General features: G+C 54.4%; 3 protein-coding genes across 4 annotated transcripts; 1 reads left to right on the top strand and 2 right to left on the bottom strand.

The window, feature by feature from the left end:
- Nucleotides 1–28,462: 28,462 nt before the first annotated feature.
- On the top strand, nucleotides 28,463–67,577 carry CEP72 (centrosomal protein 72). The gene is made up of 12 exons (XM_047094477.1): nucleotides 28,463–28,544; nucleotides 33,887–34,014; nucleotides 34,924–35,116; nucleotides 36,827–36,935; nucleotides 44,609–44,787; nucleotides 46,104–46,286; nucleotides 48,740–49,041; nucleotides 51,155–51,284; nucleotides 52,370–52,566; nucleotides 59,397–59,523; nucleotides 62,326–62,437; nucleotides 63,912–67,577. The coding sequence occupies exons 1-12, from the start codon at nucleotides 28,463–28,465 to the stop codon at nucleotides 64,051–64,053; spliced, it is 1,884 nt and encodes a 627-aa protein (XP_046950433.1). The 3' UTR covers nucleotides 64,054–67,577.
- Nucleotides 67,578–68,190: 613 nt separating this feature from the next.
- Nucleotides 68,191–95,636, bottom strand: TPPP (tubulin polymerization promoting protein). Of its 2 annotated transcripts, XM_047094465.1 has the most exons (4): nucleotides 95,569–95,636; nucleotides 83,629–83,949; nucleotides 72,854–73,007; nucleotides 68,191–72,684 (listed from the first exon to the last, which is right to left on the bottom strand). In XM_047094465.1, exons 2-4 carry the CDS (start codon nucleotides 83,943–83,945, stop codon nucleotides 72,490–72,492), a joined length of 666 nt encoding a protein of 221 aa, XP_046950421.1. In that variant the 5' UTR covers nucleotides 83,946–83,949; nucleotides 95,569–95,636; the 3' UTR covers nucleotides 68,191–72,489. The 2 variants fall into 2 exon arrangements, with proteins under 2 accessions (XP_046950421.1, XP_046950413.1); XM_047094457.1 differs by lacking the exon at nucleotides 95,569–95,636 and having other exon boundaries at nucleotides 83,629–85,295.
- A 10,644-nt stretch (nucleotides 95,637–106,280) lies between these two features.
- On the bottom strand, nucleotides 106,281–138,122 carry LOC124522806 (palmitoyltransferase ZDHHC11-like). The gene is made up of 10 exons (XM_047094446.1): nucleotides 137,808–138,122; nucleotides 133,532–133,707; nucleotides 132,987–133,088; nucleotides 130,147–130,271; nucleotides 127,851–128,003; nucleotides 125,303–125,412; nucleotides 117,289–117,373; nucleotides 113,414–113,448; nucleotides 111,839–111,939; nucleotides 106,281–106,351 (listed from the first exon to the last, which is right to left on the bottom strand). Exons 1-9 carry the CDS (start codon nucleotides 138,018–138,020, stop codon nucleotides 111,901–111,903), a joined length of 1,038 nt encoding a protein of 345 aa, XP_046950402.1. The 5' UTR covers nucleotides 138,021–138,122; the 3' UTR covers nucleotides 106,281–106,351; nucleotides 111,839–111,900.
- Between the last annotated feature and the right edge of the window lie 2,020 nt (nucleotides 138,123–140,142).

Here is a 140,142-nt window from a genome sequence, read left to right as displayed (position 1 = left end):
TGTCTTGTTTTAGTTGATTTTTTGTAGTGAAATGTTAGAATTCCTTCTCATTTCTTTTTGTGTATATTCCATAGCTGTGAAGGGGAGGAAGGGCCCAAGCCCTTTAAATCTCCTGGAAGTCCCTTCAGCTGCAGGGGAAGGGGCTTGCTGCAGTGGGGTGGGGGGAAGGGGAGACACAACAACGACACCCACCTCCGTGTCCGCATCTCCCTGGTCAGCCAGCAGTGGGGGCACAGATCCTCAGTATTGGAGGACGTGGTCCTTTCTGCTCACCCAGGTGTAAGATATGGTCTGTCCTGGAAAATGTGCTCTTGGAGGAACAGGTATGCCACTGTGTGCGAGCTGCTTCAGGAGCACGTGGCGGGCAGGGCCGGGCCTGGGGAGCTGCTCCTGTGCTCAGAGTTGCGACGGACCGAGATTAACCTCAGTTTACCACCAAGACTTCTCTGGGAAGTTGCTGGCCTTCCGCAGACTCCACAGTCCGAGCAGCTACCCAGCTTCCGCCAGTGCAGTTGTCTGGATGGCAAGACCGGTCCCCATGCTGTGTCCTCTGTGTCCTTCCCAACATCCCACACAGACAGGTCCCTGTCCTCTGCCTCCTTCCCAGGGTCCTGCACAGCCTTTTAGAAAAGAAATATTTCCTCTTGTCATAACATTTTCTTCATTCTAAAGGCAGTACTAGCCCAGCCTTAGATTCCCTTTGTTTTCCCTTTTCAAGATGAGCACGTGTTCCATTTCAGTTGGAAAATGGGGGCCAGAAATGTTCGGTTAACAGTATTCTATATCTGAAGTCTTTGGTCTTACAAAGAAGGAGGGTGTGTCCCGAACTGACCGACCCACCTGCTTATGGACTTGGAAGAGGGAGACCAAACCCTGGGGTCCGCTGGCCTTACACGGCCTGGATTTGGGGGACTCTGCATGACTTAGCCTCATGGGCCCAGAAAGGCACCTGTCTCCTTGGCTGTCCAATAGCAGCCTTACCACTTATATCTCAAAGGAGAACAAGAAGAACCCAGCTCTTGAGTGTTCCAAGTGAAGAAAGAGAGCTGTGCCTGGATGCCCCAAGGTCCCTAAAGGAAGACACTATGAGTGGCCAGGACACTTTTTCTTTCTGAGACAGATGCCCAGTTGTCCCCCCAAAGCTTGGCTCTAGGCTGTTGGAATACCCCGCTGCACATGCCCTCACTCAGGACAAGCCACCTCACTCAGGACCAGAAGTGTTGAGTCCACTACGATGTTACCCTTGACCGAAGGCAGGAGGGAGGGCAGGGGATGGTAAACATTGCTCAGCATTGCCTTGGACAGAGTTTTAGGGACAATCAGCCTTTACTGTCTCCCTCAGTGCCCGACACTCCTGTCCTCCTACATTGAACGGCCTCCAAGAGACAGCTAATGTAGGTTGAAACCTAAAGGTGTCATGTTCTAAAATGTACAGTCTGTTCTCTGATTTTTCAGAATAACTCAGAAGGTATCATTGTCTTCACTGACGGTGGAATATCTTTGAGGAATTCTTTCCAGGGTGTGTGATGTGGATGTGTCTCAGACACTGAGGATGGCAAGGCGGTCAGGGTCCAGACAGCAGGTGAGGCTGAGACCTTCCGCAGGGCTGCGTGAGATGTGTCCAACGCACCCGCAAAGGGAAGGAAATCACACTGGCCACAGACGTCTCATTCACAGTGACAGATGCCAGGAAACAATGCAACGTAGCTTCATCGTGTGAGGGTTAGTAGCTGTCAACACTAAATTGACAGACTAGGCTCCAGAACGAGGGTAAAATAAGGCACTTTGGGACATTTGGTGACTAAAAGGGCTATGTATAGTGTACAGCCTCCCCCTGGAGTAGCCACCAAGCACGTACTTTATCCGGAAGGAGGAAATGCGTTGGAAGAAGCAAGAGCACAGAAATCGGTAAATGTAAATGTAAACAGTATCAATTATTTTGAAATTAAAACATGAGGGAGGCATGAAAACTATATGGGGTTTTGCTTTGTAAATGGCAGAGTAACTCTCCCTTCGACAGTAATGACACATTCTGCACAAAATTAGAAACACTAAAGGAGCAGCTGGGTGGCTCAATCAGCTGAGTGCCGTCTCTTGGTATTGGCTCGGGTTGTGACCTCAGGGTGGTGGGACGGAGCCCCCGCCAGGCTCTGTGATGAGCACGGAAGCTGCTTGGGATTCTCTGTCTGCCTCTCTTCCATGCTCGTGCTCATCCTCTGTCTCTAAAATTAAACAAACAGGGGCAGCTGGGTGGCTCAGTGGGTTGAGCGTCCGACTTCAGCTCGGGTCATGATCTCGCGGTCTGTGAGTTCAAGCCTCGTGTCGCGCTCTGTGCTGACAGCTCGGAGCCTGGTGCCTGCTTCGGATTCCGTGTCTTCCCCTCTCTCTGCCCCTCCCCCGCTCATGCTCTGACTCTCTCCGTCTATCAAAAATGAATAAGCATTAAAAAAATTGTTTTTAATTAAACAAACAGCACTAGTTAAAGGTATTGGAAAGCAATGAATGAAGGTACAAACTTAAATACTTAAAAAAAATACCCGAAATGAATAGAACTGCAACAGGGGTTCGCACGGAAACAGCTGTGGCCCGATGGCAGCTGGGGGTGGGGGGCCGTGCAAGTCAAGCAGAGGCCACGGCCCCCCTGGCTTGAAGAGTCAGACGCCAGAAAGTGAAGGGTGAAGTCCCCAGAAGGGCTACAATGAGCCTGTAGGTCTGCGTACAGATTCTGTCCAAACCCTTGTCTGACTCCCAAGCCGCACGTGCGGGGCGGATGCTGAGATCTCAGAGCAGAGGAGCAGCAGTCACAGGCAGGAAGGGCCGAGCAGACAGCTGCCTCTGTCACAGGGAGGCCGAGGCCAGGTAGACGGCCTGCTGGAACAAAGATGAACACCCTTCCGGCGAAGTTAGGACAACGCAGAGTCTGGGCTGCAGACCGGCACGCAGTGGTTTCCAACGAAACGTCACTCGACAGGCAAAGACACAGGGAAGTGTGACCCAGCTCAAGATCATGAAAGATGGTGAAACTAGAAGACAAGAACCTTATTTTCTTTTAATTTTTCAAATTATGTTTCTTCATTTTTGAGAGGCAGAGAGAGACAGAGCACAAGCGGTGGAGGGGCAGAGAGAGAGGGAGACACGGAATCGGAAGCAGGCTCCAGGCTCCGAGCTGTCAGCACAGAGCCCGACGCGGGGCTCGAACTCACAAGCTGTGAGATCACGACCTGAGCCGAAGTCGGAGGCTCAACCGACCGAGCCACCCAGGTGCTCCAGAAGACAAAGACTTTAATATGTTTAGGGAATTTAAGAAAAATATGGTCATAGCAGATAAACAGATGGGGATTCCCAACAGAGAAATATAAATTATTTTTTTAGAGAACCAAATGGAAATTCAGGAACTTAAAATTACTATAGATCATATGCTGGGTTGTAAAGTACGTCTCAGATGTTTCCAATAACTGAAATCTTAGAAACTGTATTCTCTGATCACAATGCAGTTAAATTAGAAATTAATAATTACACATTTGGGAAAAACAGATATTTGCAAATTAAAGAACATACCTTTAAATAATCCATGGGTCAAAAAACCACACAGGAGATTAGAAAATACTTCAAACTGAGCAATAATGAGTGTATAACAAATAAAATCTGTAAGATGAGCCAAAGATGGGCTTGGAAGGGAAATTTTAATTATAATTAAAGGTTATATTTAAAAAGTTATATAAATGTTCACATTGAAAAAATCAAACAGGGGTGCCTGGATGGCTCAGTCTCTTAAGTGTCTGACTCCTGATTTTGGCTCAGGTCGTGATCTCGTGGTTTGTGAGTTCAAGCCCCGCTTCGGGCTCTGTGCTGGCAGCATGGAGCCTGCTTGGGATTCTCTCTCCCCTTCTCTCTGCCCCTCCCCCACTCGTGCTGTCTTTCTCTTTCTCTCAAAATAAATACATAGACATTAAAATTTTTTCAAACAGACGATCTAAGATTCCACTTTAAGAAGTTTTAAAATTAGGGGCGCCTGGGTGGCTCAGCCGGTTGAGCATCCAACTTTGGCTCAGGTCATGATCTCGCAGTTCATGGGTTCAAGCCCTGCGTCGGGCTCTGTGCTAACAGCTCACAGAGCCTGGAGCCTGCTTCCGATTCCGTGTCTCCCTCTCTCTCTGCCCCTCCCCCACTTATGCTCTGTCTCTCTCTGTCTCAAAAATAAATAAAAACATTAAAAAAAATTTTTTTAAAGAAGTTTGAAAAATGAGCAAAAAAAACCCAAATTAAGTAGCAGGAAGTAGAAGCAAAAATGAGAAAGGTGAGAGATGAATAACAGGATTGACCGAGAAGTCAATGAAGACAAAAGTTGCTTTTTGAGATCAATAAAATTATAAAACCCTAGCAAGACTGATCAAAGGAGAAATAACCATAAGTTGCCAACATCAGAAATATGAGATGAAGTTACTACAAACTCTACGTATGTTAATAGGATAGTATTAGAACATTATGAATAATTTTATACTGACAAATTTGACAACTTGTGTCACACCTTCTTTCAAAATGCAACTTACCAAAATTGACACAAGGTAAAATAGACAATTTAAATAGCCCTATTCTTTCAGGTGAGAATGAACTGGATGCTGTTATTGACGACTGTATATCTAGTAAAGGAATTAAATTTCTTATCAAATGCCTTCCCACAAAGACAATGCCTGAGCTAGAGGACTTCAAAGATAAATTCTATCTGATAGTTAATGAAGATATGATGCCAATATTTCACAAAATATGCCAAAAACTAGGGAGAAGGAAACCTTGTTTTATGCGACCAGCTTAATTCTGATGTCGAAACCCGGCAAAGGCGTTGTAAGGTATGGAGACTGCAGAGGAACGCCCTTCATGAGAAGAGATGCAAAAAATCTGAACAAAATACTAGCAAGCTGAATGTAGCAATATGTAAAAAAAAAGGTGGGTTTCTCTGGGATTGCAGGGTTAGGTTACTATTTGAGAGTCAGATCGATGGAATTCACCATATGGACAAAATAAAGGAGAAAACCTGTGAATATCTCCAGGGGGACAGAAAGAGCACTGACCCAAACTGAAACTACGTGCAAGATAAAAGCTTTCAGCAATCAAAGCCATCAAAGTAAAACCTATAGGCATCCTCGTTCTTAAATGGCAGAATATTTGGTGCTTCTCCTCCCAGGCGGAATGAGGGAAGGAGCCTGCCGTGACCTGCAACCCCCCCCCCCACCCCGTCTCACTGCAGCCCCTAGTGCAGCAAAGCAAGAAGAAAATAAGGGACAGAGACCGGTCAGCACAGCGTCAAGCTGCCTCCGTCTCCACTCGCTGGTGGTGCACCTGTTCGCGCGGAAATTTCTAAGGAGTCGTCAAGAAAAACACGAGAGTGAAGAGCGCGGCCGTGCCTCAGAACACAAGATCAGCATGCCACGGTCCGTCCCGTATCTGCGCACTAGCAGCAGATAATTTGGAAACAAAAATTTGGAGTGACTCCGTTTATAATAGCATCAAAACTGTCAAGCACGTAAGACTACGTTTAACAGAAGGTCCACAAGGTCCCTGTGAAGCACGGCTGAGGGCACTAGGGGAGACCCGAATGCGTGGAGAAGCATAGTCGTTAAGCGGTCGGTCCTACCCTGCGGACGCAAGTGCAGTCACCGTGGAAGCCGAGCAGGTCTGAGACCGGCCGGGGTGGGGGTGGGGGGCCGGGGCAGAGGAGGACCGGTGGGGTGGGCTGGGACAAAGCCCGCCTCTGTAGCGCCGGCGAGTGGGGCCCAGCACTGTTCACCTCCTCGCAGTTCAGCCAGGACTGCTGTCCTCACCCTGACGCAAGGAAAGAGAGGTTGTTTGACCCGGCCAGAGTCACGCAGCTGCACAGAGGCCCGGCTGAGAGTGGACCCCGCACTCCTGCCCCGACCTCGCGCCCTCGAGGGTCCTCTGCCCTGCCCTCGCGCCCTCGACGGTCCTCTGCCCCGCCCTCGCGCCCTCGAGGGTCCTCTGCCCCGCCCTCGCGCCCTCGACGGTCCTCTGCCCCGACCTCGCGCCCTCGAGGGTCCTCTGCCCCGACCTCGCGCCCTCGACGGTCCTCTGCCCCGACCTCGCGCCCTCGACGGTCCTCTGCCCCGACCTCGCGCCCTCGACGGTCCTCTGCCCCGACCTCGCGCCCTCGAGGGTCCTCTGCCCCGCCCTCGCGCCCTCGACGGTCCTCTGCCCCGACCTCGCGCCCTCGACGGTCCTCTGCTGCCAGATGATCTGTTACTCATCACCATCTTGTTCCTTAGATGAGGTAAGGGGTCCCTGAATATTATCTGTGGACAGCCACTTCCTGGATTTCTCCGAACTCTAAGGGTTGGGAAAGACTGGTTCGTCCTGGCCCTACAGACCTAAGGTCTGGGGGTGCTGTCTTTGGCAGTGTCTGAGACGCTGCCGCCCTAAAATGGGCTATCTGGGGATCAAGGCCGTGCGCTGGGCCCCCCTGGGCTGGGCGAGTTTGGCCCTGGCCTTCTGTGAGCTCCGACAAGGCCTGTCCTCTGGGGACACGCGATCCAGTGGCCTCTGAGTCAGTCCTGCCCAAGACTCTTCACTTTGCTTGGACTGGCCCTGCCGCCCTCCCCACCGAAGCCTCACCGCGTCCCGGGGGGCTGGCACACAGTAGGTGTTCAGCGGACGGCGGAGGCTGGGGGCCGCGTGGAAGGGGTGTCTCTGCTTCTCTTCGCAGGGTGAGAACCTTTGACGAAGCCCACGTCCTGCGAAGGGGACACGGGGATTTCTCACGGAGGCAAGACCGGAGCGTATCAGCATTTGCCGAGCATGTGAGCCAATACTGAGCCCCTTCGTCGTAACCCTCACGGTGTCGGGCAGTGTCTTCCTTTGATAAACTCGGCCTTGTTTTGAATTTCATCCTCATTATGTGTTTAAAGATTTCTTTACGTTTGTTCTGCCTTGTTAGGGCATTCGTGTGATATCACACGTACAGTGCTCCCTCCCTGGCTCTTAATTCTTTGGTTTCTGCTGATACTTAATATTTCCAATTTCTGAGCCTTCACACGGGTATTATGCTTTTGTTTGCAGAATTAAAAAGCAGGAAGAGAATGAATAAAGCAATGTCTTTCTTACGGTAAGCTCCAGGGATCCGCACCCTTGGTGTTCCCTCCGGGGAGGCCGCCCGGTGCCCAGGGCACCTGAGCAGGTGCGCAAAGTGCGAAACCTCCAGGCATCTTGAAAACACGGGGAGGGAGCTGAGTGGACGGGTAACGGGCGGGATTTGAGCAAAGTCAGGTGTGCGCACCACTTATAATTGTGCCTCTTCAGCAGATGTGCAGCCCAAAGTCACGGTGTGGCTCCATAACATCCGTGCTACCTCCTGGAACGATGCGCGTGCTCTCAGGGCAAAACTTCAAGTTGCTGACAGAACTCACTCTGACATTCTGTGGTGGAAGCCGTGGACGGAAACCCAGGCCTGCCCCCGCTGCCACCTGGGATCCGTGAGGGCGGTGGGCCGCAGGGTGAGGGTAGTGCCATTTGGTGTGAAGGGAAGAGAAAACACAGTCGGGGGTGCTCTGGGGCCTGGCCTGCAAGAGAGCGGGGGCCGCCGGAGACTTTCCCATCACCTCTCTGTGGTTGGTCTCCTCCTCCGACCCCCTGAGCACTTTCTTTATTTTCCAAAAATGTAAACGGGGGCTTCCGGACGGGGAGGTCATGGTCGGCTCTTGGTGTCTGTGCTTCTCTGGGTAAAGCTAACTGGACCGCCGTCCTCCCAGCACAGTGCACACCTGGAGTGGGCGGTGGGGGACACGGGCACAGGTCTCAGGACCGTCAGCAGATGTGAACGCGGGCCGGCTGCTGGACGACCTGAGGGACCGCGTTTATCCGGTCCCCACGGGGGTCTGTGGTTGCCCGTGGCGCCAAGCCCCGGAGGAAACCGGCCTCATTCTTTAGAAATGCCCGGTGAAGTACCGAGGGGTAAAATGCCACGCTCTCTGTCAGTTGGCCAAAATCCTCTGACCCAAACAGTAGATGGAGCAAATATAACAAAATGCCGAATGGGGCGCCTGGGTGGCGCAGTCGGTTGAGCGTCCGACTTCAGCCAGGTCACGATCTCGCGGTCCGTGAGTTCGAGCCCCGCGTCAGGCTCTGGGCTGACGGCTCGGAGCCTGGAGCCTGTTTCCGATTCTGTGTCTCCCTCTCTCTCTGCCCTCCCCCGTTCATGCTCTGTCTCTCTCTGTCCCAAAAATAAATAAACGTTGAAAAAAAAAATTAAAAAAAAAATGCCGAATTGTTAAATCGGCGGGTAAGTGCCTGGGTATGTGCGATTCTCTTCTCTCTACGTGTGTGTATGTTGAAGATCTTTCCCACTCACTTGTTGATCCTAGCCAGTGCTCCGGGCCACCGCCCCGCCCAGGGCCCCGCCCAGGGTACGAGGGTGGGAGCCGAAACCTCCCGGGTCAGCTGAGGGTCCAGCCAGCCTTGACTGCTGGGCAGGTGTAATCACTGAAAGAAAATGACAAAGTTCCGATGACCCCTCGTCCGCTGCCCCAAACCCAGACTGTCTCCTTCCCCTCGCGGTCTTTCTCTCGATCTCTGTCTTAAGTTTTTTCCCATGAGGGAAACTACGTCAAGCCCCTTTCTCTAACTTAGTTAACTGGACGTCAGGGGAAAATGGGCACAGAATCACTTCTGTGGCCACCATCCCACATAGCAATTATTCTCAGTTGCATTTCCTCTGGAATTAGCAGTCCTGGGCATTCGGGGGTGAGCTGTTCCGAGGCAGCTCTGTGTGGACTGAGCAGGTATGAGGTCTCTTTGTAGCAGACTTCCTGGGCCGTGCCGTGCATCTTTCCAGGAGCCCTGGTGTGCAGTGTGCGTGTGAGCAGTGTTTCCCGAGCCCCACTGACCACACAACCTTCCCCGCCTGCCTCTTATCCTGCAGGACGCCACTGTCACCCTCATCATTTTTCTGCTGCTGCTCTGTGACCCATTTACTTTAGAGACGCCGCGAACCGTCTGGGGGGAGTAGACTTCAAAGTAATGATGCTTCCAGCCATAACCTGAGGTAAAAGAGTGAGGCTCTGTGCCCGCTCCCCTAGCCCACGGACACCAGGCAGCCCTCCTTGAGGAGCAGGGAGGAGCCGGGAGGAGCTGGCCTGTCACTCACTCTGTGGCCCTCGCCCGGGAGCGGCCCGGACCCACATCCCTCTGGGGCCGGAACGCCGAGGGGACGCGCTGGCCTTGGCACCCGCCTCCCCACGGCGGTCAGCACGCTGGGGTTTATCTCCCGCTTCCCCAGCTCAGAAGTCGTCCACATTCAGGAAGAGAGAGTGTGACCCCATGGCGACAGGTCTGAGCCTTCTGGAAGCGTCTTCAGAAACATCAGTTTCAGCGGGAGCCCTCCTCGAGACACCGGGTCTACGTCCTCGCCCCGCAGTCACCCCATTGCTTTGCTGAGTCGTGGATAATGCAGCTGGGGACACGTTGTTGTGGAAAGTGACAACTGAAGGCAGACAACTCCCAGGTTATAGCTCACACCCGAGGTAGGGCAGCAGCTGCCTTCACAGAACTCAAACCACCGCCTCAGCTCCACTCTCGTCCTCCTGCCCAGAGGGACAGAGTTCTTGCGGAACGATCCGTAGCCCAAAAGCTAGCAGCTGGAAACAACAAACATGTCACAGGGGCCGCGGTTGGGAACGGGGGCGGTCTCGCCGGGTGGTCCGCTCAGGGTCCGGTGTGGTGGCCGTCCTGCTCTTGGCTGCAATGGTGGCCTCATCCTTGGCGGGGGGCTGGGGGTCCACTTCCAGGCTCACTTGTGTGAGGTGGGCACGAGGTGCCAGCTTCTGTCTGGACGCCGCCGGAGCGTCTCCCAGTCCAGCCGTCCAAGAGAGGGCCCTTGGGGTAGAAACGCGGGCTTACCGACCCCGCTCAGAGCTGGCGCCCCCTCAGAGCCGCCACCTCCTGCTGCCCCCACGGGCCACGCTGTGTGATGACAGCACAGCTGTGCAGGACGAGAAACCAGGAGGTGCCGTGGGGGCCCCGGGCGGCCGCGATCAGCAGAGCCAGTGCAGCAAGGTGAGCCTCCTTCACTGTAAATAAACATTTGTGCTGCCTGTTGGGGTTCTAATGCTGTGCTGCACGTTGCAGCAGAAGTCACATCTCCGGCGGGACCTTAACGACCACCCTGTTTAATCTCCTTACTCTGCCGCACAAGGAACTGGCCTTCCAGAGACAGGCAGAAGCTTGCCCAGACATAAAGATACAGTCACTGGCCGCAGGGCTGTGATCGGAATGTGTGCTCTGATTCATGTCCATTTCACCCCAATGGCTACCAAGAAGAAAGCACAGCCTCTGCTTTTAAGAATCTGAAAAATTTCTTGGGAAGGCGAATGCCGCTGGAATGAGCGAATGCAACATGGTCTCAGTGTTTTCCAAAAGCTGTAGAGGGGATCCTGCTCCACAGTGAAGGTAAGAGAAAGGCAGTGGGTGTCTTAGCATGTGAGCAAAATGTTTGGAGTGAATCACGAAGGAAGATTATGCAGAAGCAGGAGAGACGTCCAAGCGTCTGTCACAGGTCTGCCTCGCCCTGGACAGAGCTCTGCTTCCCACTGCGTCCAGAGGGTGACCGATGACAGGTATTCGATAGCATGTGTGTCGGCAAAGAGTGTTCATTTGAGTTAATCTAGTGCCGGGGAAGCGGAAAGAAATGACGCATCCCCGTGGGGAACGATAGTTGAAACAGGGTAGATGTCTCATCAGCGCGGAGACCAGAGCACATGGAAGAACGTGTTTAAAGTGTGAAACCAAAAGAGCCATCAAGTCAGAGTCGTATCAGCAAAAGCATCCTCAGAGACGAGGAAGATGCAGACCCCCGGGACACAGTCCCATTGCCTGGTGCAACGGGCTTGCTTTGGAAGAACTGTTAAGGGCCCTTCAGGCAGAAGGAGGTGACACCGGAGGGCAACTCAGACTCCAGAAGGAGGAACAAGAGAAGAGGTAGATCCCCGAGTGAACACGGCGGACTATATCTCCTCTTCACGCCTGATTTTCCTGGCTCTGATGTCTGTTCTGTGTAACATCAACAGGGCTGTCCGAGGGTTTTCCGTGTATGTGCGTGTGATACACATGAGGGTCACGTGTAAAGGGAGAGGGGTCTATGTGGTGACAGGGCTTCATGCCGTCTGCAAATAGACAGTTTTACTTTTTCCTCACCAGCTTGGGTGGCTTTTATCACTTTTTGTTGTCTGATTGCTGCGGCCGGGACTTCCGGTACCGTGCTGAATGAAAATGGTAAGAGTGGACATCTGCGTCTTGTTCCTGACCTCAGGGGAAAAGTTCTCAGGTTCTCACCATTGAGGATGATGTTAGCTGTGGGTTTTTCATATGTGGCCTTTATCACACGTTGCCTCTTCACCCACTTTGTTGAGGGTTCTTATCACGAATGGATGTTGTACTTTGTCAAATACTTTCTCTGCATCTACTGAAATGATCATATGGTTTTTATCCTTTCTCTTGTTGATGTGATGTATCATGTTGATTGTTTTGTGAATACTGGGCCACCTTTGCATCTCGGTAATAAATCCCACTTGATTTTGGTAAATTATTTTTTAATTTATCGTTGGATTTGGTTTGCTAGTATTCTGTTGAAGATTTTTGCATCTGTGATCACCAGAGAAATTGGCTTGTAGTTCTCCTTTTTGTAGTGTCTTTATCTGGTTTTGGAATCAGGGTCATGCTGACCTCATAGAATGAGGTCATAGAAGAAGGTCATAGAAGAAGTTTTCCTTCTTCTTCTAATTTTGGGAACGGTTTGGGAAGAATGGGTATTTACTCTTCTTTAAAGGTTTGGTAGAATTCACCTCTGAGGCCTCTGGTCCTACACTTCCGTTTGTCGGGAGTTTTTTGATTACTGATTTAATTTCATGGCTGGTTATCCATCTCTTCAACTTTTCTATTTCTTCCTGTGGCGATGAGGTTCTACATCCCACTTGCAGTAGTAAAATGTCAATTGTAAGTAGATTGACAAGTAGAGTGAGAAGTTAATATCTATGTTGTGATCTGTAGAGAAACCACTAAAGAAACTGGGAAGAGATATAGCAAAAAAAAAAAAAAAAGAAAAAAAAGAAAAGAAAATTTAATAAAAACAAAATATTAAAATATATTCTAATAATCCAAAAGAAAGCAAGCAAGAGAGACGGGGGAAGAGAAAGGCTATAGCTAAAACATAATAGGTGGAACACGTGGTGACATCTAACATCGCTGGATCAATAATGAAGCTGGGCACAGATGACGTGAGCACACCACCTGAGACAGAGATTGTTAGACCGGAGACAAGCAACACAACCTACCTATATGCATCTACAAAAAATATAAAGATCCAGGCGGATTCTTCTATTGACAATAGAAGGCAAGGAAAGTCCTAACAAGTCCTCTTTCAGTAAGTGATAGAAAAGTTGATGGAAGAAAAAAAAGAAAAGCTGATGGGAAACAAACAGGGACCTGGAAGGACTGACAGCGCCAGGAGCCAACAGGACCCCACTGACATTTATAGAATAGTTACTGAATGACCTCAAGGCATGCATCCCTCTTGAGTGCTAATGGGACATTCACTGGGACAGACCATACTTTAGGTCATAAAACACACCTTAACAAATTTAAAACAAAAACAAAAAAGTCACAATGGAATGAAACTAGAAACCAATAAAAATATCTGGAAAATTTCCCAAATATGTGGAAATTTAACAGCACACTTCTAGATAACCCACACGTCCTGGATGATCTCTCAGAAAAATTAGAAACTATTTAAACTGAATAAAAATAGAAATACAACATATCAAAACTTAGTGGTGTTCAGAGGAAAATTTATAGAATTAACTGCTTATATAGGGGCACTTGAACCCCATTGTTTATAGTAGCACTTTCAGGGGCGCCTGGGTGGCTCAGTCGGTTAGACGTCCGACTTCAGCCCAGGTCACGATCTCACGGTCCGTGAGTTCGAGCCCCACGTCGGGCTCTGGGCTGACAGCTCAGAGCCTGGAGCCTGCTTCTGATTCTGTGTCTCCCTCTCTCTCTGCCCCTCCCCTGTTCATGCTCTGTCCCTCTCTGTCTCAAAAATAAATAAATGTTAAAAAAAATTAAAAAAAAATATAGTAGCACTTTCAACAACAGCCAAATTATAGAAAGAGCCTAAATGCCCATCAACTGACGAATGGATAGAGAAGATGTGGTTTATATATACAATGGAATACTATTTGGCAATGAGAAAGAATGAAATCCTGCCATTTGCAGCAACGTGGATGGAACTGGAGGGTATTATGCTGAATGAAATAAGTCAGTCAGAGAAGGACAGATGTCACATGTTCTCACTCATATGTGGATCCTGAGAAACTTAACAGAAGACCATTGGGGAGGGGAAGGAAAAAAAAAGTTAGAAAGGGAGGGAGGCAAACCATAAGAGACTCTTAAAAACTGAGAATAAACTGAGGGTTGATGGGGTTGGGAGGGAGGGGAGGGTGGGTGATGTGCACTGAGGAGGGCACCTGTTGGGATGAGCACTGGGTGTTGTATGGAAACCAATTTGACAATAAATTATATTTAATGTAAAAAAAATTTTTAAATAAATAAAAAAGAATGAACCGCTTATATTAGAAGCATTTAATTAGAAAGAAGAAATAAATGCTTATATTTGAAACAAAGGAAAATTAGAAATCAACAATTTAATCTTCCACCTTAAGAAATTAGAAAAAGAAGAGTAATGTACACTGAGAACAAGCAGAAGGAAAGAAATAATAAATGAGAGAAATCAGTGGAATTAAAAACAGAAAGACCATTAAAAAAAATCAGTGAAACTGAAAGCTGGTTCTTTGAAAAGATCGATAAAATTGATAGACCTTTAACCAGACTGTTGACAGAAAGAGAGAGAGAGAGAGAGAAGGAAGGTTAAATGACCAATTCTGGTAATGAAGGAGGAGACTTCATTACTGTTCCCACAGACATTAAAACGACAGTAGGGGAATGTTACAAACTGCTCTGTGCACATACACTCGACAGCTTAGATGAACCAGACCAATTATTTGAAAGCAACAAGCTACCCAAACTCATCCGAGAAGAAATAGAGACCCTGCATAATCTGAATAATTCTTTCTCTATTAAAGTAGTTGGCTTCACAAGGGAAAAACCTGAGAATGAGAATTCCAGATAAGACAGTTTCCTTAGTGAATTTTATGAATATTTAAAGAAGAGGGGTGCCTGAGTGGCTCAGGTCATGATCTCCCAGCTCATGAGTTCGAGCCCTGTGTCGGGCTCTGTACTGACAGCTCAGGGCCTGGAGCCTGCTTCAGATTCTGTGTCTCCCTCTCTTTCTCTGCCCCTAGCCCACTTGCATTCTGTCTCTGTGTCTCTCAAAAGATAAATAAACATTTTAAAAAAATTTAAAGAAGAAATACTACCAATTCTATACAATCTCTTTCAGAAAATAGAGGAGAAGAAACACTTCCCAACTGATGTCATGATGCCAGCTGTTCACTGACAACAAAACCAGGTACATGTCAATATAAGAAATGAAACAACATACAAATATCTCTGGCAAACCCAGATATAAAAACACTCATCAATATATTAGCAAATCAGGTAAACAATATATAAAAGCAATAATGCATAGTGACAAGCGGGGTAAAAGGCTGCTTAAACCTATGAAATTCAACCAGCACAGTCCTCCATATTAACATATGAAAGAAGAAAAACTCCATGATCATTTCAAATAATGCAAAAAAAAGTGACAAACTTCAAGATTCATTCATGACAAGAACTCTCAGCAAAGTAGAAGGAGGGAACTTCCTTAGTCTGATAAAGGGCATCTACTAGAAGATCTACAGCTGGGGCACCTGGGTGGTTCAATTGGTTGAGTGTCTGACTCTTGATTTCAGCACAGGTCATGATCCCAGGGTCGTGGGATCAAGCCCTGTGTCGGGCTCCATGCTGAGCATGGAGCCTGCTTGAAATTCTCTCTTTCTCTTTCTCTCCCTCTGCCTCTCTCCCCTCACTCATGGTCTCTCTCACTCTAAAATAATAATAGAAAAAGATCTGCAGTTAATGTGCTTAATGGCAAAGAACTGAACATGTTCTCCCAAAGATCTGGAACAAGAAAAGTACACCTGCTCTTTCCACCCCTTTCCAACCCCATGCTAGGGTGAGAAAGCAAGGTAAGGGTAAAGGAAGATAAAGACATTCAGACATGGAAGGAATAAGACCATACCTATTTGCAGATGTTATAATTGTTTGGGTAGAAAACCCAAGGAATTGACAAAATATAACGATATTCAGAGCTAATAAACAAGTTTGGCAAGGTCACAGAATACAAGACCAGTACTCATATGTCATACTCTTACGTACTGACGGTGGACATGTGGACACTGAGATTTACAGCTCAGTGTCATTCACAATTGCTGCAGAGGGGTGCCTGGGTGGCTCAGTCGGTTAAGTGTCTGACTTTGGCTCAGGTCATGATCTCGCTGTTCATGAGTTCGAGCCCTGCATCAGGCTCTGTGCTGATGGCTCAGAGCCTGGAGCCTGCTTCAGATTCTGTGTCTCCTTCTCTCTCTCTGTCCCTCCCCCGCTCATGCTCTGTCTCTCTCTGTCTCTCAAAAATAAATAAATGTTAAAAAAAATTCTGCAGAGGAAATGAAATATATATATATACTTAACAAAACATGAACCAGATCTTTATGCTGATGAAAGCAGCCAAAGAAGACTTACTACGTAAGACCGCTTTAACATGTTCATTGATTGGAAAACTATCCCCCAAATTGATCTATGGGTTTAATGCAATTACAACAAAAAACGCAGCAAGTTTTTTTTCTAGATAAAGAGGCATGTTCGAAAACTTTTATGGAAAGGCATAGGACTGGATTAGTTAAATCAATTTTAAAATAGAAGAGCAAAGTTGGAGACGTGACATTATCTGATTTTAAGACTTACCGTGAAGGCAGGGCGTCTGGGTGGCTCAGTGGGTTAAGCCTCAGGTCATGGTCTCACAGTTTGTGGGTTCGAGCCCCACATCAGGCCCTGTGCTGACAGTGCAGAGCCTGCTTGGGATTCTCTCTCTCCCTCTCTCTCAAAATAAATACATAAGCTTTCAAAAAAAAAAAAAGACTTACTGTGAAGGATATAAAGACAGTGTGGTATTGGCAAAAAGACAGATACATAAATCAACAGGAAGTAGAGGGTCTAGAAATAGACCCACACATAAGGCCCATTGATTTTTATAATCAATGCAAAGGCAGTTCAATGGAGAAAGGATCAGCTTATCAACACATAGTGTTGAAACAATTGGACGTCCACATGCAAGAAGATGAACGCTGATAGACACACTGATCTGTAAAAATTAACTCAAAATGGATCAAAAATGTAAATGCAATATCTAAAACTATAAGACTTTAGAAGAAAACAAAGGATAAAATGTTTTTACTTTGGGTGAGAAATTGAATTCTTAGACATGACACCAAAGCACAAACTGTGAAAGAGAAAATGGATAAAGTGGACCTCACAAGAATCAAATGTTTTGTTCTGCAAAATATGCTATTAAGAGAGTGAAAAGGCAAGGCACAGGCCAAAGGACAACATCTGTGAGCCATGCATCTGACAAGGGATTTGCATCCACAATATACTAAGAACTGCTAAACAACCCAATACACAAAGGCAAAAGATTTGAATGGATACTTCAGCCAAGAATTTGGGATGGCAGATAAGCACACACAGAGTTGTTCAACACTGTTAGTTGAGGCAGAATGAAGAGAAACCTCACAGTGTGGTGCTGCCTGTGTCCATCAGAATTAGCACACGGGGGGGAAGGGGGAGAGAGAGAGAGAGAAAGAAAGAGAGAAAGAAAGAAAGAAAGAGAAAGAAAGAAGAAAGAAAGAAAAAGAAGAAAGAAAGAAAGAAAGAAAGAAAGGAAGGAAGAAAGAAGGAAAGAAAGGAAGGAAGAAGGAAGGGAGGAAGGAAGAAAGAAAGGAAGGAAGGAGGAAAGAAAGAAAGAAAGGAAGAAAGGAAGGAAGGAGGAAAGGAAGGAAGGAAGGAAGGAAGGAGGAAAGAAAGGAAGGAAGGAGGAAAGGAAGGAAGGAAGGAAGGAAGGAAGGAAGGAAGGAAGGAAGAATGAAAGGAAGAAAAGAGGAAAGAAAGGAAGGAAGGAAGAAAGAAAGAAAGGAAGAAAGGAGGAAAGAAAGAAAGGAAGGAGGGAAGGAAGGAAGGAAGGAAGGAAGAAAGAAAGAAAGAAAGAAAAAAAGAAAGAAAGAAAGAAAGAAACAAAGGAAGGAGAATAAGGAAGGAAAGGAAAGAAGGAAGAAAGAAAGAAGGAAAGAAAGAAAGGAAGGAAGGAAGGAAGGAAGAAAGAAAGGAGGAAAGAAAGAAAGAAAAAGAAAGGAAGGAAGGAGGAAAAGGAAAGAAAGGAAAGAAGGAAGAAAGAAAGAAGGAAAGAAAGGAAGGAAGAAAGAAAGAAAGGAGGAAAGAAAGAAAGAGAAAGAAAGGAAGGAGGAAAAGGAAAGAAAGGAAAGAAGGAAGAAAGAAAGAAGGAAAGAAAGGAAGGAAGAAAGAAAGGAGGAAATAAAGGAAGGAAGAAAGAAAGGAGGAAAGAAAGAAAGAAAAAAGGAAAGAAAAAGAAAGGAAGGAGGAAAAGGAAAGAAAGGAAAGAAGGAAGAAAGAAAGAAGGAAAGAAAGAAAGAAAGAAGAAAAGAAGGAAGGAGGAAAAGGAAAGAAGGAAGAAAGAAAGAAGGAAAGAAAGAAAGGAAGGAAGAAAGAAAGGAGGAAAGAAAGAAAGAAAGAGAAAGGAAGGAAGGAGGAAAAGGAAAGAAAGGGAAGAAGGAAGAAAGAAGGAAAGAAAGAAAGGAAGGAAGAAAGAAAGGAAGGAAGGAGGAAAGAAAGAAAGAAAGAAAGAAAGAAAGAAAGAAAGAAAGAAGGAAAGGAAGGAAGAAAGAAAGAGGAAAGAAAGAAAGGAGGAAAGGAAGGAAGGAAGAAAGGAAGGAAGGAAGGAAGGAAGGAAGGAAGGAAGGAAGGAAGGAAAAGAAAGAAAGAAAGAAAGAAAGAAAGAAAGAAAGAAAGAAAGAAAGAAAGGAAGGAAGGAAGAGCAAGCAAACACTTGACAGCATCAAGTGCTGGTGAGGGTGCAGAGCACCTGGAAGTCTCTTCCGTTGAGGTGGGAATTGAAAGGTGACACAGGTCCTCTGGAGAAGTGGCAGCGTCTTTTAATGCTACACATTCACTACCATGCAATTCAGTAATCCCATCCCCAGAGAAGTGAAAACTTATCTCACAGAAAAATCTGTGCACAACTATTTATACCAGCTTTATTCATGACCACCCAAAGCTGGAAACAACTGAATGTGTCTCAGCAGGTGAATGGATGAAGTGTGGACACCTGCACAAGGGGATACTGCTCAGTAACAAAAGGAACTAGCTCTCCATGTGTAACAACTTGGATGAAGCCATGGACACCCTCTGGGCGAAAGAGGCCAGTCTAAAAAGGCTCATGTTTTGTGACATTTCACAAAAGGCAAAACTTTAGAGATGGGGAAACAGATGCGAGTTTCCAGGAGTTTGCGGTGGCAGAAGGGTTCGACTCCACCAGGGAAGCCCGAAGGAAGTTTCTGGCATCATGAAATTATTTTGTGTCCTGATCATTTCTTTTTATTAGAAAAAAGTAAGTTTTATGGTATGCATATAAATTAATTAACCAAATTAAAATGAAAAGGAAAGAGTATAAGTTTAAAAAGTTTCGGAAGTGTTGTCAATATTGGCAACTAACATCTCAGCCTGTCCTTTTGATTTGCATTTTGGATCCTGTTTCGAAGCTGTCAGTTTACATTCTGCGTTCAGATTCTGAATTCCAAGTTCTGTGTTTAGAATCTTGACTCCAAACGCAGATTCCAAATTGTCTCCCCACCGTTTGGTTGTCTGAGGCTAATTCTGTAGCACAGAGCTCAACAAACCATGACTCCTGGCGAAATCAAGCCCCCCACTTGTCTCTATGAATCCCCAAGGAAGACCAGTTTTTTTTATATTTTAGGTGGTTAAGTAAGCATCTTTATAATATCTTCAATTTGCCTCTTGACCCATAGAGCTTAAAATATTTACCATCCAGCCCCCAAGGCAATGTTGGCTGACCACACGCGCGGATTCCCTGAGTTCTGAGGGGTTCGGGTCTGCCTGTGGCCCTTCTGTTAGCAATGTGGGTCAGTTGGGCAGGGTGTAGGGTCCCCGGCCTAGATGCTCTTTCCTTGGTTATCTTAAATATGGCACTCCATTACCTTCTGGCAAAAAAAAGAGGACTCTCTGGTTTTCTTTCCTTGAAAAGGGACCTGGGTTTTTTGTCTTCTGACCAAGTCATTTCTCTTCTTCTTCCAAGTCCACTAGTTTTGTTAATAGATGCCTCAGAGCCGGTCACTCTGGCTTCTGTTTCCAGCACTTGATGTCCTCTTTCCACGCATGCCTTCCAGTGAGGTTTCTTCTTTGGGACGGTTTCCCGGACTCCCAGAGTTGCAGAGGCTCCCCCAGGGGTACGTGGACCTGCCTCTTCCCCGCCCCTCCCACGTTTGCCGTCACCGCGTGGACAGAGCATCGCTGTGGCTTCCCGCATCTGTGCTTCCGTGTCAGCTTCCCCAAAGTTGGGGACTATTTTAAATCCCTTCCTGAGATCAGTCGTCTGGCTCCCAAAGGCTGACCTTCCGCGCCCTCCCTTCTCAGCCGCTCTAGCCACGCTGCCCTTCCAAGGCTTCTACCGCTTGCTTCTTTCCAGCTCCTTTTACATCGTGGTTTTCACCAATTTTCTAGTTCGGTCTTATGATGTGCCGGCTGAATTTAACGACACGCAACCTTCAGTGTGGGTTAGAAATTATCCCATGAGTCCATTCTAGTTTACTTCAAGAAGTAGAAAATGAACTGGTTGAATCCAATTAATATTACCAATGGTAATAAAGTAATAAAGCTAGGGGTGTGTGAATGACTAAATTGAGAGCCACTACAAATTGAAAGACACTTGCTTACATATTTCAATTATTTGCCTATTCTGTTTCTTTAGGGTTTGGCTCCGAATCTTTATTTACTCTTCTAATACCTACAGTTATTTCTATGCAAGTGTATTAAACTTACCAGTTGACTATTTAAATAACTAATGTAGCAGGGGTGCCTGGGTGGCTCAGTTGGTTGAACGTCCGACCCTTGATCTTGGCTCAGGTCATGATCCCAGGGTCTGAAATAGAGCCTCACATAGGGCTCTGCATTGACAGTGTGGAGCCTGCTTAGGATTCTCTCTCTCCCTCTCTCTCTCTCTGCCCTTCCCCCCTTGAATGAGTGTTCTCTCTCTCTCTCTCAAAAAAAATAAATATTTAAAAACAAATAACTGATGTGACATTTGTTTAAGAAAACTAAATTGAATACATCTTTGTGTACAACCTGCCATTGGTCTGGTGTGCTGTGAGTCCACACAAACATGAAGAAGGACGAAGGCCACCGGATAGGTAAGTGGGGAGGTGGATTCAGTGGAGGTCAGCAGAAGAATAATTTCAGGTACGAAGTCGGGGTAGAAAGGATGAGGACAAATTCTCAGTTGGCACTTTGGTTTCGGGAGGTGCTGATGCCGGTCAGTGGGGGCCCGGTGGGTGAGCGCATCGCCCTTGCGCAGCTGGCCGAGGTGCCACCCACCTGACCCCAGTGCACCCGGATGGGCGCCTGGCTCTCCCGCGATGCTCAGATGCTGTCCTGCACGGTCCCCGGTGTAAACAGCTAACCCTGCTGTGGTGTAACCCTGTCTAAACCCCGCCTCCCGGATCGGGTCTATCCTGTGCGTATTCAAAACCACAACGTGCCCGGCACCTGTGTTCCTCTCCTGTTCCCGTCTCCTGTTTCCATGGCACGGCTCAGCTTGTGGCACACTGTAGCGTTTCCTGATGCCACGTTCCGGCCTCTGCTCAGTGGAAACAAAGCCCCACTGTGTGGCCAGCGCCTAGAACAGGCACTCGTGAACACCTGTTGAATAGGTGAATGAAGGCTCCTTCCACAGAAGGAACTGGCCTCACCCACCTGTCTTCCGTGGGTACAAGCAACCACGGGGTAGAGGTGTCAGGAAGCAAGGGGAGTCAGGGCTGGCGAACAGGCCGAAACCGCCAGGAGGGGCTCCAGGGCACAACTTTGTTGGAGGTCCTGTCCGCTCATTTCACGTCTCAGTCACTTTCCTCCGCAGGCCAAGTCCTGCAGCACGAACCTCCTTAGTGTTCCAAGAAGACTGATGTGCTAGCATATCGAAAGCGTCTCAAACACCTGAGAGATGGGTGAGAATTCAGGTGGTGCCTGTGGGTCGGGCCGGGCCCCACGCATGGGCCAGATGTCGCGGCCTCACAGGGACTTCAAAGGTTCGGGGAGAAAAGGGGCAACCGAGGCGCAAACAGGTGAGTCAGCCTCATTGTTCTGTGTAACTGAGACGTCAACTGGGTCCAAAGTAAAAATATTTATTTAATGAGCAAAAATGTGTGGCTAATTGGTTTTTAAAAGCATACTGCTTCCTGCTCCTTGAGACTGAAAAGGGACCTTTGAGAAAATATTTACAGGGACCGAGTTCTGAAAATGGTTTTTGGCAGTTAAATGAGTACAGAAAACAGTGTATAAGCCGCAGGAGACAACTCAGGCTTTTGCGGGCGTCCGGAGGAAAGTGGAGTAAGGTGGCCCCACATGACCCTCCCTGCCCTCCAGGGGTCTCCATGGGAGGTGGTCTCCATTAGTGGGGAAGAGCTCAGGGCAGGAGGCAGAGCTGGGTTTGGATCTGAGCAAGTTTCATGGCTCCTTCCAGCCTCAGTTCGCTCCCCCGTAGAATGGGTGTGGGAGAGAGGATCTTCCATCCCGTAGCACCTTCATGGGATCCTCATGGCTACTGACCAAGACAACACGGCCGACCTGCCTGGCCCAACACGGGGGAATCGACCCCTGAGGGCCTGCTTCTCAGCCTCCTCTGAGGACGGCTCTGCCCTGTCCCGAGGTTGGTCCTATTGCCCAGTGTCCTGGAACACTTGTCAGGGGCGTGGTCTCCCCGCCCCGCCCGGGCTCTCCTGAGATGTGGGAGGAGGCAGACCCCGTGGAAATGTCTTCCTTCAACCCACCATACGACACAGACTGGACAAGAGCACCGCGGAGCAGTGTCCTCGAAAATAAAGACAACTGACCATCTTGGGAGCTTAGGTAAGGCATTTCACACCTGCAAAAATCAACTTTCTGCGTATGAAGGGGCTGATCAAGGCAATTTCTGAGGTCATTTTGTATTTCGACTCCCGTGGCCGCTGTGAGCAATCACCACAGACTCATGGCTTAAAACAACACAAATCTACTCTCTCCTGCTGTGGGGCCTGATGTCTGAGGTCAAGTCACTGGTGGGGTTGTGCTCCCTCTGGAGGCTCCAGGGAGGGTTCTTCCTGCCTCTTCCAGCTGCTAGTGCCCCAGGCGTCCCTGGGCTCCCCCTGGCCGTGTCCCTGTGACCTCCGCCTCCCTCGTCCCATGGGGGCCAGAGTGTGTTTCTCACGTCTTCTCTTCTTTTATGTGATTGCATTTAGGGCCCTCCAGAAAATCCAGGACAAACTCCTCCCAAGATCCTTAAATTAATCTCATTGAGGTTCGAGAGATTTTACATGGATTTTGTTGGGGGGAGAGAAGAGTACTTCTAGTTTCACAAATGTTTTCCCAAAATAGCCTTTTCGGGTACCCACTATCAGCTAAACTATAAGCTCTTTGTAGGCAAGACCTTCCGCTTTGGTTTTGTTCTGGGCAGTACCCACAGTGATACGTGGAGGCTTGATCCCTGTTCTGGGAGTCTCGTCACTGTTTGTCTTAACTGTTGGTGATTATGCACGAAGGGCAGGAGGCCTGGCTGTCGGAATTCTCGCTCACTTTGTAGCCGGGAAACCAGTCAATTGTTTCTGGTTTCTGCTTATACTTGGCCCCGTCTGCTCCATCATCTACACAAACCGCCTGGACTTGGCCAGGTTGGAACTGAGCTCAACCCCAGAGCAGAGGGAGGGCCGTGCCCACCCCAGGCGTCTCTTCCTCTCTGACTGAGCCTCAGGTACAGGAGAGCCCCTTCCTCCCCACTCTGCTGGCAACACCCACCTCCACGCCCCGTCCGCCCCTCTTCTGGGAGCCTGTCTCTCTCCCCCAGGCAGAAAGGGAGCCCCTCCACATCTGCCTTGTGGAATATCACGTCTTGGGGACATCCTTGACTGCACACTCACCACCCGACGCAGCCCGTGCCACGCGTGGCTCGCCCACCACAGCAGGGGGGGATGCGTTTGGCTGTAGCAGGGTCACTGCACACTGGGGTCTTCTCACAGCTAGAAGGCTCGGGGTAGCTGGGACTGGCATTGGTTTGCAGCCCAGGCTGGGAACCTGTGCAATGCCAATTTTCCCCTCATTGTCCCCAAATAACTGCTGCAACCCCAGGCATCACAACTGTGTTCAAGACAAGGAGAGGGGGGCGTGGCATGTGCCACCTACACTTATTCTTTTTTCCAGAAGATCAAAACTCTACCCCAAAATGCCATGGTAGCCTCCTGCTTACTTCTTGTCAGTCCGAAATGGAAATCGGCAAAATTGAAGAGGTAGGGAAGCGCCGGTTGCCTCAAAACCCTGCCAAGTTTTTAGCGACGGGGAAATCTGTGGTTCGGAGAGCGGCTTGCCCGGCCACACAAACTCGTGGGCCTGCCCACGGCGCCTGCTGGTTCACAGGCCGGCTGGCCTGCTAGAGACGGTCCCTGCCCCCAGCTGTGTCGCGCGACAAGAACAGCATCTCGCAGACCGGTGTTCCCGCCCTCCATGCTGCCCGCTTTACGGCGGATGTAACACACGAGCCGCAAGAGTGGGCAGCACCTGACCTTTCTCCTTGTGTTTGCCAAGCTCTGCCACGTGATGACTCTGAGCCCAACAGGGAATCCTGCCCTGTGGGGATCTGCGGGGATCGGTGCAGGCTGGGGGTGGCCAGCTCTCTGGAGACGTTAGGGCTGGCTGACCTAGGCTCATGGGCAAAGGACCAGGGTGGGGGGCAGGGGCTCCGTGTGGCCACACTCTGCCTGGTCCAAAGGAACCCTGAGCCCTGTGCTCACTAGAGTCTCAGAGGTAGAGAGCGGGCTGCGGGTCCCCAGACCCAACAGAGGTGGGGTGACACCTGAGGTCCATCCCTCGCTTGTCCTGCATCTCTCCCTGGCAGTTTAGCAGCCGAGTAGGTAGTGGGAGGGAAGGCAGGGGGTGGGCGCAGAGGCAGCTCCCACTGGGAAGACCCTAAGTCCACAGCAAGAAGATGCAGGGTGGTTATGGGATGCAGTGTGCCCGCAGTGGAGCTGGCTGTCCCAGACGGTGGGCAAGGTCCCTGGTCTCCGGGTAAGGGCCAAGGCTCAGAGGCCTGGGGAGCTTGCAGGCCTGTCCCCATGGTGCCACTGCTGCTTTGCCCCCATGCTGCTGTAGTGTGCAAACATAGGCCCAGTTGTCCCGTGTCCCCTTCCAGAAGGAGTTGGAAGTCCCCATCTTCCTGAGAAGTCTTTGGATTTTAGGTGTTGGCAACCACAGGACACCAGAGCCCCTGTTCCTCTCTCCCCCTCTGAAGCCCTGACCGGGACAGGGGTGGCTCGGGGACACAGGGCACCCAGCCCACGGACAGAGACTGCTGGATGGGGGGAGGCTCCCCGGGCTCTGTAGGCGGGGTGTGGAGGCAGGGGTTTCCACTGGACATGGACAGGAACGGGTCACACTCGGCCTCGTGGGAGTTGAGCTGCGGCCAAGCGTCTGGACAGAGATGCGGTTGCCGGCAGCAAAGCTGAGCTCGCCCCGCATGAGGGGTTCTACTTGTGTTTCATCCGGGGCTTGCATTGCGTCTGACACCCGAAGTCGGTAGAATGTTTGCCGGCGCTCCGAGGTGAGACAAAACCCCCGCCCACGCTTCCCAGGGTGGGTGCATTTTCCCGCTCCGAGGACCTCGCTCCCCCAGAGGAGGCCCCCTGGAGCTGCAGGCCTCCCCGGCAGAGGCCTGGACTCTCACCTTCCCGGAAATGAGGGGCAGAGTCACGTGCCGTGAGTGCTTCCCAAAGACAAGTGGAGTCCACACAGCCGGACTTGCTCCCGGCCTGGAGCCGTGGCCACCCACGGCCCGTCCCCCCCCCCCCCCGCCTGGACAGCCCCCACAGCCTCCACCCTGCTGGCCACACGGCCCGGGGCCAGAGCAGAGGCAGCACCACCCGTTCCTCCGAGTTACGATTAGCCACGTACGAGGTTAGCATACTAACACGAGCCCCCCAAACTACCCTCGATAGTTGACCTTAAAACAGCCCAGAAGGGGCCTCACACCCCATCTCATTTTACTCCGAGGAGAGGGGTTAGTTGGCAAAATGATGCACGGACAATTCACAGGTAGCAATGCTGCTCTTGCTGTTGGAAATACGGCGGGGGGTGGGCTCTTGGTTTGTGGGTGAGCACGAGCCAGCCCTCGTCAGATGCTTCTTCGGGAGGAGGAGCTGGTGGGAGGTGGGGAGGACCGTGCCCGCTGGGCCGCCTGCCCCTCCCTCCCTCCCAGCGTGGCCCTCAGGAGACACCAGTAGCCACATCAGACCACGGGCGCGTTCCATGAAGTCTCTGAATGAGGTGTGTTTGCAGGGCACCCGCTTTGTCTGGGTGGGGGGTGTCTCCAGCCTGGCCAAGGGTGGGTTCCATCACCCGGCTGGGGAAGGCCGTGTGTGTGAGGGTATGTGACTGTGAGCGCGCAGGTGCACACGCGTGAGTCTAGTGGGCTCGCTAGAGACTGGCGACGTGGGCTCATCCTCGCCGCACAAGAGCCCCTATGTTTGCTGGACCTGGCACAAAACTGGCACAAAAGCACAGGTGTGGAGCCTGTGCCCTAAAACTGCACCCAGGTGGTCACTCTGTTTCCTCGCCAGTGAAACAACACGACGCTGGCTTACACCACAGGATGGAGAGGGGACGCCTCATAGTAGGTAACAGAGCACTTCAGAGACACACAGCGAGCACCCCTCAGCCACTCTGGTTCCCAGGGATGGGTAAGCTCCCCTGTCTTGGGGAAAGTGGGAAATCACCCCACATCGCAGGTCTCTTCCCACCCCCACCCCTTCCCTGGCAAGAACCCTGGTTTAGGAAAAGTCCAGACATCCCAGGGCACCTCTCCAGCTGCCCAGCACAGTGGACATGGGCCCATCCTCAGATTGGTCTGTCTGCTTCTCTGGCCTCATCTCTAGGGATGAACTGACCCCAAAGTTGCTGCCTACGGTTTGGGGATTGAGGCTGAGAGGCCCAGAAGCCTCCTTGGAATGTTCTAGAGAGCTGTGGAGGGCTGCAAGCAATGGAGAGCTCGGTGCACAGGGGGGCCCTCCACCCCTGTGTCCAGTGCCTAGCCACCCGGGCTCCCCCCAAATTTCTCCATGCAGCCCCTTGCACTGGCCACGAACACGCTTTCTGGGTTTTAGTCTCCCTGGGTGGTTGGAACCTCGTGAGGAGCTGGATAAAGGCATCCCCAGAGTTGAAAGGCAGTTTCCTTGGGTCTCTGGACAGGCAGGTGCTGAGCTGGGACAGGGCTGTGTTCCCTCAGTGGTTTCCACACACCTGTTGGAGACTATTCCGTGAAACCCAGTTCAATGCAGTCAGATGTGCCAGGACTCAGGACAGGATGCCATGGAGTTTCCTGCTGTCTCCCTGGGGGGTGAGTGGGGGCTATGTGGGCCAGGGCTTAGGCAGTCCCTGCCTCCCCTTCTAGATCCTTCCTGCTCTATGGTTTCATGGTGCCAGCTCCAGGCTCCAACACTCCTGGCTCCATCCAAAGAGCCCCAAGAGGAACTTTGAAACAATACTCCACCAGACTTGTCAATGTAAGGAAATGGAAACAGGCGGAAGGCCCAGCAATGGAAGGTGGGTCAGATGAACCTGGGTTTGGTTTATGATCCGATGGTCCATTACAATGGATGTTTAGGGGCAGCGGGCGGCTAGGTGGGTTAAGCGTCGACTTCAGCTCAGGTCACGATCTCACGGTTGGTGATTTTGAGCCCCACGTCGGGCTTGCTGCTGTCCGCACAGAGGCCGCTTCGGATCCTCTGTCCCCCTCTGTCTCTCTGCCCCTCCCCTGCTCACGCTCTCTCTCAAGAATGAATAAACATTAAAAAAAATTTTAATGGAAGTTTAATAAATGATGTTGAAGAATATTTAGTGACATAAAGAGTTCTTACAAAGTAAAAAATACACATGTATGTAATACGAGAACAGTCAGCATAGTCTCGTTTTTGTAAAATATACACAGGCTTGGAAAACACACTTGAAGGACACATGTGGAAACGTTAACGGTGCTTTTCTCTGTGTGCTGGAATACTTAATCTTTGTTCTCCCGTATTTTGCATTTTTCCTCCAATGAATAAGTGATACTTCAGGAAGCAAAAAACACGATTTTCCAAGCTTTCTTGATGCGTCTGTGACGGCAGAAACACTGCCTCTGTGGTGCTGTCCTGCAGGGTGTGCGCAGAGGTCCACTGTCCAGCCTCAGGACCCGCGAGCGGAGGAAGCAGTGGGTGTGTGGAGTGTGGGCCGCCCCGACAAGCCACTTCCCTCGGGCGGCGCCAGCTGAAGCCTTTTGTTAGCCTTTCTTCGCTTCTGAAGCAGGACGTGGGTTCGCTGTTTGTCAGTGTCTTGCCTGCACAAAGTCCCCCGCAGCGGACCTGGTGCGGTGACCACACCCTGGGCCTGGGATGTGCCCAAACCCGTAGAGAGGGGAGCGCGGGCAGTACCTGGAATGGGACCTGTGTCAGAGTCCCAGGACAAGCCCAAAGTATTACCGAGTGTTCGCCAGTCTCAGTAAATGACTCGGCCGCACAAGGGCCCAGTGCGCGTTGGAAGCTCTGCTCTGCTTAGCAGAGATGCGGTAGCCTGTACCCCACCACCCTGTGTGCACCCCCCTACACCACCACGCCCCGGGCAGTGACATGCCACGTGACCTTGCCAAGGAGCCGGTCACATCTGGGGCGAGGGGCAGCAGAGGTGGTCCCATATACCAGGAGATGGAGGAGGAGAGGGTGACTCCACGGTTCTGGCTGGTTGGGGCAGATGCGGCCGAGTCTTCCCTAAACCCTGCAGATCTCAAGTGCTCCTCCTGACGCTCAAAGGCCCTAGAGGGACTGACAGGCCACGAACCTCCGGGTTAGAGGGAGAGCCACAAGCTCGGACCCCAGACGTCACCGGCCGCCTCCGAGTGACCCTACGTGCGGGGTCTCCCGGTGGGTTAGGCTCCCCACGGCCTGGTAGGCTTTCCTGGGGAGGGCACTGCTCTCAGCGAGGGCAGAGCAGGGGAGCTCAGAGACGGAGGACCGAACCACTTCGCCCCGCCCCTAGCCCCGCCCCTCGCCCCGCCCCTCGCGGCTCCGCGGCGGCCCCACTGCGCAGGCGCGGACACAGGTGCGTGCCGTTTGAAAGTATGGCGCCTGCGGGCCGGTGGCTGGTGCTGTGTGAAGAGAAGATCCGGGAGAAGAGCGGCCTGGCGCCTCACCGCGACCTGTGTGCGTGGCGGTGACGGCGGGCAGGCTGGGGGCGCGAGCTTCCCGCCGCGGGGTCGGCGGACGGGGTCCGGCCAGAGACGCGGCACCCGGACCGCGTCTTCCTGAACCGTCGAAGGCGGGTGTGAGGTGGTGGGGAAAATGGGGTGGGAGCGAGGGGACCCGAGTGGGGGTGGGAGGCCCGAGTGGGGCCGGGGGGGCCGAGTGGGGCGCGGAGTCCGAGTGGGGTGGGGCCCGGAGTGGGGCGGGGGACCCCAGTGGGGTCGAGGGGGGGCCTAGTGGGGCGCGGGGCCCGAGTGGAGGTGGGGGGCCCCAGTGGGGTCGGGGGGGCCGAGTGGGGCGCGGGACCCGAGTGGAGGTGGGGCCCCGAGTGGGGCGGAGGACCCCAGTGGGGTCGGGGGGGGGGGACCGAGTGGGGTGGGGTGCCCCAGTGGGGTCGGGGGGGCCGAGTGGGGCGCGGGACCCGAGTGGAGGTGGGGCCCCGAGTGGGGCGGAGGACCCCAGTGGGGTCGGGGGGGGGACCGAGTGGGGTGGGGTGCCCCAGTGGGGTCGGGGGGGCCGAGTGGGGCGCGGGGCCTGAGTGGGGTGGGGGGGCATTCTTTCACCCATAAATAAGGCGGTTCCAGGTTGGCTTTTAATAAAACCTTGAACCTGCGGTCTTCCTTCCTGGGAAGACGTGCCCTCCGCCCCTGTTGCACAATTGTCCCCTGAGTTCTGGTCTCCCATCTCTCTGTGCTGCGGAGTTTTGTGTGTATATTCATGGGGGACATTGGTCGCTGGTTTTCTTTTTGTCCTGTTTTTCTCTGGTTTTGGCATCAAGGTAAAGCTGAGCACATGAAATACGTTGGGAAGTGTTGCTTCCTCATGTGCATTCTAGAAGAGGTTGTGTAGATTTGGTGCTCTCTGAAACCATATAAGCCTTGAAGTTTTTTTTTGTTTTGTTTTGTTTTTTTTAATGTTTCTTTCTGAGGTGGGGAGGGAGAGGGACAGAGGATCGGAAGCAGGCTCTGCACTGACAGCAGTGTGCCCCATAGGGGCTGGAACTCACAAACCCCCAGCTCATGATCTGAGCCGCCCAGGCGCCCCTATATTTGAAGCTTTTAAATTATATATTCAGTTTCTCTGTCTGTTGTAAAACTATCCTTATTATCAGTTTCTTCTTGGGTGAGTTATGGTTGGGATTTGTAAAATTGATTGTTTTCTAGAAGTTGTTGAACTTATGTGTGTAGAGTTGTTTACTCCCTTACCAGCCTCTTAAATGTTTTTGGGGTCTGTGGTGGTAACCCTTCTTCCATTCTTGATATTGGTCATTTCTGTCTTCGATTTTAGACTTGGTAAAGGTTTGTTGATTGTATTAACCTTTTCAGTGAGTCAGCTTTTGGGTTGGTGGGTTTTTCTCCATTGTTTCCTAGTTTCAAATTTTATTGATTCTGTTCTTTAGTATTTCCTTTTGTCTGCTCACTTTGCATTTAGTTTTCTCTTGTAGATTCTTGAGGTGAGAGTTTAGATTACTGATTTTATACTTTATAATTTAGTGACATAAGTTTTCCTCTAAGCACAGCTTTAGCTGCATTCACAAATTTTGTTATATGTTCATTTTCATTAAGTACAGTGCATTTTTAGGTTTTCCTGAAGACGACTTCTCTTTGACCTGTGGATTGCTTGGGGGTGTGTTTTCTCATTGTGTGTTTGGAGATTTTCCTTTTTTCCCCTTCTTTTATTGATTCTAGTGTGATTCCATTATGGTCAGAGTACATACTCTATGATTTTAATTCTTTTAAATTTGTTGAGGTTTGTTTTTGGTCCAGGATCTGGTTTATATTGGTGAATGTTCCAAGTGCACCTGAAAAGAAAGTTGTTGGGTGGAGTATTATGTGAATATCAATTAGATCCTGTTGGCTGATGATGAGGTTTAGTTCTTCTGTATCTTTGTTGATTTTCTGTCTAGTGATTGTATTAGTTACTGGGAGGGAAGTGTTGAAGTCCATAACCGTAATTGTTGATTTCTCTGTTTCCCTTCATATGTTTTGACACTGTGCCTACATATTTAGGGTTTGAAGTGACCCTTGTAACATATGTGCTGTTGCTCTTTGTCCCTGATGATTTTCTTTGTTGAGGCATGTAGTGTAGCCACTGCAGCTTACTTTTGATTAGTGTTTGCAGGGCATACCTTTCCCTTCTATTTACTGTGTAATCTTTAAACTTATCTATATCATTATATTTGCAGTGAGGTTCTTATAGGCAGTTTATAGTTGGTTCATTTTTATTTACTCTGCCAATCTCTTTTTTCTAGTGTATTTAGACCATTTACATTTAATGGAATTGTTAATATAGGATAGTCGGAAGTATGCCATTTTATTATTTGTTTTCTGTTCTTTCCCTGTTCCTGCCTTCTGCCGTTTGAGTATTTTTTTAGTGTTCCATTTTGACTTCTCTATTATATTTTTGAGCATATCTCTTTGTATACCTATTTTTAGTGTTGCTCTATAAGTTACAATGTATTATGTAATTTCACACAGTTTACTTGTGTGGACATTTTACCCCTTCCAGTGAAATGTAGAAACCTTACCCAATGTGTCCTTTGGTTTTATTATCCTTTATAATTTAGTGATCTTAAATATTTTCTTTGCATACCTTGAGAACCACATTAATCACTTTTTTCTTTTACAGTCATCCAAAATTGTAAATAACTCAGGAGGAAACATTTTTACTTACATGCTTACCTGTTTCATTATTCCTTCATTTCTGATGACCTAGGTTTTCTTCTTTTATCCTTCCTATTTATTTGAAGAGTTTTCTGTAGCAGTTGCCTTAGGGCAGGTGTACTCATGACAGATTCTCTGTGTTTCTTCATTTGAAAATATCTTTATTTCACTTCAGTACCTAAGATTGTTTTTGCTGGGTATAGGTTTCATGGTTGAAAGTTCTTTTCTTTCAGCACATGGAAAATGTGGCTCTCCTTCCTTCGGGCCTCCTTGGTTCTGAAGGATAATCACCTGCCTTGTGAGTTGTTTTTTCTCTATGGGTAATGCCTTTTCTTTCTGGCTGTTTTCAAGATGCTTTCATTGTTTTAATTTTTTTTTTTAATGTTTATTTATTTTTGAGAGAGACTGAGCGTGAGCAGGGGAGGGGCAGAGAGAGAGGGAGACACAGCTGTCAGCACAGAGCCTGATGTGGGGCTTGAATTCACAAACCACGAGATCATGACCTGAGCTGAAGTTGGACACTTAACCAACTGAGCCACTCAGATGCCCCTCTTCCACTGTTTTTAGATTGTAGAAGTTTATTTCTGATGTATCTGGGCATGGCTTTTTTTTTTTTTTTTTTTTGTCTTTATTCTGTTTGGGGTTTTCTCAGCTTCTTGAATATATAGCTTTATGTCTTTTGCCAAATTTGGTAAGTTTTCAGCCATTATTTCTGTAATTGCTAAACATTTTTCTTCTTAGTCATACTATCATTCTCTTCTTGGAACTCTAATTGGGACTGCATGGGGACTCATGACAGGAATGTTAGGTTTCTTTTTCCATGGGCCCCTGAGGCTCTGTTCATTCATTCTTTCTTTCTCTTCTTTTTTAAGTCTCTTTTCTCTCTGCTGGTCAGATAGGACAATTTTGACCAGTCTATCTTTGCGTTCACTCTTTGAATTTTTTCTTCTGTTATCTCCATGCTGTTACGGAGCTGCTTCTGTGTGGTACTTTTGTTTTGGTTTATTGTATTTCATGTTTCTGAAATTCCTATTTTTTTCTTCTTTATATCTTATGAGGTTTTTTTGCCAAGACTTCCTATCTTATCGTTTGTTTCAAGAGTGTTCATAATTGTTCATTAAAGTATTGCTTTAAAATTCTTGTTAAATAATTCTGTCCTGTCAGTGTTGGTGTTGATTGTTTTTCTATTTAAATTGAGATTTTTTTCAGGTTTTGGTCATTTTTTTCTTGTGTCATGGACATTTTGGGTATTGAGAGACTTGTTTCTTATTTGAATCTTGTTACACATTATTGGCACTGAGCGGACGCTGCCTTGTTCCTAAGGTAGTGGCCAGGCTCCTGTCACACACGCAGCCTCTGTAGATGCCTGTGGGCCACCTCCTTGCAACCCAGGTGGTAATCAGCATCCTCTCACTCTGTCCCAGGGCTGGCCACTGTGCAAGGCCAGGTGTGTGGTGTGTTTTTTTTGTTTTTTTTTTTTTTTTTTGCTGGCTCTTGAGCTAGAGTGGGGCTGATTTCAGGAGTCCTTCCTCCACCGCTGCCCCTTCCTGGTCCTTCTACCATGGGCAGCAGGCTTATCCTTACTTTTCAGTCAGTGTCCATGGTGTCTGTGTGTCACCAGCTTCTTTGGCACTCATATTGGGACATATGGGAGACAAAAAGGACCCCAAACCAGCACAGGGCCCTCACTGCTGGACTGTTTTCTTGAGGTCCCTAAACAGTTGGCCTTCTGTTCCCCACCCTCCAGATTTGTCTGGTGCTTGTTTCATATATTGTTTTCCAGGCACTTAGGTGTAGTACCTGAGTAGGAGTAGGGTGAAATGGGTCTACTCTGTCTTGTCTGGAAATGGAAGCCCACAAATCAATTTTAAATTTAATTAAGATGTGTTTTAAAACATAATTCTTCCTGGGAAAGTACTGGTGTGCTCAGACCCAAACTGTCTTTTTGATCACAGAAACTTATTTTTGTAGCAACGTTCATTTAATGGCATGCAGAGGCATATGGTGCATAGAGCACACACTGTGCCCTTGCATGTAACTGGCAGGGAGTTGTCACGTTAGCTCACCATTGGTTTTCGAATTGTGATCCCTGCATGGGGGCTCCACAGGTGACAGAGTGAAGCAGCCACGAGTCGAAGTGGGGGCCCAGTTAGGAAGATATTCCTGGTGGGAGAGTGTCTGAGGGGAGAAGCAGGGGTGTGGGGAGCAGGGCATGCGTGGGCATGGAGGCATTTTGGAGATAAACGTGAGCTGGAAGCTTGCATGCATTTCTCCTGTAGTATCAGTACTCAGACTTGGAGTTACATTGTTCTTGTGACTTTTCAGATTCTGAGGTTGCTGTAGCTCATTCTTTTTTTTTTTTAATGTTTTTTTTTTTTTTAATGTTTATTTATTTTTGAGAGAGAGAGAGACAGACAGACAGACAGACACAGAATCTGAAGCAGGCTCCAGGCTCTGGCCTGTCAGCACGGAGCCTGACGCGGGGCTCGAACTCACGGACCGTGAGATCATGACCTGAGCTGAAGTCGGCCGCTTAACCGGCTGAGCCACCCAGACGCCCCTGCTGTAGCTCATTCTTATTACAGTAATATATTTTCACTGAAAAGGAAGGTGAAAATCTCATGATTTTTCTATTCTTAGCTGAACTCCGGTCATTATCTATTCCTGGAACTTACCAAGAAAAGATTACTCACCTAGGAAATTCTTTGATGAACTTAACTGGCCTAAAATCTTTAGACCTCTCACGCAACTCCTTGGTGAGTCTAGAGGTAAGTTTTAGGTTTTTTTCTTGAAAGAAATGTTATTGCTTTCAGTAGCAGTGGAAAGTACATTTATAGTAACAATGCAGTATGTTTTATAACTTTGCTTATAATGTATGTAGACTGTACACTTAACAACGGTTGCAATATTGCGTTCTTTTTCTTGTGTTCGTTATGAGCTGTAGATTTCATACACATCTCATTACACCTTTAAACTACTTTGACAACTGAAACTCATATCTCCGATGAAGACAGCTGTATCTTTAAAGGCAATAAAATAAGGCCCGAAAGACTAGTGTTTGTGGGCTGGTCACTGTCCATCCCTGTCTCAGCTGTGTTTTTTTCCATCCACATTCTGCACTTCACATCTGGCCTCAGACCCTTAAGTGGCAGTGCCGTGTGTGCAGGGCATCCTGGGAAGCCCTTGGTCCTGGTGAGGGAGTGAGAAATCACCCAGGTGGTGGCAGGGGGGGGATTGTGTAAACACTGCCCACGACTTCCTGGAGAGGAGGCTTGTGCCTCACGTTATAGAGAGCGCTTGGAGCCTGGTCGGCGTCACCTGGGAGTTTCAGTCCAGGGCACACCCAGGGCCGGCCCCTTGTTCATCCTCCCCGGGCTGTTTTCTAATCTGTAGAATTGGAGCAGTAACAGTTCTTAGTGTGTGGGGTTGTGTGCGGATTGAATGAAGTTGTGAGAACTCCGCAGATACGGGCTGTCCTCCGCGGTCTGCGCTGCTGCAGACGTGGCATCCCGAACCTGCACGGCACGGAGCGCCTTCCGTCTTTGTGCTCCTCCTGGCAGTGGCATGTGGTCGCTCGCGGGTGCCTCTGTTAGGTTGGTGTTGGTTCGTATTGATGGCCCGTCTCGCTGTTTATTTTTCAAAGCATAAACTAATGCTGCATTCTGCCCCGTTGGCAGGGCATTCAGTACCTGACTGCGCTGGAAAGCCTCAGTCTCTACTACAACTGCATCTCCTCGTTAGCCGAAGTGCTTCAGCTCCACGCCTTGACGGAGCTTACAGACGTGGACTTCCGGCTGAACCCTGTGGTGAAGAACGAGTCTGATTACCGCCTTTTTGTCGTGCACATGCTCCCGAAGCTCAGGCAGCTGGGTAGGCGCCACAGCTGTGCTCACACCCTTGCTCATGGGAGCCCTAATAGGTGTTCTGTGCTCTCAGAAGTTGACTTTCTACTCCCCTGGTGGAGTCCCTGTGTCTCCCAGCGTGAGTCTTGTGGGAGCGCTGCCTGGGGGGATGGCCAGGAACTCTGGCCACAGACACCTGCCGGGGGGGGGGGGGGGGGGCATGAGCAGAGGTGTGGGCCAGGCTGCTCTGTCCCTTTCTGGCCCTTCACTTTCTAGGTGATTGGCTTGGACGTGTTCTCTGAACATCCGGTGCCATTTCTGTGCGTCACTCCCTGGGCTTCATCTCAGGCTCAGCCAGGCGGTTGGATTTTACCTTGTTTCACATCTGCCTAGAAAGTTGTAGGAAGAGAGGTTCATGTGCCCTCCTCTCCCCCAGGTGATAGCGATGGGAGAGTGTGAGGTCCTGTTGGCAGGTGTAGCTACCCACTGGCTTAGTAGCCCATGTCCCTAAAAGAAACAGATCTTTGTGTCAGGCTTGCACGCAGAGCTCCCAGGGTGCCCAGTGGCCATACCAGCTGGGAGGTTCATGCTTGGGGAAGCCATCCATAGCGGCACCTTCCCACCCACCTGCCCGGCTACCAGGAGTTGTCTTTGCCATGAGCGTTCTCGCCGGTGGCACTGCTGATGCTCCCCGTGTTGCACCTCCAGTCAGAGATCTGGAGTGTGAGCACCAGGGCACGCGGAGCACGAAGAAGGAGAAGGAGCCTTGTATGCTCAATCCTCCTCCTCCATGAAGGGAGCTAAGTGCTGGGTGTTGGGGGTGTGGGAATGTCTGCTTGAAGGGCAGTATTGTTCTGTGTCCCCAGTGATGACAGTGCATCCTCAATCCTGAGGGCCAGTGCACTGCTTGGTGAGGCTGAGGGGCGGTTGGGGTGTGCCTCCATTAAATGCTCTTTGGGAGGCAGCTTTGGAATTTAACCATTTGTGACGTTAGTTCTGTGGTAGGATGTGTGAAAAGTTGCACAGCATTGACTTTTAGTATTGGGAACCATCTGACTCTCAGGTTTTCTGGGGGAAGACCCAGCAGTAACAAGTGAGCAGAGGCCTTCTGGGGCTCAGGGCTCATGTGTGGGGACAGTTGAAACTCCGGATCTGAGGATGCACACCCTAGGCCCAGACACACAGCCACCACATTCACTCTTCAGCATGTTCAGGATTCTCATCCACGGAGACATCTCAGGTGTGCTCAGTGTGGTTCCAGAACCTCATCCAGCACTGAGAACATGCATAGAAAGGAGGTAGACGTGCCGAGAAAGACGTGCCTGTATGTCAACTTGCATGTGTATTTCTTTTCCCACGGGCAGCAGCCGGCCTCCACAGTAGTGTCTGAGGAGTAGCTTTGCGGGAGGAGGCCGACCCTCTTGGAATCGGTATTTGTCATCTGGGAAACCAAGTGTGCCACCAGAGCCCAGCATTCCTTTACTGGGTCTACCCAGTACTTAACAGGGGATGCTTGTGGCAGGACTGGCCCCAGGGGATGGAAGGTCCCTGAGCCAGGGGTGGCAGTGCTGGTCCCGTGCAGTGTGCTGCAGGGTGGGTGACGGGGGCACCTTCATTCCCAAGGGAAGGGTCATGTGCTTCAAGGCTGCTAGGAGGTGCCCCTGTGGGGCTGGGTCGTTGGGGGCCTGTCACCTGCTTCTTGGTGGTGTTTGCTAGTTCTCTGGCATCTTCTCCCTAGATGATCGTCCCGTGAGAGAGAGCGAGCGGAAAGCATCCCAGTTGCATTTTGCATTGGAGGAACCACTGGACTCAAAGCAGAGCTTCCCAGCTGTTTTAAGAGTTGGAAGGTATGAACAGAAGTGGTATTTGAACATTGAGAGAAGCTGTTCAGACTTGCCTGTTGATAGAATGTTTATCTAAAAGATAGGAGCTTCTTTGTGTGCTGATTGCCACTTCAAGGGCAGACGTGCAAAGGAGGAAAGAAGAAATGCTCAGGTACCAACGGGGGCTCAAGGAAATGGTGGTGGGACGGGGGCTTTCTCCCCCTGTTGTCCATGTTTTCCATATTTATTTTATAATATTAAAATGTTTATTAAAGTAGTAACATGTAGGGGCACCTGGGTGGCTCAGTCGGTTGAGCATCCAACTTCGGCTTGGGTCATGATCTCACGGTTTGTGGGTTCGAGCCCCATGTCGGGCTCTGTGCTGACAGCTCAGAGCCTGGAGCCTGCTTTGGATTCTGTTTCTCCCTCTGTCTCTTTCTCTGCCTGTTCCCCACTTGTGCTCTGTCTCTCCCTCAAAAATAAATTAAAAAATGTAAAAAATAAACAAATAAATAAATAATTAAAAAAAAAAAAGTAGTAACATGTAAAGTCAAGTAGCGATAGGAAGTCACAGCATCTTGTCTCCTCCTTGGCCTGTCCCTCAGAGGCAGCCACTGCTTACTTTCGTGGTTGTTTCCTGCTTGAGTTACTTTCTCATCTCCAGACAGTACAAACACGCCACCTTTTATGCGTGTGAGCACTTTAAGCAGTAGCTGACTGCTGACTGTCACAGCCCCTTCCTCCCCAGCCCCAGTGCTCACAGCCTGTGGAGTACGATCCTTCCCATGTTCTCTGTGGTCAGTGCTGGCGGTGCCGTATGTAGTTGTGCCGTGGGAGTGGGATCCTATGCCTGCCCGTGCCCCACATCTGTGCCACCTCCCCGCGTCTGCATTGCTGTGTTTAATGTACACTGTGATGGTTTGTAGTATTTAAATGTGTCCTGAGACCATAAAATGTCTTCGTGGTTTGTGGGTTGATTTTTTAAAAAAATTTTTTTTAATGTCTCTTTATTTTTGAGAGAGAGACAGAGTGTAAGCAGGGGAGGAGCAGAGAGAAAGGGAGACACAGAATCCAAAGCAGGCTCCAGGCTCTGAGCTATCAGCACAGAGCCCGACGTGGGGCTTGAACCTACAGACCATGAGATCGTGACCTGAGCTGAAGTCAGACTCCCGACTGAGCCACCCAGGCACCCCTGTGGGTTGATTTTAAAGGGCAAAAATCAATACACTATGTTTACATTGCTTATAATGTGCTAGAAATTACATGATCTTGTACACCATTTTGTTTTGTCTGAAGCTTTTAATGGTTTTCTTTTTCTTGCATTATACGCTTTAGCTCACCCCTAAATTCCTGTAATGTAGGGGTTACCAATTCTTTTTTGAAAAGGGCCGGAGAGTGAATATTTTTGGTTCTGTGGACCGACCATATGATCTCTTCCTCAACTTTTGAACTCTGCCTTTGTAGCATGAAAGCAGCTATAGGCAATATTTAAATGGATGACTGTGTTCCAGTAAAACTTTATTTACAAAAATAGGCAATGGGTTAGATTTGACCTTGTGGGCCATATTTTGCCAGTTTCTGTTCTGATTTCTCAAGATCAATTCCAAATCCTTGGGGTCTCCTGTTCCCTCAGATACCTACACTGTTGCCATCTTCTCCTCACTTCCCCATTAAAACTAGATTAAATACTGTGTAGACAGCTGCTCCCAGTACCCTGTGCAGTGGTCTGGATGTTTGTGCCCCCCCCCCCATTCATGTGTTGAAATCCTAACCCCTAGATGACTGTGTTAGGAGGTAGGGCCTCTGAGAGGTGGTTAAGTCATAAAGATGGAGACTCATGAATGGGTCTGGTGGCTGTTACAAAAAGAGTTTCCTAGCCCCTTTGTCCATGTGAGATTAGGAGTCCGGTAGTGTCAGACCTCTAACTTTGTTCTCCTTCAGTATTTTGTTCGTTTTCCTGGGTCTCTTGCTTTTCCGTGTAAACTATCGGTTTGTTGAGATTTTGACTGGGATTGCAGTGAATCTGTAGATTGAGCTGGGGAGAGCTGACACCTTGACAATATTGAGTCTTCCTCTCTGTGAGCATAGAATGTCCATTCATTTAGTTCTTTGATTTCATTTATCAGAGGTTTGTAGCTTTCCTCAAACAGATCTTGTACATGTTTTGTTAGATTATATTTGATATGTCATTTTTTTGATGCTATTGTAAATGGCACTGCCTTTTTTTCATTTCAAATTCCAGTTGTTCATTACTGGTATGTAGTAAGTGGTTGACTTTTGTATATTAACCTTATGCATTAGTTTCCTAGAGCTGATGTAAAAGTACCACAAACGGGGTGGCTTAAAATAACAGAAATTTGTTGTCTCACAGTTGTTAAGGGTAGAAGTCTGAAATCAAGGTGTTGGTGACTTGATTCTTTGTGGAGGCTGTAAGGGAGAATCTATCCCATGATTCTGGTGGTTCTTCTGGCTTCTGATGGTTTGCTGGAAATCTTTGGTGTTCCTTGTCTTGCAGATGTATCTCTCCAGTCCTCTTTATATGGCTCTTCTCCCTGTGTCTTTTCATGTAATCTCCCCTTTTGCATGTTTGTTTCTGTGTCCCAGTTTCCCCAAAAGATACCAGGCGGGTTGGATTAGGGCCCACCCCAATCTCCTATTAACTTGATTACCTCTGTAAAGACCCCATTTCCAAATAAGGTCATGTTCTGAGGTATAGGGTATTGGGACTTCATATCTTTTGGCGGCGGGGCGGGGGGCGGCAGGGAATACAATGCAACTTATAACTCCTTGTATTTTGCAGCCTTGCTATATAACCACTTGTTAGATCCAGGAGGTTTTTTCCTTTCTTGTTTTTGGTTGATTCTTTGGGATTTTCTATAGACAATCATGTATCTGTGAACAGAGACAACTTTATCTCTTCCTTCTCAATCTGTATATATTTTATTTCCTTTTCTTATTGCATTAGTGGGACTTCCAATATGATGTTTAAAAGAAGGAATGAGAGGGGACACCTTTCCTTGTCCTGATCTTAGCAAAGAAGCATCTAGTTTCTCACCATTGAGGGGGATGTTAGCTGCAGGTTTTTGTAGATGTTCTTTATCCAGTTGAGGAGTTCCCCTCTATTTGTAGTTTGCTCATCATTTTCATCAGGAATGGATGTGGGTTTTGTCAAATGCTTTTTCTGTATCTATTGATATGAGCATATGAGTTTTCTTTTTTAGTCTGTTGATGTGATGATTGCATTAATTTTCAAATGTTGACCTAGCCTTGCATATCTGGAATAAATCCCACTTGGTTGTGGTGAGTTAATTTTTTTTATACATTGTTGGATACAGTTTGCTAATATTTTGTCGAGGATTTTTGCATCTGTATTCATGAGAGATATTGGTCTATAGTTTTCTTGCATATTAAAATAAGGCTGGCCACATAGAATAAGTTAGGAAGTATTCTGTCTGCATCTGTCTTCTGGAAGAGATTATAGAGAATTGCTATAGTTTTTTTTCTTTAAATGTTTGGTGGAATTCACCAGTGAACCCATCTGAACCTAGTTTCAGAGGACTATTAATTATTGATTTTGTGTTTTTAATATACATGTCCATTCAGGTTATCCATTTCTCCTTGTGTGAATTTTGTTAGATTAGTACATTTCCAGGAACTGGTCTGATTAGATTATCAAATTTGTGGGTGTAGAGTTCTTCATGGTATTCCTTTATTATCCTTTTGATGTCCATGGGATCTGTCATTGTGACCCCTCTTTCACTTCTGACATTAGTAATTTGTCTCTCTTTTTTTTTTTTTTCTTAATTAACCTGGTATTGAGGTTTTTCAATTTTATTGATCTCTTTGAAGAACTAACTTTTGGTTTTTGTTGATTTTTCTGTGTTGATTTCCTGTTTTCAGTATCACTGATTTCTGCTCTGATTTTTATTATTTCTTTTCTTCTGCTTTGTTTGGATTTAATTGGCTCTTTGTCTAATTTCCTAAGGTGGAAGTTTAGATTATTGATTTTAGATTTTACTATTTTTCTAATATATGCATTCAATGCTGTGAATTTCATTCTAAGTATTGCTTTCACTGCATCCCACAAATTTTGATAAGGTGTATTTTCATTGAATTCGAAATATTTTTAAATTTCTCTGGAGATTTCTTTTTTGACTCATGTCATACATTATTTAGGAGTTTGCTCTTTATTATGTTTTTTTAAATATTTATTTTTGAGAGAGCGAGAGAGATCAATTGCATGCAGGGGAGGGGCAGAGAGAGGGAAGACAGAGAATCCCAAGCAGGCTCCATGCTGTCCGTGCAGAGCCTGGCACAGAGCTCGAACTCATGAACTGTGAGATCATGACCTGAGCTGAAATCAAGAGTTGGACACTTAACTGACTGAGCTATCCAGGCGCCCCAGGAATTTACTCTTTAATCTCCCAAGTATTTAGGATTTTCCATTTTTCTTTCTGTTATCAATTACTGGTAGTCTGGGAGCAGATACTCTGAATTCTCCTCTTTTAAATTTGTGAAGATTTGTTTTATGGCTCACAGTGTGATTTATCTAAGTTGAACAGAAGCTTGAGAAGAATGTGTAATTCTGCTATTGTTGGATGACGTGGTCTATAGACGTCAGTATATCCAGTTGATTGATGGTACTGTTGACTTCAGCCGTGTCCTTACTGATTTTCTGCCTGCCAGGTCTGTCCATTTCTGATATAGGAGTGCTGGAGTCTCCGGCTGTGGTGGTGGACTCATCTATTTCTCCTTGTAGTTTTGTCAGTTTTTGTCTCATGTATTTTGATGCTCTGTTGTTAGGTGTATACGGGTTAAGGGCTTTAAATTCCTCTTGTAGAATTGATCCCTTATCTTTATGTAATGCCCCTTGTATCCCTGTAACTTTCCTTGCTTTGAAGTCAGCTCCATCTGAAATTAATGTGGCTGTTCCTGCATTCTCTCTAGTAGCATCAGGATGATGTATTTGTCATTGTCATTGTCCCTTTACTTTTGATCCATATATGCCTTTATATTTAAAATGGGTTTCTTGTAGACAGCATATAGTTGGATCTTGTTTTTTGATCCTTGTTGAATCTCTCTTAATTGGAACGTTTAGACCATTGATGTTTAAAGTGGTTATTGATACAGTTGGATTCATATCTACCATATTCATTCCTGTTTTCTCTGTTCCTGTTCTGCTTTGTTTCTTCCTTTTGTGCTTCTAAACAAGCATGTTACACGATTCTATTTTCTCTCCTTTGTTAGCATCTCAGTTATATTTTTGCTTTTTTAGTGGTTGCCCTAGAGTATGAAGTAGACCTTTACAGCTAGTCCAAGTCCTCTTTCAAGTAACACTGCACTGCTTCCCAGGCAGTGGAAATACCTCATACTAACAAAACATTCTTAACTACACCCTCCTGTCCCTTGTATCGGTGCCATCATTGATTTCATTGATGAATAAGCTATAACTACATGTAATACGTGGGCATCCATAATCAGATACTACATTGTTGCTGGTACTTCAGACTTTCATCTGTTAGATCAGTCCTCTTCCTTTCTTTTTTTTAATGCTTATTTATTTTTGAGAGAGAGAGAGGGAGAGAAACAGAGCGTGAGTTGGGGAGGGGCAGAGAGAAAAGGAGACACAGAATCTGAAACAGGCTTCAGGCTCTGAGCTGTCAGCACAGAGCCCAACATGGGGCTCGAACCCACGGACCATGAGATCATGACCTGAGCCAAAGTCGGATGCTCAACCGACTGAGCCACCCAGGTGCCCCAGTGCCCTTCCTTTCTATGTAGATCTGAGTTTCTGACCTGCATCATTCTTTTCTCTAAAGAACTTCTTCTAACATTTCTCACAAGGTAAGTCTACTGGCAACACATTGCAGTTTCTGTTTATCTGAGGAAGTCTTTATTTCTCCTCCACTTTTGAAGGATAATCTTGCAGGTTACCAAATTCTGGGGTGGTAGCTTTTTCTCTCAACAGTTGAAATGCTTCACTCTTTTGCTGCTTGTGTGGTGTCTGAGGAGAAGCCAGATGTAATTCCTATATTTCTTGCTCTATGCATAAAGTGTTTTTCCCTTTGCCTTATTTCAGCCTTTTTTTACTTTTTCTTTGATTTTTTTTCCAGTTTGAATACAATATTCCTTGATGTAAATTTTTGGTTGTTTACTCTGCCAGTGTTCTCTGAGCTTCCTGGATCTGTGGTTTGGTGTCTGACATTAATTTACAGAAATTTTCAGACTTTAAATATTTTCTCTGTTCCTTTTTCCTCTTCTCTTTCTGATGTTCTCACGAAGCATGTGTTACACCTTTTGTGGTTTGTCCCTCATTTCTTGAGTATTCTCTTCTGGGTTTTTTCAATCTTTTTCTTTGTTTTTCAGTTTTGGAGGATTCTTTTGAGCTATCCTTGGGCTCAGACACTCTTCCCTTGGCTGTGTCCAGACTTCTGATGAGCCCATCAGAGGCTTCTTCATTTCTCTTCTTTGATCTCTAGTATGTCTTTTTGATTCTTAGAGAATTTCCAGCTCTCTGCTTAAATTTCCCACATGTTCTTGTATATTGTCTGCTTTCTTCATTAGACCTCAGTATTATTACTTGTAGTTGTTTTAAAGCCTAGTCTGGTAATGTTAGCAATTCTGCTATATCAGTTCTAATGCTTACTCTTCTTTTTCAAGATTGTTTGGCCATTTGGCGTCCCTTGAGGTCCCAGATGCATTTTATGATGTGTTTTTTCCATTTCTGCAAAAAACGTCACTGGGATTTTGATAGGGATTGCACTGGTTCTGTAGGTTGCTTTGGGGACTAGTGACATTTTAACAATGTTAAATCTTCCAGTCCATGAAGATGGGGTGTCTTTCCACTTATTTATATCTTTAATTTTTTCCAGCAATATTCTGTAGCTTATCTAGTCCTTGACCATCTAGAGACTGAACTGTTATGGCGTTTAGAGCTCAGAGGGTCTTATAGGTGGCCCGTGGAACCTTGTGATCCATAGGTGACGTGGAGACCCCCAAGGCAGAAGTGTGTCAGGTGTCAGGTTTCTGTGGGCAGACCAGAAAAAGAACCCAAGACCCCTTCCCTCTGCAGTGAGCTGGAAAACTCTCAGAAAATAGTGAACAGTATTGACTTCTTAAAGTATGATCAGATATCACAGAGTCAGTGTTCATAGTAGGTGATTATTATCTTGAAGAGATTTCATAAGCTGCCTTGTTGGAAATGAATTCCCTTCATGTGTGTTCACCTTCGTGTGCGGGGGGGGTCACCATTGGTAGGGATGTCGTATCTAAAACACCTCATATTCAGTCAGTGTGGAGCGGTTTTCAATTAATGTAAAAATAGAAATTTCAAACACCATTCGCTTTAACTTTCTTGATCAAATGCATCACATCATGGATATGCTAGGAGGAGAACACACTAGGGGATTTCAGAACAGGAGCTTTCTGGAACTTTCATTCTTGAACAGACCTGACTGGGATGTTAGGATGGCATGGAGACATCACATGACCTTCTTTTCATCACCCAGCATCCTGGGGAAGCCCTGTGCTGACTTCTGCAATAGAGGCACCCAGAGCCATTTTCTTCAGTGCACCAGCTCCTCCCCGGAGACCTTGTGGCCCCGCTGATAGAGCACCCATCTTCCTTCACAGGGTCTGTGTGGGCTGGAGCATGATGCTGGCTTGAACGACAGCACTGAGTTTGCTTTTCCTTGCAGACCACGCCCCTCTAGGGCCACGTGCGCTGATCCCTCGGCCAAGAAATGCTTGGTAATGGACGAAGATGATGAGGCGGTCCTGAACCTCATTGCTGAGTGCGAGTGGGACTTGAGCAACCCTCCCGGGAGCACAAGCTCCAGCCAGAGGGGGCGAGAGGCCAGCCTCCCTAGTTCCCAAGGTAGGCTGCTACTCTACCACCAAGGCCCAGTGGGCCGGCCTGTTGCGGGGTTCTGGTAATTACTGGCTTCCAGACACACAGTTGTGCTTTCTAGAAAACTCACCTTTAAGTACAGAATCTTCATGAAGGCTTTGTGAACTTGTAAATACCAGTAGTTTGGATTATAGACTTGTGACAAAATATCAGTATAATTGAGCGTATAGTTCTATGGCGTGGTTGTGGAAATTGTGTCCTTCCTCAGATCGACTTCAACTACACAGGAGACCCAAAAGGTCCAAGTAGACAGGAGGGTAAAGTGTCCTGTGGCTGGTGAGACTACTGTCCATCTGTACCATGAGTGGGTGTTCCCTTAGCTTAGGAGACACTGAGTGCTCAGGCTGCCAGGTTCAGAACTTTAGACCGGACGAGGATGTTGTGAAGTCTTTATAGCATGTGAGTTTCTTCAGGGGCTTTGCTCAGGGCCTCTGTTTTCCACCAGGGCTTGTGTCCGTGCTGTGGCTCTGCTTCTTCTCCTGTTAGGAGTTTCTGAGAGCTTTTCACGAAGACGGCAATAGGTTGAGGCATCAGTTGGGGCTGAAACCCCAGGACTCACCTGCTGGTGCGAGGACATCTGCCCATTGGGTGTCCTCGCCGGCTCCGTGTTGTCAGTCTTGTCAGTTCCGGCTCCTCAGGCAGCGCAGTGGTGTTCCTTATGGTTCTAACACGTGCTTTCCTGAGGACTCTGATGGGCAGGTTTTCAGGGCCACTTGTCTGCTGAGACACTTCTGTTCAAGCCTCTTCCCCTCCCATTTTTCGCTTCTTAGTGCCAGGTCATAAGAGCTCGTTCTCTGTGGCTTTTTTCGTACAAGCCCTTTCTCAGATGCAGGCACCGCAGACCTCTCCTGTTCTGTGGCTTGCCGTTTCTTTGCCTAACGTGCTTGGAAGAGCAGAAGTTCTCAGTGGAGTCTGCCTGTCCATTCTGTTTTTTATATGGTTTGTGCTTTTTGGTGTCCCGTAAAGAAATCTTTGTCCACCCCGTGCTTGTGAAGAAACCGTCTTCTCACTACCATGGCACATCTGTTAACTCAGCTGACTCGAGTCTCTTTCTAGATTCTGTGTGGTGTTCTGTTGGTTGTCGAGTCTTTGTACCGGTACCAGCTGTGCAGTAAGTGCTGAGGTCAGGCGTCTGCGGCACCTGCTGCTGTCACTGCGGGGTTGGCTGCTCAGTCACCTTTTTCTTATTTAATTGTGTACTCTGTAGCTATCATACACTGTCATAAGGTTAAAATGTCATTTCTGATGAAATAAAACTTCTAAAATGTTCTTTAATAAAATAGAATCCAGGCACCTGTTGAGTCCCCAGTCAGTACAGTACCAGTGTGGGGATTCCATAAAGAAAGGCCACGAGAAGAGGAGAAGCAGCTCTCGAGGGGATGGCTCAGAAGAGAGGCCTCAGAACCAGTACTGTGGGGAGCTCCCACCGCAGTGTGGGCTGCACACACACTTTGCCCCACACCCAGGTAAGCAGTGTCATGCGCCCTCTGTCAGCTCCTTGGCAGTGCCTGTTTTCACCGTGTGCTGTCCCTGTGAAATCTCTCCTCCTGTCTTCGATATATTTGTGTGTTTGTGGAGCTCTCTGAGATGTCTTAGGAAAGAATCTCCCACACTGAAACGTGTAGTGGATCCGTGTTGTAGAGTCTAGTCGCTAAGTACCTGGCCCTTCTGTCTATACACACATACACATCTTCTGAATACGGGGGTCCAGGTTACGACTGTAGCTACATTTTAAAAATTACAATGAGGGGCACCTGGGCGACTCAGTCAGTTAAGCATCCACCTCTTGATTTCGGCTCAGGTCACTATCCCAGGGTCATGGGATCAAGCCCCGCATCTGGCTCTGCACTGAGCATGGAGCCTACTTGGGATTCTCTCCCTCTCTCCCCCTCTGCCCTGCTTGCACTCTCGCTCTCTCAAAAAAAAAGAAGAAAATAAGTAAATTGGGAGTGTTGTATGCATGTGTGTGGCAAAGTTGTCAGAAAACCTCCCAATATGAGCAAACCAGGCACATTCCTGAGGCTTGTTTGTGGGGCCTTTCGAAGCCAGCAGGTCGTGCCGGTGACGTGCCTGGCTTGCCTGCGGCCGCTGCCTAACGAAACATGGCAGACCGGCTGCTTTTACCCCTGAGGCCTCACGGCGGTGCCGTGGGGTGTGTGGGGCACGGGACGCCACGTTGTCAGCGCTCCTTATTTTACCTCTATTCACAAAGACCATGTGCTTGATGTTCAGGCCTCTCTTGATGTGTAGTCCCTGTGAACTTTCACAGAGTGATCACAGAAAAGCTGCCATGACAGAACAATGAAGGTTCATGTCTGCTTTGTCCAGATGCCCCCAGAGTTTGCATTTACCACATTTGTTCGGTTGTGCCCCTCCCCTCCCCACCATGTATGTGTGTATGGTATGTATGTGTGTGCATCTTTGTGCGGGCACACGTGCTTATGTACGTATGTAACGTAGGGACGTATACGCATATGTATGTGTGCACATAGGCTGTCGTCGGCCTTTCTGGAACCTTCTCGGGGAAGGGTATCCTGTCACTCTTAACCACTCTAGTGTGGTTTCCTAAGCGCAACGACACTCTCCTGGATAACGAGCATTAACTCTGCAGAATGGGACATGAACCTTACCACAGACCTGCCACTTAACCCATAGACTCTGTTCATGTTTCACTAAATGTTCCATTGATGTTTTGTTTTTTTTCCGGTCCAGGATTTTGTCCAGGTGCACAGAGCATATCTAATTGTCACATCTCCTCAGACTCCTATGACCCAGAACAGTTTCTCAGTCTTTCCATCTTCTGTATCCTTGAGGCACTCAGACTTGACTTTACCCCCACTGTGACTTGCTCTGCTGATCCCTGGTGGCCAGACTCCACCGTGCGTTTTGGGAGAGTGGGCTCATGCAGAGGCGGTGGGCTGAAGGGGAGAAGGAAGAGCACAGGTCACAGGTTGAGGTGAGGTGGCACGGCAGCACTTGGGCTGTGTCTGTCCCCGGGGCAGGGGTGGGGGGAGGTGGTGTGAGTGGCTGCTGTGTGCGTGGGTTGTAGAGGGTGCACGGGAGGGTCTGCCCCAGAGGGTATGGCAGACCAGTCCCAGCAAGAGGCAGCGGTCAGGCAGACTTGGGGAGGTTCAGCGATGGACGTGTTGCTCAGGGAGCAGAGCGCTGGTGACCTCTGACCCAGCAGCTGGATGACTGTTGTCTCCTCAGGTCGTGAGCACTTGAGGCACAGGTTCGCTAGGGAAGTCCTTGGCTTGGTGAGCCCGAGGAGCCTTGGAGCTGTCGATGCCACGCGAGAACGCAGCAGCAAGAGCCCAGAGGAGAGGCCTGGGCTGGAGGGTGGCCTGGTGAGACGGGTGTGGCCGTGGGGCCTGAGGAGCCAGGCTGGCGTGCAGAGTCCAGAGTCCAGGCAGAGCTCGGTGCTGTGGTGCCTCGAGACAGCAGCAGGGAGGGGATGCAGGGAGAGCCTGCCCACGGAGCAAGGCCCTGTCTGCAGCGCACGGGGGCCTGAGGGGCCAGGGAGAGCCTTCGTCTCCTCCCGGTGCCGGGCAGTGCTTGGTGAAAGCCCGCTTCAGGGACGTGGCCCAGTGGCCGTCCCAGTGGCAGGGAGGGCCTCAGGGACTGACATGTTAACAAAGTCTGCTACAGGGGAAAATCCTTCAGTCCTCTGTAATTCCCAGATTCTAAGTTTTTACTCACTTCTTTTTCTCATACGTGATTTTGTCAGGAACATAGTAGTTGGTTGATTGATTTGTTAAAGTTATTAGCTCAGTTTTATCACTTTTGGGTGGATTTTCCATATTTGTGCGTGTGCACATACACACATATGCGTGCACACACACCTTTTTAAATTACGGTACTGGTCACTGAGGCCAGAGAACCTGGTCTGCTGAGGGCTCTCTTCCGCTCTCCTTTACAGATTCCACAGACATTGAGGAGACTACCCTTTCTCAGAAGTCAAGTTTGTCAGCCCAAAAGGTATTGAATCCATTGCCTGCTCCTGAAAAGTACAGGAAGCGAAGAATGCCTGGTGGGAGATCTCAGGCACCTGCAGACCAGGAGTGTCTGCACTGCCCGGAGAGGCCCAGTGTGCCCTCGAGCCCTGAGGAGAGTCTGAGCAGGCAGAGTGGCTCGGAGGGCAGGAGTGAAAGGACCTTTCCTCACTCAGCGGTGTCGGAGCCCGAAGAGGAGAGGCCCCCCAGCGTGAGTGGCACCGGAGAGGTGAGCGGGAGAGGTGAGCAGGACCGGATGGAGAGGTGGGGGCTGCCAGGCCTGTGTGCCCCCTCTCCCTTCCCTGTGCTCACTGGCTCCCAGCTGGAGAAACTTCTACACGTGCTTCTCCCCGGCGTTTGCTACCTTTTGATCTGGTGGAAATACGCTCCCAGGCTTCCCACCACTTTCTGCCACGCTCCGTGCTTGGAGGCTGGAATGTGGGCACAGTTGAGGGGCAGTTGTGCTCTGCTTTTTGGCAAGGGTGCTTGTCTTAGAGGCGGAACCCATCATCTTGGCCAGGGAGCCACCAATGGCCCTGTTGTGAGGGTGTCCTGGACGTGCATCCTGTGGTTTTCCAAAGGACTTGGCCCTGGGCAGGGACTGAGGGTTCTGCCACCCTGCAAATGACCCAGAGCCACATGGGTGATGCCTCTGTTGCCTTTGTCACTGGCTTTGTTGGAGATAGAGGCACAAAGTTGTGGGAACTGGGGCAGACGTTGGGCGGGCACGGGCTGTGGCAAGGGGGTCTGCCCTGTTGCTGGTCTGCCAGACAAACCCAGACAGTCGGGAGAGTGGGACAGCGTCACAGCGGAGGGGGTCTGGGGCCAGGGGAGAGAGAGGGTGCAGCAGAGTGAGGGACAAGATGCTGCTTGGTTAGGGAAATGATCTGGCTTCCTGTGGTCGGTCCTGAGTGGCAAAGAGGGAAAAAAAATTAGGGGAGCTGTCACTTAACTGATCAAATTCTGGCTGCTGGGCTGACCGTTACAGGGGTCACAGTTTGGCCTCCTGGCTGGTTGCCATACATGAGGGGCTGGCTTCTGGGCCGGTCGCTGCAGGTCTTGGGTCAGAGGGTCACTCTCACACAGGATGCGGCCACTGTTTGTTTATATGGCCAGTCTCTCACTGTCTGGACTGAGAGAAGGAAGAGAAATGAGGATTTGCTTGAGTGGGGAACAGGCCCGGGCCTTTCCTGCCCCCTGGAGGCCTGGCCTCGCTCACCAAGGATGGACAGCGCCAGGTGCGAAGCTTCACCCAGAGAGCTCATGCACTCACCGAGGGGCTGGGACCTCACGGTGATCGGCCTCTCGCAGAGGACACTGCCCTGTGCTCCTCAGGTAGGAGACAGAAGCCTGAGTGAGTGCACTGGGGACATGGGCTCTGTCACCTGTGCCTGAGGACAGGTGTCCAGATAGTTTGATGGAGGATGGAAGTGTTGGTGCCAGACACTCACCAGGGCTATATGCTCTTACCCTTAGCTTTTTGGGGTGAGCAGCCAGGCCTTGGCATTTTCACGCTGCCCCTCCCCCAGTGTGACCTTGGTCAGTGCGGTTCTCGCTCACCAGGCCCTGTCCCTGGTGGACCTGGGGTGGGCGGTGGTGGCAGGACCTGAGCCCAGCCCATGTCCCGGCTCTTCCTGAACACCTGAGACCAGCCCGTGTCTTGGCTCTGGCCGTCAGCCCAGAGACAGATGCAGGCTTCTATTCCCTCCCTCCCCAAACCCCCAGACGCTTGGAAAGTGGGCAGGAGGGCAGAACCATCTCCCTTTCTTTGGTAATTCTTTAAAATTGGTGACGTAATTTCTAAAGAGGAAAGGAGAGCTGTTGATGTGGTTGCTGACACGGCACTGATGTGGCCAGGCCCTGGGTGGAGTCTTGGTGGTTTTGCCTGGCCGTCTTCTGCCCACATCGTCCTGGCCTGACCTCCGTCTGGTCTGGCGTGTGGCCTCATACATTTGGGGGACCGTTCAGGCCGAGACTGACTCTAAAGGGTCTGCAGCCTCCAGGAGTCCCTGTGCACTGGTTCAGGAGGGCCCAGGACAGGCCATTGTGGGACTGGGGTTCCCACAGCCTTAGAGCTTAAATTATGATGTGGGTCTCATGACTGACATACTTGGTGTGACACCTGCTAGCGCGTCCTTTAGCTGTTCCTCCCGGTATGAGGATGCCACACGTCCGGGGGGCAGGAAAGGGATCCCCATGTGCCACCCCTGTAGCGTTGTGATGTTTGGACACCTCTGCAGGACAGGGGCATCAGCGTGAGGCATGCTGGCGTCAGAGGCTTTGCTTCACACAGTAACCGCTGATTTTGGCATCTCAGCATCAAGGCTTTGTCTCCGTGGCAGGTGTCTCCTGCCAAACTGTACTCAGCTCCGCCACCCGGCCTGGAAGTGGTGCTCCTGGAGGCGCTCCTCGACCTGGTGGACAGGTACTGGGGCGGCTGCAAGTCCCTGCACGGCAACGAGGTGTTCCGCGGTGAGTCGGGAGGACGGTCCGCTCAGACCCGTACTTGGGCCGCCCTCCAGGCGGCATTCTGTTTGCAGGTGCTATTTGCCTGCCGGGTTCTGAGCCCTGCACCTTGCTGGGCCCTCCCCATTGGCCGTCACCGTCCCTGCCGCACTGCATGGAGCATCCTGACGCCCTCTTGAAGCGGCTCGGGACTTCCATGAGGTGTGAGGCACGAGGGGTGTCATGCAGGACTGTGGCTGTTGGTTTTCCTACTGGTACTCTGCATCGTCACCTGGTTCTGTTGGAGGTGCTGTTCACATGTTGGGTTCTCGTTGCTCTGGTTTATGTGTGAAGGTTTGGAGAGATCACAAAGCTGTGCCGTCTCCTTCCGGCCCTCCGAACGTGTGCTCTTTTGTGCAGGGCCCTGGATTTGCTGAGCTTTCACTGAGGATGAGGCCCAGGAGGGTGGTCACTTCCCAGGGAGGACTTGGCTTTGCTTCCGCTTGTGCCTGGGTGCAGGAGCACACGGGGCGCCCTTCATCCAGAGAGTGAGACGCCACACCCTGGGGTGGTTACTGTGTCTTTCTCCCGCAGCCCAGTGTGCGGCCTTCAGGGTCTCAGTTGGGGCAGGAGCTCGCTCGTCCTTCCTGCAGACCCTGGACCCTGCCCGGAGCTGAGCTATGTGCTTGGTATCATGGCCCTGGAGCTTCTAGCATCAGGACTGCCCACGATGCTGGAGCCCCTGGATCCTGATCCTGGAAATCTTACCCACTTGCTCCCAGGCTAGGAGCAGGAGCAGGAGCAGGAGCAGGAGCAGGCAGTGCCATGGAAGAGAGCGCGGCAGGCCACTGGGACGTCCAGGCACACTGTGCAGTCGTGGCCTTCTCTTCAGGGGCACCTTTGCTTTAGAATAAAACTCTTCCTGTGTCCCCGCCTCCCGTCCCACCTGTGAGTGGATGGGTGTGCAGACACCTGAGGGAGGTGGTGTCGCTGGCGTCCGTGTCCTTTTGCCAGTTGAGAGTTTGTGTTACTCCAGATGTGCTGGACACGTTTTGTTTATTCTTCGTGTTTTCAACGTAACTGCCACAATATCATTTGATTTTTACTCCTAGCTCAGGCCAGACAGATTTTATCATCGATGCAAGAGTTTACAGCAGCTCAGGACATCTCAGCAGCCGTGAGTGAAGAAATTAGCTTCCTTACTCTGGAAAAGAGATCTTTGCAAAAGCTCCTTGCTGAACAGCAGCAGCAGTACAGCATGAGGATGAGTGAGGTGGCGTCGGAACTCAGCAACACGCGGAAGGAGATGGTGAGCCATGCCCTTGGCGTCGTCTCTGTTCATTCACCCCTCTTCGTGGGGTGGAGGCCTTGTTTGGGGATGCATTTCCCCTTGGCTGTTGTCAGGCCACAGGGGCAGGGGTCCCCTCCCCCGCCAGCCTCCCCACCCCCCAACTCCCTGCATGGTTCCCGAGCCCTACACAGCAGGGCTTTGTGGATGACAGCGTCCTGTCCTAGCCTCGATGTCCTAGCCCTGCCTGTCCTGCACAAGAGAGCACACATGGAGCTGGGCTTGAGGTGGAGTTTTTGTGGCCCTGGTGCTCCCTGGCTCGGGCTCCCTGACCACTGGGACCACTGGCGAGAGAGGCTCCAGTTAGCTGGGTGAGCCCGGGGTCCCTGCTGCTGTCCTGCCTGCATCAGTCAGCACAGGCCCACGACGTGCTTGCTTTTGGACCGGATGGACTTTGTCCACCAGGTGGCACCCAAGGGCAGGTAGAGCCAGTACAGCTTCCACCCCAGCGCCCGAGCCCAAGACTCCTGGCTGGGCAGGGCTGCCCCCGCCCTTCCTAACCTCACCGTGTAAGACCGTTACACACAAATGCCTATGTTAAAAAAGAAGAAAGATCTCAACAACCTAACTTTACACCTCAGGGAACTAGAAAAAGAAAAGCAAACTAAAGCCAAAGTTAGCAACAGAAAAAAAGAAAGAAATTGTAAACATCAGAGCAGAAATAAATCAAATAGAGAATTCGAAAAATAATGGGGAAAAAATACCAGAACTGAGGTGGGTTTTGGAAAAAATATCCACAATCCACAGACCATTAGCTGGATTAAGAAAATGGAAGAAGACTCAAATCACAAGTGAAAGAGGAGACATCACAGTGAATGCCTCAGAAATAAAAAGGGTCCTAAGGACTGTTACCAGTGCTTATATGTGAGCACACTGGAGAACCTGGAAGAAATGGGTAAATTCTGAGAAACATGCAGCCTGCTAAGACTATATCAAGAAGAAGTAAAGCCTGGGCGCCTGGGTGGCTCAGTCAGTTGAGTGTCTGACTTCAGCTTGGGTTGTGATCTCGCAGTTCATGAGTTTGAGCCCCACATTGGGCTCTGTGCTGACAGCTCAGAGCCTGGAGCCTGCTTCGAATTCTGTGTCACCTTCTCTCTCTGCCCCTCCCCCACTCACACTCTGTCTCTCTCACTCTCAAAAATGAATAAAATTAAAAAAAAAAAAAGCCTAAACAGACCAATAACAAATAAGGAAATTGGGCAATAATATAAAACCTCCCAATAACAACAACAACAAACAAAACCGAGACCTGATGGCTTCATAGCTTAATTTTATTGCACATTCACAGAAGAATTAATACTCCTTCTTAAACTCTTCCAGAAAATAGAAGTAAATACTTTTGTACTCACTTATGAAGCCAGCATCACCCTAATACCAAAAACACCACAAGAAAATAAAACGACAGGCTAATACCACTGATGAACATAATTTAAAAATCTGCAGTGAAATACTAGGAAGTCAAATTCAAGAAACAAATCAAAAAAAGTATACACCATAACCAAGTGGGATTTCCCCCTGGAATGCAAGGTTGGTTTAACATATGCTGATTAAAACACCGCATAAACAGATTGAAACATCAAAACCACACGGTCATCTCAACAGATGGGAAAAAGCATTTGACCAAATTAACATCCATTCATTATAAAAAGTCTCAACAAAACAGATAACACAAGAAAGTTTCCTCAACACCATATAGGCCACTTATGATAAGGCCACAGCTAACATCATGATCAGTGGGAGAAAACCAAAAGCTTGCTTTCTAAGCTAAGACCCACTATCGGACACATGTAGGACGTGCATATCCATGCACTGGAAGTAGTAGCAAGAGCATGCAGGAAAAGGAGACATCCAGATTGGAAAGGAAGAAGTAAGATTGTCTGTTTGCAGAGGACAGGGTTGTATGTGTAAAAAATCCTGAGGACTCAGAACAACAAAAACCTATTAGAACTAATCAATTCAGTAAAGTTGCAAGACATAAAATCAGTATAACAAATCAGTCGTGTTTCTTTACACCAACAGTCATCTGAAAAGGAAATGAAATAGTCTCATTTATGGCTGCATCAAAAAGGATAAAATACATAGGAATATATTTAACCAAGGAGGTTAAATATCTAAACACTGAAAACATTAAGACATGGATGAATGAATGGAGGGATATCCTATGTTCATGAATTGGAAGATTAATAGTGTTAAAAACCCCATGCTGCTGAAAGTTATGTACAGATTCAGTGCAATCTCCATAAAAATTCCAATGGCATTTTTCACAGAAATAAAAAATTATAAAATTTGTGATTATTTTTCTTAAAATTTGTATTCTCCTTTTTCTAGTTGCACAAAAAGACCCTTAATAGCCAAACCCATATTAAGAAAAAGGCATCACACTCCATGATTTCACATTATATTATGAAGGAAGCTATAGTAATCAAAACAGTATGGTGTTGACATAAAAACAGACACACAGATCAATGGAACAGAATAGAGACCCCAGAAATAAATTCATACCTAAATGGCCAACAAATTTTTGACAAGGACACCACCAATATATATGATGGGGAAAGGACAGTCTCTTCAATAAATGGTGCTGGGAAGACTGGATAGCTTCATGCAAAAGAATGCAGCCAGACCCTTAACACCATGCATAGAAGTCAATTCAAAATGGATTAAAGAGGGGCGCCTGGGTGGCGCAGTCGGTTAAGCGTCCGACTTCAGCCAGGTCACCATCTTGCGGTCCGTGAGTTCGAGCCCCGTGTCAGGCTCTGGGCTGATGGCTCAGAGCCTGGAGCCTGTTTCCGATTCTGTGTCTCCCTCTCTCTCTGCCCCTCCCCCGTTCATGCTCTGTCTCTCTCTGTCCCAAAAATAAATAAACGTTGAAAAAAAAAAGAAAACAAAATGGATTAAAGATTGAAATGTAAGACTTGAAACTGTAGAACTTCTAGAAAAAAACAGAGAAAAGGCCCCTTGATAGGGTCTTGGTGATGATTTTTTCGATTTGACACCCAAAGTACAGGCAACAAAAGCAAAAATCCACAAGTGGGACTACGTCAAACTCAAAAGCTCCTGCACAGTACCAGTGAGGAGGCAGCCTGTGGACTGGGAGAGAATGTTTGCAAACCATTTGTTTCATAATGGGCTAAATTCTAGAATATATAAATACCACAACTCCGTAGCAAAAAGAGAACCCAACTGAGAAATGGCTGGAGGCTCTGAATAGACATTTCTCCAAGGAAGACATTCAAATGGCCAACAGCTACACGAAAAGATGCCCAGCATCACTCATCATCAGGGAAAAGGAGATCAAAGCTACAAAGAGACGTCACCTGTCAGAAGCAGTTAGAATCAAAAAAACAAAACGTGTTGGCGAGGATGTGGAGAAAAGGGAACCTCGTGCACTGTTGGAGGGAATACAAACTGGCACAGCGAGCATGGAAGACAGTATGGAGGCTCCCCCCAAATTAAAATAAGTCTGTGATATGACCCAGCAATCCCACTTTCAGGTATGTGACCACAGGAAGTGAAAGTAGCACCTCCAAGAGCGATCTGCACCCCCGTGCTCACAGCAGCATTATCCACTGTGGCAAAGACACGGGAAACCAAACTGTCTGTCGATGGATGAACAGATTTTAAAAAATGTGTACTTACAGTACGGACTATTACTCAGCCGTTAAAAGAAGGAAGTCTTGTCTTCAGCAACATGGAGGGACCTGCAGGACAGTGTGCCCGGTGACCAGACAGAGCAAGAAATCAGCTGCATGGTCTCACTTTGGAGTCTAAGAGTTGAATACATAGAAACGGAGTGGGAGATGATCACCAGGGGCGGGCAGGTGGGGGGACAGGGAGATGGCGGTAAGGGGACATTTCCGTGGTTGTGCAGGATGACTGGGTCTGGGGCCACAGTTCCTATACTGCAGTGAGTCTGGAAGTTTGCTATGAAAGTAGCTTTGATGTGCTCACCAAGAAATGTTAACTGTGAGGAGAAGCTGCAGTAATCAGCTTGACTGTGGTAATCATTTCACCATCTATGTGTGTATCATCAAGTGCACACCTCAAATATATACGATTTTTACTTTAAAATGTCTACCATGTGGGGCGCTTGGGGGGCTCGGTCAGTTAAATGTCTGACTCCTGATTTTAGCTCAGGTCATGATCTCATAGTTTGTGAGATCGAGCCCCACATGGGCAGTCAGCACAGAGCCTGCTTGGGATTCTCTCCCTCTCTCTCTGCCCGTCTTGTATGTTCTCAAATGCTCTCGTGCTGTCCTCTCAAAATAAGTGTGTGTGTGTGTGTGTGTGTGTGTGTGTGTGTGTGTGTGTGTGTAAATGAGTAAGATGTCTACTGTGCACGCAGCCGGGTGAAGTTGTTTACCTTGCTAAGTATTATGGTTGAGTTTTACTAGATGGACTGTGTTCAGGGGGCTCTTCTTGTAAAGAGTCAGTACTAACAGATTATGTCACGTGGTTGAGAGGGTGGGCTGGGACACAGCAGCCGGTCAGTCCTCGCAAGTTACGTAGCCCTCCGTGTGTGTCCCTCACTGCTGCCTATGAGGTTACCCTAGAGGGCGGCACAGTCAGTAGCAAGGATTTATCGTCGACATCTCCTGTGGGTCAGGAGTCCCAGAGCAGCCGAGCTGTGTGTCTGACTCAGGGTCTTGCCATCACGTTGTCGATTGAGGGCTTGATGGAGGTGGGTAGCCCCTGCCGGACTTGCCTACAGCAGCCTTGGATCTGTGCACGAGGGCCTCTCTTCAGGCCGCCCGAGGCCCTCACGGCATGGCAGCTGCTCCTCGGGGCCGGGGAGTGGCCCGGTAGAAGGTCGTCCTTTGTTACCTGCTCTTGAGAGGGACTGTCAGCACTTCTGCATAGCGTGTTGCTCGGGATCCAGTCAGTAGGTCCACCCACATGAGGGGAGGGCGCCCCGTGACGGCGGGAGCACCCCTGTGCCGTCTTGGCAGCTGCCCCTCCAGCCTCGGCGTCGGCCGTGTCTTTCAGAAGATGGGACTGAGAATAGCCACAGGATTGCTGGGAGACAGGTCTCTGGAACACCTGATACCAGCTAGATGAGAAGCTGCCATTTCAGAGATCCCACACGAAGCTTTACTTTTAGAGAAACATAAAAAATGGTGCAATGATACTGGCGGCCTCTGGTCTTTAGATGGATGCACTGTGGACATGTATGTGTGCACACAAGTGGTGAGTGCATCCAGAAAGGACTGGAGCCCTGTGACCCTGAACCATAATCACTGCGTAGACGTTCTTTTTGTTGGACAGTGTTGACCCCACGGGACGTGGCGTGGCCGGTTAACCATGGAAACAAAAGGCCACGGCTTTTGGGTTTGGTGCAGTTGAGTAGGTAGCCCATCCCCTTACAGTGCTGAGTGTGGGACCAGTGGGATCCATGCAGACGGGCCCCTGGAGTCCGTTCCACAGTGATGCAGTCTAGTGTGGAAGTCGTGCTCCTTCACCTCTGTGGACGGTCTGACTGACCCTGTCCTACAGGGTGACCTTGGCTGGGGGCAGTGAGAGGCCCTGCCCGGACAAGCAGTCTCGAACCATCAGGAAGCCCAAGAGCCCTGCTCAGTTGTTTCTGAGGTTCACCCCATTGACCCCATCCCAGGGGAGGGGAGGCGTGGTCAGTGGAGCTCGGTCAGGAGACCTGTGGTGAGTCACCCAGGAGGTACTTCTCACAGAGGAAGTCATTTGTTCCTGAAGGGCCCATTGCTGACCCTGGTTTCCTCCCCGTTGTGAGGACGCTGGTTCCGCAGTCGTGTCTCCTCAGATCCCAGTGCCCGGGGAGCCGGTCTTGGCGAAAGCCCTGCCCCCGAGCCGGTCCAGCCTGGCTCTAGGCAGCAGTGTCGCACGTATCTGAGCGCCGTCTGTCCACTGTCCCTGCTTCAGCCTCCACTGAGACCGTCAGCACTGGGGCCCGGCCCCTGCCCTCTCAGAACTCCACGTGTTCGGGAGACGAGTCGTCGGACATAACTGGCCGTGTAACAGTTTCTGTAGTGCCCTAGCGTATGTGCACACAGAGGGGCCAGTGCGCTGGCCGGGCTGTTGGGGTGGAGAATGAGCGTAGCAGTTTCCTGAAAGGGCCCCTGTCACTTTGAGACAGACGCTCACTCCTCTGGTGGGGGTGCGCGTGCTGGTTTCTCTGCAGGCAAGGTGGCTTTGATGGGTCATATGCCACTAGCTCTCACAGTGGCCTCGGTCCCCTCTCCTCCCTTTTAATGTCCCGTGGCGCGCTGGGCATTGCCTCTGTCTCCGGGTGCGAGGGGAGCCCACTCCGTCTGCAGCTCCCGCAGGCTTGATTCCATCCACTTACAGGCTGCAGGGAGGCGCCTGCTTGGGGGTAGTGCGGAGCCCTGGGGTCTGCCTGCGCTCTTGCCCAAGAAGTGAGCCCAGAGGGACCACCTGGGGCTGGCACACTGCCCAGCCCTTGTTCCTGCTCCTTGAGAAGAGAGAGGGAGCCAGGCTGTGGTAACCATGGAGCCTTCCTGGAGGAGGCAGGGCTCCGGCAGCCAGCACATCTCCTCTCCTGCTGAAGCACACCCTCCCCAGGGACTCCGGGGACACCACCTGCCCCCTCGTGAACTGTGCCACCCCTCTCACTGTCCCCTTTGAAGTACACTGTGCTGCTCAGCTGGGGGCAGTTGCGATTTTTCTTGTTCACATTGTGGTTTGTTGGCTATGAGATATAAAAGAAAACTAACATCTGGTGATTTCCAAGGTTTAGTTTTCTATGTACGTTTTACTGAATTTGACTCATCTGTCTTAAGTGTATTGTTCTGTGTCCTTAGGGTGACTTGAGACAGCATCTAGACAAATCTTTGGAGGAGAATAGTAGCCTAAAGGCTCTTTTGTTCAGCCTGAAAAAAGAAGTAAAAAATGCAGACACTGCAGCTACGTTAAACTTGCAGATTACTGGTGAGTTTGTGGTTTATTTGGTAACATTATTTGGTGAAGTGTAAGTGTTCAAACACTCATAGGTAGACTTCAGGTCCAGTAAATACTGTAAAATGTCCTGAGGGCTGAGAGACGCTCCCACTTGGTCTGAGCAGACCCCTAAAAGCTCGGATGTGGTCTGTGTTGTTGGCAGTGCCGTGGACCGAGGAGCCCCCTGCCCGCCTCCCCGAGCATGCACACGGTCACTCCTCTGTCTCCTTGGCTCTTTCCAGCAGCGTGGTGCTTTTCCTCTTTGTCACGTTTCTTCCAGAGCCAGGTCACTTTCATTTCCCTCTCTTCACTGTATTTCTATTTTGCCATTTTTACAAAAGTGCACTCGGTATTTCAAGGTCAGATTCTGGGGTTTCAGTGACGGGCTGGTGGTAGTTTGTGTCTTCCGTGAATCTCGTCTGCGTGCAAACCGCAAAGTCGCTGGGAGGTTTTTTTTTTTTTTTTAATTTTTTTTTTTTAATTTTTTTTTTTTTTCAACGTTTATTTATTTTTGGGACAGAGAGAGACAGAGCATGAACGGGGGAGGGGCAGAGAGAGAGGGAGACACAGAATCGGAAACAGGCTCCAGGCTCTGAGCCATCAGCCCAGAGCCCGACGCGGGGCTCGAACTCACGGAGCGCGAGATCGTGACCTGGCTGAAGTCGGACGCTTAACCGACTGCGCCACCCAGGCGCCCCTGGGAGGTTTTAACTTCACTGAGGACTGCTCCACCGAGGTCCTCAGGGGTCCACAAACTTAAAGGGCCACGGAGCAGATGTCTCCGGGCTACGGCCCGTCACAGGCCCTCTCTGAGGGCTTGGTCCTGGGAGCGCAGCCACAGACAAGACCCTCGCTCTGGGCAGGCGTCTGTGACGCACCTACTCAGGCCTCTTGCACTGTGTTTATCGGGCTGTTTCATGGCATGCTAAGAGTTCGTCATAGTCTCTTCTTTAATTTTCATGTAAAAACTTTCCACTTTTCACCTGTTTCCTGAGATGTCATTGTCCTGTTTCACTTGCTCAGCCTTCGCTTCTCATGAAGCTTTCCTTTGCTGTGAGCTCGTGCCTGAGGCCAGCCGCCTCCTCTCTGACATTCCCATTTCTGACTAAGTTGTTCTTCCATTTCTTGTATCATTTCTTTTTTTTTTAAGGTCATTTATTTATTTTGAGAGAGACAGTGCGAGTTGGGGAGGGAGACAGAGAGTCCCCAGCAGGCTCCACACCGCCAGTGCACTGCCCGACGTGGGGCTCGAGCTCACAGACCGTGAGATCACGACCTGAGCTGAAACCAAGAGTCTGATGCTTGACCGACTGAGCCACCCAGGCACCCCTCTTATATCATTCCTTTCTGTCCTTAGCTCATTCTGAAATATCCAGTCCTGGTTTTGATGTGTCCCGAGTGTGGCTTCTTGTTGTCCGGGGGCAACAGCTGTGTGTGGGGTTTGCCTTTAGTGCTCTGTGCTGTTCACTTGCACATGGAATTCGTCCTCTCAGTGTCCAGGAGTACAGCACGCAGCACGTCAAACTTCACAGAGAAGTTCAGCAGCCCCTTGGGGGACTCCCAGGCCTTGTTCACTCTCCCGCTTGCCTCTGGTGTTCTCTCCTGCACGACTTGGGCCCCTCCCCAGCTGTTCCTCTGTGGTACGGCCCTGCTCTGGAAGGGACTGGGCAGGCCAGCCTTGAGGGCCCAGGGTTGCTCCAGTCCCTTCAGACCACACGGGGTCCTCTGGTCTGCCCTTGCTGGGGGAGGCCGAGCCTCTCGCGTCAGCCGCGGGTCCTCAGTTGCCCTGCAGGGATTTCTTGTGAAAATAGGGGACACTTAGCAGCTGCCCCCCTCCTGACCGCTGCTCCTCTCCCACAGATGAAGCCATGCATGGCTTGTGGCTCTCGTGTTTGGGTCTTGAGGCTGCCTCACCACCAGGTGCTGAAAGGTCGTCTGTGGGACTCCAGTTTTGTCATCTAGTTACTCTTGGTGCTAGACTACTATGGGGATTCTGGGGGATGCCGAAACTGTGCTTTCACTGTCCTCTTCTCACAATCCCTTCCACTCACCCTCCGGTGTAAGTGCAGGTGGATGTGCATGCTGAGGAGTGTCGTCCCATCGTAGTGCTTTTGGGAGCCTCTGCCTTTGCTGTGGGAGCCTGCTATCCGTGTCCTCACCGAACCTCTTCCCGTACCTTCCCGCTCTGGCTCTCCTGTTGTCTCTGGACTTGTGTAGTTCCACAGCCATGTGTCTGTGTGTGGATTTATTTGGATCCTGGTTTTGGGGTTTGGGAGCCAAGAAATGATATATTTCTTCTCCTCACGAGTTGGAAGCCCAGAGACAGGAGTCACGTAGATGGAGTCCAGACACACAGTGTGTCACTGATGGGCCTGGGAGCGGAGGACACATCAGAGACATGCGGCCACTGCGGGCCTCTTGTCGCTTGTCCCCAAAGCTTCAAGGCCTCCCTTAGGGCAGAGCTTGCTGCCTGGTGGAAGAGACACCCCTGAAGGCCCTTTCCTGCCAGCACATAGATCAGTGGAATGAGCTTCCAGCTGGCACCAGGCCCACCTCTGTCTCCACTCTCCACCCTCCATGCGGGGTTGTGGTTCCATGGGTGTCCGGAGGGCAGAGGCCCAAGGCTTTAATCCCAAGGTGATTTTTGAGTTGCTTACAGAAACCGACCTTTTCCAAGCTATATGTCTTTGGTGTCCCAATCCAGTTTAAACTCGGACTATTTTAGCTTTCAGGACACGAAACACTCAAACACATTCAATTTCACTAAATGATGCTACTTTTTTTCTCTTTCAGGACTTGAAACAAGTGTGAAGAGGCTCTCTGGTGAGATCGTGGGGTTGAAGCAACATCTGGAGCACTACGACAAGGTCTGGGAGCTGACCCAGATGCTGCAGGAGAGCCACAGGTGCCTGCCCGGGGCGGCGGGGGGGCAGGGGGAGGCAGGGCCGGCCCCAGTGACAGCAGGGTACACGGAGGAGCCGCCTGGTGGCATCGCAGCAGGTGGGGTTCTGGGCCGCACGCGTCGCCGGTTGACTTAGAACTCCCCTGAGCTCCCCTTTCTTCAGGAAAAGCACGTCCCTTCTTGCTGCGGCGTCTGTGAGGGGTGGGTGAGAGCTGCTGAGAGACTCTGGGCTGTCCCGGTCCACCCGGCGTGGTCCCTGTCAGTTCTCCTAGAGCGCGGGGCCTCCCCCTTTACTCCCAGCTGTGTGCCGGGTGGTGAGAAGGGAGCAGGCGGTGTGGGGGCTGTCCAGGCGGAGCCTCAGTTTCTATCCAGAGAATCGTGTGCTGGGAAGCGGGTGCAGGGAGGAGGCGTGCCGCTCACTGGGTGGTGTGAGGTGTACTTTGTGGAGGTGCGGAGCTTGAGCCCAACTCACCCCTGCTCCCCCACCTTGGGCTGAGTCCCACACACCTCCCCCGGGCTCGAGTGCAGCACGGCCCTAGGTGGAGCCAGGCTGTGACGCTGGGGGGTCGGCGGGCCCACCCCAAGCACGAGGTACAGAGGGGAAGGGGCTCCTGGGAGATGAGCTGGAGCATAGATGGAGCAGCGGAAGGGAGCAAAAGGTAGCCGTCATGGGTGCGGGGGGGGACAGGCGAGGCAGGATGGCTCCCAGAACCCGATGGGCCCCCATCTGCAGCACTGTGGGCTGCGTGTGGACGGGGCTGCCGTGCAGCGGGTGGAAGTGGGGGGCAGTGGTGGTCCACGCTGACTTCATCCACTCTGGGCCTTAGCCTGGCCGGAGCAGACGGCTGGTGCCTGCACAGGAGTTCTGTCGTCAGGGGCATACGTCTGTGGGAAGATGGCCCCGCTCCCATCTATCCCTGGTCGCTGCCGACTGGGGGGCGAGGGCGCTTCGCAGATGGCCGAGTGGGCAGTACAGGGCCGCTTCTTCCCTGAAGTCCTTCCAAAGGCAACCGTGGTCAACACTGTAAAACCAGGACTCTTCAGTTACGCTATCACTGTGTCAGAATTATTCAGGGAGCCCCTTTACATTGGACCGGGAGATAGAAATATGTCAGTCTTTGGATCTGTTCCAGAATGAGAACATTGTTCTGCTAGCTGGGAAGATGGTGATGGTTTTCTCAGAAAACAGGTGCGGCTGGAGTAGCGAGGCACCCCTCCGTCGTCCGTTGCCTTCGCCCGTCCGTCCGGGTGCTGAGCCTGCACGTGGCCTGGTGGCCGAGGGCTCGGGTCACGCGTAGCCTCACGCGGTCTGGAGGCCAGGGGCGGATGGCGGGAGCGGGAGCCGGTGGGAGACGGGAAGGGGTTGGCTGCGGGGACCGGGGTGGACGGGGAGGGCCCCGGCCAGGTGAGGGAGGACGCTGCTGGAGAGGAGGCGGCAGGCGGTGCTCAGGCGTCGCTCCCCCGCGCCCTCCTCCAGCTCCCTGGTCGGCACCAACGAGCACCTCCTGCAGGAACTGAGCCAGGCACGCGCGCAGCACAAGGCCGAGGTCGAGCAGCTGCACTGGAGCTACAAGGAGCTCAAGAAGACGCTGGGCCTGTTCCCGCGCGGCGGCTGCTAGGCCGCGTCTGCGTCGCCTCCACGCACCTAGTAAACCGCGGAAGCTCTCTTCTACCTGGTACGATTGTGGGGCAGAGCTCTGCCTCCCGTTCATAATCAGCTGAAGTTTTGAAACGTGTTCAGGGCCTCCGGCTCGGTTTTCTAAAACACCCTGAAAAGATGGGATTGATCTGCATGTAGGTGAGTCTGTGAACAAGGACATGTAGGGGTAGTGTTTGTAGGGAGGTGCTAACCAGGGTGGCTCCCTCTGACTCCACGCTGCTCCTGCTCCTGAGATTGCAAAAAAAAAAAAAAAACAGGATTAATCCAAGCCCTTCACATGTTTTGAGACAAGACATATTGATGCTTTTTGAGACCAGCATCATTAATTTTCCGTGAAATATCTTGAGATAAAATGCAGTATTTTTCTCCCTAAAGAGCGTGTGTGTGATCATTAAGTAATTTTGTATGACAAGATAAACTAACATTCTAAAAAGTGACTTTTTATAAATTGTGACTGAGATTTTCTCACTGAATTCTTTCATGAAGCAAGCTAGGCGCAGGTGGGACAGATACGTTCCAAGATTTAATAAAAGTAACACAGTTTGGGGAAACATTAAAAATACCATTTTGTGACATCACTGCCTGACAGTGGAAGTATTTCCCCAGGCGCTCTCTTGCTTACAATTACAGTGCATTGCTGAAAATTAGAGCACACACGGACAAAATACTAGATTTTTAGTTTGGAAACTTCTTATCTTATGTAAATACTTGGCTTCTAGGTAAAACAAAGTACTTTTTTAAACCAAGCCTACTTAATTTATGGAGAAGAGCAGGCAGGCCGACAGGTGCCTGCGTGTGTCGTCGGGCTCTGCCACTGGCGGTCGGGGGTCGGGCGTTTCCCTCAGGAACCGGGGTGGCCTCCCCGGTTCCCTCCTGTCTGGTCGTGGCTGTGTCCTTTGGCATCAGTTTCTCTGCAACTTAGCAGGAAAGCATGTCACAGCAAATACGGTTTTTGCGGGGGAGTGCAGTTTCTTTCATCATACCGTTTTTTTTAATTTTTTGAAAAGATTTTAGCATTCAACCATTTTAGGCTTGTTGGAAACACTCCCCATGCTATTACTTGATGTTCCTCTTGTTTGGGTTTCGTTGAGCTTCTTAGACCTGTGAGTTTATAATTTTCATCAAATCTGGGAAAGTTTTGGCCACCATTTCTTCAACATGGTTATTCGATGCAGCTTCTGTCCCACCCTCCCTCCCGGACCCCAGTTACACCCAGACCCCTTGGTAGCATCCCCACGGGTCCCCAGACTTCGGGTCTTTTTCCCCATCTTTCGTTCTTGCCCTCTGTTGGGGTCATTTCTGCTGCCTTGCCACAGGCCTCATCCATTCTGCAGTTGGGCCTGTGTAGATAATGGATTTTTAATTTCAGAAATTACATGTTTTTAGTTCTAAAATCCCACTTGGTTCTTATTAACTTTGTGTCCCATTATGTTCGTGTTTCACTTAACTCCTGAACCATGTTCTTAACGCCTTTGCTGTAGATAATTTCAGATGATTTCTAGAATGGTTATCCTGATGCTCCGTTAGAAGTGTATTAGTTTCTGTCGTTCCATGTTTCCAGCACTTACTGTCAAAGATTTAATGTTTTCATTCTAGAGGGTGTGTGATGCATAGTGTTTTTATAGATAGACTTTATCGGGTTAAAGAAGCTCCTTGTAGTGTTAATTTGCCCAGACGTTTTTTATCGTGAATGGATGAATTTTATCACTTTTTCTGCAGCCATTGAAGATGACCATGTGGTTTTTCTCCTTTATTCTGTTCATGTGGTTAATTACAGTAATTTGCTAATGTAAAAACAACCGAAATTTTCTGGGTTAAGCACAGCCTAGTAATGGTGGGTTTTCCTTTGCAAACATACCGTTGGATTTGGTTACTATTTTGTTTAGGATTTTGTATTCCGGGTACCCCACTTAATATCTGACATTTAATTACTGGAATTCTCTGGGTCTCCATTTCCTCATCTGTAGAAAGGGGTGATAAGTGCCTGCCCCCGCTGTCGTGAAGAGGAAATGGTAGCTAGAGTCTGGTCCCAGGACCCCGCTGACGCGGCACCGCATGGTGTGGTTGTCGGCTGGGACGGCGACAGGAACCCGTCCTGTCCCCGCGGTGACGCCACCTACGGTCCTCCCTTACGGTACCGCTCTCCTCCGCGTTCGCACCGCCATGCCATGCCCGTGACAGAAGTTTGGCTGTGCACCCTTCTCTGCTTTCTAGGAGAATTCAGGACAGGTTGTAACTCTCCCTTCCCTGAGTGTGCGATGGAACTTGCTGAGGAAGCCAGTCGGGCCCGAAATGCTCTTTGTGGGAGACTTCTGGCCACGGGTTTAGTTCCCTTAGCCCCTTCTCACAGAGCACCGTCCACCCCTCCGTTCGCCAGCCCCCTGCAGTGGGTCTGGGGCCATGTGGCTCATTCTGAGTGGGACAGAGAAGAGCTGCCGGGCCACCAGGGTGGCCGCCGTCCCCTCCGGAGCCTTGCCGGCGGTGCCACTGACCAGCGGGCCTGTTTCTCTCCTGGGGGCAGAGAGCCCTCCTTGACCTCGGCTGGACTCCGTGTGCGTAAGAAAGGAATGTCACTGTGTCAGCCACTAGGTTTGGGGGCTTTTCTACTTTGCCATTAGTTACTCGGCCTAAGCCCTGGGATGGCGCAGGCTGTCCCTTTCTTCCTGAGTTCTCATAAGGGCTGTATCTCGAATTCGCTCATATTGCCTAATTGTCCAAGTTTTTGGCCTAACAGTCTTTTAATGGCATTTCCACGGCCTCAGCATCTGGAGCTGTGTCCCTAAGGCAGACCCGTCGGGGTGGTGGTTGCTTCAAGCAAGTCCTTGCCGTTCGGGGAAGGGAAGGGACGTGGGTGAGCGATGGCCACGGGTTGCTCCCGACCTCAGGCTCCCCCTCCACTTTCAAGCCAAGGACGCGTTGGGGCGGCCCTGGCCGGTGACAGAGCAGGCAGAACACCAGGGCCAGCTGCGGGGCTCTGGCGGGGCCGGCGAGGCTTGGTCCGCACCTGCGTCCTCCCCATGGCACCAGGGCCACCCTGTCCCCCTGGCCATGGTTCATGCTGGTCCATGGCGCCGCTGTCTCTCTCACTTCCTCTCCTGCACCACAGCTTCTGTTCCTTTCCATCTTTAGTGGAAATTACTGACACATTCGGCTCTAAAACCTTTTACTTTATCGCTTTTCTCTCTTTTCTCTTGCCACATCGCCTGACATAATCGATACGCTTTTGTTTCTTCTTGTTTTGCATTCTGTTTCTTCTGTGATTGTCCCCTTCTACACTGTAGCCATTTTCACCTCTGCTGGGTTTGGAAGCTATGCGTTCTTTCTGGCATATTATCACAGCGGGTGTTCATCTAATCAGGGCTTCTGCTCCCCCTGGTAGTGTCCAGGAGCCATGGGCATGTACCTCCCTGGGCACCCTTCGGCTTCCATGTGATGGCTTTTAAGGGTTTTTTGGTTTTTGGTTTTTGCTTTAGTGTTTTTGTTTTGTTTTGTTTTGTTTTGTTTTGTTTTTGAGAGAGAAAGACAGAGAGAGAGCGAATCCCAACCAAGTAGGCTCCACCCCCAGCACAGAGCCTCACTCTGGGCTAGAACTCACAAACTGTGGGATCACGACCTGAGCTGAAATAAAGAGTCGGACACTTAACTGACCGGGCCACCCAGGCGCCCCAGTGTTCGAGTATTTTAGGGAAATATTTTTTCCCACAGAAAGCATTTATTTACAGGGTTTTTGTATGGTTACTTACTGCCTATTTTTTGAGCCACTTCCCTGCAGACATTCTGTCTGTGGTCATGTTCTTGCTGCAGTTAGACTTACTTTTAATGTCTGCTGGTGCAGTTTTCCCTGTTGTGTCTTAGAACGAATGCCTTTATCCTCAGTTTTGAAAACTATGTCACAGAGGATTTCATGTTGGTACTTACTCGAGGACATCATTGCTATGTCTGGGCCCCCACCCGGGGCTGCACCAGGGCGAGATTGGAACGAGCCTGGGACTACGAGGCAGGTGGCCTGGGGTCAGGCCAGGAGTCACCCCGTCTAAATGAGGAAGCAAAAGTCTCCTCCCTGCGGGGAGGTGACGTGAGACCCTGTGAGCTGTGGCTCCCGTCCCTCCCACAGCCCCTCCCACAGCCCGTCCGTGTTAGAGGTCGGCGCCTGTGTGTGACTGCTGGTGTAGGTGGTGCACCTGGAGGACAACAGATCCACATTTCAACACCTTTATTTATCACTTTACCAATTTGACACACAATGTTAACAGCGAACACAGGAGGAGCAGTATGCAGACAGACACGAGCCGTTTCGCTACAGGTTTGCAGGTCAGGCCTTGCAGGTCAGCTCTGACCGGGGACACCGTGCCTCACGCTCTGGGAGGGAGAGGAGGGCCACCCCGATCCCATACACATCCCTGGTTGAGTGCGGCTTTGAGACGCCAGCAGACGTGCCTTTCTGGGTCGGAACACCCAAGACGTCGACTCTACTCTTCACCATCACACTGATAAAGTGATACACTCAGGACTCCCTAACGGTAACAAAACAGTGTAAAAATATATTGCATATATATATAAATTTATTTCCCTTTCCTGAAAAAAACTTAGTACAAACTAGTAGTATACGATCCCTTTCAAGTTTCTTTTAAGTTGTGCGGGTTTCCTTTGTGTTTGGCTTGGTTTGGGTTCTCAAGAGTCTAGAGGGAGAGAAAAAAACCTCTCGAAGCTCAGGGTGGCCACTGCCCAGCCCACCTGGGGCCATGCCCTCCACATGCCCGGGGACAGAGGCCATACCCTGAACCACCAGGTTCCACAGTGTTCAGTAGTCAATCAGTGGAGGGGAGCTGTTCGGGGTCAGTGTTTTAAGGACATTCTAGCCTATTGGTAACTTCACAGTACAGCTGAATTGTCAACCTGGCCTGCACGGAACAGGTGACGACGGGGCGTCCCATGTGGCGTGGGCTGCGGGATGGGGAGCAGCCAGCTTGTGTGTGGAGAGAGCTGGGCTGGGTCCCCAGGGCAGGGCCAGCACATGCTTTTCCCGTAAAGGGCCAGATGGTGAAAATCTTAGGTGTCCCCTCCTACCACCGCCACGCGACGTAGCGCAAAAGCAGCCACACGTCCTGCCCGACTGAGCACACGGGCACAGCTGGGCGCCAGAAAACTGTTCACAGAGGCAGTCTGGGGTGGGGGCATGAGCCCGCTGCCGCAGGCCCTGTCCACCGAGCAGCCAGGGGGACGCCCGCGGCCTGTCCTGAGCGCCGAGCACGGGGACGCGGACGCAGAGCCACACCAACAGGAAGTGGTGCCCTCGAGCCGCCTGCGCGCACCGTTCCCCGGCTTCTCGCATCGGCTGTGATTTTCATCTGCCGCAAACGTAGGACTGGGGACACTAGAGGTGTGAAAATACTCCAGTATAAATATATATCTTCTGCGATAACATCCTAAACTTACATGATTTGAACTTCATTTTGGTAAAGCTGACTGTTACCGCCGCCTAGTTGCCTATCCTATCACGTTAAATAGAAATAAATAAGTGTTCTGGTGTGATCAGTGTTAAGCACCCTCCTCCAGTTCTCCTGACACTCAGATGCTGCCAGCCCTGCCCTCCCTGGCAGAACGCGTCCTGTCTCCTCGTGCTGTGCGGTCTCTCGCTCACACGTAGACGCTGGATTTCTGGGTAACCGCGGTTAGTAGAAGCTAATTGGCATCGCATATAACATGCAGCAAAGACACACACCCTGCCTGTGTGTTCTCCGTGTTCAGACCCCGATGGAGGAGCATGCGTGTGCGTGCGTGTGCGGGGGCCACACACATGCGGCGACACGTTTAGCAGATGATTTTAAGCTGATGGAATGGAGAGCGCTGAAGTCTCGTGATGGAGTCTTTGCTACCTCCCCCTCCTTCCTGACTGAGGGGACGTCCAGGCTTTGGGGACGGGCGCCGTCCGAAGAGGCTTTGGGGTTGGGCAGGGGAGGCAGGGGAGACTGCAGCCCCTGTGTGGCCAACCGGACCTCCCTGCTGTGGGACGGGGTGGACCGCCAAGGGGTCCCATTCACAAACCCCACGGGAAGGTGCTGTGAGAACAGTCAGGAGCGCACTGGGAAACGCTGGTCACAAGTGAGCAGCTCGGCTCCACCAGCCCGCGGCACTGGTGCCTCCCGCTAAGAAGAGGGCTGCTGTGGGGAGGGCGTGACAGCAGGGGTCCCCGTGGGCAGGCAGATGTGTGGTTTCTCTTGCTTAGACCCCAGTCTCCCAGGGTGGTCCTGGGGAGGCTGTTTTGCCTGGAGACTCCGCTCTGGCACAGAAGATGGCCTCCTGGGGGTGAGGGGGGCTGAGAAGGGCCGGTGGAAGGGGGGCTATGCATTCCCGGTACAGGCTGTGGCACGGGGACCCTCGTCCCTCTGCTCACTGGGGCATGCATACTGTGGGAGCCAAGGTCCTGCTGGACTCCAGTGTCCACGCTGTGTCGTGGCTGTGCTAGTGGGGACCCAGGTGTTTAATGGCAGGAGGCGGAGCCCCACCGCCTCAGACGGTGCTCCCCAACATGGTGCCCAAGAGGATCTGGGAGGAGGTCTTGTTTGTGATCTGCTCGTCGTTGAGAAACATTTGTCGTGTTCAGAGTCACCTTCCAACATTTCCCACGTCCTCCCCTTGCCTCCAGATCCTCACCGCGGTCCATCCGGGGGTCCTGTGTCCTGCTTGCCTGTCCCTCCTCCAGCACTCAGTCCTCGGTTTCTCCACCTTCCCCCACTGTGGGGTGGAGAGGCCTGGCCGGGCAGCTCAGGATCGCCAAGGTAGAAACTAGAGACTGCAGTGAGCACAGGTGCCTCAAGGCCTGCAACCATCTCTGATTTTACGCCCTGGGAAGTCTCAGAACCTCGGGAGGAAGCTGCTGGCGAGGCCCCACCGTGGGGGCGAGGGGGAGGACCACATCCCTTCAGAGGGGCCAAGCTGGATGGGAGCTCGAGCCCCGAGCCCCACCGCACAGACGAGGGACCATCCCCGGCTCTAGCGACGACCAGCATGCCCTTTGGGCACAGGGAGGCGGGTGCGTGTGCCACCCCGGTGCCGGTCTATTTCAACCGCCTGTGCTGTGCGCCAGGGAGTGCCCCCAACCAGCCAGCCACCACAGACACAGAACAGTGGCCAGGGTGGACGGGCTCCAAGAAGCATTTCCCTGAGGCTCCCGTGGGCTTTTCCCAGGACCAGCGCCAGGACCACACGGCCCCACCAGTCACTCGCCAGGCTTGGTGGCACTTCTGCAAGGGGACACGTCCCCACGAAGCCGCTGTGACAAGAGTCCCAATGCTCGGCTCCCCTGTCCCAGCCTCACGGAGAGACCAAATGCCAACAAATGCTGCTGGCCTCGGGGCCCTTTGTGGGCCTGCCTCCGTCGTGTGGTTTTCTGCATTTGCAGGGGTTGGGAGAGGTTAGGGAAGACTCATGCAGAGACTGAACCACGAACCTGAACAGCGAACAGGGAGCAGCCACGGGGACCCACAGCCCGGAGGCCCTGAGTGTGAGTGGGGCCCCGGACAGAAGACAGCGTCATGCCAGCAAAGCGATTGCACGGGAAGCCTCGGCCAGCAGGGTCTCCTGGCCTAGAGACACAAACGGCAGGAGAGAAAGGGGCAGAAACGGTATTCTGTCTTCGCTGACCCATTCTGGGAACAAATACGTTTCCAGTTTCTTCTTAGGAAAACACAGTAAAGTGAACGGTCTTGTCCTTGGCTTCCATTTTGACAACTTCAGACCGTGTTCCTCTGGTCCACTGAGGAGCCCCTTCCACTGGCTCACCTTTCTCCGGCTCCACGACGTGTGTGCGTGTGTGTGTGTGTGTGTGTGTGTGTGTGTGCGTGCGAGCATGTGCGTATTGCAGGCACACACATGTGGGTATGTGTGAGTGTGCACATGCAAGCACCTGTCCCACCTCCCCACACCTTCATGATGTCCTGTTAGCAGCTCACTTCTGTCTTCTTGGTGCTGCTGGTTAGTGCGTTAGCTTGTGCTGCCCTCGAGGTTCCAGGGAGGGGTTTGCAGTTCAGCAGGTGGCCACCTTCTGACAGGGTCTGTCCCACTCACCCCTTGTGGCTCACCGGCCCCTTTAAAATGGTCTTTTCGCCTGTAAGTCAGGTAGCTAGTGTGGTCTGGTCCCAGGAGACGCTCTGAAAAAGGCCATTTGTTGTCGGCCGGCACTGGACGAGGCAGGTGTGTTAGAAACGGTCAGTGATTTCGGGGCCCCACTTGGGGGTCAGAGAGAAGCATGCCAGGCCCCGGGCAGGGGGAGGCCTGACTGCCACCCCCGCGGCCCCCCGGGGCCCCAGTCTTGAGTTCTGCCCCAGGGAGCAAGGGAATGTAATGAAGTGTGAGGTGGCGCGGGCCCCCGCGGGAAGGGCTGCTCCTGGGCTGGCTACTTGCCACCCTGCACCTTCTGGTCATAGGTGCCCGCGTGCTTATAGCCCGGTACGTAGCCCGACTCATCCACCAGGTCCACACGGCCCGCCTTGCCCTTGCCCTTGCCTGATGGGTCGAAGCGTTCCTTGTGGGAGCCCGTGAACTTGGTCGTGTCCGTGAGCCGGGATACAGTGGGCGACGAGATGGCCTTCTGTAAAGGGAGAGAATGGGGCGCGCCCGTGTGAGCGCAAGGGGCCAAGTGAGCGCGTGAGGCCGTCGGCAGCTGGGTCAGCACACCCCCAGGGAGTAACACGTCTGCTGTCCCACCCCAGACCCCACGGGCTGCTGCCCTCCAGGGAGTCCCTGCTAGCCATGCTCACCGTCACCCCTGAGATGATGGGGGCCTTGCCCTCGATGAGCCTGTGCACCTCGCGGACGGCCTCCTCGCTGCTCTTGTCTTTGAATCTCTTCTTGGAGAGCTCTTCAAGCGCCTCCTTGAACTGCTCGAATGTGATGGTCCGGCAGGATTTCCCTCTGAGGGAGGAGAGCGCTCAGGGCCCGGGCCAGGGCCACTCCCCTCTGTAACTCACAGCCCCACCAAGTAGTGCCCCCAGAACCTGCTGACATCCGGGGACCAGGTGATGTCAGGGGACCCCTTCCCAGGGACCTGGTGGCATCAGGAGACCCCTGCCCGGGGACCAGGTGACATTGGGGAAACCCTGGCCCTGCCCAGGGACCCGATGACATCGGGAGACTACCTCCCAGGGACCTGGTGACATCGGGGGACCCCTGCCCCTGTCTGGGCACCCAGTGACATCGGGGTAACCCTGCCCCCACCCAGGGACCGGTGACATCAGGGGATCCCCACCCAGGAACCTGGTGGGGGCCCAGTGGCCTTGGGGAACCCCCACCTCTCTCCCACAGCAGAAATCAAGTCTAACGTTAAAATACAGAATATGCCCCTCCCCCACCCTGGTGTGCACTGTTTATGCCCAACAGTCGGTCGCCATGGGCAACGGCAGCAAATATAAATTGTCTTGGAAAAAAGCTTAAAGGAACCACATCCTTTATGAACAACTGGACATTAAAACAAAGCTGTTGTCTGGGTCTAAAATGGGGCGTGTGTGGCGTCCACTCAGAGCGGGAGGGAAAAAGTCAGGTCAAGACGCTCATCCCATCTGAACCACACAGAGGCCGAATCCTGCCTGGGGCCACCGTGGCCCGACGTCCCTGTCATCACACGGGGACGGGGTCGGGCGGCCGCCTCGCCGATACGCCCAGCAAGGTGGTCCCAGGGCCCGTCCCTCCTCCCAGGACCCCCACTGCCCCCACCTGAAAGCCGCCTGCCTAAGGGGCACAAGGGGGCTAGGGGCAGATGCAGCCCTATTCGTGCCCTGCCGCAGGCCACTCACAAAATTTCAGGAAGATTCTAAACTGTGCACGTTTTATAATTTTTACTAAAAACCATTTTTCCCACTTTGGATCTCTCCTGCTAATCCATGGAGTGAGTTGTCAGGGTTTTAGAACAAGAGGTCCTGTGGGGGCGGCTCCTTGCCATGCAGGGACACCCTGTGGGTGCAGAGGCCTGAGGGGGACGGCCCTGCAGATGTCCACGAGCAGACGGCCCAGAACAGCCACAATAACCACGAAGGCACAGGGACAGACCCACACGAGGGTTTCCGCGGAAGAGCAAAGAAAGGCAGCTCAGCAGAGAAAGGGCCGTCTCTAAACGGCTGGTGCTGGTACAGCGGGGACCCAGCCCTGTCCCGTGCCTCGAAGTGCCTGCAGAGACTCACTCAAAACGGGCCATCGTCCTAAGTTCAGCACAAAGCCTAGAACTATAAACTTCTGGAAGAATACCTAAGAGAAAAACTTTGTGACCTTGGGTGAAGCAAAGATTTCTTAGAAACAACACCAAAAAAGTCCATAAAAGAAACAAGGAATTGGAATGCACCGAAATTTAAAACCCCACGCCCTTGAAAAGATGCTGTTCCGAGGAATACGAAACGAGCCACAGATGGGGAGAAAACACGTGCAAACAGACACCTGAAAGAGAAAGTTTTTCAAACTTAACAGGGAGGATCCCACATAGAAAACGGGGCAAATACCCGAACCGGACACTGTCCAGGAAGACCCCTGGGTGGCCAGGGCAGAGCACACAAAGCGCCACCCCACATGGCGAGTCCTACCGGGCCGGACGGCCAGCGTGGCTGAAGCCGGTGAAATGGCCGCACCGGGACGATGTGGTCAGCCGGGCACTCCGACGTGGCGTCCACCCGGGGAGGCGGTTGGGCAGTTACGGCTCTGAGCCCCCACGTCTGGGCTCGACGCAGGACAGACGCACCGCAGTCCCACGGGAACCACGTAGTCAGGTGTCCTTCAGCAGTGAACAGCTGGACACCACACGCAGGGACTCAGAGGCACTTGACGTGCCCGTCGGAAGACACGGGACACAGCCCGCAGTCGGGGAGCGGGGCTGGGAAGCCGGAGCCCCCACGGGGCCTGCACTCAGCACAAACGCCCCTTCTGTCCTCGGGTGCTGGTCCCGACCACGACCGCACAGCAGGGGCTGGTGGCCTGGTGGGTGCAGGGATTCCTCAGACCCAGTGGTGGGCAGTGGGCTCTGCCCCCGCAGCAGTTGGTCTCGACCCCCCCCCCGCCCCCCGCAAGCCTCTGGGGAAACCTTCCTGGGCAGCGAGGTTCTCACAGCAGCCGCCCCGCACGGAGATCCCTGCCCTGCTGCCGGGCCAAGGCCCTGTTTGTTTGTCCTGGGCCGTCAAAGGCACTCCTGTCTCCTATTCACGCCCTGCCCGGGTGGCATGTGGATGCCAGGCCTGACGGCCAGCCCCGGGACTGGCCGCCGGAGCACGCAGCCCTCTCTGGGCACCGCGGCACCAGGCGCCACCAGTGTGAGTCACTTGAGCTGGGGGTGGGGGGGAAGGCTGACGGGGGCTCCCATCAGAGGGCCACATTCAGAGCTGGTGGACACGGGCCTAAGGCCGACTCTCCCGCTCCACCTGGCCGGGCCGGGTGTCCCCAAGTGTCCCCACCGTGACTGCCCAGCAGGGAGTTCTCCCCAGGGGACCCGGCACCCTGCTGCAGAGAGCCATGCGCAGCAAGTTCTAGAATGACAATGCCCGTCTCTTCCCCAGAGACACTGATCACATTACACTGCTCTCTGGACACAGAGTGAGCCTGTTCTCCAGAGTCCACAGGACTGGAGGGTGTCCCCACCCCTGAAACCCCCTCTCCCGGCTCCAGGCCGGGCTGGCCGGTGCCCTGCCTGCAGGCCCGCCCAGCAGGAATGGGGTCACTGATCACACACAAGGCCCCATGAGCTGGGGTTTCACTTTGCTTCCCAAGCCCTGTGTCCCCCAGGCCTCCAGACCCAACTCAGGGTGGGCAGGGGGCTGAACCCTGCCAGTGCCAAAGGTCACCCGGGGACACTGGGGCTGGCGGGGGCCAGGGCAGCCCTCCAGAGACAGGCGTATGTCCCTCCAGGGCCAACAGCAGGAAGGCTCCCGGGCTTCGGGCCAAAACGTGCCAGCACCTCCATGATTCAGGACCGATGGCACTCCCAGGGACACCTCTCCAAGAGGTGGGAGGCAGCATGCTGGGTCATTATGGAGAACTTGCCGCTCGGGTGGGAGGAAGCTACTGGCCCCCCGTGCACCACCCCCCCCCCCCCACCGCAGCAAAGCCAGGGCCCTGGGAGACCTGTCCAGAGGGCAGCCTGGCTGGCCAGGGTGACAGCGCAGGCAGGAAGTGGGGTGTCGAGGGGCCACTTAAGGCTCTGATGAGGCTCAGTGAGAAGGAGGGGCCTGTGGGGAATTCCTTTGGGCTGGCAGGAGTGGGGGGCTCCTGGGGGAGCTGCCATTGTGGCTGTGACGTAGCGGTGCCCTCACGTCATGCCTGACCTGGGGCAGCTCCCAGGCCAGACCAGTGGCTCCAACTGCACGCTGCGCCCAAGGAGGACCGCCGGTGGGGCGCCTGGGGGGCTCTGTCGGTCAAGTGTCTGACTTCAGCTCAGGTCGTGGTCTCAACGGTACACGAGTCCGAGCCCGGGTTTCGGTCTCTGTGCTGACAGCTCAGGGCCTGCTACCGACCCTCTGTCCTCTCTCTCTGCCCCTCCCCTGCGTTCGCTTGCTCTCGCCCTCTCTTAAAAAAAATAAACAACAAAAAAAGGAGGACCAGTTGCAGCCAGACCTTCCTGGCAGACAGCAGCCGCCCTGCTCCTGCCCAGGGCTCCCCAGTGCTGCTGACCAACCCGCCTATCAGGGCCCGGGCACAACCATGATGCTGTGGGTCTGTAGGGGCCGCGGGGAGGCCCCGATCTGCCTGAAGGGGCAGTTGTGGCCCCGACTCTTCCCCGCCAAGTAGGTAAAAGCCACCCTAGCGTGCTTGCTTCGTGTAGGAGCCTGGGGCTGGGCTTGCCCTGTGAGGGGCAGGGGCGGGGTCCCTGGGGGCTCCAGCCACCACCCCCCGCCCACAACCTGCACCCCTAGTTGCCATCGTGGCTATGGCAGGGGATGGGCTATGAAACAGACCCACTGAGGTCACTGAAACCATTTCTGAGCATTTGGGGAAGGCCACCTTAAAAGGACAAAAGGTGTGCTGAGACCCAGCATCCACATCAACCCAGCGAGGGGCCAAGGGCCAGCAACTCCCCGATTCCAGACGCACCAGGCTGCCCACCGCGGAGGCCCTGCATGGCCTCGGGCCAGGAGAGGGCCCCCACAGAGAAGGCCTCAGCCACGTGGCCATCCTGACCCCGCCGCTGACCCCGAATGCCCACGCTCGCTCGCCCCCCGCCTGGACAGTGTGGGCCCTGGGCAGACCCGGCACAGGGGAGCCCCCGTCCCTGGTGTCTCTGGGATGTGCCCGCCCGCACGGGGCCCTGCCAACCTCACCCGGACCTCCCGTGGACGCCCCCGCCCCACAATCGTGGTGGAACGGCGGCGGGCAGCATCTGGACTGTGTTCTGTGGGGAAGGCTCAGCTCTGTTATTCCCGCTTCCTGCCTCGGACAAGTCCCACCACGTCCGGGCCGTGGCCGTGTCCCGGCTGGGGCCTCGGGGTGTGTGGCAAGAATGGAGCCGGTCAGTGGCCGACAGGCCCCAGGGAGCCCCGCCAAGGTGCTTCTTCCTAACCTGAGACCCAGACGCCAGCATCATGTTGCAGGAAACACGGCCCCTCACTCTGAACACACGGCGACCCCCAAATAGGCGCGCGCATGGGCCAGGAGGCCGCCCTCTGCCCCCCTCAGGCCGGGCCCTCCACCTGCACCCCACGCGAGCACACGGGCAGAACTGAGGGGACGCTGTCGTCCGGGCTCCCCACGCGGGGCTGTCAGGGTGCTGTTCGTGCTGGGCACACAGAGTCTGGATTAATTAGTATTTCAGACCCACCGAGGTCTGCCCCTCGGGGCCGAGAGGGTGCCAGAAGGCTTTGTCTTGGTAACAATAGCGTTCAGTCGAGACCTGGAGCGGAGCTGCGAGAAATTTGTTTAAAATTTAACACATAGTAACATCAAAACAAACAAGCGCTGCCGTGGCAACGGGACCTAAACAAAGCCTGCAGATACCCGGGCTGGCGCCACCGCCCGCAGAGCCATGGCAACCGCCTGCAAACAGAGCGGGATCTCCTCCACCAGTCAGCGGCTGTGGCTCCGCGTCCGTGGCTCCCACGAGGCGAGGACGCTTCTGCCACGGCTGCCGCTTGGAACAAGTGTGACCCCAGACCCCATCGATCAGGACGTGCACGTCCCGCCCAAGACCACCCTCGTCACAAGGCCAAAGAAAAGCAGATCCAGACGGTCTCCTCGGGACCTCCCAGCGTCCTCTAACCCTGCAGCCTTCCCTTGGGACCCCACGACCCCGCCCGGGACACCATCCACCTCCCCTTCCGGGGACAAGGCACGATGCCCCTGCCACACCCTTCCAAGGTGACCAGCAAGCCTACCCGGGCACGGGCCCTGCCCGCACCTGCCCCCTTGTAGGGGCCCCAGTGGCCACCACAGGCCCGTGTGACTGCGTTGTGACCACAACCCCTTGCCGGGCTGGGCCCCCCCCACTGCCCACCCATCAGACGACTCCCCCCCCCCCCCCCGCGCCGATGCGAGCCGGGGCAGAGACGCCAGGGGTCCCAGGGAGCCCTGGGCTCTGCAATGTGGAGCCCTCTGTGCCCAGGGGCCGGGGGCCGAGCCTTGGCCCCAAGCTTCTGAGCGGCTGACGCCCTGCCTCCTGGGACGGGGACTGCAACCAGATGGGGTTCCCTTGCGGGTGCTCACACCAGGGCCCGCGTCCCACTCCCTGGTGCACGCAGGAGGGCACCCGTCCTCGGAGTGAGCCACCTCCCCACCCCCGGGGGTGTGGAGAGCCTGAGTTCTACCCGTGAGCACACATGCCTGCGTACGTGCACACGTGTCCTGGGAGCCGTGTGCGTGTATGTGCTTCTGTGCACACGAGTGTGGGCTGTGAGTGCGTGTGTGCATACGTGTGCAAATGCCTGTGCGCAGTAGCGTGGAGGCAACTTTCTGTGACAGGAATGAAAGCTGACGGAAGGAAGGGCTGCCATCACCCGTCCCGACAGTTCGACGTCTGGGCCGGCGCCGAGGGTGTGGGACCCCTGGCGTGTTACCGGCTGTGCCTTCCCCGCCCTGTTGAAACCCTCCCCGAGGGACACGGCTCTGAGGTTCCTCTGCTCCCGGGCCTGCCCATGTCTCCTGGGTGCGTGTGGTTTCCCAAGGTCAGTGCTGAAGGCCCGAAGACACGCCCAGGGGAGAAATGGGGGCCATGCTGGGCCTCATCGGGGTTCCTGCCCCCCAGCTCAGGACACGTGGGCCCCCTGGGGCTCCTGCTGCCCCCACCCCAGCAGTGTGAGCACACGGTAAACACGGCTGCCCTCCTGTGCCTCCCGCTTGGGGTGCCGGAGCACGGCTGCACCGCTGAACCGCTGAACGAGTGCTAGAGACACCTTCGGAGGCAGCCGCGGGCTCCCGTCTGGCCCTGGGGGTCGGCCAACAGCGGCACCACATGCCCGAGACCGGCTGGCCGTGGCAACCGTCCACGGGAACCACACCACGGATCTGGCTCGTGTTTCTTAGCAAGGAGAGCAGGCCAGCACCCCCCCGCCACCACCCCCTCGGCAGAGGACACAGCACCTCGGGCTGGAACCCGGTCCCTGGTGATGATAGCATCTCCAGAGTCAGGTATCAGTCCCCTTGGTCACAACCCCGGGGGCCACGGGGACGGCAAACGTGCAGACCCCCAGGTGGGGACACAGAGCGCTGGTCCCTGCCGGCTGCCAGACTGCCATCCTGGGCAGTGGGTAGAGTCAGGCTCCGTGTGGCTCCCTGGTCCCCAAAGGTCCTGAAGCCCCCAACCCGGAGACACGGGGGAAAGAACCAAGATGCGGCCCCTCCCCGGCCCCCTCCCCGGTGGACGCCAAGTAGGAACACTTCAGCACCTTCTGGGCCGAGGTGGCCCGCCCCTGCCCCTCTTGGGAATGCCCTTGACCCTGAGGCCACACTTCCCAGAGGCTCCCAGAGTCTGGCCCCTGCTCTGTGGGGGTGACCCTGGGGATCAGGCAGACCCAGCCGAGGAGCGCACAGCTTTTCATCTCCAGGGGGCAGCTTGTAGCCGAGGAGGGTCTAGAAGATGCCCCAAGGACACGGCAAGAGAGGTCGGGAACCCGCGCCCCAGGTGCGTGGGGGTTCAGGTGGGCTGGGCCTCTGTGACGAGGTGGGACGGCACAAGTCAGGGTCCAGCAGGTCTGCGAGCAGGGCGGCGGTGGGCAGGGGTCAGCCCCGAGGCTCAGGCCGAGGTCAGTGTGACAAGGTGACCAGAAGACCCAGCACACCCCAGAGGGGAGGTCCCGCGCAGCCGAACCCCACACGGACACTGAAGTCCAAGACGCGTGGAGGACGGTGGGACCAGAGCGCCCAGCCAGGCACAGAGGCGGTGGGCAGACAGGGTCGGGGCAGAAGGGGGCACAGATCAGAGCAACAGAGGGGAGCGGGGGCAGAGGTGGGGGGCTCATTTGTCCACACCGGCTCCTCCACCGGGCTGTCTCCTCAGCCTCCACCGGTGGGAGGTGCGGGGCCCGGGGGGTGCGGGGGCACAGGCGACAGAACGGACGTTTGGGCCCAGGCGACGCCGTGTGGACACCCAGTCAGAGGAGCGGTCCGTCTGCTGGAGAGCGGTCCGGGTTCGGGGACCAGGGCCCTCAGGCACCAGGGCTCTACAGACCAGGGAGCCGATGAGGGACCCAGGAGGTCCGGAGCGCGCACCTGCCCTCCGCCCGGGGCCCTGCCCCACAGACACTGCGCAGGTCGGCGGGCGGAGGGGCGGGGACACCGGGCCCCTGGGGGTTCTGGCCCACACTGTCGGCAGAACGTCTCCGGGGCTCCCAGGGCGTCGTCACCTGGCCCTGGGGATGGAGGGTCTACCTGGGACCCCACACCAACCACGGAGCACCTCCCGCCCTGCACCCCGCCTTCCCCTCCTCCTCCTCCCCCTGCACCCCGCCTTCCCCTCCTCCTCCTCCCCCGCACCCCGCCTTCCCCTCCACCTCCTCCCCCTGCACCCCGCCTTCCCCTCCTCCTCCTCTCCCTGCACCCCGCCTTCCCCTCCTCCTCCTCCCCCTGCACCCCGCCTTCCCCTCCTCCTCCTCCCCCTGCACCCCGCCTTCCCCTCCTCCTCCTCCCCCTGCACCCCGCCTTCCCCTCCACCTCCTCCCCCTGCACCCCGCCTTCCCCTCCTCCTCCTCTCCCTGCACCCCGCCTTCCCCTCCTCCTCCTCCCCCTGCACCCTGCCTACTGCTCCCCGGCACCCCCTTTCACCTTCTCCTCCTCCCCCTGCACCCCGCCTTCCCCTCCTCCTCCTCCCCTGCACCCCACCTTCCCCTCCTCCTCCTCCCCTGCACCCCGCCTTCCCCTCCTCCTCCTCCCCCTGCACCCCGCCTTCCCCTCCTCCTCCTCCCCCTGCACCCCGCCTTCCCCTCCTCCTCCTCCCCCATACCCCGCCTTCCCCTCCTCCTCCTCCCCCATACCCCGCCTTCCCCTCCTCCTCCTCCCCCTGCACCCTGCCTTCTCCTTCTCCTCCCCCTGCACCCCACTTTCACCTCCTCCTCCTCCCTCTGCACCCCGCCTTCCCCTCCTCCTCCTCCCCCTGCACCCCGCCTTTCCCTCCTCCTCCTCCCCCTGCACCCCGCCTTCCCCTCCTCCTCCCCCATACCCCGCCTTCCCCTCCTCCTCCTCCCCCTGCACCTCGCCTTCCCCTCCTCCTCCTCCCCCTGCTCCTCGCCTTCCCCTCCTCCTCCTCTCCCTGCACCCCGCCTTCCCCTCCTCCTCCTCCCCCTGCACCCTGCCTACTGCTCCCCTGCACCCCCTTTCACCTTCTCCTCCTCCCCCTGCACCCCGCCTTCCCCTCCTCCTCCTCCCCCTGCACCCCGCCTTCCCCTCCTCCTCCTCCCCCTGCACCCCGCCTTCCCCTCCTCCTCCTCCCCTGCACCCTGCCTTCCCCTCCTCCCCCTGCACCCCACCTTCCCCTCCTCCTCCTCCCCTGCACCCTGCCTTCCCTTCCTCCCCCTGCACCCCGCCTTCCCCTCCTCCTCCTCCCCCTGCACCCTGCCTACTCCTTCTCCCCCTGCACCCCCTTTCACCTTCTCCTCCTCCTCCTGCACCCCGCCTTCCCCTCCTCCTCCTCCCCTGCACCCTGCCTTCCCCTCCTCTCCCTGCACCCCGCCTTCCCCTCCTCCTCCTCCTCCCCCTGCACCTCGCCTTCCCCTCCTCCTCCTCTCCCTGCACCGCGCCTTCCCCTCCTCCTCCTCCCCCTGCACCCCGCCTTCCCCTCCTCCTCCTCCCCCTGCACCCTGCCTACTGCTCCCCTGCACCCCCTTTCACCTTCTCCTCCCCCTGCACCCCGCCTTCCCATCCTCCTCCTCCCCTGCACCCCACCTTCCCCTCCTCCTCCTCCCCCTGCACCCCGCCTTCCCCTCCTCCTCCTCCCCCTGCACCCTGCCTACTGCTCCCCTGCACCCCCTTTCACCTTCTCCTCCCCCTGCACCCCGCCTTCCCCTCCTCCTCCTCCCCTGCACCCCGCCTTCCCCTCCTCCTCCTCCCCCTGCACCCCACCTTTACCTCCTCATCCCCCCTGCACCCCAGCCCTGTGCCTTCCCCTCTGACCCTGGGCCTTGGGAGTGGAGGGCTCACTAGAATCCCTTTCCCTCAGCTGTGGTCTCCTTGGGGCCTCTGCCCGGACCCTGAATTCTGACTGGTTCCTCCTCTGGCACCAAGTCCCCTCCACCTGGTGAGCGATCTGGGTCCTAAGGGTTGGTTTTCTCGTGGGGCAACTCTACCCTCCTGCGGCCTCCCAGCTCTGGAGGAGAAGGCTGCCCCCTCGGTCGGTGGTCACTGTGAGGACAGGCACCAGTGTTTGCCCAGGAAAGCAGGCAGACCTCCCTGGACAGACACACCATGTCTGGTGACACGGAGTCACAGCCGCTGGGGACACACAGGGAGGAAACCATCCACCGCTGAACGTACAGGGAGGGCACAGGGCCGTCCCGGGAAACGTGCCCAGGTCACCGGGACGTGCAGCTAAGGCATCACAGTAACTGAGATGGACAAGTGTCAGAAAGAAGCTATTTTCCCACAAGTGTGACCTACACCGAGATCGCTAGACGCCAGGCAGCCTTGGGCGCGCTGTGACATTTCTCGGGTGGGTCCTCAGGTTTGGAGGGCGGGAGGCGGGGGAGGGTGTCCTCGGGCCGCAGAAGCGCCCAGAGGGACGGGGAAGGCACGTAACCACGCCTGACGCTCTCTCCAGCATCCAGGAGGAAGGACACGCGCACGCGTGCGGGAAGCACACGGGCTCACTGCTCACAGCCACCGAGTCCGCGGCGACGACGCTGCATCAGAGTTCGGGTGTGAACGCCTCCCCAGGCTCGAGGGTGCGAGGCACCTGTCACGCCCGAGGGGCAGGCTTCTCGGCTCTGCCGCCAGCTCCAGGGACCCCCGCCAGCCCCGGCCAAATCCTGGGCATCTTATCCGTTGAAGGGACGGGTCAGGGGCACTGGCACATCCCACCCCCTCACTGCCAGCCGAACACAACGCCCACCGGGAGTCCCGAGTGCGAGGCCCGGGGGGCACTTACTTGATTTTGCTGAAGACGATGTCCACGTCAGTGACGGTCACGTTCTTCCCATCGATGACCTGGCAATCCTTACACAGCTTCGACCAGTTCTTGCCGTGCATCTCCCGCCCGGTGGCCCTGGTGTCCCCGTGCACGGCAAAGCGCCGGAAAGCCTCCTCCAGGGCGCTGAGCTCTGGGGCCGCAGCGGCCGCCCCTTCGCCGGCCCCTTCTGTCTCCAGTGACAGCCTCTTGGCCGCTCTGTCCTTTGCGGAGTCCCCTGGGGACTTGGGGGGTGTCTTGTTGGCGGCCTTGGCGGCCTTGGCCTTGCTGTCAGCCATGTTGCTGGAAGAGGAAGGGGAGAAAGGGGTCACCACGCTTCTACAGAGCCATGCGTAGGGCAGGAGGCTGGCCGCCCATGTCACAGCGGGCACCCAGGATGGGGCAGGTCCCTCGGGCATCAAGCTACTGCCAGGCACTCTGCCCCTCCCAGCGCTGGCCCCCGCCAGGCGCCCGGTGGTTGGATGAGGGCTGTCCCCAAACAAAGTCCACGGGGAAGCGCCCGATCCGGCCTCCTGTGGGCTCGGCGCCCCTCCTGTCACTCCCCTACCGGCCACTGTGTCATTGTCTCCTTCCTGGGCCACATCTGCTTGACTCTCCAGAATGATATCCTCCCAAGGGACCTGCCAGTGATGGGGAGGGAGACCCGGAACCGTGGGCTGCGGACCTAGTGCAGGCACATGGCGGGAGTGGGAGTGTGGCAGACGTGGCCCCAGGGTGGGGACCACATGTGGGGCCCCTCATCAGGAGCCCAGCGGAGGCTGCCCTGCCCTATCCACGGGTCTCTGCCTTCGTGCGGCACCTGATCCCCAAGGCCGGTGGGTCCCTGTGGGGCCCCCTCCCTGTGTCACGGCCAGTGGCCCAGACAGGAGCCTGAGGTGTCCAAGCCCCACCGAGGTGTGTGACCGAGCCCCCAGAAGTCGCTTCCCAGGGGAGCAGCGGGTGGCCGTCCGTGCCCCAGGGGGCTCGGCAAGAGCAGAGTGCCCCCAGGGCACACGCAGAGTCCTGAGCGGCAAGCATGTGGTGAGTCCTCAGTTCAGTGAGCGTCCCCTCCCAGTCCGGGCTGGGGGCCCTGGCTGGCCCAGAGGAAGCCAGGACGGGCACCTGAGGCCGGGGTCACCCACGCCCACCCGGTCAGCAAAGCCGGTGCAGGTCTGGACCGACGGCTCTCGAGGCCACCCGTGCCCTCTCCTCCAGGCGGCCCCCTGTGGATGCACAGGGAGCAGACCCTCTAGGCTCCCGCAGGCCCACCCAGGGCCAGGACCCCGGCGCCTGCCTTGGCAGTGCCTGCCCTCAGAGGGACCCACAGCAGAGGCCGGGTGACACCCAGTTACTTCCAGTGTTATCGCTGACCCCGTTTCTCTGTCTGAAAAAGGAGCTTCTTAGGGCGGAGGGAGGAGGAGTCACAGGCGTTCTGCGTGTCCTTTCCCATCCTTTGATAAATCCACGTGCTATATGACGAGATAATGACACGATTAGTTTGTAAAAGCCCGAGAGCTCTAGCAGAGGCTTCCTGGAATACCGAGCTGTCGAGAGAGGCCTGTCTGTGCCGACGATGGCAGCCCGGACCTGCGGGCACGGGTCTCCTGGTCACCCGAGGAGAGCCCTTACCTTGCAGGGCACAAATCAGCACCCAGTGGGGGTGGAGGCCCCTCACGTGTGACCAAGTACGACCAGGGATGCCCAGGGATCACTCTGGCTGGCCAGAGACCTGGCGGTCCGAATGCCCTGCCCACTCCCTCCGTGTGAGGACTTCCCCCAGCTCAGGACCGCCCCAAGAGTTCCCTACACCCCCACGACCCCCCACTCTCTGTGAAACCCTTGAGTCTCTCTCCTTGCCCTCACCTGCTTTCCTGAAAAAAACCCAGACTGTTTGGGGATGTGTAAGAATCAGGGTGGGGAGGGGGGGAAGTGAGGAGGGGGAGGAAGTGAGTGCAGGGGGGTGGGGAGGAAGTGAGCGCAGGGGGGTGGGGAGGAAGTGAGGAGGGGGAGGAAGTGAGTGCAGGGGGGTGGGGAGGAAGTGAGGAGGGGGAGGAAGTGAGCACAGGGGGGTGGGGGGGAAGTGAGCAGGGGGAGGAAGTGAGTGCAGGGGGGTGGGGAGGAAGTGAGCAGGGGGAGGAAGCAAGCGCAGGGGGGTGGGGAGGAAGTGAGTGCAGGGGGGTGGGGAGGAAGTGAGGAGGGGGAGGAAGTGAGCGCAGGGGGGTGGGGAGGAAGTGAGTGCAGGGGGGTGGGGAGGAAGTGAGCAGGGGGAGGAAGCACCCAGGTCTCACGTGAGCCATGCCCCTGGGCCAGAAGGGTCAGGAGCAGGGAGCTGATAAACACCCACACTGGGTGTGGGGAGACTGTGTTACTGGATTTGCATTTTCAAAGAAGGGCCTCGAGAGGCCCTGCCAAGGTGGAATTAGGGACCGGGGGCGGGGGGCCAGAGGGCAGCCCCTGCCAGCGGGCCCCATACGGACCCGGATGGGCCTGAGCCCCAGTGTGTGCCAGACAGGGACCATCCCGCCACCGGGAAAGGCTGTCTCTCAGGCGCCATGTGGTCTCCTCGGCCCCCGCCCCCCGGGAGCCATCGAGGCCCCAAAGAGGCACCAGGCCAAGGCCCCCATTTCCAAAATGAGTCGGGCCCCAATTCAGAAGGACTCTCCCTGGCAACCTCCTTAAGCCTCGACTGCCTAAAGCGAAACTTACAGAAAAGGTGACACAGGACAGACCCCGACAGACCACTGTCAGCTGCCACACGGCCGTCAGCACACAGAATTCCTGACCAGGAATTCCCTGACCTGGGATTCCCTGTTAGTGATGTTCCTGCGACAGAAGCAGGTGTGTCTGTGAGCAGGCTCTGTGGAAGAGCTGCACTTACACTTGAATCAGAGACCAGGGATGGCGTGCAGAGTGGGGCAAGGTGGGGGCCGGCAGGACGCCTGTGTCTGGGAATCTGGACAGGCCGCAGGGAAGCCAGAGCTCACCCAGACCCCTGTCCCCCAGTCCTCCACATGCTGCTGGCTTCTGTCACTCTTCCTGGGGGCCGCATGAGCCCCTCCTCTGGCCCCATCTCCCCCGGAACCTCTGGCCTGGAGGTGAGCGGCCTCCCAGAGACCCTGTCTGAGAAACGCCAGCCCCTCCTCCCGCCCACCTGCCCCTGGGCCCCCGCTCCGAGAGGGGGGAGAGCCCACCGGTGTGACCCCAAGTGCCCCAGCACACTCCCGGGCTCTGTCCTGACTCCTGGAACTCCACGTCGGTGTCCCTGAAGGGGCCAGGGCCTGCCCAGCTGGCACCCCGGTGTCCTGAGCTGGCCTCCCCGTGCTGCTGGGGTGCGGTGTGAGTCCAGGCCCCCGAAACAGGGGGAACCGGTGTCCTCCTCGGGGACACCCTGCAGCCACAAACCCAGAAGAGGCGGCTATTCTTTGCAAAATAACAGGGCTGGCGTGTCCCGAAGCCTTGGAACCCAGAGCGTTCCCTGGAGGATTCCCTATTTGCGTGCAGGGGCAGGGACACAGGCCTGCGGGCCTGTGTGGGGGCTGCTCGCCCCGCCAAGCCCCTTGGCTCCCAGAAGTGCCCGCCCACGAAAGGCAGGATCTTGTTCAGGGTTCTTGCCTTAACCTCTTCCGCTAAAGGCGCAGCGCCAGCCCCTCTGGGTGCAGTGGAGTCTGCAGGGGACACACTGTGTTCCAAGTGGAATTGAGAACCGGGCTCTGGGCCCCTGAGGGACACCACAGGCCCTGTAGGGGGATAGGGCTCCTGGGGGCGGGCGCATCACAGGGAAGCTTCTGGAAGCCACTCTGGCTCTCCCTGAGCCCCTGCTCAGTGTCCCTGCTATTCACTCCCACGTCTCCCGGATCTTGACACCTGGGCCCAGGCCAGCGAAAGCTCTAGGTGCTGAAGCCCCGGGGATGGTCGCTGGGCCCACCGACGGGACGCCGGGGCCCAGGGTCCAGACCGAGACCCCATTTCTGTGCCAGAACCCTCAAGGGACCTGGCCACACAAGCATAAAGCGGGATCCTGCTCAGACCTCATAGGCGGCCAGGAGCCCAGCTGGGGATGGGGGCTGAGCCAAGGAAACCACGAGGAGGCCGTGGGAGGCACCTTACCGGATGCCACCAGACTCTCAGCGACAACGCGGAGACGGCGAACAAAAGGCGCAGACAGAAGAGAACGACAAGAGACACGCTCCTTGCCCCTCTGAGGCTTCCAGGCAGACCCTGTGGGATGCGGCGGGCAGAGGCACCGAGGCTGGCCCTTTCCAGAACACTTCACGCGGCTTGCCTCCCTGCTCTCCACCTTCTACCAGGGCCCAGAGCCCACCTGGAGGCTCCGGCCCCGGGCATCAGGGTCTAGAGGTGCATCGCCCTGGCTGCTGCCCCTGGGGGAACAAAGGCACTCGTCCCCGCTGAGGGCCGCTCCAGGCGGTGAGAGCCTCCCGGGGCCACTCGTCCCCGCTGAGGGCCGCTCCAGGCGGTGAGAGCCTTCCGGGCGGACAAAGCAGGCTTTCTGAGCTGCGCATTCCCGAGAAACACTGGGGCAGCCAGGAATCCCACCCTCCACAGGACACAGCCCCAGTGAGAGAGCTGGCATGACCTGGGCTGTGTGAGCAGGATACGGCTCAGGTCCCAGATCCCGTAGCCTGAGGCCACTGGCCCCGACAGGTCCCCCGGGGCCAGGTTGTCCAGGCCCTGAGGCCAGGCCATCGTGTGTTCCCAGTCAGAAGACCAAACTGAGTTCTCTCCAATGGAAAAACACGAGCAGAGCACCAAGCTGTGTCTTGTCTGTGTCCCCGAACATCCCGGGGCCACGGACCTGTCCTGCACTGTCCCGCAGCAAGGTTGCCTTGGGAGCCCCAGCCTCTGACCTGGGGAGCTGCTGCCCAGCTGGTGGGTCAGGCTTAGGGGCAGCCAGCACACGGGGGCCAGGCTGGACGGGGCTTGGGGGCCGGGAGGGACGGGGCTGGGGGGGCCGGGAGGGACGGGGCTAGGGGGGCCGGGAAGGACGGGGCTGGGGGCTGGGCAGCCAGCACAGGGGGGCCAGGACAGGCTGTGTGCTCTCCAAAAGGTGACCTTGTGGGGCAGAAGCCTTTCCAGTAAGGGAGACTGAGGAAGGCAGGGCATCTTCAAACCCCACCTACCCCTTGAGGACCTCTGGGTGGCTCTCCCCAGCCCCTTAACAGCGGGACATTCTCCTCTCACCACGAAGCCAGGGATTTCGGGGGGACCCGCTTCCCTCAGAGAGTTTCATAGAAGCCATAGAAGCCACAGCTCACCAGGAGTGTGAAGCGGACCACGTCTGCATGTGGATCTCAGAAAATGAAGGCTGTGGGGGCCAAGGGGCAGCCCCAAAGGGCACCACGGCACCCCCCAATCCCGAAAGAGGGCCTCAGAACCAAGGAGAGCAGAGTGGCGTGGGGGGGGTGGCCCCCGGGCACCAGCAGGGACAGAGGAGGGGGCTCGGCCCACCCGGGCCCTCTGGGGTCTCCGAGACGGCCGCCCAGGCCCCTAGCCCGTGGCTCACCGTCTGGGCCGCGGGCTCTCTAAGACCTGTCCCAAGATGCTCGGCCCACAAGTCCCAGCCACGACACGGGAAGCTCCGAAGCCCTGAGTGTGCGGGTGCCGCGTTTCCCACCCTTTACACTCCGGTCTTGGTGGGCTGAGCCGGAGGGAGACTTGAGGCTCCCGGACAGATGTCCCCGGGCAGGTGGCGCCCCACGGGTTGGATGAGGACACGGTGGAAACTTCCAGCCGCTCAGTCACCCAGCGCCTGGCCCCACAAGTGCCCGGCCAGGGGTCTCTGTCAGCGCCTGCAGGCAGCCTGAGGGCAAGCGGAGGGGGCTGAGAGGCGGCCCCGAGAAACGAACGGCCGCATCCTAACCCCCAGAACTGTGAACGTGACCTTGTTTGGAGAAAGGGTCTTTGCGGGCGTCATCAAGCTGAAGATACCAAGGCGAGGTCTGATTTGCCTGGCGGCCCTGAACCCAATGACAAGTGCTCTTGGAAGCAGACACACAGACATGGGGGAGGCCACGTGATGACAGAGCCACAGCCCTGGAACCCCGGGAGCTGGAAGAGGCAGGAAGGACCCTCCCCAAGACCCTCCGGAGGGAGCGAGATCCCCCGGCCCCCGGCCCCAAGCCTCTGGCCCCAGCACTGAGAGAGGATAAACTTCTGTGTGTTAAGTCACCGTTTTGTGGCTCTTTGTCACAGCCACCTCGGAGCGCTCAGGGGACCAGAGAGACCAGAGGAGGAGCGTCCCCCACAGATAACAGTGCGTGGAGGAGAGAAGCCAGGGGCCGTGGCCCAGAGGGCCCAGAGGATCAGGCGGGGCCGGGTTCCAAAGGCCCCTGGAGGACAGGCTCCCAGTACAGGACAGCCATATGACACCTGCCTGCTGGGATCCCTGCTCTGGCCTCAAGTTGCAGGCACTGGGCACAGGAAGAGGCGGCTCACACAGCCTGTTGCTTTAGGAAAGGCTTAAAGCCCACGCTGGGGCAGTGGCCAGTGGGGGTGGGGGTGGGGGGGTGGCGGGTCCTACACAGCCCTGCTGCAGGGGCGAGGCGGCCAGGTCCCGGCCTCGGTGGGAGCCAGAGTCACTCCACACCGCAGGCAGACCTGAGGAGCTGCCCATGGATACAAAAACTGTCCTTCACAATCCTAAACAAAACATTAACCAACGGAATCCCGTCAGAGATAAAAAGGATCAACACTTTGCAGTCAAGTTGGGGCGGGGCCGGGAATGTGGCTAAATGTGAGGGTCACACTTAAGCCACCGTCATAAACGCAGGGAGAGCATCTGACGGAAGTCAGCATGTACGCATCATGCGAATTCTTAGTAAATCGAAAAAAGAGGAAAACTCCTTAATCTGAGAAAAAGGGCCACCTGCAAAAAAACTGAAAGAAGCCGCCACACTTGAAATATTGAAAGCGTTTGTTTTTAAGTTGGGGCAAGTACTGTATTCCCCATGTCAGTACAGAAAGACAAGAAAAGGAAATGAAGATATAAAAATTGTTAGGGAAAAAAACTCATCATCTGCAGCTTCTAGGGTTGTGCACACGCCAAACCCAAAGGGATCCCAGGACGATTATTAGAACCAGTAAGTGAGTCTAGTGGTGTTTCTGGATACGTGGTCAACACACAAAAGGCAATTTCATTTCTGCGTAACAGCAAAGACGCACAGTAAAAAGCATTTAGAAATGCAACATTTAAAATATGAAGAAATACAAGTTCCTAGGAACACTGCTCACAGAGGACGCACAGACAGTCAACACAGAAAACTCGGCCACTGAAGGAAACGAAAGGCCTAAATGATGATGTTATGAACATGGGTTGGAATCTACGTACAGAAAGATGTCAACTGTCCTTAAATTCGACCACAGGCTTAACTTAATCTGGATAAAAACTCCGACAGCTTTTGTGTCTAGTGTCTAGACGCACTGAGCTGACATATGTGGGAGAAGGGCTGTGAATACACAGCGATCTTAAAAGAAAGACAAGATTTGCTCCGTGGGCATGGAGACTCGAGAGAAAGGTCTGGAAGCAAAGACAGCACCAACGGGACAGAACCACCAACGGGAGGGACGCCAGAGCCCAAACACATGCGCACACGTGTGTGACAAGGTGGCCCTGCAGAAAAAAGGGAGGAGCATATTTTCAGTAAATGGCAGACGCAGGGGAGACGGGGCGTCGACACCACCCTTCAGGCGCTCCGAGGACTAACGTAGGAGAGGCAAAATCCTCAGGAAGGTGAGGGCTGAGGGTATCTGACGTCCCGGGGATAGAGAAAGACCCACTGCACAAGCCTCGAAGATCGCTGCCCTTAAAGGAAACCATTGTAGGATGGCAGCAGGCTGAAACCAAGAACTTTTGTTCATCAACAAATATCACCGATGGAGAGAAAAGGGAAGCCACGGGGTAGGAGAAGATACAAATACGGGCTTGTCTCCAGAACCCGTAAAGGACCCTACAACTCGATGAGAAAAAGGCAGCAAGTCCAGAGAAGCAGGCAGGGGCCCCTGCCGGGCTGGAAGGCCCAGGGGGGCAGGGCCTGCAGGGTGTCAGGAGAACGGAGCCTCAGACCCCGAGGACGCGGGGGACAGCTGACCAAGCGGCAGGAATCAGAACCGGGGCGCAGCGGGCGGCGCGGCCGAGGGGGGGCCGTCCACCCACAGACGTGCGACCTGCTGCCACGGGAAGGGTGCAGTGAGTCCCGAGGGAGCAGGCCAGGGGCCGTCAAAGGCCGAGGGGCACAGGGCCAGGGGCCCCAGGGGCTGCCACAACTGGTCCTCCGAAGCACCGAGAAGAGGGGCCACCCTCGAGCGTCTCCCACCCACCAGCTCCCGCCCCTCAAGCCAGGGGCACTTCCCCAGCTGGCTGGACCGTGGGACACAGCCACACGACAAAGAACCAGGCTCCCCTGTTCCCTCGAGGGACAGGCAAACGTTCTGGAGAGACCCCACACAGAGACAGGGGAGCCTCGTGCCAGTCACTCAACCCAGACTCAACTAAGCAGGGCAGCCTCGGGTGGTCCTGTCTGGCCAGCAGACCCCTAGCCGAGGTCCGGGGATGGGGACCACTGTCCGTGCCAAGCCCTGCTGGCTGGCAGAGTCATGAGCAAAAGCAAACGGGGTCACCGTCTTAAAGCCCTGGTTTGGGGACAGTCTGTCCTACGGCATTAAATGACTGGAGCGGGGTCGAGGGTCAGTGAGTGCACGAAGCACGTACACCTGGATGGAGAAGGAGGGTGCGGGCGGGCTTTCTACAGACAGCTTGTGACGCAGGGCCGCAGGCACACTCGAGGAGCACCTCACTCAACCTGACTTAACGTCGGTTCTGGGCCCAGACCCACACCTGCACCGCACGCCCCACCCCCCCGCTCACCCGGCGCCCCCCCCACCCCCGCCCCATGCAGGTGAGACAGCGGGGCGTGTGGGGACTGCACGGGGTCACCCGGGGGCGCCGGCTGCTGGGTGTTGTCCCCACTGCGGTGGGGCTTCCCAGGTAAAGGCCACCTGGCAGGTGCTCAGCAGACATGCAATCACACAGGTGTGACAGGGAGAGGTCTGGGGAAACGTGGCTCAGGGCAGGAGGTCACACGGAGCCCACGCGGGGGCACTGCACTTATGCCAAGAGAACCAGAGACACAGGCACCCTGGGGACATGCTGGAGACCCGCAGGGACACGTGGGGACACACGGGGACACACGCTGGGGACACATGGGTGCGCCCCACCACAGAGGCAGCAGGAGGAGTGGAAGAGGCTCCAGGTGGTTTTAACATCTAGGCTTCAGCAAAGGTAAGAACCCATCATTCCTCACCACAAACCTAATTAAAAACAAGAAAAAGTCGGTGTGCACGTGCTCCTCCCAGGACCGGCTGGCAGGTCCCGCTGCTGAGAGAAGCGAGGGCTGGGGGCGAGGGCGGGGAAGGCAGAAGACTGTCACTGCCTTACTCTCCGTGCAAGACTTTGGACTCTTCACCAAAGAAGGTCCTGTGCTTGGACGCTAAATTACACCTCCCGGCTGACGGCCGTCCTGTGCTATTGCACAGTTCCAGGGAACAAGGAGCCTGGGAACAGACCGACACCCCACATCAGATGGGAGCTGGGGAGGAGGGAGGGGCAGCCCCCCCACAGGCCGCTCCTGGGGCTCACACAGGGCCGCACCCTCACCCGAGGCCCCAGCAGGGCCAACCCCGCACCCCGCGCTCTCCGCTGCCGCAAACGGTCCCCCTGAAGACGCACTGCACCGCCGAGGGCAGACACCAGGCTCCGTCCCCACCCGGAAAGGCTGGAGACCACGTCTGAGCCCAGGTGCAGGTGCAGGTGCGCTCCATCCCCCCACCCCCTCGAGGCAAGGCTGCTGCTTACACGCAGGGGAGTGTCTGCCAGGTCCAGGGTCTGAGGGCTCAGGGGCACACGCCCCGCCCCCACCGCCCTGCAGCCGAGCCCCTCCGAGCCCACAGAGGACCTGACGCTTCAAGGTGCAGCAGGGCCCTTGCCTCGTGGTCCCAAGATCCCCAGACGTGCTCCTCCTGCCTCACCAGCAACATCACCAGCTATAAATAGGCCTGGCTTCCAGGCAGCGCAGCCTCTCCCAGAGGAAGCTTTTCATTCTCAGTCTCTCCTGCCGGGAGCACTCTGCCGCCCTGAGGACCGTCTGGCTGCAAAAAGCCTTCTCTGCATCCTCAAGCAGTGACGAGTGATTTAATTTTCTTTCAATTCTCCCGTGATTTACACATTTTCCACCATGAGTATTTATAACCTCCTATACGGTTTTACCACAGTTATTGACTGAGACCTCAAAGGATTCGGGAAGAGGGCCAAACAGCACCAGGGAGATAAGAATACAGCCAAGAGAGCTTCCCATGATCTCCATCACTTCATCCTTCCGGACTCACGGAGAGGGATTTTCTAATGTAGCACTTAAGTTATGGTACCTTTCTGACTCACGGAACCCTCTGGAAATCGGGAAAGCGGCAGACCCTTCCCCCAGGAGAATGCACATACCCTCCTACCGCAGGCGATTTGCAGACAAATTCACCAGCACCGCTCCCCCCAGAACCCTCGAGGAGCCCTGTGATTTGGACCATGTGACGGGAACAGTGGCTGGTACCAGAGACGGGGTCACAGAATCCAGCTTAATTAAGGCCTCGGTCAAGCCGCTGTCTCGCTGTCCCACCCCCATTTCCTGCCTGTTCCAAGCTCTCTCCCCATCACTCCAAGCCCCTGTGGTCCCAGGGCTCTCAGGATCCAGGTTGGCCTTTACCAATCACCTCCTAGGAGTGCGGGGCTGCCCTGGATTGTGCAGAGCTCCCCCCGCCCCCCCACCTCCATTGGGTCCTCCCTGAGAGGCTGGCCATGGGGAGTCAGGACAGGCCTGCAGAGTGGGACATAGGAGCTGGGTCCTTTATCCAGCGTCCCCGAGACCCTGCCGAGACCCTGCCGGTATCCAAAAAATGCCAGGTAAAGTAACCACTAAATACGCAGATAGATGGCCACACTGTCAGCTTACCCTAAACGGTGTCTCATCTTCAGAGACACCAAACGCCTGTCGAAATAGTCATGAGCAGAGTGGCAGGAATGGATTTTCTCCCCAGCTCATTTCAAGGCTGCGTTTGCGTAACTGAAACCGCAGAATAAAGGGTTTCTCTGGTCCTGCTGCACAGGTGGGGCACTGCTCCCCAGAGGTGTGTGAGCAAACCTGCTGGCAGCCGATCTCTTCATCCTGACTGCCGGGTTCTGTGCTCACAGGCGATAAGAGAACGTGACACCCTCCGGGGAGGCTGCTGGAGTCGCACACTGTGCGGCTGACACTGTCACCTGGCGTGATAATGGTGACGCAAATGCGGCCGGAGAGGGGCCTGGGACCCCGAGGGGGCGGCGCGGTCTCTGCCAAGGGACCACGCTCACTCTGGGCCCTCTGCGTGGCCCCGGGTCTCCCGGAATTGGGGCTGCAGGGCACTGGCTTCATTTCACACCCTCTACGCCCTAATCCCCTTCGGTCTTGCCACCCCAGGCCTGGGCGTCCGCGTAGCGGGACGTGGGGAGGCAGCAGCGGCGGCGGCGGCGGGGAAAGGGGCTGCCGGGAGGGGGGGGGGCGGCTTCGTCGCGTGAAGCGCTGCCGCCCAGACAGGCCCAGCGCCTCATCCGGGGCCCACGCACCAACCACCTGTCCCTTGCAGCGGGGTCGCCCCCGCCCGCGCCCCTCGAGCCCCCGGACCCACACCCCCGACGCAGCCCCCGGGGGCCTCAGCGCGCAGCACCGACCGCCAGGCAGCCCAGGGCCGGGGATGGGGGCGCACGGACGCAGGGGGCCGCAGCCAGGAGGAGGCGCGGCGGGCGCAGGTGGCAGGCGCGGCGGGCCCGGGCGGGGTGGGTGGTCCTGCGTCCAGCGCCCCGGACCGAGCTCTGCGGACGCTTACCTCGGAGATGCGGCCACTGCAGCGGGCGCCTCCGCGACTCGGCCGCGCGCGACCGGGTGTCCGGCGAGCGCCCGCGCCCCCGCCGCCCCGGGCCCGCCAGCCCCGCCCCGCGCGCCCCGACGGCCCGCCCCCGGCCCGCCCCGCCCCGCGCGCTCATTGGCCCGCCCCGCCCCGCGCGCTCATTGGCCCGCCCCCGGCCCACCCCGCCCCGCGCGCTCATTGGCCCGCCCCCGGCCCTGCCACACCCCCGGCCCCTCCCGGCCCGGGGAGCGCGCGGGGCGCACGGAGGCCGGCGGCGGCGCGGCTCTGCCTTACAAGGCCGGCGCGGCGCAGGGGCGTGGGAACCCCGCAGGGGAGGCGAGCCGGGGACGGTGGGCTAGGGGCGGCCGCACCTGGCCCTCCGGGACCTCGGGAGGCCCGCCCGCATCCCCGCGGCCGACAGCACGCGAGCGGACGGGCCTGCGGGGAGGGGCGGGGGGACGGCGGGGCCCTGCCCTCTCCGCGGAGACTCGGGCCGACGAGGAGGCCCAATGTGGAGTGGGGTCGGGGTCGGGGGTGCGGGCTGGGACCTCGCGGAGGGGGCGCAGGGAGGGCCGGCGGGGAACGGGCCTCGTCCGGGAGATTGGGAGCAGCCGGAACGTGCAGCCGCGCCTGGGTGCGGTCAGGCTGTGCTGGGCCCCGGTGCAGCCGGAGCCGCCCTCCCAGGGACAAGCAGCGGCTGCATCCCCAGCGCAGCCTGGAGAGACCCTGTTCTTCCTGCGCTCGAGGTGGGCCCGTCCTGCCTACCTGCGCACGCAGATCCGGAAATCTTCCAATGTCTCCTTCTCTTTTCTGGGTGAGGCCCGCTGCCCTTCCCCTCCAGGCTGGCCCCACTTGCTTAGTGCTGGGGCTTGGGGTGCAAGGGCCTCCCTGTCTGTCCTGCAGGACACCCTCCAGTGGAGAAGGCCGGTCGGGGGACGGGGTGTGACCCTTCTTCCAGTTTCATTGCTGTGGCTCCCTTGGACCTCGCCAAGGAACCACTACCCCAGGTTCTGCCCTCCCCTCCTGGCTACAGAACCCCCGCCCACATGCCCACCCAGTCTCTGTCCTTGGTCCATCTGGCACCAGACCCCCGCCCCCACCCAGGCTCTGTCCTTAACTCTCCCAGCTGCAGAGACCCCCCCCCCCACACACACACACATACACCCCCTCCAGACTCTGCCCTTCTCTCAGAGCCCCATGAATCACAAGCACCAGACTCTGCAGGTGGGATGCAGCTTTGGGGCTCACCTCAGAGATTCCGGCCTGCCCAGAGCCTACACAGGCAGCTCACGAACCAGAGAGGGGGCGGTGGTGCAGGCTCTGCCGCAGTCCGCTAGGCCACGGTGGGGAGGACGTGCTTTTCCTGACATTTCGGGAGCCAGGGACAGGCAGCCCTAGGGGCTCAGCCCCACCCCAGCCCCACAGAGGTCCTGGGTTCCACATGCTTCCTGTCAACCCTCTAGTTTCTACTTCCGCTTCAAACTGGTGGAAGATGGGCGACCGTCTAGAGGTCTGTTCGTTGAGACTCAGGGTTCTGTTGGTTCCGGTCGGAGCTGGACAGCGTCTTCGCCTCATCCCACTCAGGCCTCAGCACTGCTTTCTCCTGGACATCACTACTAACGATGCAAGAGGAAGAAAGAAAAACATTGCACACTATGTTCCCACTGTCGTATCGGCCAAAGGTGACCATTGAATCCATTTTGCAAGACCTGTTAGAGCTCTGACATAGACACAGGGTAATCTGCCAACGGAGGTGGGCACCAGGTTTCAGGAGCATAAATATTCAAGGAGCATTTTCCCTGGGAAGGAGAGGCAAGGCCTCGGGAGATGGGGACACCCTCAGGGCAGGGCGCTGGGGGAGCCCTCAGGGCCAGATGGGCAGAGTCAGGGCCCGCGGAGGTCCTGCCCCCACATTCCAGGCGGGCTGGCGCCCTGCTTCTGGAGGGTGGAGACAGCATCACTGTCAGGACCAGCTATACATACGGGGCCTGGTCAGAATTCAAACTGGGGGCCCCTTGTGCAAAAATCGGTAGCACCCCCAGGATGGCAACAACGGAGTATTGAACAGAGCTCAGGGTCCCCCTCGGGGTCCTCGGCACACACAGCCCTGACTGCAGTCCTGCTGCCAGGCAAGTCTTGGGACTCGGGACACACAGAGGCATAGGGCAGGGCTGGCGCCCACAGCCCGTGCGTGTGATGCTTACTTCAGAAACTTGCTTTTTCATCTTTATTTTTAAATGCAAACTTATTTATTTTGAGAGAGAGAGAGAGAGAGAGGTGGGAAGGGGCAGAGAGACAGGGGGGTGGAGACAGAGAAGCCCAAGCAGGCCCCGCACGGTCAGCGCAGAGCCCGACACGGGGCTCGATCTCATGAATTGTGACATCATGACCTGAGCCAAAATTAACAGTTGGATGCTCAACCGACTGAGCCACCCAGGGAGCCCCAAACTTGCTTTTTTAGCTTATGAATTTATCCTTGCAATCCTAAAACTGGGCCTGGAGTGTGCACCAGAGGAGGCGTGTGAACGAGGTGGCTCTCTGGCTGCCCCTCTGGGAGGACGCGGTGCATCACCAAGTTATCGGGTGATGAAAACAGAAACAATCTGCCACCACTGAGATCCAAGCCCCAAGGAGCTGCTCCCACAAGTGCATGAAAACCTGTCAGAAGGCAGCCGTGGGACAGAGAGGTGCCGAAGCCTCCACGTGGTAACAAAATCTGTCCCTTAGTACGGTCCAGATCTGCCCCCGGTTAATCTAAGCCAGCGTTCCTCCGCGGCCTTCCGTGCACAGGACCGCGTGCGCACCTCCTGGCTAGCGCAGCCATGCCCTCCGCTCTGACACAGTGCTCCCCTCAAGAGTTCCGGGATGGGGTTCATCCCAGCGCCTCTCCACCTCCCGGGGAGACAGCAGCTGAGCCTTTTAAGGTCCAGCAGACTCTGCTTCCGTGAGTGCGTTTTCTGCTTTTGCAGAGGAAAACGGGCCTTTGTGCAGCAGCACGTACCGTCTGTCCCATTGTTACAGAACAGGTTTTCGCGTCCAGATGAGGCGGAGTCACAGGAATTAGGTGTGCTCTCTCACACGGAGCAAAGGCAGCAAAGCACAGGACCCCTGAGCGGCAGGGTCCCCAGCAAGCGCCTGGGTATAGCCTCCAAGCGCCATGCAGGGTGACCGAACTCAAAGACGGAGTACCAAAGTAGACGGACCCAGAGCCCCGCAGGAGCCCCGTGAGAATGCAGCTGGGTCCGGCCGGCGTGTGCGGCGAGTGCGGAGGCCGAGCTCAAGACTCCGCATCCGTGGGGTGCCGACTGAGGCAACAGGGGAAGGAGACAACTTAGTGGGGGACCATTAGCCCCACCCAAGGCACAAAGATCAAACTCTTTAACTGCATCTCGGAATGAATTTCGAGAATATTCACAAAGATACAGAAACAGCACCCCGTAAGGTGAACATAATGATTCCACGCAGCACTACCAGGGGTGCAAACCAGCAGGAAAATCAGATCCATGTGACAAGACCAGTCATCTGGGACAGACCCAGGACTGACACGAGGTATCAGCACAGCTAACTGCATTCCACAGGGCCTGAAAGTTAAGTTGAGACATGGGAGTCACAGCAGCACCACAGACTGAACTAGCAGGACTGAAAAACTACAGCGTGTGACATGGAAAATACCCTGGACAGGCCAATGGCAGATTAGACACGGAACAAATGTAGCAACAGAAGCTACCCAAAGTGAAACAGGAAGAAGAGAATTAGAAAACCCGGATCGTCCGTGATCTGTGGGACAGCTTCAGGCAGCCTACCGTGTGCTTGATCGGGGTCCCCCCAAAAGCAGAGAGAATACTTGGGACAAGGGTGCGGAAAAGGTGTTAGAAAGATAACGGCCAAATATTTCCAAGTTCGACGTAAACTATAACCCACAGACGCAAGAGGCTGGATGCTCCCCAGCCATGAGGACCACGAGGGAAACGCTGCTGGCGGTGAGCAGGAAGGGGCGGGAACAGCCGGGAGGCCGGCACAGCGTGAAGGGGCAGGGGAACAGAGGGGCGGCACGCCGAGGGTCCCCGGGTGGCAAGTGCGCTGAGGTGAGGCAGGGCAGCCCAAGCTCCGTTTCTAGAAAAGGTCCACGAGCCCCGGGAGAACACACACCTCCCAACAAGTGAGCCGGGGTCCGCAGCCGTCCCGCGAATCAGGCTCGTTACTTGTGTCGTCCAAATCTGTGTCTTTATGAAAACCTGGTGAGCCGACAGGAAGCGCGAGAGGGTCAGGGAGAATGTCGCACCTGTTCCCGTGGCTCCCGTCCATGTTTGCTTCGCACACTTCTCTCCTTTCTGTCTTCTCCAGTCACAGCACTGTGGGTTTGGTGGTAGTAAGCACAGTTCTCTGTCATCTACAAACGTGGTTTTACTTTTTCCTCCGTGTAGCACTTCTGGGTGACTCCAGGTCGACAGCTATTTTCTGTCTGCTTTGTGGAAGTTATTTCCTCCCTCTGTCCTTACAGCCAGAAGGTCTGCTGTCCATCTGCTCTTCCTCTGTCGGCGATCTTTCCTCCGGCTGTTCTTGAGGTCAGAGTGTCTCCGGTGCCCCGTGCTTCCGTACGGGAGGTCGAGGTGTAGATCTCCTCACCTGTGCAGCTGGTTGGACAAGAAGCCACCGGCACGGGTTTTGTGAGTCCTGGGCGACCTGCCACTACAGTAAGTCCCTTCTCGAGGGCTTTGTGGACGCGTCTGAGGCCCACCTGCCCTCCACGCCCGCCAGCCCTCCCTCCACGTGGCCCTCACGGCTGCATCCACGTTCTGGCAACTTCCTCAGATTACTTTCCAGTTCAAGAACTCTCTCTTTGGCTATGTTTAATCTGGTGTTTAATTTATCCAAGTTTTTAACAAGTACATTTTTTATTTCTAAAAATTCTTTTCAGCCTTTAAAAAAAATTTCTTTTACGTTTATTTATTTTTGAGACAGAGAGAGACAGAGCATGAAGGGGGAGGGTCAGAGAGAGAGGGAGACACAGAATCGGAAGCAGGCTCCAGGCTCCCAGCTGTCAGCACAGAGCCCGACGCGGGGCTCCAACTCACGAGCTGTGAGATGGTGACCTGAGCCGCAGTCAGTCGCCCAACCGACTGAGCCACCCACGCGCCCCAACATTAAAAGATTCTGTGCATCCTCCTTAATATCCTGTATGTCTAGTCCTTGAGGTTGCTGGGGGTCTGAATTCTCTTTTCCTGTGTCTTGGCTCTCTCGTGCGTGATGGTTTGTGATCTTTGGTTGTGAGCTTATCTGGACTGATCTCAAGCTCTGAAAATCTAGCTTCTTGGGCCAGTTTAGCTCAGTTTATTTCTGCCTGAGACTGGATTCATCCGGGATCCTTGCCCCCAGCTCTGTTCCTGGCTTCTGGATCAAGGCCTGGTTTCAAAGGAGCCCCTGGTCCTGGACCACCTACCTATCAGCTCACTTTTGTTCTCCAGTTTTGGGGGGATTTTCTCACTTTGTATGAATCCAGGATGCAATGAAATTACATTTTCATGAGAGCACAAATTATCTTGTGGTGAAAAGTTCACCATAAAGCCAGAAGCCCTGGGGCTCCTGGGGGGGCTCAGTGGGTTAAGCGTCTGACTCTTGGTTTTGGCTCAGGTCATGATCTCACTGTTTGTGAGTTCAAGACCCATATCAGGCTCTGTGCTGGTGGCATGGGGCCTGCTTGGGACTCTCTCTCTCTCTCTCTCTCTCTCTCTCTCTCTCCTTCTCTCTGCCCCTCCCTTGCTCACTGTCTTTCTCTTTCAAAATAAATAAACTTAAAAAAAAAAAAAAAAGGCCAGAATCCCCTCCTCTGTATCACACCCCTCGTCCTCACTCTGCCAGGACTCAGGCTGGGTGGGGGCAGGAGGGGCTTCGAAAAGGCCACTTGAAACCCAAGAATTTAAAGTTTACCAAGACTGATTTCAAGCTTATTGCCAATGAAATTGTTTTTTATTATTTCGTATAACTGTCTAAGAAATTCTGAAGAATTTCCCTAAAGGCTACTTAGGTTCATAACAGTTGTCAACATTCCTAAGTAACACAAGTGAAAACATCACACCAAGTCTGTCCTGAATCTTGGAGCACGATGGGGACGTGTTCGGGAAATAGCGCAAGTCAGGGTGTGCACAGGCTCCCTTCTTTCCTGGACTCTGGACGCGGACCCAGCGCTCCGCTTGGAGGAAGCCGGGCCATCGGCTGCCACCGGTGCCTGCGTAGAGGCGAGGGCTGCACTGCACCATGAACACAGCGGGAGCCCCTGCCAGCCTCAGGCCAGGCAGGCATCGTGGGAGTCGGGGTGAGCGCCTGCCCTGGACTCGGGGGCTTCCGTGGCAGCGCGGACGCAAGTCGTGCTGACAGAGATATCCAGGTTGACCCGGTCTCTCCCTAAGCATCGAGCGGGCCCTCTGCTTCCTGGCTGGATGGCGATGCCTGGCCCCAAGCCACCTCTGCTGTCTGTCCTGGGAGCTAGATGTGCTGGAGATTGCACACCTGCCCGTCCGCTGGCTTCCTGGTGGTGGTGACAGTGGCAGGCTCCGTGCCCTGGACCTGCCGCCTCCACAAGGGGACATCCAGGTGCGGCACATTCTGGCTGCTGGAGGGCAGCAGGTGCGGGAGCCTGAGTTTCTCCAGGGCCGCCTCCCGGGCCCGGATCTCTGAGGACACGGGTGTGTGGACGCCCATCTGGCCAGTGTGGGCTCCTTGGCTCCTGCAGAGCAAAAGAAAGTGCCATGAGCACCTGAGGGCGGTGAGCAGAGGGCGCGCCCAGTCCTTGGCCCCGGGTGCAGAACCGGCCCTCTGCCGGGAAGGCCAAGGACAGGTTCCTGGTGCCGTCCGTCCTGACCTCTTGCCAGGAGGGCGGCCGCTTCTGCACAGAACATCTGTGTCTGCACACACAGCCCTGCTCAGCGGGTCAGCGGGAACCCTCCTCCACCCCTCCCCCGTGCTGGGGTCCCCGTACTGGGCATCTCCTCGGACCCAGCAGCAATGCTCATGGCTCCTGGTGCAGCGGGCAGGCGTTTCCCGACCCACACCCGGGATGACTGGCGGTGCCGACGGCCTTGTCCACCAGTTGTGGGCGCGGCGCTGGCCCAGCCCACCAGCCGCGTGCGCGTCCCAGGCCCACCCGTGCCAGTCCTCAGTGATGGCAGACTCACACCTGCTCATGTGACAGGGACCGCACCCCACCACATGTGGTTTTCAGTCACATTTCCCGGAGGATGGCAGAAGGTACGCACTTGTTTGTGGGTCTTCTGGGTTCCCTGTTCCCCGAAGTGCCCAGCCATCGTGCGGCTATGCTTTTCCTGCTGGTGTCATAGAACTTTGTGTCCTGGACACCAATTCTTTGTCACCTATGTGTCACAAATATTTTCCCAATTTTTGACAGCCTCCCTTTGTATCTGGGTGTGATCTAATTTCTGTGTATCTTCCTTTAGGGACAGTGCCTTTAAGAAAACCTTGCTTAGGGGCGCCTGGGTGGCGCAGTCGGTTAAGCGTCCGACTTCAGCCAGGTCACGATCTCGCGGTCCGGGAGTTCGAGCCCCGCGTCGGGCTCTGGGCTGATGGCTCAGAGCCTGGAGCCTGTTTCTGATTCTGTGTCTCCCTCTCTCTCTGCCCCTCCCCCGTTCATGCTCTGTCTCTCTCTGTCCCAAAAATAAATAAACGTTGAAAAAAAAAAAAATTAAAAAAAAAAAAAAAAAAAGAAAACCTTGCTTAAGGACCCTCAGTCACCATGAGGACATAAGGACAGTACCAGGGGTGCCCGGGGGTGGGGGGCTCAGTCTGTGAAGCGTCGGACTCTGGGTCTCGGCTCAGGTCATAATCTCACGGTTTCCTGGGATCGAGCCCCGCGTCGGGCTCTGTGCTGACAGTGCTGAGCCTGCTTGGGATTCTCTCTCTCCCTGGCTCTCTGCCCCTCCCCTACTCTCCGTCTCTCCCAAAATAAATAAACTTAAAAAAAGAAGATAGTACCAAATATTATCTTCCAGTTTGTATAGTTGTCCCTTCACCCATTATGTCTTTAGTCCACGTGGAATTAACTTGTGTAAACGGTACAAGGTGGGGTCTGATTTCATTGGTGTTATTCCCACACGGCACCAAATGTTTCCGCGTTTATGAAACAATCTACCCACCCCTGCTCGTCAGCCGCCCCGTGCCACAAACAGTGTCCCTGTGCCCACTGACGTGCTCGCGGCCCCTGCAAGCCACCACGCCAGGCCCTGTGCTTATTTCGGCACAGACCCCACTCTGTCTTTGACTCACAAGCTTCGTGGAAGTGGCCCGGCCAGACGTCCTAAATTGCTCCTCTCCCGCTTCTTGGCGTTCTTGGTCCTTTGCAGTTCCACACACATCTCAGACGCAGGGTTTCGAGCTGGCGTCCTGCACTGGCCTCTCTAGGAGGCCTGGCACGCATGCCGTGAGCTGGGTCTGTCCGCACTCATCAGGCTCCTTAAGACGTCCCTCTGCAAGTTTTATCGTTTTCTCCATGAGTCCGGCGTGTCTTTTGTTAGATCTGTTCCTAGGGACGTCGCTTTCTAAAAGTGCTCCGAAAATGGTCTCTTTTTCACTCCCTGACGTTCCTTACTTCTGTGTGAAGAGCCTGTTTCACTTTCACTTTAAAAGGTGCATCAGCCAGGAGGGCAGCCCTGGGCTGATGGCCCCCGTACTGCAGGCAGGACTCCACTCTGCCGTAGCTTCCGTTACAATGAGCGTAGTTAGTCGATATTCCCTGGAAGGACTCCCCTTTTTTTATTGCCAAATATTTAAAAATACGCATTTTCTTTGTCTCTGGAGTGTGCCAGCTTGCTCACGACGCAGCTACAGTCTCACTTGCCGTTCCTGGACTCATCGGACCCGAGTGCGTGCGGGTTTGCAGCGCAGGGCCCTCAGCCCCACTGCCTCGCACGCTGCCCCCCGAGCGCCCCTCCCTGCCGGGGACCCCGCTCACACCGCAGACCCCAGCCCCACCTCCGGTCGCGCTCTCCGCCTGTCGTCCCGTCTTTGGGTGTCAGGTAACTTCTCCAGTTCCAGCTTCGAGCTCACGAACTCCAACTGTGACCCGCGTGCTGCAAAACCCTCAGTCAGCCGCCCCACGTCAGTGGTATTTTCTGCAGCTCTGAGTTTCATTTGGTTTCTCTTCAAATACACGTGCGATTTAAACAAGTTTTCTGTTCTCTTCAGATGTTTTTCCCTTTGCCTGTTGTTTCCCCAAACAACAACCACAGTTACTTTGCATTTGGTCCTCGAGCCCAACTCCCGACGTGTGTCTGTTTCTGTGGTGGCCTTGGCCTCCATGAGGGCGTGGCCACGTGGGATGAGCGCGGCTGGTATCTTCCCAGCTCCTGCGAGGGGAGCGCCTCTCGGCACCTGCAAACGGCTGGTCCAGAATCACTTGGTGTTGATCCTCAGCTTGAGGAGTTGGGGGATTTTCTCAGCTCCTTTCGGCTCCAAGGTTCATTCTTGTGTCCTGTGGGAGCGGAGCACGGGGTTCCTCCGGGCCCACCACTGCCATGCGCGCGTAGCCATTTGGGTCCCGGTTTTCCAGGATGACTTATCGGCCTTCCGTTCTGGCTGCGCCCTGAGCTTGGGCCTGTCTCTCCCCCGTGAGGCCACGAGAACCCGGCTCACCAGGGAGGCAGGGGCCCTTGGGACACAGGCTGCAGGTGCCCACGGGGCTCCCTGTGGGTTTTCTCTTTGCCTCCGTCCCTGGCTGAGGACCCCTTGTCCTTACCTGTCCACGGGCACCTACACCCACACGGACGGCGTGCACGTGCATGCCCCCGTGGCGTCAGTCCACTCAGGAGCCAACCTGCCACGTACCCAGAGCTGAGGCTCAGGCTCCCTGTCACTTTGCCACTTGCTTGTAGTTTAGGTTTCTTAAAATCCAGCTTTGGCCTTTCTGGAATCACGCAGAAATCAAACTCACCCTCTCAGCCTCCACCTCTTTTCTAGAAACAGGAGCCACTGACTCCTGCGGCCACGGGTGTGTTGAAAGGTCAGCCTCCACCTCTTTTCTAGAAACAGGAGCACTGGAGAATTGCACTGTGAGCTCTGACGCGACGGCGGCAGCAGGAGGCGTCATCGTGGCCAAGGGTAGGTAGTTGTTTCAAAGCTGAGTGGTGAACATGTCCTTAGGTGAGGTGGGGCCGTCTCAGAAGGACTCTGGAAGGGTCAGGCGAGTGAATAACAAAGTCACCGTGCATTTCGGCAGACAGCGTGCGGGTGGTGGAGTCTGAGCCTCCAACAGAGCACATCAGGCCTTTGGTTCCGGTCACTAGTCAAACTCTCCGTGGCCCTCGCTCTGGTGCCATCGTTAGGTTGGCCACCGCTGCACGTCAGGGTCCACGGCTCAGATCGGCGGCCACAGCGACGCCACCCAGGGCCAGCTCCTACCTTGCAGGCACTCTTTCAGCTGGGCGTCCGGCCCCACGTCTTGCACCTGCTGCCTTGTGGCACACAGAGCAGGTGGCGGGGCTAGCGCGGGGACGCCAGGCCCCATCGGCAGACGCTACGTGAGCCCAAGCCCGTCCTCCGTGCCACTGAGACAACAAGCACCCTAGCCTTTGACTCCCCGCCGGTGATTTCTCCCTCTCCTTGTTTTTCTGTAGAAAACGTTTTCCTCTTTAGGGGATCAACTTGGGTGGATCTCAACTCCCACACTGTGTGACGTCTTACCTGAAGCTGGGCCTTTGCCCCCGGCGCTGTCTGCTTTCACAGGCAACCTCATTTCCTGTTGGTCCTTTGAGACCTGCAGAGAAATAACAGGAAACACGTGCCATGGCATCTCTCGCACTGCCAAAGGGGACAGAACAGAGCAGCAAGGGCACATTTTGGAGACGGAGCCACGACGGGCTCTGGGATACCGGCGGCCATCTCGCCTCTTGAGTTCAGAGCACTCGCTTGTATGTGGGGCTGCAGAGGAGGCTGCGCTGGGGGTGGGGGGGTGGCTTTGCCCCATGCACGCGCATCAGGACAGAGACAAGTGGTGCTTTTCCTGATGAGCAGGAGGGTCTCCTGGGGGCCACCAAAGCCTATTTGGACCCTTGGCATGGGGGGAAGACACAACAGAGGCCGCCTCGTCTTGCTTGGCATCTTCTCTGCACAGCTCTGCTTGCTGGCGGTGAGTCCTGGCTACCCAGGGGCCCCGAATGTCCTCACACCATCTGCCGAAAGCAGGAGGTTTCTCCCTTGCCCTGGTGCTACTGGGCCTGCTGACGGTGACTTCAGATCCCCTGCACGGACGACAGGGGAGAGCACGGCTCTCGCCAAACGGCCGGGGACGGTGCTCCTTCTGACTTACAGGGCTGTGTGCGGCGGGACCGGACTGTGCAGCTGTGCACAACTTTCCTTGGAAGGTTCTGCAAGTCCAGTGTCTCTAGGAGATCTCTAAACCCGTACACGCCTTCGTCCTCCTCCCAGAGCCAGCTCTTGAGAATTAGTCAAGATACAAACTGAGGCGTGAATGAGATTAAACAGGAAGGAAATGAAAGGGGAACCTCAATGAACAATGGCTCCCTGAAGAAGAGGAAGCAAACGGGAACAGACTGTAGAAAAGCCAGGTGTGAGGACAATGCTGTCGAGATGGACAGGCCCCCAGGGGACCCAACGCAGAGGCAGTTGTGGGAGCTGAGGTGGGGGCAAGGCTCCGATGGGTAAGAGGTGGGGGCGCTGGCCACAGAGGGCCACGGAGTGGGCAGCAACCTGGTAGAGGCAGGACGTGTCAGAAAAACCCACAGAAGGAGGTGATGGTGCTTGGAAGCAAAGGTGATCAAGGTATTACTGAAATGATGCCCCAGGGAAGCACACTGTTTGCTTAGAATGAAAACAGAAACACAATGGAGCCGGGCAGTGGAACAGTGGAGGCCTGCCTGCGGGGTAGAGATTTGTGGGGAGGTGGTGACACGTGTTCTCAGAGTGCATATCAGCATCCTTCACCTGAGGACAAAGCCGGGGAGCAGGAAGCATGAGAGACTGGTCCTCCACAGATGTGACCACTGTGCTACAGAGAGCCTTTGGGGTCAACTATTCCAGACTCTGAAGCCAGACCAGACACGCTGCACAGCACCAGGGGAGAGATGCTGTCCAACTCTCCCGAGTGAGTGGTGTCAACAGAGCAGCGACAACCCACCCTCAGTCCTCCTACAGCTACAGGCCAACAGCCTTCATTCCTGCGCAGGCAGTAGGGACTCTGTACTCCAAAACTTGTCTGTTGTGCCTTTTGGTTAGTCTGGTCATGTCCCGAGGGGCCGGCACAAGGGCTCGCTTGCCCTGGCCCCCTTGGCAGCAGTAGCTGTCTTTGGGAGCATCTACTGGGACACTTAGTCCCCCTATTTGCAGCCAGACATTGAAGGAAAACACTGGCTGACCACAGAGATAATGAGAGAAACTTTGCAACAACAAATACATGTTTTGCAAAAATAGCTTGGGAGAGTCACAAACTGATAGTTCAACAAGCAAAGATCTACAATCCCAAGCAGTGGGAGAATCTGATGTCCAGACTTAACCACATTATCATACTCAGAATATACAGTTCTCAACAAAAAATTATAAAACATCCAGAGAAAAAGGAAAATATGGCCCATTCAAAGGAGAAAAAGAATTTGACAGAATTTCCTGGAAGAAGCCCAGACATTTGAATTAGTAGTCAAGGACATTAGGTCAGTTATCTTAAATGTGCTCAGTGAGCCAAGGTGAAGAATTAAAGGAAGTCATGAAAATACTGAATGAACAAAAAAGAAAATCAATAAAGAGATAGAATTACAAAAAAGAACCAAACAAATTCTGCCACTGAAAAGTGTGAAATTAAAAATTCACTAGAAGAGTTCAAAACAGAGCAGGAGAAGAAAGGATCTGTGAGCCTGAAGACAATTGAAATTCTCCAACCTGAGGACCAGGGAGAAAAATGGAACAAAGGAAAATGAAGAGCACCTGGCGGACCTGAGGCCCAGGAGGAGAAGAGAGGGGGCAGAGAGAAAAAGTATCCGAAGAAACACTGCCTGCACGCTTTCCAAATCCGATGGAAGATACGGATCTACACATCCAAGATGCTCCACAAACTCCAAGCAAGATAAACTCAGAAGGGTTCGCACCAAGACACAGCACTGCCAGATTCTCAGAACCCAAAGAGAGGAGTCTGAAAGCATTGAGAGAGAAGTGGTTAATCACGTACAAGGGGCCTCAGTAAGATCAACAGCTGATTTCTCATCAGAAACCATGGAGTCCAGAGGGCACCTTTCAAGTCCTGGAAGGAAAATAAATCTGCCGACCAAGAATTCTAAATCCAACAAAACCGTATTTTGGGAATAAAGAAGAAATTAAGATGTTCTTAGATAAACAAAAGCTGAGAGAATTCATGACCAACAGACCTCCCCTACAAGAAATGCTAAAGGGAGATCTTTAGGCTAAAACAGAGGCTCTAGACAGTAGCTGAAATAAAGTACGCTCGGAAAGGTAACCACACAGGTCGAGACATAAGCAAGGATTGTCGTACTTTGGTTTGTAACTCCTCTTCTTCTCTATGTGACTTAAAAGACCAATTCACAGAATAATTATAAACCTTTCTTAACGGGCACACAATGTATAAAGATGTAACAATATAAAGGAAGAGGTAGGAAGATGTATAGGATCAGAGTATATACTACTGAAATTAACGTAGTATTATTCAAACTAGACTCTTATAAGCTTAAGGTATTAATTGTAATCCCCAAGGTAACCAGTAAGAAGGTAACTAAAAAGTATAAGCAAAAGGAAAGAAGATGGGAATCACAATGGCACAGTATGCAAATTCAACTAAATACAGAAAGGCAGTAGTGGAGGAATTATGGAATAAAAAATATATGAGACATACAAAAAAATAAATCAGTGGGGGAAAGAAGGTCAATCTGATGTTTAGCGAAAGCAGCTGGAACAACAGAAACCACCTGGAACGGATGAAGCTGGATCCCTACCTCACACTAAACACACCAATGACCCACAGAGTGAGGACTCAACTCTCAAAATCAAATGTTGAAAATTAGCAGTGGAAAGCATAGATGACTGTCTTTTAGAAGATTGGGTTCGAGATCAATCGAGACCAAAAAGCATTATCATAAAATATGCACAAGTGTGAGTGTGACTGTGACTCATCAAATGTTGAGTTCAGCTAAGCATGGAGTCGAGTTGCTGTGACACTCTATCTGTAATTCACCCAACTAATGAGGCGTTTGTATCAAGCATATATAAAGCACACAAATAAATCTATAAGAAAAGCAGAAAGAGCCCAGGAGGAAAATGGGCCAAGGACAAGAGGAAGCACTTCTGACAGAAGGAAATTTACATGGCTAATGCATATTCAGCACCATCGGTGGTGAGGGGAAGGCTGGGAGGGATCGTGAGCCGCCAGCCGCACCACTCGGTGCCCCAGGTGTTGGGGACGACACGGACCTACGGGGCTCCGAACATGCATATGCTTCTGCAGGAGTGCAGACCGAGCACCCCTGTAGAAGAGTCTGGCCTTGTAGAAGAGATGGCCTGCTGCTCATCACAGGGACCCGCACGGGGGCACACGTCCTGCTGGCCCACAGCAGAGGGGACGGACGAGTTACAAGAAGCAGTCGCAGAAGGAAGGCAAATGAGCTCAGCCACCCGGGACAGGGAACCACTGTTTTGACCTAGAGGTAGTAAGTGAAAAGGTGATTCCCCCAAATTCCAAACATCACATACACACTATGTCCTTTCTGTGAAATAAAGAGTAACCAATGTGTTGTGAGCATCTATTTTTTAGGACTACATATGATGTGAAACACTGAAGTGAAAGGAAAACATGAGAACAAAGAGCGTGGCCAAGCCACGTACACAGAAGCAGACCACACGTGGCCGGGCCACACAGAAGTCGACCACATCAGGACCCTGCCTTTTTCTGGGGGGGGGGGCAGTGATGCTACATCTGTTACCAAAAATAAATAAAATACCAAGTAAACTTAGGAAGCAGGTAACGCATAGATCAGTGATGAGTCTGCGTCCTCAGATGAGGATTATAACTAATGGGCAGCAAAGTCCAAAGCAGGTATGATGGGGGACGGGGTTACCATTTACTGAGCACCAGTCCCAGCTGGACACCGGCAGCAGGACTCGGGACCCCTCACGGAGTCCATGCGTATCTTGCAAGCGTGGAGACCCAGGCACTCCAGGAGGTTAAAGAACTTACTCTGGGCCGTGGAGCCGGTCACGCCTGCACACCAGAGTGGACTCCCAAGCCCAAGTGTGCCTTATGGCGCCCATTTGTCTCTAAGGACTCTGCTAAGAGCTACGGGCCTTGGGGTCGCCCGCAGAGGGGTGGGCCTGGCGTGAAGTGGGGCACACAGGGCGTCAGGATTAAACGCGGGTTCCAGAATGAGCAGAGAGGAAGCCCCAGCCCGGGGCTGGGCGTGTGAGTTCGGTGAACGTGCATGGGCGGCTGAGCGCCAGGGTCTGAAGGGCCCTCTCAAGTGCAGTCAAGCTCGAAGCCGAGGCTTCCAGCACATTGTCTGGAGCCTCTTGCTGTTACAGAAGCAACTCAGGCCCCACTGGCTGGGTGGCCCCGTGAGCCACTCTGGAAGGGAGCACACAGAAGGACGGACGGTGGGAGCCGGGCCCTCCACAGCCCCGCCTTTCCGGGTTCTACACTCACCTGCCGGTGAGACTGCCACCACGCTGTGTCTGCCTGTGTCTCCTGCCTGGCCGCACAGGCCACCCCGCCCGCCCGGTCCTGGGGCCACGAGCGTATCATCTGCAGGCTTCCTCACTCAACCCCGTGTGTGGCTCACACGCTCTGTGTTGACTGTCAGTTATACACACCCCTTCTCTATCCCAACATTTATCCCCAACATTTATTATGAAAAACTCCAAACACACAGAAAGTTGAAGGGATTACACGGGACACCCTGAAAACACCCACTGCTGAGAGTCTATCACAGCGGGCGTTCTGGTCTGTGTCACCTACCACGTGGCCATCACCAGCACGTGGCACCAGAGCACACGTACGAGGCTCGTTTTAGGGACACCTGTCTGGGGACTCCGCTTCTCACACACACGGGCCCCCGTCAGGGGCGTGATCTGCCCTCGCTTCTCCTCCTACTCCACACACACCGTCGGTGCCCTTTGTGTAGTGGCCCAGGCACCCAGTAAATGCAGAACACCAGTGCAACCAGCATCCAGGTATGGTGCCGAGCCCGGCTTAGGAGGGAGCCCCAGGCCCTACATCTGAGCACAGGCTCACCTTCACCGCAGGTGGTCCTCTGTGCCGGAGGCCAAGGTGGAGTGTAGGGTGAGGTCACTGGATCACCGGATGGCGACAGGAACACCTTGCTCCCGGGTCCTCTAGGGCAGAGCGGGGAAGAAGGAGCACGTTACAGAGCAGGCCCTCGCCGGGCGGGCTAGTGCATGGGGACCCTGCGGGCTCCACGGTGCCCGTGGACGTCTCCCCGCTGGGGCCCCCTCTTATCTGCAGTCTCCGGAGCAGGCAGCGCCCGGAGGCTGAGTGCCAGAGGGGGTCCCGCACCATAAACACGCAGAAGGTTCATGCGAGGACGCTGCAGGCTTCCAACACCAGTGGAAAACTAAAACAAGCCACCCGGTGGATTTCTGCCGACAGAAATGCCTTTAAAACCAGACAGAAGCAGCTTCACCTGCATGATGGACCCTCCCCCTTATTCATGTATTCACTGCTTGGCTGATTTGTACACAACCAGCAGACCGGACACCCTAGACAGATGAACAGCCGGGAAGAAGTACTCCCAATAAGTTTGTCTGCCAGCGACCGCGAGAAACACGGGCTGTACGAAGTCCTACAAGGTTTCCCTGTGATCGACGTCCCAGGGAGGCCCCTGGTGGGTGGGCCTCGAGGACTGAGACTCGGGTGAGGCCTCAGGAGCAGGCCACGGAAGGTGTCTAAAGCGCTAGCTGCTCAACTGGGTCCAAACTCTTTGGTTACCAAAGAAACATTTTCTGCAACAGTCCCTGCGGGCCAGAGCGGGAGGTCTGTGTGTGTGTGTGTGTGTGTGTGTGGTGGGTGACATTCAAGTAAATAACTTGCCCTTTTTAATTTCACTTCAAATGCATTAAAGGGCACTTGGTGCAAAGTTACTGAGGTTGTGAAGTGAGGATACAATATTCAGACACTTACAGCTGTGAAATGTTCCCCAGAACCATCCTTCCAGAAACAGAGGGAGCCTGTGCTCACCGTGTGCTCAGGGAAATGTAGGGGAGACAGCACGGACCTTGCTGACATGGGTGCTGTGTGGCCTCCTGTTACTCATACTCCAGGAGAAGACGACGTCTTGTCGCGGGGACGGTAGTCACGGTGTTCCGCTACACCTGATTTACTCTCTAAAATGTGCGCTTGAAGCTGGGCCACGACGTGAAAGGGGCCACTCTCTGCCTCTGTGGCACAGGAGGGGCAGAGGCCGTGTGCTCCCCAGGGGCCTGCGAGGTGCGGTCACCCACCTGGCACATGGAGAGCCCTGCCTCTGCTGCACACGGTCATGGACCGCGGCGCCCTCTGCACGCGGCACATGCTCACAGACAGAAAGTAGACGGGCATCGCTCACACCTGTGCACTGGCTCACATGCTACTTGTGAAGAACCTAGAGAGGTCTCATCGCAAGCTCCAGCGAGTGGAGTACGGCGAGCCCTTCAGGTGGCTGTCCGCGTCTGTGACGTCAAGGGAAACTGGCTTGTCTTCAATCACGTCATCACAGTACCCTAAGGTTTCCCACCAAAGACCGTGTTCGTCGGGAATCGTGGTGAAGTCTTTGAGACGCGGGAAGCACCTGCAGGAGGCTCAGAGACTCACCTGAGGGCAGACGAAGTCAGGCTGCTGGCTATTTCCTGTGAGGGAAGAAATGATTGTTCACGACAAGAAACAAGATGGAGTGGTCAACCTCAAGCTTATCGTTAAACAAAACGACATTCGTTATTACCGATTTGGAGCAAACGTCCTCAGGGTCCCGGGGCCAGGGAAGGGGTCTGTGGGGGAGCGCACTCCACAGCCAGTGTCCACACTGGCCAAGGGGCCCGCTCAGAGCCGGTATGTGTCACACGCGGCCACCGGGCGGCCCTGACTTCTGTGGCAGGTCTGCACGCGGGCAGCAGCCAGGACCGAGGCGCACAGAGGAGGGGCCACCTGAGGACTCGGAGAGCTGAGGGGAGACGCCCCAGGAGAGTCTGACCTTGACAGCACCTGGGTCTCAGGGCAGTCAATACCTAAGTACGGTATTATTATTTTTTTAATTTTATTTTTTATTTTTTAAAATTTACATCCAAATTAGCATATAGCGCAACAATGATTTCAGGAGTAGATTCCTTAGTGCCCCTTACCCATTTAGCCCATCCCCCCCTCCCACAACCCCTCCCATAACCCTCTGTTTGTTCTCCATATTTATGAGTCTCTTCTGTTTTGTCCCCCTCCGTTTTTATATCATTTTTGCTTCCCTTGTGTTCATCTGTTTTGTCTCTTAAAGTCCTCATATGAGTGAAGTCCTATGATTTTTGTCTTTCTCTGACTAATTTCACTTAGCATAATACCCTCCAGTTCCATCCACGTAGTTGCAAATGGCAAGATTTCCTTCTTTTTGATTGCCGAGTAATACTCCATTGTATATACCACATTTTCTTTATCCATTCATCCATCGATGGACATTTGGGCTCTTTCCATACTTTGGCTATTGTGGATAGTGCTGCTATAAACATGGGGGTGCATGTGTCCCTTTGGAGCAGCACACCTGTCTCCCCTGGATAAATACCTAGTAGTGCAATTGCTGGGTCATAGGGTAGTTCTAGTTTTAGCTTTTTGAGGAACCTCCAGACTATTTTCCCGAGTGGCTGCACCAGCTTGCATTCCCAGTATGGTGTTATTTTTATTTCACGATGGATATCCGGTTGTTCCAGGACCATTTGTTGAAGGTTTCACTTCTCCCCAAAGGATTGCCTTGGCCATAAGTGTGAAGGCTTATTTCTAGAATTTTTATTCTATTCCATTTCTATTCCATTGACTACACTAACCTGATTACTACCGCTTTTTAGTAAATTTTGAAGTCAGATTGTATAATTCTTCCAGTTTTGTTCTCTTTTCAAAATTGTTCTGGCTACTCTAGGTACTCTGAATTTCCATGTACATTTTATGATCAGCTTGTTGGTTAAAAAACAAACAAACAAACAAAAAACAACAAAAGAGAACCTCCTAGGAATTCAATAGGGATTGTACTATGTCCATAGATCAGTTTTGGGGGAAATGCTATCTTAACAATATTGAGTGTTCCAATCCATGAACGTTGTATATCTTTCCATTTATTTTAAATGTCTTCAGTTTCTCTCAGCAATGACTTATAACTTTCAATGTATAGACTTTACTACAGTTTCATTAAATTCATTATTGTTAATGCTATTGTTAATAAAATAACTAATATTATTTTCAGTGGCATTTTTGCCAAATACAGAAATATGATTGGATTTGCTATTTTTTTAACAATACAAAGTCAAAAGAGATTTATTTTTTACTGTTTCCATTCCAGATAATGGCAAATTACATAAAACATTTCTAGGTCAGCCAAGGCAATGGAGAAACTTTTACTTTGACCATGCTGAGGCAATTTGCTGTGGAGCTAGCTGGAGGCACACAGAGGTTCCTGACGCCAGGTAGGGACTGTATTTGATTTCAGGCATGCTCTGGATAACACTGAAGATAAATGTCCCAGAGCTTACTGGAGAGCACTTTACCTGCTTCTTGCAAAGCTATTTTATTACTAGTAGTTTTGTTTTTTGTTTTGTTTGTATTTTAGAATCATGTTGTCTGTGATCAACACAGTTTCACTTTCTATTCTTTATTCCTTTTTCTTGTCTTATTGCACCAGCTGGAACTTCAGTACATCCTTGCCTTATTCCCAGTTTTAAGACGTACTCAGTCTTTTACCAGGAAGTATGTTAGTTGTATTTCATAGGTGTATTGCATGGGTCAGAATGAAGATCTTTTCATTTCATTCCTAATTTGTTGAGAATATTTTTTTGTCACACGTGAGAGTTTCTTATTGGCAACTCCCTTTCTGAATTGACAGTGTCATATTATTGTCATTTACTGTTGGTATTTTGTATAATGTCAATTAATTTTCACATAGCCATGGTACTTAATCTTGTATGCTGCTAGATTTGGTTTGCTAACACTTAATCAATGGTTTCTGTCTGTGTTTTCTTGAAGGATTTTGCTTCATGGTATTCTTTTGGGATGACATTGTCTGGCTTTGGTATCAGGTTGGAACTGGCCTCACAGAACAGGTCTCCCTTCCTCTATATTCTGAGAGGGTTTGTGTCATTATTTTTTAAAAATTCGGTAGAATTCGACAGTGTTGGTAATTTGTGTAAATTGGCTGGAAAGGTAACTACCTTTCTTAAGTGAGAAATGCATTTTTCAACACTGGAAGATTTAGAATGAAGTATACAAATATTTAAAAGCCCCAGACCCCATGCTATTACTACTGTGGCACTAGAAAGCCATATGACCATATCTGGCATATACAGTTTTGAAAGCAGAAAATGTATCCTCAGGGGTGTGGGGTGGGGAGGGTTTAAGCCGGTGGGGTCCTAAAGCTCCACGCACACCAAGAGGCGAGCCCGGTCATCAAAGTGGGATGATGACCTGTCTCAGACAATCCACAGAGGGATTAAACGTGATGATGGATGACAAGTGTCCAGCAGAGTGACAACGAACGGTCACAGCTTCCTTGGATTCCTGAGACAGGATGGGAATGAGGTGGCCCTGAGACTGCTCTACTACACATTCTAGAGGCGAGCTCCAGAGCCACACATCAGAGAGAGGGCTTCCACATGTTCACCTGGACACACATTATAACCAGCGGGGGAACATGGCCCTCACGGTCATACATGGTCAACACCCACATGGTCATCACATCCTTGCTTCTTGAGATGTGTCCTTCATGTCACTCAGAAGCTGTGTGGCCACCACCACCCAAGAAGGGATGGCAGGGATGGGCGCCAATAGATGCTATCACTGCCACAGCCACCACTGTGACCCCTGGAATGGAGCAGCAGCTTGGTCTCCATGCACGTAAAGTATGTACTTGTTGGAAGGCTTGATGGGGGCGAGTGGCGGGGAGGGGTCATGCCATAATTGTGTTGGCTACGGTGTAAGCTGTGACTTGGCCAGTCACACCCAGTCCCCACTGAAGACCGGCCTCCAGCATCTCTAACATGGAGCTCTGACTCCAGGCTCTGTAATGAACACAGTGGACCAGGTATGTCCCTCCTCCCCGCTGACCTGGGAGATGAGTAGGGGCATCCTTCTGCTGTGACAGTAAGTGGGTCACTGAGCCCTTCCTGGCCAGAATCCCGCCAGCTTGCTGGAGCGCACACATGTCACCCAAGCACACGTGTGATGCTTCCGTTCCAGTAGCACCCATTTTTCCGTCATGTTTCTCTGCTCACACACACGCCCTGCACTTTAGATCGTTTGTGCTGCCCGCCTTGTTTCCCTTTATCCCCCTCCCACCACTGTCCTGTTCGAGCAGTGTCCCCGAAGGACACCATAAATGCCTTAAACCAGCCAGACAAGCAGGTCCAAATACTGTCCTGCCCTTGCTCTTGTGGGGAGCTTAGACTCAGCACTGGACCCCACCCCTGTGTTTGAGGCTCACTCACACACGGCCATGCCTCACTTACCATCACCCACGAGTCCTCCACGAACGTGTTGGTGGAGGAGGGTGGACCTGAGTGCACGTCCGGCAGCAGATGGTTGGACTTCACTCTGTGGGATGGCGGGGGGAAGGGGAGACACTCATCAGCAAGGACGGGCGCTGCTTCCTGGAGGGGATGCCGATGGCTGCTGGAAACCACAGGCCACGGCATCACACAGCCTCCTTACCGCCCTTTCCCCTCAGGTCCACTGCACAGTGGGAGACCCCGGGAGGGCAGGGGAGGAGCACCTAAAGGGAGAGCTGCAGGAGCAGCAGGGGGTGTCAACAACAAGGGGTGCCCCTGCAGATCGGGAGGGGATTTGGGGAGAGGCCCTGGGTTTGGAAGGGAAGAGATGTTCAGGAATTACCAAGAGCAATGGTGGGGATGTAGGTCGTGGGACACTCAGCTAACTGAACCGTGCAAGCGGATTGAACAGTGTCCGCCAATGACCTCACATCGCTGTAAGGGGGGTTTTCAGATGCAGCGACTCTAGCAGCTCAAGGTGTCATCACCTGAGACCAGGGTCAGCCTGACGACTGCGTCCGTGCAAGAGGACAGGCCCTCGGCCCGACTACCACGTCCATACAAGAGGACAGGCCCTCAGCCCAACGACTGCATCCATGCAAGAAGACAGGCCCTCAGCCCGATGGCCGCGTCCGTGCAAGAGGACAGGCCAGCCCTCGGCCCGACAACCATGTCCGTGCAAGAGGACAGGCCAGCCCTCGGCCCGACGACCACATCCGTGCAAGAGGACAGGCCCTAGCCCGACGACCACGTCCATGCAAGAGGACAGGTAGGCCTTCAGAGGGGTGACCACGTCCATGCCAGAAGACGGGCAGGCCCTCGGCCTGACGACCGCGTCCGTGCAAGAGGGCAGGCGGGCCCTCCTGGTTCGTTAATTTTCAATCATTCTTGCCAGAAAGGGGCAAAATGGGAAAATTGAAGAGACAAAGGGAAAACAGCATCAGGTACGAGCCAAGGAGAGAAGCCAAGTGCAGGTCCTGTGACTGGGGACACGTCGAGGTGAGTCCGGCTCCAGCCCCCAGAGCAGTGAGACAGTACGTTTCTATTTTTTAAGCCACCTGTTTTGTGGTCCTTTGTCAGGGCAGCCCTGGCAGATCGAGACCCTCACCCTAACGTGAGCACATTTCTCGTTTCTCCGTGTTCCGAGGTGACTTTCCACACTGGTACAATTTCAAAGTGGAGACCAAGTGCACGTTTTAAAATGTGTGCTCACCCTGGGTCGTGACCTTCATAATGGGCCACTTTCTGCTTCTGTGACTTTGCAGGGGTGCACTTTGGGTGCGTGTGCGCGTGCAGGGCTGTCCTCTGTGTGACTCCTCGCGGGCTCAGAATGAGCAGACATGGCTCAGGAGCGACGGGCAACTACGTATTATTGGAGGTCATAGAAAGGAGGCTGGGACCCGCTCCCCGCACGTTCTCCGACCGACACACAGAAGAAATGAGCGCTGCCGCTGCCGTGCTAGTTGAGATGCGAGTCGTCCGCAGGGAGACAATTACTGCGTTTCCCCAAGCACGTGGAGCACAAGAGGTCCCTGCGTAGCTGTACGTGGCACTGCTACTCGAAACAGTGTTATTTCCTACTGTGCTGTCACATGATTTCAAAATACCCCATCAGACATGAGTCACTTTCCAAAGCACTTGACTTAAGAGCGCGTAGCCGTTTTCATTCAGAGAGAACCAGTCCGGGAAGCTTACAACCTACCTGTGTGAGGGTGATTGCAGGTCACCCGTGGCTGCCTGTGGGAGTAAAGGAAAAAGAAGAAGAAATCGTTGGTACTGAGGCTCGTTCGTAGCAAATCAGGTCCGTCATTAGTTTCAGGTGCGTGTGGCTCAGGGCCTTCCCAGGAAGGGGTCTCTGCGTGGGGGTCGCCGTGTCGGAGGTTAGGAACACACTGAAGATCTTAGGAAACTGTCGAACTACTTTCCACAGTGGTATCACCGGAAGCCCCCGGCGACTTCGCACGGCTACCTGCGGGCCGCCGGTCCCTCCGTGTCTCCCGCTCCTGGCGCCGGTGTCCTTTCTGAGGGAGCCGTTCCAGCTGTCTTACCGTGGCTTTAGTTGCACTTGCCTAGTGGTGGATGATGTGGAACATCTCGTCAGGTGATTATCTGCCACCCATGTAGCCTGTTTGGTAAAGTTAATTAGAGTCTTTTCCCCATTTTAAAAATGGGGCCGTTTTTCCCTATTAAGTGTTAAGAGTTCTTTATTTGTTCTGGATTTAAGTACAGGGTTTGCAAATATTTATTCCAACCTGTGACTTACATTTTTATTTTTGCAGTGGTGAATTCTGAACAGGAAATGCTCTCTTTTATAAAAAAGTCAAATTTTCCATTTTCTTCCTTAATAGTGGTTTGGGTGCCCATATTAAAGAAAACTTTGTCTACCCCAAGACCACAAAGGTTTTATTCTGTCTTCTTCCTACAGTGTTATAGGTTAGCCCCTAAATTCAGAACTGTGACTGATTTCGAGTTATTCTTGTGTGTATGGTGTGAAGCAGCTATTAAGCTCTTCCCCGCCCTCTCTTTTTGCATACGGTCATCCAATTGTCTGGCACAGCTAATTGAATGTGCTCTCATCTCTCCCCGTTTAATTATCCTGGCACCTCTGTTTAACACCCACTGATCAGGTTTTATTTCTGGACTTCCTATCCTGTTCCCTTGACCTGCATGTCTCCCCTCACTGGGCACACCGCCCTCACGGCCCACACTGTCCCGACTACTGTAGCTCGATAGTTCATTTTTAAGTCAGATCGAGTAAGTCCTCCGATTTGCTTCTTTCTCTAAATCCTTTCGGTCACTCTACGTCCTTTGGATTTCTGTATCTATTTTAGGGTTGGCTTGCTATTTCCTTAAAGAAAGAGGCTTGCTGGAAACGCAATAGGGATCACGGTAATTATGTAGATCAATCTTGGGGGGAGTTTTCCATCATGACAATATCTTCCAGTCCATGAATATTCTAAATCTTTCCGTTTATTTGGATTGTGCTCAGTTTCTCTCATCAATAGTTTGTAGCTTTAAGTACATACATTTGGTGCTTGTTTGATTTTATTTTATTATTTTCAATGCTATTGCAGGTGGAATGGTTTTCTTAATATCATTTTGAGATTTTTCGTTGTTAGTATACAGAAATATAATTGGGGTTATTATATTGATTTTGTATCCTACCACCTCGCTGAGCTATCTTATTATTTCTACCATATACCTTGCAGATTTGTTAGAAGCATGTTTCCTGCAAATAAATACAGTTTCATTTTCAAATCTATATGTCTTTGTATTTCTTGCTGTATTACACTGGCTGGAACTTTAGTAAAATGTCAAATAGAAGTTTGAGGTGGACATTCTTGCCTCAGTCTCAATCTGTGAAGAGCAGACATAAACAGACACACACACACACACACACACACACACACACCCCTTACTCCATGTCTGTGGCCTATAGTTATTCCCTAACACTTTTTTAAGAATGGACAATTTCAAACACCCAGAAAAGTGGAAAGGATTGTACAAGAATGCCCACACACTCAACTTCCAGGTCCTATCATCATTAAAATTTTGCTGTAAATATTTCTTTTTAACCACGTGACTATCCATCCATCATTTTATTTTCTGGTGCTTTTCAAAGCCAGCAGGACGCAGACATCAGTACCCTTCGTTAAAGCACACGGATGCCACTTCAGTCTTAGCACACCCCGATTGCACTGCATTTATCTCTTTCTCTCCCCTTACACACACACACACACACACACACACACACACACACTATAAGCCCTACAGTTAAGAATATTTTCTGTTTTTCTTCTCTTCTCCCTCCACCTTTGTTCCCATATGAGTAGCATGCCTGGGTACCGAGTAAATGCTTCAAATCAGTCAAACAAGCAATCCCAAGCGTTTTCTGTCCTCATTCCGGGGGCAGCCTGAGACCCTTCACGTGCCCGGCGGCTCTCACCTGCAGCGGGGAGCTCTCCCGGCACGTGGCGATGGTGGGACACAGACCCGGACACCTCGGCTGCGGCGGGGCCTCCTTGTGCTGCTCTCTACAGGGATGGGGCAAAAGGGAGGACAGACTCCCATCAGCAAAGAAGGGCCTTGCTTTGTGCAGTGAGCTCAGAGAGCGCCGCCGACAGCTGCAAAGCTCCATGCACTGGCCGCCATCGTGACACGCTCATCTGCAGAGCCTCAGAGCCAGCAGCTCCTGGGAGGCCGTCCGTGTGCCCTCGGGTTGGCTGCACGACGGAGGACACGGCGCAGGAGCGCCACCCGTAAAGGTCTATGACTGCTTGCCGGCGGGAGGCCACAGGGGCGCTTCTTCCTGCTGCGGCACCCCCACGCTGGCCACTGCGTTCCCGAGTCTGTGGGTGCAGCAGAGCTCAGTTACAAATGGACAAAGTGACCTGCCTTGGAGACCACGGCATTGTCACTTTGTGCCCAGTCCTTGCAGCAACTGTAGGAAACGGAGAATTGTCCTTGATTACCCATGTAGGTCCAATGCAATCACACGAATCCTTAAAAACTGGGAAATGAGGAAAAGGAGGAAGTCCGAGAGATCTAAAATATGAGGAGACTAGACCCACCATTACCGACTGAGAGACAGAAGGGCCACGTGGCGAGAGCGGGAAAGCAACAGCTGCATCGGCATTCTCAATCTGCCCGGAAGCAGACTCGTCCCCATAACCTCCAGAAGGGAGGGCTGACCTGTAAGCCGTGACTGCTGCCTTGGGAGGCACCAGCCAGGGACCCAGCTGAGCTTGCCAGGCACGTGACCCACAAGCGCTTTCAGACGAGTCTTAGTTCAAGCCACTACATTTGTGGGAATTTGCCACATAGCAATAGAAAATAAATACAAGCCACTTGATGGACATTAGCTGAGCAGAACACCTGTAGAATTAGGCAAGAAGTATCTTCACACGTGTGATCCTACTTTCGCAGCAGATTAACGGTCCAGAGGAAATACTCCCAATAAACTGGTCTGATAACTACTATTAGAGAGAAGCAGAGTCCGACACTAAGTTCTCCCCTAAAATATACCAGTGATTTACATCATGGAACTCCACGGGCACTTACCGAGTGGATTTTTCTTTTGGGGGGTGGGCGGAGTGCCACACGATTTAAACATATTCTTTGATCTCTAGGAGCTGACATTCTGACAGTGGGCTTTGCCTAACATGTAAGGCTGGGAGTGTCCAGGTCAAACTAGGGACACTTCTGCAGGAAAGAGAGGCCACTGTGACAGACGGCCCAGCGCATTGAGAGGGCTTGTCTCTCAACACAATCGACCTTTCAATACAAAGGTTAGCAGCTCACTTTCCAGTTGGAGAAGGGAACACTATAGTGATCGAAAATAAGAAATAACATTCCAGAAATGAGGAATATGGTCCCTCCCAAAGATGAAATAACTTATATTCATAAAAATTATGGTTTTCTTTTAACTATGTCCACAACGTATGGAATTTTTTAAAGTTCATTTATTTATTTTGACAGAGAGAGACCTTGGGGAGAAGGGGCAGAGAGAGAGGCAGAGAGAATCCCAAGCAGGCTCACTGCTGCCAGCACAGAGCCCAACGTGGGGCTCAAACCTACAAACCGTGAGATCATGACCTCAGTAGAAACCAAGTGTCCCATGCTTAACCGCCTGAGCCACCCAGTGGCACCACAGTATATGGAATTTTTAAAAGGGGCTCAAGAGTTGAACAATGTGATTACAATTTTATAAAAACAAAGCATCGTGAGTATAACTCACAAAATAATACTAAAACGGAACTTGGAAGACAGTCCTCGGAGCGCCAGCAGTGACTGCAGCGCGTGGGGCGGCCAGCGACTTTGGGTCCCCAGTTCCTGCGCGGCGTCCACACCGACTGCCCGAAAACGGGGTTAGCCTCGGTTGCTTCTAGAGGCGGCTGGCCCCCAGGCCGGACAGGGTGAGGGGAATGTGCTCAGATTGTACCTGGACCGCAGTGAGGGGAATGCTTCAAGTGAAACTCCCAAACGACCCGGGTTTTCCCAGAAGCATGGCCACCGGGTGTCTAAGGAAACAAATGCAGAAGGAACGAGCGGATTCTTTGGAGGGATTCCCGCTCCTCCGTCGCGAGCCGGCACCGGCCCTGCGACCCGCCCCGCTCCGCCGGAACATGGGAGTCGCCCCCGACCCGTTTCTGCGAGGACCGAGCTTCCGAGAGCACCACCGAACTGTGGCACTTCCGGCCCGCTCCCCCGGGGGAGACCGACTTCCGGGGCAGTTTCAGGGCGTGGAGCCCCCCCCCCCCCCCCGGGGGAGACCATGCGGCTCCGCTCGCTCCCGCCTCTAGGGAATGTTTCTTGTAACTCCACTTCGAACTCCGCCTTTCTCAGAACTGCACGAAAACTATTTTAAAATTTACACAGAAACTTAAAAAGTGGAGGAATTGTCAACTATGAAAACTAAAGAATGCCGAGGGCGTTCCCCTGCCGGACGTTCAGGGTGAGGCGCGGCCGGAAGAGGGTCTCCCGGGGGAGCCCGGGGCACCAGGTCCTGGGCGAAGGGCGGCGCCGGCTCAGGGCGACATAACGACCTTAGCCCCTGCCTCCGTGAACACGCAAACAAGTTCAGGACGGCTTGGAAATCAAAATGCAAAGCGAATAAAACTGGTGAAAATACTAGCAAAGAATGTGGATATTTGTATAACCTTGGAGTCATGAAGACTTTTTAAAGCAAGACTATTGAGGGCATATAGTATTTGTCAGACAGATAAAACAACTCTAGTAAGCTTACACATTTACCTACGTGCAGATGGACTCAGGTCGTCATCTGCTTGCTGTGGGCGATAAAAATTCACAAAGTGAAAAAGCTGCTGACACTGGGCTTAGTCTTATACACAATTCAAGTCAGTTATTAGTTAATTTTGAGTAATGGTGCCTCAGAGTCTCCTGGGTCCTAGGAAAGGATCTCACTGGGGGATAGCACCCGTCACATGAATACCTGTGTCTTCACTTCTAATAGTTAAGAAACTGGAAGTGGGATTGCTGACTTCAACGGTGAGTATACATTTCACTTTTTAAGAAAACACCACACTGCTTATCAAAGTGATATAATTTGGTATCTGCACTAGTAACGTAGGAGCCTTTCGATCTACAGCTTCACCAACGCTTTTTATGGTTGGTTCTTTTGATTATAGCCATTCTAATGGGCGTGTAATGGTATCTTACTGTGGTTTTGTGTTTTCTTAATGGTAAATGATGTCGATGTGCTTATCTGCCACCATGGATCCTCCTTGGTGAACAGTTGGTTCAAATCTTTTGCCCATTTAAAAAGTTAAAACACTGGGTCATTTTTCTTATAATGGAATTTTGAATTCTTTATATATTCTGGACACAAGTATATGATTTGCATATATTTCTGCCTTTGGCTTATGTTTTCATTTTCTTAATGGTACCCATTTGAAAAGCAAGTGTTTTTAATTTTGATGAGAAGCAGCTGCATTAATATATGGGCCTAAAAGGAGTCAGCCCTGCCGGCTTGATTCTGTGGATAGTGAACGTACAAATCCTCCCACACACCAAACGCACATGTACTGCGCTGCACACACACACCATGTACACATGCACACATACACATGCACTCAGTCACACACATGCACTCAGTCACATACACGCACTGTATCTCACACTAAACACACACACACAAAACCACACACACACATGCACTGCATCACATACTGTGCACACGCAACCACACACATGTGCATCACATACGCATCATGCACTCACACGTGCAAACATGCAGTGCATCTCACACCAAACACACGCGCACACACCGCATCACACACACCTGCACTGCATCATACAACGCGCGCACACACACACACACACACACACAGAATCAGAGGATTGTGCCAACACAGAAGCAAAGGACTGTGTTTGAGAAGTCCCAGCTGCAAGGTGACACTGGGCGCTGCCCCAGGCCCGGATAGCGCAGATGGTGAAGCAGAGGGGCACCCGCTACCTGTGGCATGCTTATTTTGAAGGACAGCTCTTTCCTCCCTGCTGGAACTTCTGGAGTCTTTTGACAGCGGTTCTGTGTCACATACTCATACGTGCTCAACTTCTTGAACACTAGAGAGGAGAAAGGCGGAAACGGGCAGTTACAATTACGCAAGCGGGCAGAGTGGCCCACAGGCCACAACCCGGTCTTCCAGGGCTTCCCCCCAGGGTGCCGGGAGCTGCCTCCTAACCCGGGGCGCCGGGAGGCTGCTGCATGGCCACCCCGGGGCCCACCTGGCCTGTGGGAGGCAAGCGGTAGCTCGTCACAGCCCCAAGGCTGCTGGCGCCCCGTCCCAGGAACAGCTGCCCTGCAGCCTTCCAGGCCCGCAAAGCCAGTGTGGACCCGGACGCTGGCTCCGGCACTGTGGCAGAAGCACCCCAGGACACTGAAAGGACATCTGAGACCCGGGTCTGTCAATAGACAGCACCGTCCACGAAACGGGTTCTGTGCCTGCTTCAGCAGAGGCACCAATCCTCCCACTTCTCTTTCCCTAAAACCAACACGAGGACAGATGGCTTCTAATTATTTCTGGAAAGGGAGAAGGGCCGCCCACAGAAGCCTATTTGCAGCTGGAGGAGCAGACGGAGGGTGGGCTGCCCCCACACCCGCGTGGAGCCCGTTCCCTTCCCTGGGTGGTGTGTACAAGTGCGTCTGTCTGTGTTTGCTTTGGCTTCCTGCTGAACTCCACCTGGCTCTTACTGGTTCTCCCACCTCCCCCAGAACCTGCGTCAGGGCGTCATTTGCGCCTGGCCACACGCTCGCGAAAACACTCGTTCTCTTGCAGGGATTGCAAGGATGGCTGCCATCGCCGTCGGGTGGCGAGTACACACTGTGTGTTCCCCAGAGCTCACACTCGTCCTGAGTTTTGTGTAAACGCCCTCATCTGACAGTAGCGAGAGGAGATGTGGCTGGGGAGGGAGGCCAGAGTGCGGTGTGCACCGAATGAGCGTCTGCCACGTCCCCCCCACCGCGGCGACACTAGGCGCCAGCACAGCAGCCGGGGCCGCTGGTCTCTGGGATGCTCTGTCCCCCCGCTCGTGTGGAGGCGGCTTTCCCCACACTCCTGCTGCTGGCACCCCGACATCCGTGCGTCTTCCCGGGAGGTCTTGCCCTCACCAGCGCCGCACTCCGCTCGTGCTGCAGCCTCGTCAGGATGTCCTTCCCCCAGACTTCAACGTGGGGCATCCAGCTGCCCACGGCTTCCGACAGGCCCCCCAGCAGCCCCCACCCCCCACCTCAGGGTATTTGCGTCACACCGTCCCTTGGAGAGTGGGTGGCCCCAGCGCCTTGCACAAGAGGTGAGGGGCGTCACTTCCATGACTGGGCTACAAAAGGCCGGCTGCCCCCTCGTGCTGGAGTGTCCTGGTGGGAAGAGGCACCGGCCAACAACTCACGGGGAACTGAGGCCAGGAACTGGCCTGCCAACACCCTGGCCTTGATCCTAAACGTGGGTCCCGGTCGGATGAGACCACAGCCCTCCTCACACCTGGCGGAAGCCTTGTGGCCGAGCAGGGCCAGTGGACCCAGCTAAGCTATGCTGAACCCGTGTCCCACAGAGACCGCAAGGTGATAACTCTGTTACTTCAAGCAGGGTAAGTTTACTGTAACAATAGCTAGTAACCCAACTTTTTCTGGAAGTCTGAGTTTTGCTGTCCAGATACCCTGTAAACAGCACCTTGAGCCATAAGCTCCGTGTGCATCTCCCTCCCCTACCCCCACAGTGAGTGTGGCACCACCACCCTCCCTGTGGCTTGGGTTGGGGCCCTCTGGTCCCTCTCCCATTGGCCATCTGTCCCGTGGGCCTATTCTCCAGTCTCCCATCCATCTGTCCTGAGTGGCCGCAGTGGACTTCTGGACCTGCCCAGCTTGCCACCTGCCGGCTGTCATGTAGGCTGCAGCTGGGGCACTGTCCCCAAATGCACCCTTGTCCCCATTGGCCAGTGCGTGGAAGCTTTAGGATAAGGGCCTGGGCTGACCCACCGCTGGCTCTGGGTGCTGATTCTGGCCCTGGCTCTGCTGAGGACACTCCCTGCGCCAGACCTGCTCCGGCAGCCACATAGGGCCCCCGCTGCCACCTTCTCCCTTGCAGAGGCCACAGAGAGAAGTCGTGCCCTCCCCTGGGCCACGGCATAGTGGAGCCTGCTGCACGCAGTGCTGCGTGGACTCCAGGAAACGGCCAGTGTCCCTGCAGCGAGCTGGGTCAGCAGATACCCTGTCGCTGGCTCACTATTTTTCATTGTTAGGACTTGGTGCTTCTCTAAATCCCCTGTTCTTTTCTTAATGGTGCCTGTTCCTGCCTCACACACTCTGCTCCCTTATCTAACTTACTCCTAGGCCCTCTCGTGTCCTCTGCAGGCCTCAGAGCAGAATGAGCCCTGCTGTCCCTCTAGGGGTGTCTCTTCCTGTGATTTGTCTGATGTGCTCGTTTCTAGCAGGGGCCAGCAGACCTCGTCTTGGGCCATGTTGGAACGCAAGGGACAAAGACTGGAGTGGGGGTCAGGACACATACTTAAGAAGAGGTGGAAGATGAGCAGGTGTCCAAGTAGCAGGAGGCTGAGGGCGGACAGCAGCAGGACGAACACCCCGATGCCCAGGACCACCAGGGTCTTCGTCTTTACAGGGAACAAAGGAAGGAAGAGCAGCCAAGTGTCCTTGGAGACGTCTGCGGAGGCAAGGGAGACGCGCATGCATCCAGCACCTGGGGCATGGCCAGCCCCTCCTTGGGAGGTGGGGGAGGGTGAGCAGCCCGAGGGAGCCTCTCCCCCACCCCAGTGTGTGCCCTACCTCGCCCAGGTGCCCTTGCAGCCCCCTGACTGAGGTGGGTGTCGCAGCCCCACTTTACGGGTCTGGAAGGTGAGGCTGGGAGAGGATAACTAAGGGTCCGGGTCACAGAGCCTGACCCCCTGCCTGGCTGAACCACCACCCTGTCCCGAGGGCCATGCCACTGTGCCAGGCCCTCCCCGTTCTCAGTCAGCCGCCCTCACAGGGAACTGCAAGGCAGTAGCCAGCGCCTTGGGACATTGCCAGGATGTGGTCCTCTGGGCCCCGAGGGCTGCTGACACTTCCAAACTTAAGTGTGAGGAAAGCACTGAGGAATCTGCAGGCAGGCCCATGGAGATGGAATCCAGCTGAAACGCTCTCATCCCACCACAGAGTCTGGGAGGTACTGATTCCAGTCCCTTATGTGGCATGGAAAGTGGCCGCCAGGCCCGCTGTGTGCCTCGGGGGCTGCAGCGCAGTGTGCATGAGGCCGGATGTACCATGGGGTGGCCGGCCACATGCTTGTCCCCTCAGCCGTGATGTCTTGATGATTCCCACCAATGAGAGCAAAGTGCCCCAGGGAACTGGCGGGTAAGCAGCCCCATGGAATCTTCTGGAACAGCAAACCCAGGAGATTGCCTCAGTCATCAGGCAATCATGTGCAGCACATCCACAATGGTTCCGGGGCCAGCAGGTTCCCAGAGAGAAGCACCTTCGGAGACCAGGCTGCCCTCTGTCCTGCCAGCGTGTGGCAGCGAGGGCCCAGCCGACGCCCACATTGGGAGGAAGTAAGGACACGTGCCATGGAACTCGGGTGCGCTGAGGCTGCCCCTTACCACGTGCGAGCCACATTTCAGAGCGTGTTGGGGCGATGAGAGGCCCCGTGGCCGGGAGGACCTTTGCGGGGAAGCCCCAGTGCCCGCCGGTGACCGTTCTGAGGCGGCGGTCACCGGCCAGCCCTTCTGCTCAGGCCGCGTGTGGAGACTGTCAGGAAGGATGGCAGGCGGAGGCCTCCAGCTGGCTGTGTGCAGAGCGCAGGCGGCTCTTCCCGCTGAGCAGGGCCGGGTCTCGCTGAGACCACACTGTTCCCTTTTACCATGGAAATCACCAGGATGCACTCCGGAGCAGGTGCAGGTCAGATGGCCCATCCCACGAGGGCTCATCCAGCCCAGGTGCAGTGCGGGCCTGGGGGTGAAGGTGCACAGGGCATGGCGCCCCTCCAGGAAGAGGGCATGGCCGTGACGTGCTCTGGAGAGAGGCCTGGACTGAGAAAGGAAGCTTTGCTCTGCACCCCGAGGGCTGAGATCCCCAAACACTCGGGACAGACACACGAGGTGCTCCGCGTGGGGTCCTCCCTGCATCAGTGTCCAGGGCTGCTGTGACCGATGGCCATAGACCCGGCAGTTTCAACAGCAGAGATGAAGCCCCGATGTCAGGCTGTTGCAGGGCCCGTCTCGCTCCAAGGCCACGGGGGAGGATCGATCCTTGGATCTTCCAGCTTCTGGGGCTCCAGGCACCCCTGGGCTTGTGCCCACGTGCCCCCAGTCTCTTATAAGGATGTTGTCACTGGATCCAGGACCCCACACATTGCCGGGTAACCCATGATCACCTCAGGATCCTTAATCACATTTGGGAGGACCCTCTCTCCAAATAAGGTCACGGCCACAGGCCCGGAGGGTGGGCAGTGGTGGGCAGACCTTTGAGGCACATGTGTTCCCGAGGCCAGGCTCCTGGAGCCGCTCAGCAGACACCTGCAGCCACACACCACCCGGCACCTTCCCCAGGCAGCCCTGCCCTCCCGCCCCACCCTGCTCCCTGCCAAGACCAACTACTGGGTGATGGGCACCGGGCCCCAAACCCGCCTTCTGGTGCCTGGGCGGCTGCTGCCCTCCTGCCCGGCCCCGCAGCTCAACCAGCTAGGGGGCGGGCCAGACTGATCCCCCCCCCCCCCCGTAGGGAGAGCTTTCCCCGAAAGACAGCTGGAGGGAGAGGCTACCACCACGAGGGACCCGAGAGAAAGCAACGCCAGAGAGGAGCCCCCCCACCTTCATAGAGGGGATGAGTGCGCGCCTCCTCCGGGTTGACTGAGTACCGGACGAAGACGTACAGCAAGATGGTGATGAGGAAGAGCAGGCTGGCCGAGGCAGAGACCAAGGAGCCGAAGAAACATCTGCGGGGGGCAGAGCCAGACTCAGGGCTGGGCAAGGCGCGCCTGACCCTGAACCCAAGGCCCCGCCTTCTTCCTGTCTCCTGGCACCCGAGCTCCCCAGGGGACGCCCTGAGGGCACCTCCAGTTTCTCTGTCCCCCTCCCAGCCCCACGCGGCAGTGAGAAGGGCCCGGCCTGGCTCCCAGGTGGGCACACAGAGGCTCCAAGCAGGCCGGGCCGCCCGCAGCTTCCTCCACACGCCGCCACCGCTCACCAGGGCTCCACCAGGTCGGGGTCGGGACCGCCACCCCTGCCCCCCATGTTGCACGGGATCCTGGGTGCTGTGCTTCCATCCAGAGGCATGGAAGCCCAGCAGGTCGGGAAGGCCAGAGGTGCTGGGGCAGGCACCTGGCCGGCCGGCGGCCCACGGCGCAGCATCTCCACGCGCCCTCCAGGGGCCTGTGCACACTTCCGTGCACAAGTGACACCTTGTGCTTTGGCATTAGACCAGAATCACTCCTGTCCTCTTGCCTGTGCTCAGGACAGAGGATGGTCCAACCATCCAAAAATTAAATTCTGGTCAGCAATTCTTGGAATAAGCTTCTGCTGCAAGGTCTTCCTTTGGGCTTTCTACCGTGGTGATATTTAAGGAAACGGTTTCTTTGGCATTTTCAATCTTCATCAATGTCTTCTCTCCAGCTGAAATTTATCTGACTCCATTATTCTTTTCCAGAACATCTTGAGGTTTGTTTTTGTTTTTTTTAACACATCTTTAGGCAGAGAGCTAAAATGTGAATGTCCTCAAAGGGTCACATGGATGTGGAGGGCAGCCTGCATTGTGGCCCCTTGTCGAAGGCCCTAGAGGGCACGTGTCCTGTGTGTCTGTCCCCGAGCGGCATGGGGCAGAAGCCTGGCCCCACACCTGGCTCTGGTCCCCGGGGAGCCTGTAATGTGCAGTGCAGCTGTTCCAGCCGACGGGCTCACCCTCAGCAGAAGGCCCTCGGCCATCCGCTGCTGCTGGCACCCGGCCAGAGGCGGCCCTCCCGGCAGGGTGAGGGCCAAAGCCACTCCAGCTGCACGTTGGGGGCCAGAAACGTCGCTGTCGTCCCTGACTCCCGTGTCTGTGATGCCTCAGCGCCCAGTCCGGGCACCTCCCCTGTGAAGGCACGTCCTCTCGGGAGCCTATCACACTTTGCCAACTGTTTTGGCCAACTCGTCTCCTAAATGCAGTCATCTCCTGTTGCTTTCTCTGCCTGACGGTGGAAGGGACAGGAGGGAGTCTGGGACTCCACGTGGACAGGGGTGGCCACGCCCTCACCAGGACCCCCGCACACACGGTGCCCTCACCCACTTCTGTGCACACTCCTTGCTGCTGACACTGCCCAGTGGGTAGGAGGGCTCCTGGGGCCCAGCCGTCCCCACCGGGAACTTCTGCAGCCTGTTGTGCCCGGAGGCCACTGTCAGGACCTCGGAACTCCACCCTGTGTGCCCTTTGGGGCCCGGTCCGCTTGGTCCTCCTCAGTGGCAGGGCCACAAACCCTCACCCGTCCCCAACGGCTGACCAGACCTCAAGGCCACCAGCTTGTGGCACCAAGGCCTTAAGAGGAGCATCTGGGGGAGAGAAGAAAGCCCTGCTACCGTGAGGAGGCAGTCCCGGCTGGCCTGGGGCTCCTCCTCTGTACGGGAGAGGGCGGCATGGGGGCTCCCAGGCCCCCGATTCTCATTAGACTTTTCTAATCATGACAGCTTTGCATTTCCTTCTGCTCAAAGCAGCAACGCTTTTCAAACCTGAACAAGTGGAGCATTTCTTGACCGGGCTGCACGGAGCACAACCCTCCTGGACCGGGCTGCCCGGAGCACAGACCACGACGCTCCATGACCGGGCTGCACGGAGCACAACCCTCCCGGACCGGGCTGCACGGAGCATGACGCTCCATGACCGGGCTGCACGGAACATAACCCTCCCAGACCGGGCTCCATGACCAGGCTGCACGGAGCACACCTGCTATGAGTGGTGGGTGAGCAGTGGAACCCCTTGCAGCGCCATGAGCCGGCGAAGGCCACTCTGAACTAACCGGGGGAGCCCCTGCGACTTTCTTGGCCACTCACAGCCTGGGCCCTAGCACGTGAGGTCCTGGCGAAGCCCGTGCAGGACTGAACACCTGCTCCCAGTGCAGCCTCGGCCCACATCCTCTGTGCTCTGACGGCCTCCGGGAGAAAGCGCCCGGGTCCAGGCCAGCGGGCCAAGGACAAGTCAGCTCAGCCTGAGCCCCTCTGGGTGGGGCTGGGCCTCCACATTCGGGAGGGGCTCCAGGCCAACACATTTCAGAGCCAGACAAGGAGAACAGAAAGACGCTAAGGACCGCTGTGCTGGGGACAGCACGGGACTCCCCCCACTGCCTGTGGCCCCCACCCTCTTACCCATGAGGCCCCCAGCCTGCAGGACCCCTCTCTCTGGGCCCCCTCCCCCCTCCCCCTGACCAATCCCCCTCCCTCCCCCAGTCCTTTCACCCTCCCCCCTGCCAAGTCCCACCTCCCCATTCCCTAGCACCCCACCCCTCTCCCCTGCCAAGGACCTCCTCTCCCTCCCCCAGGACCTCACCCCTCCCCACTTCTAGGTCCACCCCCCACCCCGCCCCAGCCCTGCAATGCCCTTATCCCTCTTCCCTGCTGGGTCTCCCTCTCCCTCCCCCAGGACTCTGCCCCTCCCTCCCGGACCTCCCCCTCCAGCCCCTCACCTGTAATTCCTGCCCCCTACACAGTTGTTAAGCCATTTGCAGTGGTGGTCAAAGTCAGATACACACTTGTTGCAGGCCCTACAGTGTTTAGCCTTCTTGTTCCTAGAAGGAAGAATTCACATGAGCAGCCCGTTGGCAGCATGTGCAGGAGGAAGACAGGGTCAGAAGGGAGAGACAGGTGGCAGGGAAGACCGGGCCCAGGCGGGTTATCTTCCCTCAGCCACGCCTGCCACACGGTGCCACCAGCTCCCATCCTGAGCCATAGGCCTCCCTCCCAGGCTGCCTGCTGAGCCTTCAGTGCTCTGACTAGCCCAGGGGGGGTTCCGGTGGGGGGGGCTGGGACTCATCTGAGCCCCTAGATGGGTGAGGGGTCCTGCGTGTCTCAGGGCCACTGCCGCTCATTCAAGGAAAGCAGCACCAGTCAGCTGCATGGAAACAGAAAGGCCGGGGCGGGACCTGCCTGTGCACAGCACGGGGAGGGGACGGGTCCACACGGCAGGGGCCGCGCCCTCGGGGCTGCCTGCCCCCACACGCTGGGCACTCACACGGTGACCTCACACAGGTGGCAATATTGGTTCTCGATGACGTGCGTGTGTTTGGATGGGTCGAAGGTGGGTACGGGCTCCGAGTAGTTCTTGAGCCGTACGTTGGTTTCAGCAGGATCGATGGAAATTGCAAGCAAGTGGACCACGAAGTGGAAACAGAAAAGCCCACCAGTCACCTGGGCGTGAGTGTGTCAAGGAACGTGCGGCCAGGCCTGGGCAACACGGCGAAGGTGCCCACTCAAACTAGAAGCAGGACCCTGGAGGCGCCTGCTTGCGGCCTGAGGGTGTGGACCCCACGCTTCACCAAGGCAGCAAGGGAAGGCCCTCAGGGGCCAGCGGCCACCACGCTGGGTGCCGAAGTCGTGGGGGTTCTTTGGGCAGCAGAGATGCTCAGAGCACGTGCGTCAGGGGAAGAAGACAGTGTATCATCAAAAAATGGAGGGGAGCAGGGAGGGCTCACACGGCCAGTCTGCACGGTCTGTCTGGGTCCCGTCTTGTCTCTCCTCGCCCCTAGGCCCCTCTGGCTCTCTGGACCCACTCCCGCCGTGGCACCCAGGGTAAAACCAGTCCCCGGGCTCCCATCCTCCTCCTCCCCTTCAGGACCAACACACTGTCTGTCCCCTTGGAAACCAAACAGAAGAGGTGGAAGCCGCCTCCCTGTCAGCCCTGCCCTGCTTCCCAGGACTGGTGCTGAATGGGAGGGTTCAGGGTTTACAGGCTGGGTTCCAGGGTGTGGCAGGGGGAAATGACCCAGCCCGGGAGGCGAGGCCACAGTGCACGGGGTTCTGCCGGGATCTGACAGGGGTGGGGGTTCGGGGCAGGGGGCTGGGGCTACTGCTCAGTCCTGCGGGAAGCCCCCTCAGGGTCCTCCTCAGACCTGCCAGCCGCCTCCGCCTCAGCCTCGGCCTCCGCCTCCGCGGGCCTGGGGCTGACAGGCGGGGTCCTGCCTCCACAATGCACTAGCCTGAGTGGGAGGCTGCTTCTGGCCCAAATCGCTCATTCCTCCCTCGCCCTCCAGCCTCTAGGCACCACGTGCAGACCCAGGACTCAGGCTGCCAGATGACGGCATGGAGGCAATGGGGACCCAGCCCTGCTGGGGGAGGAGGGCAGGAGGAGGGCAGGCGAGAATGAGCTGAGGGCCATGAGGATCAGCCCAGGAAGCTGGTGCCCAGGCCAGGGGCGAGTGGAAGGGTGGCCCTGGGGGACCTGCACGGGGGCACGAGACTGACCAGATCCCTCAGGGCCACATAAGGGATGTGGTGACACCAAGGCCCTTCCCGTGGCCACCGGACCCTGCAGGGCTGGGTAAGGCCTGACCCTCCCTGCTCTGCTGTTCCATTCAGGGCATGGGGCCGCGGCCAGGTGGTCAGGGGCCTGGTCAGGCTTTGCCATCACAGCTGGAGACACCAACACAGTGCTGGCACACGGTCTCCCTGCACCTGCTCCCTGAAGCCTGAGGCGCTGGCTGGAGGCAAGCACTGTTTGTGTGGTTACTGGGGCAGCGGGAGCAGGTCCTGAGCACAGGGGTCTGGCCCAGGACAAGAGGCGCGGCAGGAAGGCCCCTTCCTCTGTCGCATCAGAAACAGGCAGGCTAGGTGTGGGGGAGGGACTGAGGCGTTGGGGCCCTTGGAGACAGTGTAGGGGCAGCGTGGCCTGCACTCTAGCCTCCAACTGGAGGCAGCGAGGCCCCTGACCTGAGCCTGATTTTCCCCTCCTGTCCCAACCCTGCAGGTGCCGTGGCCAGGCCACTACCAGAACGTGTCCCCCAGGAACAGAGGGGCAGCCCCCCGCCATGTGGTAGGCAAGCCCCCTTAAGCACGAACACAGGTTCAGGCAGGTCACCCGTGGGAGTGACACGGGTGAGCAAAAGGCCACCGCGTTTTGCCTGGCCATTCACTCCGTCAGCCACTTGGCTGAGAAGTGTCAGCAGGTAGGCACCACACCAAAGTTCTGCCTCCACATTCAGATGCCCGGGTTATGGGTGTCTCTCAGGTTGCAGAGAACAACAAAAAGTAAAAGGCACAGGGTAGGAGGTCTCCAGCGGCAGAAGGCCAGGCCCTGCCCTCGAGGCCCCATCCCCTTAGCGACAATCTGTGTTTGGTAAACACACAGCTCCGCCAGCCCAGGACACACGCCCTCCCGACCTTCCTTTCGGGTCCTTCCGGTTCTGCGGCAGGAAGGGGTGAGGCGCCCCCCCAGAGCTCCCACCACCCCCCACCAGCCCTGCAGTCACTGAGGCTAACCTAACCAGGGGTTTCGCCTGGCGCAGGCTCCCGGACTAAGACGGGTCACGTCAGAGGCCAGTCCCTCAGCACAGGGACCCTCCGGGGCCCTTCGCAGGGGCAGGGCTGTGGGGGAAGCTGGCCGCTGAGGTCAGCGGGGAACCAGGGGTCCGCCTCCTCTGCTGTGTCTTCTGGAGGTGCAACCCAGACCCTGCCCTCCCTCCTGGGGCAGCAGTCCCTGCAGCGCCGAAAGACGCTGGCGCCCCCCGGTGGCCAAGCGCTGCGGAGCCTGAGGGGAAAGGAAGCCAGCCAGAACCTGGGACTCGGGCCAGCCAGGGGCTCCTGGGAGAAAGGGTGTGCAAGTGAGCTCGGGGCGCCCTCTGGGCCCGAAAGCAGGTGAGTTCTCAGAGTGCTCCCTGGACAGAGAACACGAGGCAGCTCGAGAAGGCCCCAGAACAGGCTGAGCCACAGCAAAGGGAGAAGGGAGACAACGGATTAGAACCCAGAACGCAAACAAACCCACAGTCAGGGACGGAGGTTAGGATACAGACAGAGGGGCAGCTGGAGGCAGCAAGGAGGCCAGGAACTGGCCCTCCCCGGAGCTGGCCCCTGCCGACACTGAGGGCTTCTGTTCCCAGAACGAGAGAGGGCTCCCTCTCAGAACTGGGAGATGTTTCGCTGTGGTGCGAGTCCCAGTGAGAGTGCCACTCTGACCAGGAAGTCGTGGGTCGGGCACTGCTGGCCTTCGTGCTGGGACAGAGAGAGGAGACCCCTCGCCACATGCAAAGCGTGAACTGTGCCTGGATTCTGAATTTAAAAAACCCGACAAAGCAGGTTTTGGGGACCAGCGGAGAAATCTACAAGGCTGGCCGACTTCTGCCCATCCTCTTGTGTGTGAAAGACACAAGTTATATGGGGTGATGTGGGGCGTGGGATGTTGGCTTTGCAGGCCCCACCGAGCGTCGTCAACCCTGGGCCACAGGCCTAGAAGTGGGGCAGCTGCATCCGGACACACAGGACCCACATTCCCAGCTCTGTGCCGCTGGATCAGACACCCTGAGGGCCCCACAGGGGGAGGCCGGCCAGATCGGGGGCTGCGTGGCGCTGGGGGGGCAGCAGGCTTGCACATCAGGCCACGGGGGACGCCCAGGCTCACTGGTGGGGTTGGCCAGCGGTGGCCCCCGGAGCACGGATGCGCTGGTGGAACTGAAGTCCATCACCCACAGAGTGAGGTGTAAGGAGGGGGCCAGGCTGGCGATGCCCGCCTGGCCGGGGGAGGAGCACTCGGCTGCACCTGCCACGCTCCACCAGGGGGCCTGCGCACCAGCCCCAAGTGCGTCTCTGAGGCCCGCCCGCCTGGCCTAAAGCCTACTCTGGTGACACGTCTGGAGCCTCCTTTCAAGGCCACCACGGGGTTCACAGTCCCCACTGTGGCCTATGTGGCTCCTAACAGCCGGCGGGTTCTCTCTCTGGCCTCGGCCACTCTAGGCCCAGCCAACACCCGCCACCAGACTCACCTGTCGCAAGAGGGACACGGTTATAATCGGTGTCTTCCTCGCACCCCTGGCGTGGCTCCCCCACCAGCCAGCCTGACCCAGCCCACTGCAGACCTGCAGACAAGTGGGGCCCGCATGGGGCACCCCAGACCCTGAGAACGAACGCCATGTGAATCCCTGGGACTCAGCCTTCAGTTTCTGAGCCAGCCCCGCGACCCCTCTGCGACCCTTTCCTGTCGTCCAGGCTGCCTGCCTCACCCCAAAGCCCCTCCAGCCCTGGCCCCCAGGCGTGCTCTCCCTGCACTGACGGCAGGCAAGCAGCAGACACTCTGTGCTTTTAGCCCCGGCCCCAAGCCAGGGAGCCACACCGAGAACGAACGTAAGGTTTCAGGCAGCGTGGCCGTGGTGGGTGTCTGGGGTGAAGAGGAGGAGCGGGGTCGCAGAGCAGGGGTCGCAGCGGGGGCTGGTAGGCGTGGCAGGGCCCCGAGCCAGATCTGGGGCAGGGCCCACGGGGAGCCTCCCTGGGACAGCGGGCGCTGCTCCCACAGTGAAGGATACACCATAGATGACCAAGTTCCAGTTGGGCGGCAGCAAGGGGACGAAGATACCGAAGTTGGCGAAGGCCAAGATGAACAGTGTGGTCCAGGCCACCGCCTGGAAGGTGTGCAGGGGCCACGACCAGCCATTCACTCTGGACCAGCGGTGGGGTGAGGCCTGCTTCCTGCTGGCTTCCCGCAGGGCCCCTCTCTGGCTCCGGCCGCACAGATCCATCTGCAAGACGGGAGGAGGGTCACCCCCACCCCCAGGGAAACCGAGGAAAAGACTGCAGGAAAAGCAGAGCCTATGACAACGCGACACTTTTGTGTGCCGAAATCCTCAGGGAATCTTCTGCAAGTTTCCCTTGAGGACTGAACAAGAGACCGCATTCCTGCTGCAGAACAAAGGCCTGCCGACCAAGGGGCTTCTGGGGTCTCTGGGCACTCTGGGGACACCCAGGTCGAGCTGAGGGGCTGGGAGGGAGCCGTGGCCACTTCTGGCCAGGTGTCCGGCTGTTGGAGAAGGTGAGCCACATCATAGCCGCCCCTGGCAGAGCCGAGGGTCCTGGGGACTTTGCCTCATTAGGGCGGATTTCTGCCACTCTTCTCGGGGTGTGGGGCCAGGCAGGGCTTACCTGATCACTGAGACCCCTGGGGGACCACAGAGACCATCCCACATGGACGGCGAGGCCAGCACCCCGGGGGTTGGAGCACAGAAAGGCACCGTGTTACGAACGACACGATTCCTGCGTGAAAACAACATTTGGATGGAAGTACCGGCCAATGGGAAGGATGCTTCTGAAAACCAAACCCCACTAACGGGGAGGTGGGCTCTAGGGCGTAACCGCAGACCTCGGCCCAGGGAGGTGAAGCAGGGACGTGGGAGAAGCCGGAAGTGCCGTGGAGGATGGCAGTGGCGACGGCACTCATCTTGTCGAAGGAGCGACGGGGTGCGGACAGGACACGAGGAGGGCACAGGGAAGGCACGGGAGGGCGCACGTCGGCCCAGGAGCCCGTGGAAGGCAAGGGTGGGCCGCATCCTACGGGGCTTCCCAGGACGGAAACGGCATCGCTGACGTGTGGAAACCCTGAGGTTGCAGCTGGCACTGGATTTGGCGACACTTGAAGCAGAGCGAGTTTTCACGCTCTGAGACTACTTTGAACCCCAACAGAGACAGCCAAAGCGTCACGGGAACATGGGACTGAGAGTGCACGCATGGGGGCACCGCAGCAGCACTCCTCGGAGGCCCCCCGGAAGCTTCCCTGCAGCCGACCTCAAAGTGGCACCAAGAGCAACACTCCACGGGGGGCGAGCGCAGCCTTGGTCCCGGGGCAGGACCACAGCGGCCTGAGTGTGAGGTCACAACCACGCACGCGGCCCAAGCAGCCGCGGCGGGAGGTGCACGCTTACCGTCACCGGGAGTGGCTGCGGCCGGCACCGCCAGTCACGTGGGCGCTGGTGAGCCGCGGGGGGGGGGGGGGGGGGTCTGGAGAGAGCAGCTGCAGGTGGTAGCGGGGGCCTCGCCCCGGGCCCCCTGGCGGGGCAGGTGCTCGGCTCGAACACCCCCTTGGATCTTCCGGTTCGGTTTTTCACTCTCAGAAGATTCCAGCAGTTCTCCCCAGGACAAATACACAGTTACCAACAAACGCACGGGCTCCTGACTCCTGCCGGGACCAGATGGCACAGTTAACGTGGGCTCCACGTGTGCACGAGACACCCGTGCGGACACATCCATCCACACGCTCACACAACACACACGGAACACACGTGCACACGCAACACACCGCACATACCACGTACGTGACAGACCACACACACACACACCACAGAGCGCACATACACGTGGAACACACGCACCAGAGACATACACATGCACCACACGTACAGCATGCACACAAGACACACACACGACACAGACATACACCACACACACACACACTCACAGCTTAGACACACAAGATTTCTCGGCTCACTTCTCGTTCCTGGCCTTTCTCGTGCTATTTCCTCAGCCTGGAGCCACGTCATCCCCCCCCACCCCCTCCGCTAATGGCCATCTCTTGCCTTTGGAGCCTGTGCTGGCGTCACTCCCTAGACGACCTCCTAACCGCCCCCCCCCCCCCACCAGATCTGAGCCAGGCCCCCGTCCACTCCTTCCGCAAATGCCGGGACTGGTCCTCCGGATTCAGGCCACAGGAAGGGAACCTAACGATCTCCCTCTTGGGCAGACTCGGTGGGGCCTGGGTCCCTTCTTAGCCCAAGCTCAGTTCCTGACGTTCGTTTTTCGTCATTCCTAAGGGTTTAGTCCAGGTTTTGGTGTGAGACGTGTTGGAGCCGCAATGCTCCCACAGCGCTCCCC

Source organism: Lynx rufus, unplaced genomic scaffold, assembly GCF_022079265.1.
Source record: "Lynx rufus isolate CCGP_SWC_20201006 ecotype Redwood Valley unplaced genomic scaffold, mLynRuf1.p SCAF_1, whole genome shotgun sequence".
NCBI classification, from domain to species: Eukaryota; Metazoa; Chordata; class Mammalia; order Carnivora; family Felidae; genus Lynx; species Lynx rufus.
This window is presented reverse-complemented; position numbering and strand designations above follow the sequence as displayed.

Coding starts and splice junctions, on each gene's coding strand:
- CEP72 (XM_047094477.1), top strand. CDS start 28,463: ATGGCGCCTGCGGGCCGGTGGCTGGTGCTGTGTGAAGAGAAGATCCGG. Junction 34,015..34,923: donor ACTCCTTGGTGAGTCTAGAG/GTAAGTTTTAGG, acceptor CCCCGTTGGCAG/GGCATTCAGTACCTGACTGC. Junction 44,788..46,103: donor CAGCCTCCCTAGTTCCCAAG/GTAGGCTGCTAC, acceptor TTAATAAAATAG/AATCCAGGCACCTGTTGAGT.
- TPPP (XM_047094457.1), bottom strand. CDS start 84,065: ATGCCCGAGGGACCTGCCCCATCCTGGGTGCCCGCTGTGACATGGGCG. Junction 73,008..83,628: donor ATCGTCTTCAGCAAAATCAA/GTAAGTGCCCCC, acceptor CTCCTCCCTCAG/AGGGAAATCCTGCCGGACCA. Junction 72,685..72,853: donor CCATCATCTCAGGGGTGACG/GTGAGCATGGCT, acceptor CTCCCTTTACAG/AAGGCCATCTCGTCGCCCAC.
- LOC124522806 (XM_047094446.1), bottom strand. CDS start 138,020: ATGGATCTGTGCGGCCGGAGCCAGAGAGGGGCCCTGCGGGAAGCCAGC. Junction 130,272..132,986: donor GTAGGGGGCAGGAATTACAG/GTGAGGGGCTGG, acceptor TGCCCCCCGCAG/ATGTTTCTTCGGCTCCTTGG. Junction 125,413..127,850: donor CATCTTCCACCTCTTCTTAA/GTATGTGTCCTG, acceptor TCTCCTCTCTAG/TGTTCAAGAAGTTGAGCACG.